The 144,179-nt window shown below is 44.3% G+C and overlaps 2 protein-coding genes across 5 annotated transcripts; both read right to left on the bottom strand.

The window, feature by feature from the left end:
• Positions 1-67,201: 67,201 nt before the first annotated feature.
• On the bottom strand, positions 67,202-71,225 carry SOX7 (SRY-box transcription factor 7). Its single transcript, XM_027455402.3, has 2 exons — positions 70,846-71,225; positions 67,202-69,597 (listed from the first exon to the last, which is right to left on the bottom strand). The coding sequence occupies exons 1-2, from the start codon at positions 71,072-71,074 to the stop codon at positions 68,696-68,698; spliced, it is 1,131 nt and encodes a 376-aa protein (XP_027311203.2). The 5' UTR covers positions 71,075-71,225; the 3' UTR covers positions 67,202-68,695.
• A 7,389-nt stretch (positions 71,226-78,614) lies between these two features.
• On the bottom strand, positions 78,615-133,649 carry PINX1 (PIN2 (TERF1) interacting telomerase inhibitor 1). 4 transcript variants are annotated; one of them, XM_027455399.3, is made up of 7 exons: positions 133,501-133,649; positions 129,408-129,517; positions 126,985-127,077; positions 126,199-126,277; positions 122,541-122,633; positions 120,152-120,228; positions 78,615-80,011 (listed from the first exon to the last, which is right to left on the bottom strand). In XM_027455399.3, exons 1-7 carry the CDS (start codon positions 133,517-133,519, stop codon positions 79,406-79,408), a joined length of 1,077 nt encoding a protein of 358 aa, XP_027311200.2. In that variant the 5' UTR covers positions 133,520-133,649; the 3' UTR covers positions 78,615-79,405. The 4 variants fall into 4 exon arrangements, with proteins under 4 accessions (XP_027311200.2, XP_071892665.1, XP_038032413.2 ...); XM_072036564.1 differs by lacking the exon at positions 133,501-133,649 and adding an exon at positions 132,361-133,405; XM_038176485.2 differs by lacking the exon at positions 133,501-133,649 and adding an exon at positions 131,192-131,678.
• Between the last annotated feature and the right edge of the window lie 10,530 nt (positions 133,650-144,179).

Genomic DNA, 144,179 nt, shown 5'->3' with positions numbered 1-144,179 from the left:
TGGTCGGCCTTGGCAGCTTCGGACAACGTCTCAGCAATTTGTTCCTGATTCACACACTCTTCAGTCCCTTCATCAACAGCTGTGACTTCTGCTGTCTCTTTCTCCACTTCATCCGCTGCCTCATTTTCAGCTTCCTCTGCATTCTTTTTTTCAGCTTTTTCATCCTCTGAGATTTCCTCGGCATTTGTACAGTACGACACCTCAGTGGCTGCTTCTACGCATTCCTCTTCTGCACCATCCTCCATTTCGTATTTCATAAGCAATGTTTCTGCAGGGATTTTACTTAGCCATTCTTGCACAACTTCTTCTGGAGATGTGTTTGGCAAAATAGATGGCATTAAATTACTCCATTCCTCCTGCATTCCTGTGTCTTCTAGCACTTCCTCCACTTTTCCATTACAAGAATCATCAAGCTCTTTATTCTTCTGATCGTTTGCCTCAGTTGCAACTGATTTAGATCCAAAAGAAGTTGGTTTGGAGGAATCTACAATTTCTTTCTGTTGTCTTCCTGTGGTAAGCACTGACTCAGTGCCTATGCTGCTAATGGAGGAGTTCTTCAGGATAGCTGACCGTATTTTTTTGCTGTTTGGCTTGCCTTTTGGTGGGGCAGGGCAATGCATACTGCATATTGACACAGTCTCTGACAGTGAAACTCTGCTGGAATTTGATGTCTTCACATGGAGATTTCTGGTTTTAATCTGCCTCGATTTTGAAGACTGAGATATGTTTGATTGTGAGCATCTGTCATCACTTTCCTGGGATATCTGTGTCAACAAGCATTTGTCTTTTTCTTCTGACTTTGAAGAGATTCTTGAACTGACACTTGTAGGATTTCCATTCCTAATCCCAGTCTCAGCTGAGTGGTCACCTTTTGAACATACACTCTCACTTATACTTCCGTGTCTTGAAGAAGGGGCCTCTGAATTCATCTTGTAATGACCCTCTCCAGCTTTTCCATTAGGGCTTGAAATACTTGAGCAGAGAGATGATGGCTTGCTATTTTCTTCCCCATGGCTTTTCTTCTTTGAGCCTTTTGAGGATTCACTGTACCCCTTGGTGGTACTTTTTGAGCTTTTATCCTCAGTAACAACAGCAATTGCCTCTGCTTCACTAGTAGATGAAATGTTTGAGTGAAAAGACCCTGAATTATGAGACATGGGGTCTGCAATAGATTTTTTCCTGATTTCACATGAGCTTTTGGAGTAATTAGATACCCTGCTGCATGATCTTAGATCTTCTGCATATAAGGAATTCTTTTTATTCTGAGTGGATTCAAATGAAGACACAGACATTTCAGACCGTGCATCCAAATGAAGATGGCTGTGTTTGCTCTTCCTGGACCCTCTGGAAGAGCAAGAGGCATTGCACTGAATGATCTCATCACTATCACTTTTCCTGCTGTTCCTGTCACTAACTATGGAACAGGGGGTTCCTTGTGTAGAGCATTGTTCACCTTCACTGCTCTCATCTCTAACTGATTGGCTGCGCTTTGTTTTTGCTGAAACTGAGCTGACTTCATTGATTTCATTTTCTTCTTGTTCAACCTCCTCAGCTTCTTTCTTAGGGCAGGACTCACTGGAGAAGGAGGAGATCACTGCATTGTCTTCTGAGTGGCCATCCTGTTCACTCTTTGCTCTTGGTGTGCTACAGTTAGTAGACCTGCTGTGCACACTGTTGGCAGGAGTGGAGCACATAGCGTTATCTTCTTGATTGGCCTTCTGAAGGCTGGAGGAGGACATGGTCCTACCCACACTACTTGTTTCCTCACATATATTCTTGCTCTGTCTGGACTGCAGAGATGACTTTGATATGACACTCCCAGCTCTGCTGCTTTCAACCTCCTCTGCATCATGCTTTAAGCACTTCACAGAGGAAACTTCAAAACAATTTTCATCATCCTTTTGTGAGTTGGTTTTACTGGCCTCATAGTCTTCAGGGGCTTCTTGAGTGTCCAGGTTATTTTCACAGCTTGAATGTGATACCAAGCCCACAGATGAAGGCCTCTGACTATTGCTTGTGCTTGTCCGGGTGTACTCTTGCTGGTCTTCTCCATTGGAAGCACCTGTAGACAAATCACTTCTACAAGTACACTTTCTAATAGATCGATATGCCACTCTGTTCTCTATAGTCTCTGAGTAGGATGAGGACTCTTGCACAATGTGCTCAGAGAATTCTTCACTGGATGTGGTGTGGAGACTATCCACAGAAGCCTTTTTTTTGTGGATTACTCTCCTCCGGGAAGATGTGCTGGAGCATGATGACCGTGTGTGCCAGGTGCTCCGTACACTGGGCTCCTCCCTCTGGGAAGTGTGCATGGGGTTTTTCCAAATGTCATAGTCCTGGTGTTTCTTGCCACAGCTATGACAATGAGCCTCATCACATTCAGATTCCTCAAGTTTTGACATGTAAGAATCAACATCACAGGGGTATAATGAGTCATCTGCCTCTGAGCTGGCTTCTGGGTTCATTTTCTGTATAGGGTCTACTCCACTGTCCTCTACACCTGACTCTTCACAAGGCATCTGGTTCATCAAATTTGACTTTCTGATTTGGGTAGACCATTGCAAAGTCTCATCATTTAGCAAGCGGAAGCGGACTTTCATCTCAACGGACAGGCTACCATCCTTGTTTACATGTACCCGCTTCTCTATGTCATCATTGACCAAGGAATGGACCAGCTCTCCAGGTTTTGGATGCGAACAGTTGTTAGAGAAAGGTGCGCCAGTATCTGGTGAGGCAGCAAGACCATTTGGATATGACTTTTCTGATGATAAAGAAAATCTCATTGACCTATTGCTTGATGCTGATCGTGGATGGATGATGCTTTTTTTGGCTTTCAGTCCAAAGTTCACTGGAGTTTGAAATAAATCAAGAAAAGAGAGATGAAAAGAAATGTTAATTCATATAAGGATGACATAAAATACATAGAACGAATCCTCAAATTAGTAAATATTGATATTAGTCTATTAAAACTATTCCAGTTTACATAATTTGAAAATTTGTCTTTGACATGGTGATGGCCATAAATGTTAAGTTAGAATAAAATAGAATAGTTTGGAATTAATAGTCTGTGGCAAAAGCTTCTAAATCTTAACTTCATATTTTTTAATCTAAATTGGAATACAAACATGTTTTTGTTGCAATGCATGCCAGTAAGAAAAAACAAACAAACAAATAAAAACATCAAATAGAGCAATGCAGTCTCGGAGCTACCCTATTAATCACATTGCAAATATTTTCGTATTTTACTGTGCATGTTCTAATTCTTATTCAAGTGGGGGAATATACTTGGAGAAGTGACCCTCTTCTTTAACCAGCAGTCAAGTGTCATACATTTATTCTGCATCATCCACTTCTCCACTCACATGCCAGGAAACATAGGTATGGCCATGCAGAACAGAGCCACACTCAGTATGTACAGGGATGTGCCACTATGAATAATTTTAATACTTATTAAAACATAAAAGGCAAATGGAAGTATAAGTTGGTGGTAATTAGAAAAAGTTGTAGTCATAGTGTGATAGTGAGGGAATTTTAAGAATTTTAATCCAAAGCACATTTCTGTGGCCCGATGCCGTGATCTGCACAGATTTACTGAGGTGCTAGACCCTTCAGTACAGGCAGAGCACATTGCTATCATGCTTTCTAGCAAGACATGGATTTATCATGTTCCTAATATGTCCATTATTTTGTTCAGAGCCTACTTGTATATACAAGTAAGGCATCTGTCCTTCTGTGGGCATGTGGATATGGAGCTGAATGGAGGGCATTTTAGGAAGGAAGTATGTAACAAGGAGTACACTGATCAAGATCAAAAACACATGAAATAGCTACTGACTATCCATCTTCATGCATTTGAACTGGCATGTTTTTTCAGTCCCCTGATGGACAAAGAGCTTCAGTTTGTTCTCACTGTTCTCTCCATTTTTATGACTCAGAGAGTGAGTGTTGGAGGTCTCTGTCTTTAAGTTTCTACAATTAGTAGTCAATGAACAAGTGAATGCATTCCAGGCCCCTGCTATTGACAATGGGGAGAGGAATGGCCACCTCAGGGCACACTTTATTTCATCCTAAAACAAATCCCTAATAGAGGTGAGACAAAGTGCCCTTTAGAGATGGGCAGTTTCTCTTCATCAACTACTGAGGGTAGCTGGGATAACTATCTGCAAAATCTTATATAACTCATATAAGACGTATAAGAAATATCATCCAGAATAACGCATTGCATACTCCTCCTTGAATATCACCTTTCCATAAAAACATGTTTTGTTTCCAAAGGGCTATTCTGCAGGTAGCTGTTAGTTCTCTGGTGTTTGAAATGACCTTCACACCCTGAAAAGTTATATGTCATTTAAAGAAAGTATAAGAGAGTCTGAGAAACCAAGTCTCCTGCAGACAAATACAGGGCATCCGCCGGTCCCAGTGCAGAAGTCCTAGTGTTATCTGACTGACAGACAAGGAGACAGAAGATTCGTGGGAAATCTCAAGGGTTTGGGGAGTCTCAGAGGCAGACACAGGAAAGGAGGGAGTTCTGGAAGGAAAAGGAGACACAGAGATATGAAAGAGGAAGGGAAGTCAGCCAGACATGGGGAGCATGTAAAAGAAAGACTGGAGGGTGTAGGGAGGAAATCCTAGAAGGAAACCAGAGAAAAAGAAGGGGAGGATGGAAATGCCTGGGAGGCAGAGAGAGGGAAGTACATTTTGCAAACGAGGCAGTGCACATGAGATCTGCACATTGGGTCAGTACAATAGGTGCCTGTAATCTCCATGTGGTGGGACACAGGCCTGGGGATGACTGTGTAATGTGCCCCAGAGTTTTCCTTACTTTCATTGTTTTCGTTGACATTGTTGCTGTTGGAACGGGGAGCCAGGTCGGGCAGCTTCTCCACCGAGTGTTTCCTCAAATTCTCCATCGACACAGGTTTAAATGGCTCCCGGCCGACGCACACCAGCATGTTGGGGCAGTGAAGCAGAGCCTGCATGCTGTCGATCTGAAAAGAAAAGAGAAAGATCACTATGAGGTGACAGAGTAGACCTACATTTTACCTTCTAGATCTGGAATCAATTGACATTTAGATGCCACTTCAAATAAACCTGTTTCTGGAGATGTTACAAATAGTAGAGAACTTTGGAGTCTCTCAGAGACTGTCGAAGGAAGGCTCCCTTGCGTTGTTCTTCCATTGAAGGAGAAGCTCTGTTATGCTTTAATTAGATCTCACAAGATAGGGAAGAAGTGGGAGAGATTGACTAAGGGTGGGGGATATCTCATTTATTGGAAGTTTTACCTCTTCTGGGAAAGAATTAAGCATGATAAATACAGTATTGAGGAAGGGGATGGAATTGGTGGCTTCTCAAGTTCTCCTATAGAGAATTATACACTCTAATTCTTCTAAGTCCTGCACAGAACAGTAATTACCACCTAGCAAATGCTGCATACCAGATTGATCATTTTCTCCTTTCCACTGCTCAGAAGCTTAGAAATGTGATTTTTCCTAGTACTACCTCAACTATGATCTCAGACAGTACCTCTGATGGAGAGTGTGGGATACTTCCTCAGCATGGGGCATCCCTGTTAAGGACTCATTCCTCCATAAGGACACAGGCTTACAGACTGCCTCATCACCTCCTCCTCATGACCTGTTGCTGGATTATGCATGATGTATTTTTTGGCATCTGCAGCTGGTCACAGGGAGCGGGGCTAGATGTAGCAGAAAGTCACTTTTACCAAGCACAATGTTTACATAGGATGTAAAGTAGCAGGACTTTTTATTTGTGCAGTAAGATTGAATCTGAGCTGTCAAATAAAACACCTGGTGGCTACTTACCAGGGTTGAGAGGGCTCTCTTGCTGTCTGAGAGGGCTTCAGTGGCCAACATTTGGCCACTGTTCTGTTCGGGGGTCTTATAGCCATGCTAGGATGTCTCTTCCTCCTCTGACTGCTACAGCAGGAGCACGTCTCTGGAGCGTATGGGGACATTCGATAAGAATTGACTATGTAATGGGCTACCAAGATGTGAGCTAGTGCTGGTGGTGGGCTGAGCACTCCTTCGCCCTTAAGATGCACCCTGACCTGACTGCATCACTAAATCATCAGCTCTTTAACTAGAGACTGAGTATGGAAGAGAACAAATCCCAGAGGCACTCTGATGACAATTCTGCAATTGTCACACATGCCTGGCACACTGAAGCATGAAGAAAAGCATCCCATAACTTTTTCTGTTGCCAAGGAATGCAGAATCAGGCCCCCTTCAGAGCTCAAGCCCTTAGTTTGTGAAATGCTTCTGAGGTTTCTTGAGATTTGTTAGACAGTACGAGTAGGGCTTTGAGAGATACTAGGATAATAGAGTTGGATGTTGTGCAAATAAGAGAACGGATGCATGAGCAAAGATTAAAGAACAAGCAAGACATGGAGAATTACACTGAAGATCCTGTTGAATATATCTAGTAAATTTTCTTACAGTAAAGCATATGGCATCTTTTTTTTTTTTTTTTCTCTTTTCTGTGGGAATACACTGTGATCCCATCACTCTCCCATTATTTTTTATTTACTGTTTGCACTATAACACTGCAACCTGAGGCCCATTGTATTTGGGGCTGTAAAAACCAGCTCTGAAGCTTATGTTAAACACCACTGTATGAAAAGCAACAAAACTTCCAAATCTACATTATTAGTATCATGAAGCAAACAAACAAAAAAATAACCCACAAAGCTCGATTTATGTCTATTGCTTGTCATTTGTCAATAAATCCAATTTTGCCCCAAAGGAACACTTTCTAGCTAACTCAAAACGTTTATAGAAAGTCTATAATCTAATAAATGTCAATATTTTGAGTAGGCTCTTGCTGCCTGTATATTTATTTTCCTTCTTTACTTGCCCTTTCTTTTCTGTTTTCTTATTTATTCCATTAGTTAGATCTTTCAATGTGTCCTCATACAAGTAGAGAAAAATGGGGGGAAGGGGGAGCAAGAGAGAAAAAAAAAAGAGGGAGAGAAGGAAAATAATTAGAAATGAAATCCCTTTTGATCCTGATGTTAAACAGTCTTTAAAGCCTCACTAGATTCTGGAAATAACTTGTAATTGTAAATGACAGTTTTCAGTGAAAGCTACTTTTGGCCCAGGTCATTTCCTCACCTGGTACTGTGCCTGTATACAGATGCTTCAGTTACACTCATCACCATTACAGTCTATGTGCAGAAAATAGATGGTGCTAATGACACAACTTCAGCAATCAATGGAGCTGAGCCAGCTGAATTATTGAACTTACGTTTATTGCACAAACCAAGTCCTTTCATATGGAATATACTTGTGTTGTGTAATTTTGAATAAAGGGCCTGTCATGCAGTGTTTCTGGCATCATCAGCTCTTTAGCAGCATTTATGCCTGTAAAATAGACCTCCTTCTTCTTCTTACTATCTTGCAAGCTTAATCTCTTTGAATTAATGATTGCAGAAATCCACCTAAGTTTGGAAAATCGGTACTTTCCAATGCTTTGTTGTTAAAATGATTTAAATAGTTGTAACTACATATGAATATTTTATAAGAGTTAAATAAATCTCATTCTTCTCACATTGATCTGGTTTAATGCAACATCCATTCTGCCAGGGAAGTTGAGTGCTGTGGGGTTTGAATTAGAGTTCCTCTCAATTTGCTCAGCAAAAGACCTTACCCTCGTTGCTGTTATGAATCATATCCTAACAACAGGTCACTGCCTGGACTAACAGAGGACAGATGTCTTCAGGGCAGTCAGCAGGACATCTTTGACATGCTAACCCTGTTGGCCCTTTATAGTGACTTGCAGCTCTCTCAGTGTCTCCTGGGATGAGGTCCATTCATTGCTTCTCCACCTTAACTCTCTTGAAGGCATTCACAGGAATTATTTCTAACAATAAGGGATCAGATTCTGATCTTGTAGGCTCATGCCTACTGTTTGCTACTGAATGTGCTGAGAGAAACAGCAGCCCCATTTCAACCACTGGCTGTGCTGGAGACTGCATCACCCTGCTTACAACAGGAAACAACACGGAAACGAGGAGCTTTCTTTTGCTATCCCAAAGGAGAAGTGATGCTGTTCTTCTGCTTGGATGTGACAACCACTGGATTAAGAGTTATTGCAACTCTTTGAGGCTGTATTTTCCATGCACTTTTTTTTGTCATTGATTTTCATGCTGGGGGGAGAAAGCAGAATTTCAAAGGGAAAATTGGTAAAATAGTTTGAGGGATAGGATTACAGGATTTGGCAATAACTCTGTGGCTAAAAGCAGACACAGTAGCTATTCATATTTCAGAAACATGTGATCCCTAGAGAAAGAAATGAAATACTAGATCTGATTAAATCCAATTATGGAAGAATAATCTGATGATGAACCACTGTTCAGGATGGATGAGAGGGAGGAATGGTTTTGCAGAGAAGACAGTGCACATTCCAGTTTATGGGATGCTGCTGTCCAAGGCTGAGATGTGTCTCCCTGAGCACGATCCTAGGCTAACTCTCAGGAATTCTCTTACCCTACTATGACCTGTTCTGGATCCTAGGCTTTGTACAGTGCTTTTTATAAGCAGCTTCTAACATGGGAAGATATTACCATCACCTCTTGCAGATAAGCTGTGAAGGATGCCTGTGAAGGAAGATGTATCCTTCTATAAAGGTTGAAAATGGAGGACAGGAAGATAACAGATTTTTACTCACATTTTTGACATATAAATGTTAGGTGCCTAGGTGCTACAAAATCAAGGCTGTATAGTCCATGTAGAGAGGGTAATTCTTGAACTGTGCATTGGACATCTCTCTTAGTGTAAGAAAAATCATCCTCTGGAGATGCCTCTTTCTCTTTTGGTATAGGAACAGCTTGCAATGACTAGGACAGATATAGACATCTGAACTAAGACAAACTCAAACATGGCCATTGAAAAGGAAGAGTTATCTGAGTTGAATATTGAATACTGGTCTCCAGGCTCCCAGCCTTGTGCTTTTTGTTGAAAGTCTTATTATTTCAGTGAGTTGCTCCTGTTAATTTCTATTTTAGGAATACAGTTATTATTAACTTCAGCTATATATTATCATGTGTAGTATAATCTCAGTGTAAGGAAAATCAGTAGTAAAATATGTCAGGTTAAAAATTATAGATGTGGGGTGAAGTACAGAGATGATCCCTGCAGTAAAAATTAAAAGGTTTTAAAATGCTCGTTATCTTCATTGCAACAGGTTAATACCCAGGATATTAAAAGCTGTTGTCCAACCTTTATTGAAGTGGATAATTTATTTATTTATACAGGAAATTCCATTTAAGCATAAGAAAAAAATAATAATTGTGAGGGTGGTCAAACACTGCAACAGGTTGCTCAGACGTGCTGCGGAGTTGCTATCTTCCAGATATTCAAAACCCAACCAGACACGGCTATGAGCAACCTGTCCTAGCTGTGATTTAGAATTAGGGGTTGGAGAAGATCTCTAGAGATCCTATACCACTTCAGCAATACCGTGATTCTGTGATTTATCATTGAAGAGGTGGCTGTTGTTTTCATAAAGTCACCAGACTGAAGATTAATGTGGTGGGACTCAAGAAAGTAAGAGGTTCTTATTTGCCTTAGTGGTCACAACCAGCAGGGAAAAATAAATGTTATTAGGGTGTGATATGTTTTGTTCTAAAGTAGTCACCTAATAAAACCTCAAGTATTTGTCGTTTTATTTTAACATAGAGGAAAAAGAAGGAAAATATTAGAAAATGCCCCAGAGAAATAAAATGGTGGTTACTGATTGGCCTGCACAGAGATTTTCCAGCATTAAAATTTTCTTTGCTTGCTCAGAAACGCCGTTTCCTTTTCTCAGCAGGGGCCTGTAAGGAAATCCTTCTGGTAAACAGATTTCCCACTTCCCTCAGGCTGTCAAATCAAGATTCTTGAGTACCCATGGCAGGATACCATACTACAATAAACAGTATTGGGTCTCAGTTCAGCATAGCCTTTAACAACTAGAGCAGCTGACCACAAACACTCAAAATCTGGTCACCTGAAAGAATTGTGTTGGAGAAGGGAATGCCCTGCCTAGTTTTTCCATTAATTCATTATACTTGCTTGTAAAGGTCATGTTTTACAATTTAGGTTTCTTGCATATTTGGTGGAGAGCAGTCAGTATTTCTAGGGGACTGGTTGTTTCACCCCAGGAAAGCCACCTGATACAGGTGATGCATCCCCCATTAGACATGTCTATCTCTTACTGACTAGAGAAAAAGGCAAAAATCTCAGTGCACTTGTCTAAATGTAGATGCCTAGAGCAATTTGAGATGTTGCAGGCTTTCTAAGATGTGTATAAGATAAATATCAGACCTGTGCTCCATGAGACTACCACCTGAAACCCAAGCAGGACACATCTAACACATTTATATGGAGATGGGTAGAAAATTGTCTTCATGTACAAGCTCAATCCAAAAACATGGTAACTACAAGAATATTCTAGTCTATAACAAATGAACAGTCAGGAATGAAATACAAGAAAATTAATGGCTTGTGATAGATATCTGTGAGGGGTTAGGAAAGAGTTCCTTTGGATCTCTCAGTGCCCTGCTCAGGCTCCATTCAAGCCCTCCTCTGAGTTCCCTTAAAGTAATTACCCTATCATATGAGGTTGTGGGAAGGCTTGCTCACAGTTAGAGGCACTTGCAATTCAGACACAAAAGCCACTAAACAAAATTTACAGGGAACAGTCTCTAGCAGTTTACTCTCAGTGGGCTGAAATAGACTCCCACTAAAGTTTTATTGCATAACTCCTGAAAATGAAATGATGTCTCTTGGTTCTACTGTAAGGCCTGATCCAAATACCACTGGAACCAATTGGGACAAACATATTGACCTCTACATGGACCAAGATCAAAGAGAATTACGGAGGCTGTGAGTGAAGTTCTGGACCAAGAAGCAGAAAATTTGTTGCCAATACTTATCTCTGTTGAACAATCTTTGTTCATATCAGTCAACTTTAGGCCCAGAAACTCTGTGGTATCTTTAAACATCAGGTGTTGTCATGTGAAAATATAAAAAAATAGCTGTGCTTTAAATCTGCACAGACTCTTCCAAGGAAATGTTGGCAATGTCCTTAGTTTTCAATGAAGTCTTTGCACTTCTGACAATGTAACTATGATTTTACAAAGCAATAAAACTTTTGTTTTCTTGTGTGCTTCATTATATTATAGCACAAGAACTTCCTTTCACTATGGGGTATGTCATATATGTATCACCTATTGTGTTATTTAAAAACAAACCAAAAAATAAACAAATAAAATAAAATAAAACAATTTAAAAAAATGAATAGAATTTAATTACTCTGAGCCCCATTGGGAAGGTGACCCTGTGTGAAGAAGAAACAAAATACCTCATCTCTTCTGAACCACATCTTTTTGCTCAGCCTGGGTTTGGTCAGTTGGAGAATGGACTGTCTCCACAGATGTTACTGTACAGTACTGAGCACAAAGGGGCTGTGATCTCAGCAAGGACCTCTAGGTGCTACTGCAACACAATTAATAATATAACAACCGGCATAACATCTCTAAAATAAATAATCTTTTGCTTATTTTAGAGAACCTGGTGTGCCCTGGCTCTTCCCAGGGAGGAAAGGCCCTGTGGAAGCTGTACTCATCTCAGAAGCTGAATAAAAACACCAGTTCCTGATGAAGGTAAAATACAGGAGGTACCCTTTGCTTTCCCTCTGCTGGCTGCCAGCCAACCAAAGACATTTGAAAGAATCAGGGAGAGAAAGACAGAACAGGGAAATAATGCAAGGCATGGTTGAGATCACAAGTCCATAAACTGATCCACCTTTCAAGGGAGTGCAGAGATGTGAGGGAGAAACAAGAAAAGCTTGTAACAGACGTGTCCAAGAAAAGGCTAACGGGCTGAGTTCATTGCCTATCATGCTGACTCATTCCCTCATTTCCTTGATCTCTTTCATCTGTTGCTTTTTGGGTTTCATTCAGATTTACAAACCCTTTGGGGTGCAAATAGCGTTATCGTTTTGTAGTTGCACTCTATTTAATATAGGGGGTACAGGCTCTGAACTGGGGTATCTCAGTTTAGCAGTAATAAATCATGTGTTTTGTTAATTTGAAGAACTCATTTGCCAGTTTTGCACTGAAGGAATTAAGAGAGTGGTTCTTCTGGGGAGTGGTTTTTTAAAGCTATGCTAATCTGTTGGTCAGAATGTGAGTAATGGGGTGTTGCCACTCCATGCCCACATACATATTAGCAAATTAGCAGAAGAAAAGAAGGTGGAAGTACAAGAAAGAGCATTAATTGACCTTGCTTTCTCTAACATCAGCATGGGCAACCCCTTACACACCCTGCTGCAATGGAACGCCCCATTTGCCACCTGTGGAAAGGCTGGTGGGCCTTGTGGACATGGCATGGGTGTGGACTTGATGAGCAGCCAGAAGGCTCTCCCATCACATGAGAAGAAAAGCAGAGCAAGAGCTAATATTGAACTTAAAATGGGGAACTGGAGTATAGAAATAGATCTAATACCTTACGAACTGTAGCACCCACCTGACTAGTCCAGAAGAAACTACAGAGCATCCATTCTTCTCCCATGGCACACCAAAATTCATATGATCTCCTACAGGCTGTATCAAACCTAGGGTCATAAAATCTATATGCAGAAAGCAGGACAGATGCCAGTGTCTCAGAAATAGCAGATAATTTGCTAAGCATATTAAATGCTGCTACACCTATTTGATAATTATATCATGGGAATAGGAGCCTGTCTGTTATTTCAGATGCTGAAATGCAGCAATATTAGATGATTGGTCATACCAACACTTCTCTAAACATCAGTCTACTCCAACTGTTCAGAGATGAGCTGAAGAAACATTTTCCTATGAGATGTCCAGTTTTCTGTTTTGACCACTGTATAAAACTTCGTGAAAAGTGATAGCTCTGGGAGTTGCGATCTGGAAATCAGTCCATGAAGCGTTCAAACAGCCAAGTAAAATATGTGAAAGATAAAGTAATAATGCACTTCACTGCTTTCTCTGTCAACCACAGGCAAAGATCATGTTTACCTAATATACTGCTGGCAGCTTTTCCTTGAGGACTTAAAGATGCCTTTTTCCTGCATGTGGCACTTTGCGCAGGCATAAAGAAAATGTTCTGAGTTTGGCCCTGGACATAGTTTGGACAAACACATCCTTCAGCAGGCCAGGGGAAATACTGCAATCAGGAGTTCAGTGGCTAATGGAAACTGTTTGGGTAGCAGCAGAAGAGAAACACTGCAAAGAAAAAGAGGAAGGAAGAGTAAAAGATGAAAAAAGGCATTAAAAAAAAAAAAAAGTAGAAAAGCTTTAAAGAAACAAGTGAAGAGGATTACAGTGGGAAGAAAACTGATTTACAGCTGGGTGCATTTCAGAGGACAGGCTGCTAAGATCGGAGTGCCAGGATTACTTCCCCAGTGGAAGATGAGAATGTTTCTGATGAAGACTGTGGATGTCTTTCTGAGGATTTCCACCACGTGCTGGATTGAGGCAGGGAGGTCTCCACACCAACCATGTTCACATGAAAGCGTTTGATGGCCTTTTCCCTACCCAGTCACCCCATCAGCTCAAAATGAGAATTTTCTGATTGTGAATCGTTTATAGAAACAGACACAAAATTGCCGTTGAGGGTGCAAATTTCAATGTAAAAGAGAATAAAGTATTTCTTAGAAAGTTTCTCTTGCAGATATTTTCCACCTTCGGACATTGCTGTGATTCCTTCCTGGAGTGAGTTTGCCACCTGCTTCTTTGTCACTGGATTCATTATATCTGGTCCATCCAACATCAACGTTTGGAACTCATGAGTCAGACTAATATCAACCCCACCCCAAGTGCCTGGCCTCATCCTCTCTGAGGGCAGGATTAGCCTAAAAATTGACTGGTCTTGAAAAATGCTAAGCATTTGGTTCTAGTGATTAACCTTGCGGTAGCTGAGTCAGTGGGAAGGATATGGTTCATGAGATTAAGCTTTTCCCTGTGAACAGAAGTTCTCAGAGCTTTCTCTTTTTATATGGGGAATACCTACACAGTTGGTGAAAAGTTACTCCAGCTGTAAGCTGTGGGGGGAAGAATTGGAGCACAACATAGATGCATTACAACTAGCAGTACATACACACGCTGGGACCGTGTATACAAACCTTCTGTTTCTGTATCAAGCCCATAGATCCCTCTGGCTTTAGTTCATGGTCTTGCCATCCTGGGCTTCTCTTACATGAAGTATTTGTACTTCACTGGGTGCCAAGGATACAGCCTACGATGGTCAATAATAGTATGTCTCGAGAAGCACAGGGCATAAAGAGAAAAACATCTGGCTGGAAACTCTGCTTTAATTGGACAGGAGATTTCTTTATTGATAACAGGGTCTCACTCCCCAATTTTCTAAGTTTGTTGTACAAATAGTAAAGCTGGTAACAAAGTAGAAGTAGCTCCCTGGTATTAGGTAGATTTGTCTCAGAATAAAGTTGCCATCAAAAGGGAACTAGACCTTGGTAACTGAGTTGCAGCAGAATCCTTTGGACTTTCTGCTCATGGCCCAAATGAAGAAGCAAAGTAATGAAAATGCAAAAGATAGTATCTTTTCTTTTTCCATTACCGGTAAAAGCTCAAAAATTGGCATTTGGAAAACTAGGTAGCTCTATAAAAGAATGTTGCTTTTACTTCAAAAAAAAAAAAAAAAAAAAGTATTTCCAGAAACAGTGTTTTCTACTTAAATTACTAAAAGAAAATTCACAGTTATTCCAGGAGAGGGTGGAATTCTGCTATTCTTGGTACCCTAGGTAAGTGAATAAATAGAAGCATCATGTTAACAAATATTATTGCATATACTCAATAATATTATTGGAAATGTCTTCACCCTGGATTAAATTCAAAAGAATTAGAAAGTAATTACACTTTGCTACATTATTATTGAAAGAACAAAATCTCCTGAGGCTAAGGGAGTCATTTGCATTTGGTGTATGTTAGATAAGAAAGTATTAGATTCGGTATATGTTAGATAAGAAAGTGGCTAGCACACAGAGTCCATTTAACTACATCTTGTAAGGCAAGGGGCCAAATGATTTCAGGGCATCTCTCAAAGGTTCATAAAACACACCTGGATATGAGTCTTCTTATGGATCAGGTTCATGGAAAGTTTTGATGAGGTTTACAGATCGCTTGTGTAAATCTCATTGGAGTCATTGTGGTTTTGGCATGGAATCAGAGAATATTGAACCTGAAACCTGTGGTTTGTTTTTAGACTATGAGTCACACACATGGTGGGTGGAAATTGGTACAGCTCACTTGATAACAACGGTTCGTACCAGATGAGGGTCTGAAATTTGTTGCAATTATTCATACCTGAAGACAGCATGAAACCAAGTATCACGATGCATATGACAACACGCAATGAGAAAATTAACTATCCCAAGAAAGGAAATTATCACCTTTCTTCTATCATTGTTTATATGTGCACCACATTTTAAACCAGATCATTTACCTTCATGTATCCTATTTCCCTTTTCCATCAGGGTCTTGATGACACCTGTCATTAAGACAGATGAGCTTGGTAGACAGCCCAAACGTGAGTGGCCTTGAGGATGCCTGCGGGCAGTCTACAGATATCCTAGAAATGGCTATATGGATGTGTAAATCTGAGTCAGGAAATATGTCAGACAAGCCTGTTTCCTGGCCTTGCACCCTAAGGTCACCGTAGATGCAGTCATTATCAAGAATGATTTAGTAATAATAGTTGGGCCAATACCTTTACTAGTAACAACTAAAAATAAAGATTCTATCTTTACCACTAAATGAAGTAATTCTGGATGAAGAGCACTGGAATACAGTTGCCTGTACTGTCAAATTCCTAGAATGGTCTTTGGTGCCTTTAAAGCCTGGATGAACTGGCACTCTCTCAAGCAATTCCTGGGCAGATCTGGGAGTTAGCACAAGGGAATGTTTTGGAAGATACATAGTATGGGTATGGTCACATAGTGCTGTTTGGTCTCAAGGCCAGAGTAGGTGCCCTGAGACTATTCTATCTACTGGAATAGCTCTAGCCCATAGTGTTACCTCTAGTTTATGAAGATCTGGATCTACAGACTCCTGGAGGCTGGGATTATATGATGGGGAAAGAATCACTTCATATGTGCCCTTCTATCCTTTCTCCAACTCTATCTTTCTCCAACTGGCCACTCCCAAAGATGGCTTGATTTGATTCAGAGTGGTTGGTCTTGACACAGCTCCTTTTGTCTCTCATCCCAAAATCTACACAAACACAGAAGCAAAATGAGGGTCCCTACCCCAAGGAGTTTCTAATAGCTAACCCTTTACATTCTCCAAGTAGTGGTTCCTGGAGAAGCATTCCTTCATTCCTTCAGTCATGATTGTTCCCTTTATTAACTCACACAGTAATTCTCTGATCCCTCTAGGAATTATTGTATTTGAAGCTCATTCTGCAATATTTTCTCTTTTAGAGAAAGAGGGTCTTTCTGGTTATCTGCTCTGCTTCTATGCATAACAGACTCCACTCATCAAATATAATAACTTACGGTCAGCCTTGAGTGCGCCTAAGAAAAACAAAACAAAACAAAACAAAACAGCATCTAAGTCTTGGCTAGACTCCAACAAACACAAAACTAGCCACATCCCTTGGAAAACTCTTCCGATGGTTGATAAATCCCATTTGAGAAGTTCATGGTAATTGCCACCAGTAGCCATAAACTATGTAGACTATTTGCCATAACACAATGTGGTTTCAAATGACATACAAGAAAGAGTATTGGATTTTAAGGAAGAATTTCTTTTGGTTTTGTTTTAAGTAGACAACCAGTAAAAGGATGGGCTAATGGTTCAAGTAAGTGCAGAAATCATGAGATCTTGGACTAGAAACACCTTCATATTGCTGGCTTCTCATGACTTAGAGAATTCCTAATGACCATGCAGCTGGTGGATCCTGGAGGACTGCCATTTGTAAGTGAAATCCTCTACTAGTGTGCAGTTGCTGTCATGTAATACTACACATAAGTTCTTGTATTTTAAATGTCTGTGAGGATTTCTGGCCTTTCTATGATCTCCATTTCTTTGCCCCAGGAGGCATTCTTCCCAGGCCAGAGGTAGGTGGTAGAGATCTACACATAGGTGCACTCTTCTGGGGTTTGACCTACAGAGAATGGACATCCACCAGATTGGATAATAACTTCCTAGAACAGAGATGAACTTTTTGTGATGGAGAAGATAACCTAGAGGTTTTACTCTAGCTCTTGTTATTGAGATATCTGTTCTTAGTAGAACATCTGGTTCTTTTTAGGGCAGAATTACACTAGATATCCCTAGTAAAAATGAAGCAAGCTGCAATTTTCAACAGTATCATCAAAGAGATCTTTAGATGTAGAGTTGCATGTCTTGTGTTTACTAATATTTAAACATATAAAGTACTTTAAAACAAGTTTATGAATAATTGGGTCTGGGTTAATTTCTCCTGATTTTATGCAACTAGTCTGAGACAGTATTCTCATCTTCCTCTATAGTTAACAAAATGAGGCAATTACCTCCTAATAAGCTGATCAGATTTAGATGAAAGATCCAAGTCTATCTATTTTTTAGTACACAAACTTACTTGCACACAGATGATTCACTGTCAAGTTAATGGCAAATCAATGTTAACCTAATCAACAGATTTCTCTATTTGGGTACTAAGAGCAATGCTCATCGAGTTAGTCACCTGGAAACCAACAACTAGAACCTTGACCTGGAAGGACTTACACTTGCTGAAAATTTAACTTCCTTTTTTTTTTTTTTTTTTTTTTCTAAACTAAAAGCAATTGATGCTTAGGAGTATTTCCCCTTACACTGGCACAAAATCCAGTCTACTGTTGCTGTACAAAACATTGGTTTCACCTCAATCAAAGTTTCTGGAGTAAAAATTTACTAGATTTTATAATTTTATAAATTTTTATAAAAAATTATATTTTTATAATATTTATTATTTATAATTTTATAGAGTAAAAATTTAAATGTGCAAATTCTAATAGAACCACTCTGGAATTATGCCAAGGTTGGAATAAGCATCTTTCAATTAATATTTCTACTGACCTGAGTTTCGTATAACTATAAAGGCTAATTCTGAATCCATAGCAATGAAAGACTCTCAGACGTAAGAGCAATCCAGGCCCCTTAATCGAGGCCATAGAAGAAACAAGAAGCAAAGGTTCTGACCTTTCCCATAAAGACCATAAAGTGCTATTTTGAAAATGTGAGAGGTAAATAAGCAAACAAATTGAAGCAATATAGGAAAAAATAACAGCAAAATAAATGTGATCATAAAAGTAAGATCTTTGCTGGCCTCCAATGGATCTTGAAGCTACAACACCTTTAGCCATACTGTGTATTAGGATTCTGCATAGCCAATCCTTCTTCTGACTTTGTTCAATGGAAAAAAAATAAAAAAATATTCAGCTCATTGGCTTCATGTAAAAAAAGATTTGCTCTCTGAAAGGTATATTTCACTGTGAGTTATGACAGAATTCAACTTAAAGTTTTACTGTAAACATTTGTGGACTAGGTGGGCTACAAAAGGAAGAAAATGCTTTCTTCTCTGCTTTTTCAAATCAATATTGCATGAAAGGAACGCATAACAACAAGATTCTTCCTTTTTTTTTCAGTTTATACCCACATAAATGTATAATGGGAAACCAAAATATGTAGTTTTGAAGTGTTCTGGGTTTAGTCAACAAGATGGTAAAGAAATTAAAACAGCAGCACTGGGATAATATATGTTAATCATACATTTTCTTTCCGAGTTGATTTAACTTATTTTAAGATTGAAGTTTAGGTCTGGAGTTATAGTAGTAGAAGAAAACAAAAGCAGATTGAAGGGGCAACACTTGCAGGTTTATGAACAACACCTTCATTGATGGAAGAAGGGATTGATTTATCTGCAGGAGAGAAGATTTTCCTTTTTTTATGTTCAGTTTTCAAGACATTAAGGAAAAAGTGGCAGCAAAAATGACACTGTGAATCTCCTATTAAATGCTGTGAATTACATTATTCTAAGCCAGAATTAAGTAGTCCAGATACATTGCTAGGGAATAAATCTCTCTGTTATTCAGCTCATCTGTCATATCATGGAAATGAAAGATGAATGTTACTCTTCTCCCCTGTCTCCTTTCCAGGAAATAGTGGTCTTTGCAATAAGGCTTGCAACAATTTACATAGGAAAAACACATAAATATATGCATACGTATTAAAAATAATAGTAATAATAATAATTATTTGAAGGGCAAATAGTAGCAGAAATAAGGAAAATAGTAGCAGAAATAAGGAACTACCCAAGAAATACGAAACATCTAGACATCTTTGAATAGGCATGGAACAATAGAGGCATGATTTCATTGACACTAACTGAAAATAAAAACAGAAGCATAAAGGTAACAATAAAGGTAACATTTATAGTAGGAATTAATCTTAAGCACCAGTGAAGGGAGATCATTTCAGGAAATCCCCAAAGTGCGATAAATTCACCATTTTCACTTCTCAAAGAAGCCATTAGTATCTAATGAAAACTCTGGGACACAAGTATAGGGAACAGAGGTCTTGAAGATGAGGCATGGTAAGAAAACTTAAACAGAAAAGCAGAAATAGCTTTTCTGTTTAGCGACTTTTTTGTATCTTGAAATGTTTTGCACCCAAGACTAGGGTACAAGGTCTGAGAAGTCCTAACAGGAATGACCACTGAATAAACAGTAAAGAACAGGTAAAATCAAGAAGTGATTAAGAATGGCCAATAAATAAATAAATAAATTAATGATAATGATAATGATAATGATAATGATAATAATAATAATAATAATAATAATAATGACATCAACACTTTAAAAGTAAGGTATCTTTAAAACTAGTATCTTTTCCCAGTAAAGATACTAGAAGTCACATTTCCTAGCTATTAATTAGCTGACAACATTGACAGTCACCTATTGTGGAGATATTCTGCACAGGAATAAAAGCGGTGCAAATGAAATTAATAAGGTACTGAAAATGAACTTCTTGAGTATCAACAAGAGGGTTATGAAAATTTTCATATCTGCAAAATAAATCTCATGGGAATGTGGCTAGATTATGTGGTGGTGCTTGAACCCCACCACATTTCTCAAGATGAAAAACTTGGGGGAGAAGAGAAGGGGCTGACCGGGGGGGATTTGGTGCAGGTAGGTCTCTAGGGGAACCCTGGGATTTATTCTTGAAAAGAACCTTATCACTATATAAAGGATAATCTTAAACTCTTTGGTACACCAGAGAAAATAATCTAGCTGCTACAAAGAGCATCGGTGTCTTTCCAATTGACATTCACATGCGGCTTGGGACATTTCCATGAACAAAGGTCCAGATGGCAGTGGGGATGAGAAGAATTCAAAACAAGTGACAAAGTTGTTGACCCATTGTCTCCTGAAGAGAACGACACAGATTGTCACCTAAACTGTCAGCAAAGATTTTAGCATGTACAATGCCTTTAGGTTACAGTGAAGATGGAGGTAGAACAACAGTGAAGATAGTGTGTTTACAGAGAGGGAATTTATTATATAGCCTAGCTAAAATATTATTGTTTAAAATGAACAGGAGAAAGAGAATTTATAATGACTAGAGAGAAAACTTTTGCAAATTCACTTGAGTATCACAAGGAGAATATTAAAACTGCACTAGGAAGTAGGAGGCAAAATTTTTCTTTAGAAAAATGGGTGAAAAATCTTAAAAATCGAAGAAGAGAAAGTTACTACCACTAAGCAAGGTAGTTATCTTCACACAGACTGAACAGAATCCCAAATCTTGAAAACTGGAGAAATCACTGACAAAATAGAATGCTTATCCCTTGATTATAACAAATCTTGGTAGCAGGGTGATTTTGTTGCTTTTTTTTTTTTTTCTTTTTTCCTTAATTCTCACTTGTAGTAGTAAAGCAAGCAGTGCCAGACCCTGTTCTTCAGCATAAAGACCAACTGAAGCAGTCTGGAAGCTTTAACACAGGCTGGCCACATCCAAACTTCCTACAATTAATGATCCCAGGCCCTAACTCTTAAACCATTCTTGGGAATTATCTGGGAGACTGTTATTCTGGGCCAATTCTGAACCAGGGAGGTTGTTAAGAATTTAGCAGAATGGAGAATAGATGGATGAGATGCTGCTCTGACACATTTTTTTTTTTTTTTAGTAATATATATATTACTATATATATAGCACTATAGTTGTAGCTGTGGAATGTAGCAGAATTTCTAGGACTTCACTTTGCAAATAAATTGATGAAAGCTAGAAAACAAGAACCTAACTGATTCATTGGGTTCTCCAGGTGAGAACAGAGAGCTTTTCCCAAAGTAGTAGGCACAGCAGAAAGTATTGGGATATGACATGTTGCCAGCTTAAGGTCCTGTCCCTATGCCAAATCAATATGATGTATATTAAAAATGTTCCTCCAATTTTTCCCTTCCTGAGTAATGTGACATTTTAACCCAAATCATTTTAGTGGATTCAGAAAGTTCATTTCAGTAGGGTTCAGAAAGTGACACCACAGGAGGATTTAACATTACCACTGTGGACGTGGCACACTGTACTGTAAAGGTGGAAAATGTGGCAAGGAGTGGGGTGACTGCTCCGCTTGGCTGAAAAGTGAATCAAGCTAACATGACACCTCTTCAGAAGAAGCACAGGTTACTCTACATTACAAAGAGATGAAGAAGAATTTAGGAGAATCTCAGGTTTGTCACAAAATTCCTCTGGGAACAGAACAATAGAGCTGTACCTGCCCTGTATTTACTATGAGTCCACCCCAATTAGCACATTCACCAAATCATCAACAAAAATGTGTCTCCTGATCCCACTCATACACTAATCATATATGCATTTATTAATTACATTTTCATAATGCTGAGGAACCCACATCATAACAGGATCCTGTTCATTAGGAACGACGCAACCAAGAGGCATAACCTATGAGCTGTCTTATTCTGCTGAATTTCTTGTTGTTACGTACAGAAAACTTAAGTGGGTGTTGGGGCATGCTTCCTGGAAAGAAAGTGGGAAACTCAATTACTAGAGGTTTATTTAGGGTTTTATACCCAGCTGCAAAGCATTAAGCTCCTCTTCATCTGTCAGAAGTTCTCTCCCATTAACCCAAATAAGTATCTAATATATGAAGTTCTTGAATGGCTGACAGGGTTGTTCTACATCATCCCTACACGTAACTCATGAAGAATTAACTAATGTGAAACTAATTACACAAGTCCAAAGGGTCAAGACTGTGTGGGTAAATTTTTGGCCCTTAGAGCTACAGGATTTGCATCACAGAGGATGATGTGATAACACCTGTTAGATTAACTGAGCAGCACCAGGAACCAGAGACACTTGCCTTCTTCCCATCAGCAGTGTAGAGCTTCTTCACTGGGAACTGCAAGATCTCTGAAATCTCATCGAGGAGCGTTTTGAAACTCCTAGCATTTCTGCGGTTCAAGATAATTGAGCGCCGAAAACTGGTTTCTCCGTTCTTAACAAGAGTGATTTTCTTGGGTATTCTGGGGCCGTGCTGAGTGAAAGGTGTGGAATAATCTTCAAACCTGCCCTCCTGAGCTGCTCTTCTCAAGCTACTGGATGGACGACTACTTCGAGGAGGGCCTGGCCTGTGTCCAGCAGAAGTTATGCTAATAGGCTTGACGTATTTCTTGTCAGAGCACAGGTAGCATCCTCCATCCTCCAGCTGGTCCAGCTCACTAATGCAATGTATTCCTCGTGGGGTGGTGATGGTCCGTACCCCAAACGGCAGTGGGACCCGATGAGAGAGGTCATCCATGAGTGCGTTGAAGCTCTTGAAACTTCGCTGGTTGATGGCCATCTTCACTCCCCCAAACTGAGGATCCCCACTCTTGAAGAAGGTTATTTTTTTGGCCGGGGGTACCTGGGTGACAGTGCTTGCCCGAGCCACGGAGGGAAGGGGCTGATCATAGTTGTAGGAGCTGGTGGTGGACTGGTAGTCAGCAGGCACCTGAGTCATCCCTCTTGCTTAAAAGTACCTGCAAGAGAAGCAAAACTAGATTAGGGTTTGTTGGAGCCATGCAAAATCAATGCCTGACTTGCATGGGAGAAAAGTTTGTTTTCCTCACAACTGTTTTACCATCTCTGGTTCATGAAAAGCAGATTCTGACACATGGGGTTTTGAGGTAGATATGAGGAAACACAGCAGCAGGAGCAGCCATAACCCTGCTCCTCGCAGTTAAACCATCCTTGTCCTGCAGATTCCAATAAGAATTCAGTCAGTGTTAGTAGCCCTGAGGCACAAAAGCCATGAGTCAGACCCCAAGCAAAACCCACAAAAAATGGTATTTGTGTAATGTTATTCTTTTGAGCTTTGTGTTTTGCTTATACTTTTGAGGTTTTCTCTGAAACTGTCAGAGACAGTGATTACTTTGGTCTTATTTTTACAAACAGAGAGCTGAAATTCCCATGCAACCCTTTAACCCTGTGAACTGGCACGCGACAACAACAACAAAAATACTGAATTTGTTAATGTAGTGATTGTACATTGTAGCATACATATGATTGTATCAAGAGCCAAAGTTTCCTGTTTTCAGAACAGCTGCACATGGCCATACCATAGTGTGCTAAGACAAGATCGATAAACAAATAAGGTATGACAGATCTCAAGACATCAAATAGATCTACAAATTTGGTTCTGCTAAGTCTTGGGAAAACTTGAATTCGCCATGATAAGCATACCTATGAGGAGAACAATCTGTCCAATTTCTATGGGAGCTCCTGGTGTCCTCTACTTTTAAAGCTAAGGTGACTTCAGTGCTTGAGTCTGGAGGTTGAAATCCACCTTTTGGAAACCAACTATTTTTAATGTATTTGCTGTGATGCAGACATGCTGAAAAGAGAGTGAACTCTACTCTTTCTTGCTTACCCTTATCAAATGCATTGTCTCAGAAGTCAATCACTAAAAAATTCAGATCACACATGGGATGACACTACCATGCCAGAAAAGAAGATGCCTTTTCATGCCAGAAAATAAGATACTTTCTTTTTGACAGGGAAAATAATAACAATAATAATAACACTATTTACAACTGCTAAAATATTAGTCATAATGAATATGATGAATGACAGTTTATGAACATGAAGAGTGATTCTACAGTTCTCTTTGATTTAATTACTCAAACTTATGTGGAGAGTCTCAAAATAGCATTTAGAGACCTTATCTTTGGTGGTGGTTTCTGTCTGCACCTACACCCAGTTTACTTTCTAAATTGTATTCTTATTTGATAGCAGTTTTCTAGGGCAACTTCAAAAAACTCACACACACACAAAAAAAAGTGTTCATAAGTGAGAAATACATAAGTGTATTTCTAATGATGTGCTTCCTTTATTTTTTTTTCAGGGTTACAGTACTTTGAGCAGATAAATAAAGTTCTAGTTTCAATACAATAGTTATCCTAATGGCAAATTATTCATCGGAGGACCAGTTCTGTTAGCACTGTAATTGATAGGAATTTTGTTATTCATTTTCAGAGGTTCAGCATTAAAAAAAAAAAAAAAAAAAAAAAAAAAAAAAAGTAAACACTGATTTTCACCACTTTTTAGAGCAAACTCATTTTCTTACTATGCTACTCTCAAGTGAAACATTTGTGCACTTTATACTACAGCACATTCATTTCTGCAATAGATGAAAATTTAACCTGGGCTAGGTGAGAAAAGACATTAGGTGCTATTTGAAATATTATTATTTTGACAAATCTCTGGTTTTTGATATCCTTACACACTGACAGATTTCAGCAATGATTTATTCTTTCCATGTACATATTTCACCAAGCAATTATTCAGTTATTTATTTCCCAGTTAGAGGCCAATCCATCACTCTATCTTCCAGAAAAGAAATATCTAATTTCTCTGTTTTTCAACAGCTTTCATAAAGTTGGCTCTAACTTTTCTCTATGAATCCCACATTAGAGCTTTCAGACACCAGCAGCATTTCCAAACAAACCCATTATCCAGACAAATTGTGATCCCGGACCAATGGTGATCCACAAAACTCTGGCTGTGTTCCTAAAAATGTAACCATTTCCTAGTGATTTATTCTACTTTCTCAAGCTGCTGAACTATATTGAAAGAAATATGGGGAGAAAAAAAAAAAAAAAAGGGACAAATCATAAAATATTTTCCTAATGCTAATTTTCTTTGGGAATAATTTCATGAGGCGATTAAGGGTTCACTAATGTAAAGAAATATTGTCCCTTAAATTTTGAGCAAGTTGGTCACCCACCCAAGCCTAGATGGTCTGTCAGCCTCTTATGAAGCATTATGTGTTGTGAAGAAAACTTACTATGAATGCCCTGCATGAAATATAAACAGCTCCCATAGGAAGAAGTGTTTTACTGTCAATTTGAAGTTTCAGAATGAGAAGGAAATTCTACCGAATATCTGGCAAGGCAACAAAAATAGTCATATTGCCCAAACCTACCTTTTTACAGATACATAACAGAGGAATCTCAACACATACTTACATTGAAATACTTCATGCTGCTTGCTCAAGATGACTTTTCTCATTGAATATCCAATAGGTTAAAAATAAATCAATAAAATTAAACAACAACAAAACAAACAAAACAAAAACAAAAACCCACCCAACCACCCAACCAGTTCCAGGATCTAATGCACTGGACAATGCAGGGAAAAGTGTGGGCTACATGCTGTCAGTCAAACTGTCCTCAAAATGACTGACTACAGCTCGGAGGGTTAATCAGGACTGTGTTGCTAATGATAGAAAGAAAAGCTACCTAATCTTCTGGAGTAGGCTCTCAAATCCACTGGGGCTTTAGGTAAAGTTTGCCCAATCCTTCTCTTGCTTGCACCCATGTAACTGGAGTGTAAATCTGACTCGGTGACACTCCTCTCCATCAGACCAGTATAAGTGAGAATGCAATCAAGGCATAAAGGCCTCTTGCATAAAGACCTACGGAGATCTGGATAACTTTCCTCAGCCACTCCACCAATCAGTTCATCCACCCACCCATTCAGCAGACATACTTTGGAATTAAATTTATCTTATGAGTAATGCCAGGAAAATCAGCGGAGTTACAATAAAGATGAATGTACCTCTTAAGGATTTATTTATATGTTAGTTACTTCTGAGCTAACTGATAGTCACTTATTTAGGACATAGAGGGCTGAGAATTGAAATTTTTTTCAATGAAATATCATCTTAATAGGACAGTCCAGTGAATCCTAACCCAAACATTTTCAAGTTCAGTGCAGATATCAAACTCAGGTTCTCAGATGAATGTTCAACAGTTGGATCACTGAGCTTTGGGCATGAAATAAGGACAGATAAGCAACCCGTGAATGGTAAATGTTGGCAAGTGACTTGTTCTTTCACAAACCATCTATAAGAGACTTTCTCTTGCACTTCCTCTTTGCAAAGAAAATGCATCAAAATTATCAGTCGATCTGTTGGATTCAAATACAAAATCAGTGGGAAACCCCACTTCTCTATGAACTGGAATTCTTTTTTTCTAGCAATATGCATTCCCTACTTATGTAGCCATTACATCTCTGCACTGATGTCACTTACAGCACTAAGCATCTTCTTTTGTAGAAGGCAATTCCTTTCAGAAAGGTCAATCAAAAAGGGCTACTATTGGAAGTGCAGGAATTTGAGGATCCTGCAAGAATATGTTCAGTGAGTCTTTCCTCTCAGATCCCTAATGTGCATCTTCCAAATGTAAAGTTAGTGCCTAAGACACTATGCAGTCCTTCTTATACAGCACTGTTTTTCCATCCGTGGACAGCGTACCTTACAGGAAACAGAGATCATTGCTGTGGGGTTCTTGACTCAGAGGATCATGTCCTCTCTCTGTTGGCTTGTATTCACTATAAGAGGTCACCAGATCTACAGGAAAATTTGTAGGAGTCCATCCATGTGAAAGACTGAACCCTTTTTGGAGGCGATTCCACCTTCTCAGGGCTGTGCCAGGCAGGCTGGCCCCTATTTTTCCATTTCCAACCACAAATCAAATGACATCTCAAAATCTCACATCTCGTGTCATCCCTTAGCTAAAATCCCCTGTGAACCCAAATATATCTGCAGCATATCTCCTCTCATCTGCCTTTATCTCCTCTTCTCTCACACTCAGCTTGGTACCTGGGAGGTTTTTGCAGACTTCTCTGTGCTGGGGACATAGGAGAAGGAGAGGAATCCAGGTCCCTCTCCAGAAAGAGCCTGAGCTGAGGCAGGGGAACTGTCGAAGGACCTGACTCACTGAACTGAGCATATAGACCATAACCTCTCTTTGAGATACGAGAAAGACTTTATGAGAAGCATCAAGACTTGACTTTAATACTTAATAAGTCATCAGGAATCTACCTTTCCCGGAAGACACAGTTACAGTGGTTAATCCCACTCAACAACTGTACCTTTTCTCTAGCCTGAATATGCCCAATGATATTATTATTTTTTTAATGTTAATAAATAAACTTGCAGTTTCTCTTCCCACTTGGGTACTTGTAGCTGCCATTTTTACGTCATTTACGTTTTTATAGTCATTTCTTCAGACCAAAGAACAATTTGCAGGTCGTCAATAGCATTTGGAAAGGGGCTGGTTGAAAAATCCAGGTGTGCATTCTTGGGAAATGATGAGCGACGTCATTTCATTTGAAAATTTTCCCGGAAAAGGTGGGAGTTTCTGGAAAGATGAATCATCATTTTGTAAGACCTAACCATGTTCCTTCAAAAAGGCTCATTTCAATTTACTTTGCACCCTTTATGAGAGAGAAAAAAAAAAATGAAGTGGCAAAATGATCTTATTAACAAGGAATATTTATGTTCCGACCAAGACAAAGTATCACATTGAAAATGCAATTCCTTTTTCACTTAAAAAAAGTCTTTTGTTTTTGACAAAAATTTTAAAAATGCAATCTGCAAAAATTTGAAACATTTGATGTATAAAAGGTAAAAACTCCATTGAACTGGGAGTATATACATTTGCCAGTGATCATATAAGAGTTTCCTGCAGACAGAGCAGGTAGATTGTGTATTTTCCCCCCAATTTATTTGTTACTTAAAATTACTTGAAAGGGATTGTCAAACTGTGTAGGACTTGAAGTGTTTCTTTGTCTGGAAAAGAGAATTCTGATAGCCAGCATCGTCATTCTGTTCTGTAGGTGACTGAGCTTAAAACACACCACTCGTCATCACCCAGGCCCTCATCAGAGCTGGTGTCAAGCACACACAAAACCTTCTCCTGGTAGGAGCAGTACATTTGTAATTGCACCCACTGCAGCCCTTCCCCAAAGCACATCAAGCACATCACTGCAGCGGTAAGCCAGAAGGCATGCTAGAGATGCAAGCCTCTATCTTCTGTGCTAAAACACATTTGCTTTTCTTAAATCCTCTCTTGGAGTATGCACTCACCCAAGCTCTTATATGGGTGTCCATGCCTATGCTCTGGGTGTTTTTTTACTCAAAGCAAAAGTATAACGGGCAGGTTGGTCTTCTCAGAGCCCTAGGGCTGGAAGAGCAAGGCAGGACTTGAAATGGATACTCAGCCTTTCAGAAATGAATGTGAGGGTCCTGTTGGACAGGAGCAAGACCTTGTGGCAAAGAATGCCATTCACTTCCTGCACTAAATCAGTGTGAGTCTCATATGTGTGTGAGTCTCATACGTGGGCCAAAAGAAGTCATAATTCCCTTCTGCTTGGCACTTTTGAGACCGCTCTGGACACCGTGTCCAGGTTTGTGTACCATAGTGTGAGAAAGATAATGGCATGATGCAGTGAACCTAGAAAACGCCACCAAGATGATAGGATGTGATAGAAGCATATAATATGCTGGGGAAGCATGAAAGCATGAAGATAGCTCAGTCTGGAGAAAAGACTTTGAGGGATTCATGATATTGTCCATAACGACCTAGGACATGGCTATGGAGAACCAGACTCTTCTCTGGAGTGCAGGATGAAGTGCTAGGATGCAGTAGATAAAAGTAACTGCAAAATGTAGTTTATATATAAAAAAAAAAAAAAAAAAAAAAAGTTTTATTTTTTAAATGAAAGAAAGTATTGCTTTTTCTTTACTTGAGTCCACATAAGTTTGAAATAAGTCAGTCTTTTTAATACAGCGGTCTGAATTTTATTTCCATCTACAAGCTTCAATGCAAAGGATTATATTCCTCTTAACTTAGGTAATCAAGAAGCCCGGCTTTCTGAAGGATAAGAATTAGTCTCAGGGATCAGATTCACCTACAGTAAATCTCCCTCCTATTCTAGATACATTATCTAATTAGTTTTGCAGCAAAACCAGTGGTGCAAAGAAAGAAACCCTTCCGAAACTGCTATCTTTTCCCAGTTCTCTTTACTTTTAAAAATATTTATTCTGTAGAAAATATCTCCAGAGATGGTATATCAGTCTTTGAGTTAAGTCATGGACTTAAACTATGAACTTGAGTCCTTTCATCATGAAATAAAATATGGTTGAGAAACATCATTGTTTCACCAAGAGTCACCCTCACCATGCAACCTGTGCATCCCAGGTGCCCCATCCCTAGCAGTGTCCAAGGGCTGGTGGAAGGTGTCCCTGCCCATGACAGGGACATTGCAGTTAGATGAGCTTTAAGGTTCCTTCCAACCCAAACCACTCTAGGATTCTATGATAAGTAATTTATCATAGAATTTTTTTATCATATTTTACACTTATGAAACTGAGGACCAAAACTCACGATATCTCTAGTGTTTCAGAGAATAGGGACCAAGTGATAAACATCTGGTGCCAGGACTGGGACCTCAGACCTTGCCAAAGTTGGGTCCTCAACACTAAGACTTAGTGTTGAGGTGTGGGATTGGTTTTCTTTCTGCTTGGGAAGAAGTAGGAGGAGAGGGGAACTCATGAGTACAGTGTAATAAAAATAGATGATAAATTGCACACAAAACATCTGATATGCTCTCTTTGTGAGCAGAAAGAGAGCATGGGCATGGTGGTGGCCCATTTGCTATTTCTACCCCTACACATCCTGTTGTCTCCTGTCAATCAGTTCTCCAAGGTCCTCAATACAATTTATTTTATTTCTAGTGCCATACTGGGCATTCCCTATGAATACTGCTGTGTTAGATAGTCAGGTACTGAGGTAACTTGCACTGCCCTTTACTCAAATTTCTGGTAATACGAGTAGAATAACTTCACATTTCCTTTTGAGGGAAGGTTTCATGTGTCATATCCAAGCTGATCTGGATCTTTGGGCCAGGAAACTGATAAGCAGATGTGCTATGTGTGACATCAGATGGAGTGCCACCTCAGCACGGCAGGATCTAAACAGCTTACAAAATTCAGAAACCTAGAATTGATGTGACTGACTACATGAAAAGAACAAGAGCACATGAACATATGTGCAGCAGCAGGATGCTTGTGCAACACAGCACACACTTGTATCCTAGTGTTTTCATCCTCAGTTTCATCCTCAGCTCATTTCCCAGCTCTACATTTCTCAATCTTATATGTCCAACACGAAGTTTACTTGAGATTACTATACGTGACATTTGCATTTTTTTCTCAGCATTGATCTATTTTTTTTCTGACCATTTCTAACTTCTTTAGGCCTCTTTACACCAACTCTTTCCTTTCCAATGCCCACAATTCCTTCTAAATGTTTATCAGTTATGATTAATATGGTTTTGCACTTACAAATTTATTTCAAAAGAGAGTAAGCAAATAAAAACCCTCTACAATCCAACCTGTACACTATTCCCAGATACATTTGTTCAAATATGTTTCTTACTGTATCTGTGGACAGCTTTTACTCACCCCAAAATGTATCTTCTAAATCCCTTTGAAATAATTTTCTAAGCAAAATCAGGCACTATATAAAATTTGATGAGTGGTAGAAGCAGTCAATTTTTCTCTGGCATTGCATATTTATTTGGCTTTTTGTCTATACTTATTGTGCCATACAGCTGTGGAGTTATTTCTTCCTTAACATTTGTTCCATTTTACTAGAAGACACAATGTCTTACCTGGAACGACTCTCTCCTTTTGGCTTTGATTAGTAGGAGAAAAACAAAACAAAACAAACAGAACAGGGATATTATCCAAGTCCTTTCTCCTTTATTCATCCCAGTCAGCATCAGTTGTCTTTGGGGAGCAATGTGTTGGTTTCTTAAATCATTCTAACGCCCAATGTGCCAACATGATCAGCCCAGCTGATCAGTGAGCTTTCCAATTTTTCCAGGGATTCCTGATTCCTCCACTTGTTCTTTATCAATAGGGATTTTTTGTATAGTGACTTCCTTCCTTACTTAAAATCCTGGCCAAATTACTCTCCTATAGTTTTCTTCTTCATGAGAGTTTTTGTTGTTGTTGTTTTTTAAAGGAGTTCAATAACTCAGCAAGTTTTGAGCCATTGTCCTCTTTTTTCACTTTTAATGGACCTGCTTTTTCCCTTACTTCTGCTTTACCCCCAAGATTTACATTCTTGCAGTTTTCCTTATTCTCAAACTTAATTCATTTCACTGGAACTTTGACCTTTAATCAAGGGTTAGCATTGCTAATACTGGTACCCTGGCCAAAGCCTAAACGTGGTGATTTCTCTGTCTTTTGCTTGCCTACACCTTTAAAACAAACTGTTCTTTCTTTTCCCTATGCATTGAAGTGCCAGATTCTCAGATTGGATAAGCCAGCAGGACTCAGTGCAACTCAAGTGATCTCTTGGGACCACTGCTGGCTGAACACCTGCTCCTTTTGGGCACTGTGCAGGAGCAGAAGGGACAATGCCTTCTCCCCACTACCAGCTGCATTACAATGATGGCCATTTCCTATCCACATGCTCTTTCCCAGGTGTGTTGGTGCTGGAGAGCTCATGTGCAATAGCAGGGGGCAGGGATTGGGATGAGCCCAGACCTGGGCACCATGGCTAAATATATCCCTTTTGACTGGATGTGAATCTCTGTAATGTTTCCATCTTAGACTGACACTTCTGGCCCCCTCCAGGGTGATCAGAAAAATACTGTCTCTTTTAGTCTGTATCAATTTCATACCAAACTGGATGTCTCAGATAAACTCTGTCTTAAAACTATTATTTCTACCCATTGTTTGGAAAAGAAGCTCAAGGTGATGAACACCGGTGGTGATGATAGAGATGTTTTGTCAGATGCATCTGTCACCCCTTGTGTCCTGACTCTGAACTGAATATGGGAAATGCTAAAAAAGAATATTAATATCTGAAATAGCAGGCAGGGGGGTCAGACTTTTTTCCTGTGCTGACCCTTAAAAAAAAAAAAAAAAAAAAAAAAAGAGCAAAAATTTTTGCACTGAAACAATCTAAACTTTATGGACAGAAAGGATCCAATTAATTTCTAACCATAAAAACCTCAAAGTGGTAATTTATTTATTTATTTATTTTTAAAGAATAGGTTGAATTTAGCATTAAAAGCTCAAAAAAGCCACCTTCTTCTGTTCCTCCTGTACTCGAGCTGTCCTTGAGACCCAGCTGCCCTCTGTAACACTGGTCACCACCTCTGACAGCCTCAATTTGCTTTGTGAGATACTGGCCAATCTTCCGCTGCCTTCCCTCCTCTCCTTCTCTGAATGCTCTGGTGCTTCTTCCTCATCCTCCTTCTCTGTCCTGTAGCCATTGTGCTTCCTTAATGTCACGAGACAAACTGACTTTGCTTCTCCATCCACACTAGCAGGTGCCGCTCTCCACCGCTGGGCCTCTCCTGTCCTCCCTCTGGGCTCTTTTCCAGATGTGGGTCTGCCAACACTTATCGCGGTTAAAACAACGCCTCCTTATCTTTCACCACAAAACTCTTCCCTCCCCCAGCCCTCCTCGCTGTGAATAACCCACACTTGTGTGGCACTCAAGCTCACAAGCTCTGTGTTGTATTCAACACCTACATCTCCTTCACACCAAACACTCACACCTGGATTGTTGCCAAATCCTACAGTTTCTTGGTTGTAATCTCCCCAAAATCTCCTGCCATCCCTTCTTGCTAAAACACCTGTCTGTGAGTTAGCTTATCTCAACCTTACCACCTTTCAAAACATTACCCTAGGTCTCTTCAAAATCCTGCTGATAAGGGTCTTTACTTCTGCAGTCTGGTGGCTACCCTCTGTTTCTCCATGTTTTTGCATTCACCCTTGCCACCCTCTGCAGCTCTGAATATCTTCACCTTCTTTCTTGCTCCTGCCTGTCCGGAAAATTGCTAAGGTTGGCCAATTCAGCTCACACCTTGCAATCCGCAGAGCAGGAGGTATTCAGATGTTACAGCTACATGTGCCTTGTGAAAGCTTAGGGAGAAATGTAGACCTTGCAATGCACCTCCCTTCTCTGGCCTCATACCCATCCTGAAAATACAGAGCTTCTAAACCATGTAGGAGTTAATGCAAAGCTTATAAAACACCGCAGTCATCACTCATCTCCTCCTCACCACCATTTCCCAGCCTACATCTGATCCTGACCTGGATTCACATGTGAACACTGTCCCATTTGTCCTGTCTCTCACTCAAAGGCAGATGTGATAAGAAATAGAAAGATTATTTATTAAGAGGCTTTGCATGCCTTTGAGGAAGCTTAAAGCAATAGCGTGTTGAAGCGAGTAAATGAATCCCCAGCAAAAACGGAAGAGTCTGGAAAAGTACTGCAAGATATACCTAGGATTCCTTGTGCTAGTTTTCTCATGGATTGGCCAATTGCCACATTTGTCCGACTTCGGTGTTCACTTCCCCCGAGCTTTAGTGGCAAGAGCATCTGCCAATTGTGCTCATGGGCTTGCTGAGGTGTTCATGGAGGCAAGTCAGAACTACCTCCCTGCAAGACCTCATGGCCAGCTCTCAGTGGCACAAGACTGGCTTGTGCAGTCAAGACATGAGGATGACATCAGGTGGCTCTGGTGACTAAGCCCGGTCCACTAACACACAAAGAATGCAGAAGAAGAAACCAAGCCACCAAGCAAAAGAAATCTGTGAGAGGTTTGCATAGGGTAATTCCAAACAAACTTTGATGCAGCAGGAACTGCTCTCTCAAGCAGGAAGAAAAAAATAAATAAATAAAACTGTAATTTATTGAACCAGCTGCAGGGTCTGTGAGTTACCTCTTATATTTAGGATATAACTCATTATTTTATGGTGCACAGTTAGTATAAAAAGTTTCTGGAAACACAAGTCTTTCTTCCTATTAACACAAGGTGGAATATTCCAAAATTTTAAATCTGCAGGTTATTTTTGTTACTTGCCAGAGCGTTATTGCTTTCTCAGGGCTCTGAAAGGCATGCTCTGCTCTTCTGTCACTCCCAGTGCAACCCAGTGCAGCACTGGAAGCTTAACTGGCACCTGAATGTATTCCTCCCTGAGGCAGCAAACAACTTTATTGACTGCACCAGGCTAGCAAAGTCTAAAAACACATTCAAGGAGCAGAACTGGCACAAAGTGACTGTGGGACACGCAACGGGTTTGTTGAGCAAGAAGACAGTTTCTACAGATTTATTGCCTCCCTGGATTCCAACAGTGCTCTGAGGCTGCTGCTGAGATGACTGACGGCAAATGCACGTGTTAGGACATCCACGCTGCCAGTCGGCACGGGCCCAGGCTTGCTGGCAGGAGCAGGCTTGCCCACCTCCACGCTGTGATCAGGCATGAAGAGGTCACCTCAGCTCTTTGGGTGCTGCAGTGTCAGCCAGCCTCTCCTCACTGCAGCCTGGCTGGGCTGTAACGGGGTGGTCCTGCATGTGCCATGACCAGGCCATCAGTAAATAGAATCAAAAAGGATGGAAAAGCCTTCCAAGATCACCTGGTCCAACCATGCCCCTACCACCAATGTCACCACTAAGCGATGTCCCCAAGCACCACGTCCAACCTCTCCTTGAGCACCCCCAGGGACGGTGACTCCACCACCTCCCTGGGCAACCCAACCCAATGCCTGACTGCTCTTTCTGAGCAGAAATGTCTCCTCATTTCCAACCTGAACCTCCCCTGGCACAACTTGAGGCCATTCCCTCTGGTCCTATCACTGGTTACCTGTGAGAAGAGGCCGACCCCCAGCTCCCCACCCCTTCCTTTCAGGCAGTTGCAGAGAGCAGTAAGATCTGCCCTGAGATTCCTCTTCTCCAGACTAAAAAACCCCAGATCCTTCAGCTTCTTGTGGCTCCTTCCAAAGGGGCTGCGAATGCTGAGGCCCAGCTGAATCCCACAGCACAGAGGGTGGGTAGGAAGCAGGCAGGCTGGGGAGCCTACAAGTGCTTGGGCTCTCAGGTTTGTGTAGACCTAACCACGAGCGATAGTCACGGTTCCTAGAGCATCAGACAGTTTCTATTTCACCTTTTGTCTACCTTTTCTGAGTCCTGCACCCACTCATTAGGCCATCGGGGCAGCACTAGGAACACAACCTTTGTCTCTTTGATCCTGACACAGATTTATGCGGCCTCACTACAGCAGAGAGAGAGATAAGGCCTATTTCTGACAAAAGCACATTGTTTCTGGGCGAGTCGCTCTGAAACCAGCGCAGAGGGATTGGCAGTGCCACCTCAGTAGCCCACCTGGCCCGCTAAGCCTTTAAGCACATACAGGGCTCTGCTCACGCAATCCAGGCCACCAACGTCAGCAGAAACACCTCAGGAAGTACAGCAACAAACCTGACTTCCATGCCTTGCAGGGGGGAAAAAGGCTGAGGATAACATCAGACAGCCACAAGCCTGCAGGATGCTGACAATTTTTGAGAGGTTTTGGAGAAAAGCAGCGCAATGATTAAGGGGTTGGTTAGATGAGGGAGGGGGGAAAGAAAAAAAGATTGAAAGCACTAAATATACATAGCCCGGCCAACTAATGCCTGAGGGAAAATAAAAGAGCTGGCAGGCAGGAGGGAGCCGAGAGCCAAGGAAGAAGTAGGATCTCCATTGTTAGGAGCTCTCAGCCCTAGTAAGCGAACAATGAGGAACGAGTGTGTGCTGCAAGCCAGGAGATAAGTTAGGCCGAGGGGAAGCTGCTGAGCGTAGGCACTACACAAATAGATGAAATCAAGACTCTTCTGAACCAATGCTTTGGCCCTGGCTGCACCTGGGTCTTGATTTTCTCGTGTGCTTGTAGTTCTCTCTGTGGTTGAAATGTTAAGGTGCTAATTCTTCCCAGGCATGCAGAGGAATTGCTCACTGCGGAGCGAGAGGGTATAAATAGATGTAATGGGACAGAAATGTGAAAAGGGGGAATTGAAGTCATTTAGGTTGGAATAATCCACAAATGAAGCAGTAGAAGGCCCTTATCACAGGTTATTTAAAATTAGACTGGGATTTTTTTTATTTTTTTTATTATTATTTTTTAAACAGGAAAATAAACTTTAGGAAAAAAATTGCACTGTAAAAGGCAGAGAGGAACCATTCTCTCTCTCCAAAGTATTTTATTTTTAATACAAAAAAACACTGCATAAGCTGTGGAAGTCACATTTTACACATGAATGTGCAGTTTGTCCTTTTTTTTTTTTTTTTTTTTTTTACATGTAGTAAATCAAATTTATAACAGCTTTAATTTATAGCAATAAAACTCACCTATTTGGCCAAAAAATTCAAGCTTCTCCAAGGCACAGTGAGAACACAACCATAATTACAAGGAAATAAATGAAAGAGATGAGAAAAATCCTATTAAAGCTCCAAAGTAGAGCCAAGAGAGATCCAGTGAAGAAAAAAAAAAAAAAAGGCAGCAAGAGATGGAAAGATTATATTGTGCCTTCAGCTGCTCTAAGGAGCAATTTTAGGGAGCAGAAGATGTCCAGTGATAAATACTAATGAGTTGTCATCACAACCAATAATTTGCAGTGATTATAGACAGGCCGAAAACCTTTTGTATTTTCAGATGTTGGAAAACAAATACAAGTACTGATCCCAGCCCTACAGAAAAAAAAAAAATCACAGAGATGCAGAAATCAAGAGTGTGGCCACCAGGAGATGTTCTACCAAAACAGACAGATGAAACCAGGTGGGTTTTGAGCAACAGGCAACTGAACATCGATCCTCTCTCCAAAGGCTCAACAAGCTGCTGACCTAGAGACTTGTGGTAAATTTATATCAGTACTCTTTCTTCCTTCTGTTTTAATTCAGCCCATAAAGATGCAGGATCCTTACTTTATGAGTTTCCTAACATGATGTATAAAAAAGACTTTACAAAAAAAAAAAAAAAAAAAAAAAAAGCCAAGAACTACAAGAACTATAGGATGAAATTCACTGTCCTACACTATTGAAAGGGTCACATTTTAATTTTATGCTATAAATGACCCTTGTGTCATCAACTCTATGAGCCTCTGTTCAATTTAAGATTTTTTTATTTAAAGAATAATTCACTCAAAAACAAAAAAGGGTTAATGACGTGAGGCCTGTATTAGCCAAAAATGCAAGTCCCCCACCATCAACCCTTTTAGCTTGTGCTTAGAGAGACTGGAAGATCGCAAACAAGAGGAAAACTAAAAGGTCATGGGGGTCATTCAGTTCTTACAGAAGAAAATCAGAGCAGAAATTCTTTGCAGCCCCCAGGTGGGGTTGTGGTGAAAGTCACAACCTCTGCTGTCAGGGAGCATTGGACTAAACCTGGGAGCAGCCTGGCTCCTTGCCTGGGCAGCACTGCGTAAAACGGGCAGGAGTCCCCTCTGTGCACAGGAGTCTTTATCTTCTTATGGGCTTGATCCACTCAATCTCCTGCTGTCCCTGAATAGCAAGAGAGACTTCAGGTGGCCATAAGGAGTTATATCAGGAAAACTGGAATCCAGCTCCGGTCAGAAAGGAAACCTGTTTGCTTGGGAAATACCTCACTGAGGGTTGGACCCAGAGCCCATTATAAAACCTCCCAGGAAAACAAGAAGCCAGCCTTTGGAAAACTTCCAGTGATAGTGTCTGCATTGTTTTACAGAGAAAAATACAGCCACTAGCTATGGTTTGATCGCTTCAGCAACCTTTCCCCCTAAGCATAGCTCTTAATTAGCATGAGCACCTACTTCTCCCACATGAAGATCAACCGCTTCTTGTTTTCCTAATAAGAAATGAAGGATATTAGAAAAGAGGACATCAGAACCACCAAAAAAAAAAGGTATTCAATACTAACACCAGGCTTCCTGCTGCCTCCTGTTTTCCAGTGGTCCACTGTCTCCTGTACTGGCTCCTTTTCCGTACATCAATTCACACACGTACAGAGCACAGAAAGAGGAAGATTCAACTCACCACACCAAAGGTAATCCAGATACATAGCTTTGCTCAGGTCAATAATCCATCCCAGGTCGGGCCTCCCTTGGGTGCTCACAGAGGAGATCAAAAGCCAGGCAGAGAAACCTCCCCTCTTTGTGTCGCTCGTCCCTACAAACGAAAGATGGAGAAGCACTCCTGCTCCCTCACTGCCTACGCAAGGGGACAGGCCCCCATCTCTCTTCCTAAGGCTTTACATCGCTCCCCTTCTCGCAGCTTTCTCCACAGCCGAGTGCTCCCGTGCTCAAGCACTTCTCCCGAAAAAGAAACCAACAGGCTATTCTGCCCGGGGTAGCCACTTGGAATGGGATTAGGATGAGCAGAAAGGAGCTTACGGCTGGGCACCATCTGCAGTGACGATAATTAACTAATGAGCTTTTAAAGATGTTTTTCCTCGTTCCTTGTACAGATCTGTTGACTAAGAAATTTGCACCGCTGTGAGCGTTGTGGTCCCTGCTGCTTGACAAGCATGACTCAGTGCCTCCTTCTCCTCTTTACACATGTATTCGAGTCATGAGCCTGAACACAGGGGAAAAGACGGCTCGCTTGCATAAAATATCTAGTGACAAATGTTTTCTTGCCTTTTCTGATCACAAAGCTCGTGTTTTAGTCTCCAGTCTGCAATAAATCACATGAAATGATTACAAAGGTCCCTCCCAGCCAAAAGAACATCAACAAGCAGTAAAAACAAAAGCTGAGAATCCAAGACAAACTTCCATATATTCCATCAAAGGGTTTTAAAAGACATCTCTAAATGGAATTAAAAAAAAAGTAATGAAAGAATTGTAACCCCTGAGGGGTGAGGGAAAACATTGTTCATCAGTGGCAAAAAAAGGCATCTTCAGATTCAGGGAGTATTTTCTATGGTCAGGCCAGGTGCAGACCAGACCATGTCTTGATGCCTAGCTTAATCCCTTCATCCCAGACCATGCTTCCTTACCAAAAGTAAGTCCCTGATAATGATCATTCACCCCAAAACTAACCATCTTAGGCTGAGGCTCCATTTGGGTTCCAAAAAGCTTCATTTGGGTTACACCAAGAGCACGTGGAGAAAATGATGCATGTCTGAGTGTCACCCTGACACTGTATTTGGACACAGCATGGGTGGAAACCTACCTGATTGAACGTGGGTGTCTCCCCTACAGACCCCACAAGTTAGCAGCCCACACTCCCTGCTCGGCATGCTCCTGGGGCAAAATTTCTCTGTGTTGATGGCACAGATGAGATAGGTGGTTCACCCTCAATAGTGGTTCCTTCTCCATGGTGTATAAAGTAAGCCTGAGATCTTAGCTCAGATACTGACCTCTACTTTATAGGCATCTGGAGTTAACTGAGTTGGATGCTCACTCTCAGCTGGCCAAGTCACAAAGTCCTAACAAGGATAAGCACTTTCCAAATACTTTTCATATCCTGGAGTGAAAGCAATTAGCTAACTGCTGCTCTGATTAACTATTATCCAGTAATTGCTATGATTATTTTGTTAGTGATCAGGAGTCCTAATCACAGAAATGGCATCCATTATGCTTTACCAACAAAAGCTTTGGTGAGTCCCATCTTCTTCTCTTAAGTGCGAAGTACTCTTTTATTTGAACACGGTCACGTGCCAACCTTAGCTGCAGATCAGCTTCATTGCAGAAAATCTCAAAAAGGAGTCCTAAAAAGTTACAACAGAGCCTAAAGACACTCTGTGGATACTAGTGAAATAACATATTTCTGCTGAAGAGCTAGAACAGTTGCCCTTCTACATTTTTTGGGATTTTCCTTTTTGGAAAGGCAGGGAATAAAACTGCAATTTTTTTAATTTTACAGGGTGGAAGACAGACATCTCTATACCCTGTGCATTAGGGTAATTTTTTTCAGGCTGTGTTGATCACATCTCCATTGGCTGCTAGGAGGCACAACAACAACATATGGAAAACACACAGATCATAAGCATGAAGAGTTCAGGCTCTGAATTCTTACAATGAAACACATGAGCTGCAGCCCTAAATAAGTAGTCCTGGCAATTACTACCTAACTTCGGGTGCTTCTGTGGCTTCTTCTTGAAGGGAGATCAGGAGAGACCTCAGCCAGCTCTGTACTACCCTGATAGGTAACTATTGTCCCAGCAACTACAGACCAGAAGCTTATTGCAACACATTATTCAAGGGACATAACTAAAGCAGAATCTAATTCTGCATGATTTACCTAAAATAATACTCCAAAGGGCAAGAATGATGCTGTAAAAATTATTCTCCTTTTCTGTTTTTTTACCCCAGCATCTCTCCTCACCCTGCCCCATCTGAAACTTAAATCACACCTGCAGTGCTGCTCAGACTGGAGCAGAAAACAGGGCTGACTCCAGCCATGTGTGAGGACTCCACATGCTGCAGTGTGCAACTTCAGGCAGGTGTCGTATTAAATCTCTGGAGGGATTGATTGCTGTTTATCATCAGAACGAGGGGAATCTCTCAGGCTTTAGCCTGCGCAATGGCTTTGCAGGTTAAAGCTGCACAAGATCAGCTTGACCTCATGCTGTAGTTGTTGACTTTTTTTTTTTTTTTCTCCAAAAGCAGATTACACGTCAAGTTGCTCAGAGTGGGGATTTCCAGCTCTTTTCTTCCCCAAGATTGTCTTAATAACCGATCATTTATTATCATTAATTGCACCTTGGCAATCTCCATGCTTTATTTTACCTGTAAACTTCCATGCAACTTCAACACGTTAATAAAAATGGACTCATCCGGAAAGGTGACTGAGAATTTTTTGATTAAGTTAATTTTTTTTTAATTAAACTAATTTTTTTGATTAAGTTAATTGGGAATTCTGAGTGGGGTAAAGGGATTTTGGAAAAGCTGTTACTTCTAAAAAAAAAAAAAAGACTAAATAAAATCCTGTTGGGAATATTTCTTAGATTTGGGGTTTAACCCTAGTCATATTTACAAGGTAGATAAAACACCTGAAGAAGATAGCTGTTAACCCAGATTTGATCCTTTTATTATTAATTATGAACCACACTGTAGGTTACATCTCCACAGGACAGTGGTTGTCCTGACCTTGTCCCCTCTAGATAGTCCTGTAAAATCTTGAATCCAAGAAAAAGCCACAATGCTCCTTTGCAATAAGAGCTAGAGAAAGATGCAATATTATACTGAACACCACAACAAGTCACACAACAAACCCAAGGGCCTCCATTTCCAGTCCAATATTAATATTTGCTATTAATAAGCAATCCTTGCCCCACAACGAGAAATCAGGCTGGTTAGCAAACGATTGGAGAAATGTGCTGACTGAGAGATAGAGAGAACCTAAGCTCTTTGACTCCCATAAAACCTTCCTTATGTTTGGATATTATTAGCACCTGTTTCTAATCCATTACTTAAAGGTTTTACACTTAACAGCTGAAATTGCCAAGGGTGTTAGGTCTCACTCAGAAAAACATAAAAATAAAAAAATAAAAAAAGTAGAGTACTATTGGAATTACTTTAGGCAAATCACTGACTCCCTGCTCACGAAGGAATATAAGCCTGCAACTCATTTCCAGCAGGTGCTTAACTTCCTCCTAGGTCATCCTCCTCTGAATAGGGCCTCGTTTTGTCTATATAGCCCTATTTTGCATACAGTAAAAGGATATTTGTCCTAGTGTCCCTGAAGTATTATTCTTCAAGAGATATTCTGCTGTCCAGTCTGTACAGCAGAAGAGAACGATCACAGACCTCCCTGTTTGTCCCAGCATTTACAGTCCTTGACCAAAACAATTTCCAGAACTAATAATGCTCCTTGGAGTCCCCATGTGCATGATGATATATCAATATTATATGCAATTTTAGACAAATTGTCTTTAAGGAACTGTTTGCTCAGATGAGACCAACTGCGGATGATTTCCTTCTAGGAGCACTGTGAAGCCTAGGCATTGTCAAGAGTATATGAAGACCACCGGGGAGTCTAGAAACTTAAAAAATCCAGCTGCAGGCAGATCTCTGTCCTAGCTACAGCAGATCCCAGCAGATCTCTCTTTCCCATTTACATTAAATTTATTTCTTTGCCAAATCTCCCCTACTTCCACATGCCAAACTCACACTCTATTTCAACATGGCAGGGTCAGTTGAAAAAGCTTTTCATTCTTTCTTGAGTGTTACAAAGGTAGAAACACCTGAAAAACAAACTAGGAAGGCCAATTCTGTCTTGAAATACAGCTGTATAAATGCACAAAGCCAGCAGGGTCAGCGAGAGTGAAAATGAAGTCACTCAGTTGCTCTCTGCTGACTTTCATAAAACGCCTTTGGATTTGCAGTGCTGGGGGTGATGGAAATTTAGCTTTGGGCATCTGAAGGCATCGTCATGTTATTAGCTCAGGCTGGAGCCAGAACAAATTACATTGTTAAAAGGGCACAGAGAGACTCGAGCACGTCGGATGAAGTTTATTACAAAGGTGTTACTGCCCCTAAGGTGGGAAGCAGAGAGCAGCGGTCTGCATCCCTCCAGCTGGTCTTTCTCAGCCAGGCCACAGGCGATGGCCAACAGCATCAAAATAGACCAGCAAGGTGGATAGCACAGAGGCCAAAACCACAGGCCTGAGAACACCGATCGCCCTGGAGGCATTCAGCTCACAGGACGGTGAGATTACCCTGCTCTGGTCCGTTACAGAGATAAGAGGTGGCTGTGGGATGCTCAAGCGTCTCCCCCAGCCCTCACCTTCTGCCTGGGCCCCTCTCGAAGAGCATCCCAGCGGGGCAGTGACCACAGGGGGAGGTGCGAGCAGGACCCTCCATCACCGGCAGCATGTCTGGGTGAGCCAAAAGGAGAGCTGGAGCTTTGCCAGCCTTTGCTACACTGATCTTATCTCGGCTGGTGTGCAGCCTCTGACATATCTTTGCAGGTTCATCTCCAGCGCTGCGACACCGCCGAGACAGAGCCTGCCAGCAGATGCACGGGGTGATAGCGCTGCCTCGCTCCAACACCCCTGCCCTTACCACGCTCTCTGCGTGGTGGGCTCTGAGATTAGGATCTCAGGTCGCCGTTGCGAGGTAGCTGAGGTACCACAAGCCTTGTTGCTGAAGTAAAGCCCTCCGGCCTTATGGCAGTTAAACCTGCAGTGGGTGAGTTTTCAGGACCATTTTTTTTTTTTTTTTTTTTTTTTTTTTTCACCCTCCAAAGTGCTGTCTCTTGTGCTGGGACAGATTGCATGACAGTGTGATGGGTGGGATGCAGAACACAAGGGCAAGAGATGATAGCCCTTCCCTGCTAATCTCCTTGTACCCAAAATCTGTATAACAGAGAGCTGCCTTATATGCTAAGGCATTAATGTATTAGTACTAAGAGCATTAGGGCATTAGTACTGTAACCTCCACGCCCCCGCCCACCACGTGACAGCATTTTAAAGAGCTCCATCCTTGCCTGGTCCTTGTGCCTTCCTGCAATTAGCTGTCATTTTCTGCTGCTGTGCTAAAATGCAACCATGTGTCAGCAAGAAGTTTGATGTCCCTTTTCTCCCTAGGTGATGCAAGCTCCTAGCAGGAATCAGCTGCTTCACAAGCAGTTTTTACTGATTTTTATTGTCATACCATGATTTCTACTTTGAGAACTTGCCCTCAGTCCAGAGGTATTTTCTGCAAAGCAGAGCTTTTCATGGTTACCTTGTTTTTACAGTCTCAACTGCATAAGCCCAAATTCATGCAACCAGGTATTTATGTAGTTGAGATGAGCATTCCTCAACGAAGGTTTGGCTCCTTGCTGGAAAGAATTCAGGCCATGCAGAGGAGGTAGAGGTGGGGCACATCTGATGTGGAAAGCTCATGTATTCTGAGGAACAATGCATCTTTCTCTAAACCTGAACCAGAAGATTTGGCCCCAGTCGTATCCACCCATGAGGAGATCTCTCCCTCTTATTCCAGGAGCTCCTTTTTTTTTTTCTTTTTGCATTTTAAACTTCAAAAAGTAGTGATAGAGATGATAGAGCTGAGAAGGACACCAACATCTGCAGTGCTCTCCTGGGACGTGAACTTTTACTTCAGCTCACCTGAGCACCAGACTGTATTTACTGGTTAATCAGTAAATACAGAACATGACCAGCACCAGGCTGCTGGATAAATGTACCTTCTGGAGGAGTCCTGTGTCCTCTGGGGTGTACACACAGATGAGCAGAAGAACAGCTCTTTGGATATATGTGTAGACTGGGAAGGCAAAGGCAAGGAATGGTGAATAATCTCATATTTCAGACAAAACAGCCACTGATTATTCAGTTTAGAGAGGAGGGGTAATGATAACCATGATTTGCTCGCCCCAACATTTTCATGCTTCAGTTTTGGAGATGCTATGTGGATATAAACATCTCTGCTAGGAAACTAAATGGTGCTTGTAGTCTTTTTGTGGTCCTGAGGCCCATCGTCAGAGCTGGAAATCTCCACAGTATATTGTATTTCCTCTAAACCAAGGTGAATACTTGGGAATGGGGATGGTCTTGGGCCCAGTCTGGGCCTGGGACTTGGCCTGGACCAAAGCCAGACCTGGGACTGTGTAAATATCCTGTGTATTACCAAGTACATAAATCAGGTAGCCCACTGCCTGTGCCTGACTGCTGATTTTGATTTCCCATCCTCAGCACAACCACTTTGCTAGATTCAGAGTGGAAAACAAGGTGGAGGCTGAGAGGAAAACAAGAAACAGGAGGCAGAGCCTGGGGAGGCCTGAGCCTTGAGGAAGAAGAACGCTGACTATGGTAAGGCCCTCAAGTGCCCAAGGGGTGTGAAATAGTGTGGAAATGGCTCCTGAAGGAAATGCTGCTGTGTCCAGGCTGTGAGATCCTGGGTGGAGGCTCCTTGTGCCCAACTGAGCCCTGACACTTTCCAAGCAGAGAATAACAACCGGGCCTGCCCACCCCCTAGGACATCCCTCTCAGGAAAACTTTTGGAGGGGAGATTTGTTCGTAGCTCTGGGGCTTGGGGCATGCAGGGGAAGTGACCTGGATTTCTCCAGGCTTTGCTGAAAAGGGAAATGGCTTTGAACGCCCCAACGCTACAGCAGCACAGGATGCAACATGTGTCCTTTCAGGACTCAAAATCCACCCCTCAGCTGTTTTGTGGAGGCCCTGCAGTTCCCTAATTCCCTCTTCTTTTTCTTCCTCTCATTTTGCTTTCAGTTTTCAGAGGCAAGTTTAGTTGCTCTTTCTTTTCCCCTGGAAGAGCCTCTAGTGTGGGCCAGTAGTTTTCTGATAGCCAGATCTTGGCTCTGGCTTCACAAACCCTCCTGCAGGGCCCAAAGCCCCCTCAGCATGGTGGAGGAGCTCCTCACGGAGAAGATGAAAGGCAATGGAGAGCTAAGCTTGTGTTGTCCAAGACGAACCATTTTGCCTCTTGTGTCTCTCTAAGGTGGGAGGAAGCTGAGAGGAGACCAGCACCCTGAGACCAGCAGGAAGAATAACCCAAAAAGTGCACTGTAAATGCACAAAATTCATCTGAGTATTCAGTGCTTTGCAACACTTGCAGAATGGTGCCTAGTGGGCCGGATGCAGCCCATGGGATGGCCTTGGCTCAGGCGTTCTTTGGATGAGGAAATAGGGGATTCTTTTAGGCCAACACGTGAAAACCAATGTCCCAGCAGATGCACAGCCCCACACTGACCCCATCACGGCTCCCTGCAGCAGCACCACTAGACCTTTGCAGCCTGGTCATCCCCAGGCTCATCCCACATACATTCCAGACTTTCCCAAGGTGTCTAAGTAAGGAGTGATGCAATCCTTAGGTTTTCTTTGCCAATGGAAAGGAAAAAATACCTCTAGAAAGGATTTACATAAAGAGTATGGGATGGTTAGCACAAAATCCAGGCCAGAGCAGGTGGATGCTGTTTCAGAGAGGGAATATGAATTGCATCGCTTGTAAGTAGAGGCAGAAAAGTCCATGGTGGTCTGAGATTTGCCCCGGGCTGGGAAGAAGCCAGGAGGGAAGGGTTTGTTAGAGCTGTGGTTACTGGGGCCACCAGGAGCAGTCACGCTCTGCTTTGCTCTGGGCGAAATGTCTGGGAGCGCAGCCCGGCAGAACAAGTCTGGTAGGGTTGCTGGCATATTCATACCGGTGTGATGGGTATGAAATCATGCCCTCACCCTACCTCCCAGAGAGCTGCTGAAGAGCTTCCCTGTTTTGTAATAAGGATGACAACATCCATCCTTCCCCTGCCAAGTGGGGATGTGAGCGAGGCAGGTAAACACCCCTGAGGCCAGCAGGCAAGAGGGGGTCCTGCCCACAGCTCCCGATGCTGGGCGAAATGGGGCTCACCCTACGTGTGCCTGTGGTTTGCCGCAGCCAGGAGCTCTGCTCGATGCACCCATAATTGCAATACCAAGGTGTGCAAGAATCTGCTGCTTTGCAAAACTGGCTCAAGGGACTGCTGTTGAGCTTGGACAACAAGTCTCCGTGCTCCGGTCTCAAATTCTGTCCAGACATTTTCAGTGTGCTAGTTTTGTCCTCCCCTTTTCCAAACATACAACAGCAGAAAAGTCAAATCAAAACCTGAGGCTTCAGTCCCTTGCATGGCATCGAAAGACATGACTACTGGTTTTACTTATATCTCACATCACTTTGGATTTATGCACATTCTTGGGCATCACGTGTAGATACAAATTTTCCATTACATAAGTATAAACATAATGTAATGACATTAAAGAGTAACTATGGATTTACACCATTGGAATTAATCCAAAATTCAACCCCTAACTTGATGTTGAACATTATAACCACATTTGATACACTATTCTGGCCAAGAGTGAGAAATTGGCTCTACTAAATGGAGTTTTGCATATACCTGGCTATGTCACTACTGCAAATCCCAGTGGAGCTGGATTTTTCCCAGGTGCAAGGGGAACCTTTGCATTTGTCTTCTTCCAAAATCACCATCTCAATATGTCAGCCCTCTATCCCTACTGCTGTGGGTAAGTCACCATCTTGTCCAGCCCTAACTTAACTGAGGTGGCCCAATCTGCTCTTTAATGAGAGGTATGAAAATTCTTATTAGGACTTTTATTTATTTATTTATTTATTTATTTATTTATTTATTTATTTATTTATTTATTTATTTTCTACTTGCTTCCACTAGTGGAGAAAAAAATAAATTAATTTACCCTAAAGTGTGTCTGAGCATGCATATGGATGACTAGACCACTTGGACCATGCATCACCCTCCCAAACGACTCCCAGGCATGGTTCAGGAGTTAGCACAAGACCACCCTTGTTCTGCAGGCTGCATGGACATGACCAAAATACATCAGCGGACCAAAGGCCAGAGAATGGACCAGGCATTGTTTGATTTACAGATACTGTAGTACCTTTTTGTATGTTGTCTCTGGTGGTTGTGGCTTTCTTGGGTATGAATATATTGGTATCCTGAGGGTTTTACCCTGGGAGCCTCAGTTTGTGTTGTTTTAGAGGTTTTGCAGAGGGCAAAACCACTTTGGTACTTTGAAGTATCTGCATTGTTATGGCCACTTATAAACATTATCAGGCAGTTTATTTCTCTCCCCCGCTTGCTGCCAAGAAATAAATTAGAGTTAATACTTCCCTTGTTTGCTTTTGAGATAACAGAGTCGCTTCACACCACTGGGTGTGTCCCATGTGTACTCAGCACAGCACTGAGCAGTGATGGGCAGTCACCTCTGACTGCGGAGCTCGGTGTGAACTTCCTCAAAGCTACCTTTATACCCAGTGTTGGGAAAAAACACCTGCACCTGGGGCTTGTCCCAGGCTCTTCACAGAATCACCGAGCGATGTAGTTCAGAAGGGAGCTTGGGAGGTCTCTGGTCCACCTCCCACTCAAAGTAGGGTGAGGTTGAAGTTAGATCCAGCTGCAACGTTTCAACATAACATTGAGGGTCATATTCAGCTATGTTTTAAACACCTCTGGGCACCTCTTGACTATTTTCATGGAGGATTTTTTTTCTCCCTAATAGCTAACTGGGATTTCCACTCTTACAGTCAAAGCCCGTTGTGTCTTTCCATTTCACTGTGGACATCCAAGGAGAATCTGGATCAATCTCCCATTAGGTGGTTGAAGACAGCAGTAAAATCCCTCCTTAGACATCTCTCCTTAGGACTGAAGACACCCATTTCCCTCAGCCTCTCCTTGTAAATCCTGTGCATTAGCCCCCTAACCATCTTGATGATCTTCTGACCTGTTGTCTCCAATTTGTCAGTCTCTTTCTTGTAGAAAACCCCCAAACCAGAAACCCCAAAACACAGTATTGTGGATGCAAAGGAGAATGGGTCTTCTCTATTAGACTCCATAAAGTGTAGTAAGGCTCATTCTCCTCTTGGTCTATTTTAACATCCATCTCCTAGGCATTTTGAAATACTTCTGACACACTTCAGGCAGGAATCAGACCTAAGCTAAGCTAGGAGAAAAGTGTAGATGTTAGATCCTTTTCTCCTTCATGCCTCCATTGAGAATGAGAAGGATGAAGGAAGTGCTGAGGGAAACCAGCAGCAAAACCACACATGGTTCAGCGAGAGATGTGCACCTAGCAGCTGATTGAAAGACCAGTTACATGCCTATCTCCTGCACCGGCTGGAAAGAGAGCAGGGAATGGCACTATCTCAGAGCACCATGTTTTGTAGGATATGCTGGTTGGCTTCCCATCCTGCTCATCTTTTGGAGGTGGTCCATGTCCACCACATGGGCAAAGAGAGATAACAGGGATTTGTGTTGGTGATGCAGTAAACCTGCATGTCCATTGGGGTTTTGGGGGTACCTGTGAAATAAAACAAAGACGTCACCAATGCACAACTCATCCCAGAGCTGATGCCTGTGTCTGAATCATGCTTGGACACCCCACACCTCTCCAGGCCCCAAACCCTACATTGAAGGTGCAGAGCAAGGCTGAAATGCATGGAGTAATCTGCCCTGGATTAGACCTTGCACGGGGAAGCCAGAGATATTAGGTATTTTGGCACTTAGAGAGATGTTTACTCTTAAGATAATGAGCAGCCTGTTCACACAAATTAGGGTGGGTCACGTTTGCATAATGTTGATTTCAGAGGTGAATTAATCTCACAGACAACTTGTTTCTACTGCAGACTATCCATTCAGCATATTCAATACAGGATCAGATCTCAGCCTGATGAAATTGCTGCAGGGTGGATTTTGAGGGGAAGGAAGGAGGAAAGGGGAAGCACAACCAGAAAAGTAGCTGAACTTTACTGCATAATTGCTCTTGGATTGCTAGGTTTAGGCTGTATTTACCCGAAGTTTTATAATTTGCTTCTTGCTGGCCCTTTTGACTAGAGGATGAGTTTAATTATAATTAACTCCTTATTTTGTAAAAAATATTACTTTAGTCATGGAACAAACATCCCCTCAGCCCTTCTGTGCTTCTTGTCCAACAGACCTTACAATCTCACTGCCTTCCTTACAAAAATGCATCCATTCTTTACTTTCCCAACAGTACATGGGATCAGAGCACCAATTTTCATCCATTCCCTTTGAAATAAAAATCTATTCAGGACACCCATTGCTCTTTAAAAATTAGATTAAATTTTAATTAAACATCACTAAGAAGTTAAATTTCTCTTTGCAGTCAGGTGGGTTGGGAAGGGCCATGGGGCATTCTGACACAGTTGCCGGTTTTCTCAGCTTTCCAGGGGGAGGGATCTATGCTGCTTCATTCATAATCAGCCCACTAAATAATGCATGGGATGCTAATGATGGACTGAAGTCGTGAGAAGGAGCCAGAGTGTACCTCCACAACTCATTTTTTTTTTGGAGGGAAGAAGTGCAGAGGGGAATTAAAAAATAAATAGATCTCATTTCAGTTTAAGAAGTCAGGGTGAAAAACAAAGCTTTGAGGGGTTTGTGAGTGCCTGACGAAGATTCGGAGGTATATTTTCATGGATATTTCAGAAGCTCCCTTCTGGGTTCTCGCTCTGTTATAACATTTTTCTCCTGTCCTGAGACTGCCCGAGCTCTCACACAGCCCACACAAACCCAGAGACCAAGGAAGGAGGAAACCAGAGATGTGGGCTGCTGGGGAGAGAGAGAGGAAGCTACGGGGGATCAGGGGCAGTGACACACTGGGAGATGTAGGGATTTGAAAATAACTTGTTCTCATATTACCCCTACAAGCCTAGAAATTATCCCTGATTAGAAGGTTTTTTGTTTTGTTGTGTTTTGTTTTGTTTTGTTTTTAACAGAAACCCTGAAGTTTATAACTGTAACCACAGCGTGTGGCTTTGGTTAAATTGTAATTTTAAACCAGCCTAAATTACTCGGTATTCAGAAAGCAGGAAGGCTCTTCCTGCCTTGCCCCATTGCAGGGCACCTTCAGTGTGAGGAGATGGAGAAGCGAAGGCATCTAAAGCACACAGAGATCTAAGCTTCTCAGCATCCAATGTCTGTGAAAAAAAAAAAAAAAAAAAAAAAAAGGAAAAGAAAAATAATAACAAAAAAAGGAAAGGTAAAGGGATAAAAGAAAAAAGAAAAAGAAACAGAAAAAGAAAAAAAAAAAGAAAAAAAGAAAAAAAAAAGAAAAAGGAAAAAAAAAAAAAGGAAAAGGAAACGGAAAAGGAAACTCCAGCATGGTTACAGCTTGTTTCTCCAAGATTTCCTGCAATTCCCCATTTACCCCAAGAATTCTCCCTGCTGTTACCCTGCATGGGGCATGTTTCCCAGGCACCTTCTTCCATACCACGCTACAGCTGTTCTTGAACTACAGACTACAAGTAGATAAGTAGATTTAAACACCACGGGGATCAGCTTTTCTCTGCCTTTTTTTTTTTTTTTTTTCCTTTTTTTTTTTCTTTTCCATAACTAAGCAATTTCACTGGCTTTCATCCGTTCTGGGTTTACGCCACTACATCAGGACCAGCTTCTGGCTGGACCAAAGGCACAGAAGATACCAGCTCCTCATCAGGTTTGCAAAAGGGTGCATCAGAAGCGCATTAAAATGCATTAGTGAGATTTCTTTTTGCCCTCGTGAGAGGAACGGGTGTCACAGAGAGCAGAATTTGGACCTTAGGACACCCATGGGCTGTGCTCTGCCTTCTCAGCTGCTTTGACAGTGTAGAAAGGTTCAGTTCCCTTACAATCTACCAGCAAGTTGTATGACCAAGCCCATGTTGTCTACTCACTAATTTCAGCAGCTGCAGGGAGCTCAGGGCTTTCAGCATCATCCTGAGATCTCTTTCCGCTACAGCTGTCCTTTGCATTCAGCGCTGGGATGCTGCTAGTCTGGAGGGCTACAAATAACGTTCCCGTGAGGCTGAACTTTGCTGTCCCCTCTGCCTGTTTCTCTCCTGCAGGTCTTGGGGCGGAAATCCCAGCACCTCATTCCATGTGGTGTGACGCCACGCTGTAAATCGAGGGGAATTCCTGGTGCTTCGGTGGAGCTACCTCATGTTGACGTGGGTGTGATGAGGTGCTAAGGGGGTGCAAGAAAAGGGTGGAGTGGGCTACAGCTGGTGGGCCAGAGCTTACAGTGAAGTGAATGAGATGTGGTTGCTCTGAACCTTAGGGGCTAACACTCAATGAAACCAACATGTGGTCGGAACGAGGCCATATCCAAATATTAACGTGTTAACTCAGAGTCTCAGCCTCCCGGATCCCCCGTTTGTAAAATTCTTGTATTGACTTTTTTTCTTTGTTTTTCTTTTGTGCAGAAGCTGGCATTGGGCACTGCTAAGCCCTGGCTGAAGTCATCTGGCAATTCAGTGGTGATAAGATGACTTATACAGGCAGTAAAACACCGGTGGTGATTTGGGGAATCTGGGTCCTGTTGTCTACCCTGCTCTAGGCTCTTCTTGTGAGGTTGGGATTTATTTAATGAAGCCTAAGCACACAAAAAGGAGCCAGCAGAAGCCATCCTCACCACTCTCACTCCTCCTTATGGAGAAGACATTGAAGAATGAATGAATTTTTATAAAGGACAAGTTGTCTTATTTTAAAATGGATGTCTACAATTTCCTGATCACCTCTGAAGGGACTCAGCCTTCCCCTTTGACTAAAGGAAATGTAAGGAAATTAACTCAGTAGTGTATTTTTAAGCTGTACCTCCATCAGCAAATTAGAGAGTATTGAAACACCAGTGCTGGAGCACCACTGTCCACTCTGTTAAATACTTCATGTAGTTTGTGGCATGGTTTTTGCTTGGCCAACCCAGGAAATTCCTGTGCATAATTTGGGAATTAACACTGATTGGGAACATTCCCAAAAGGCAATATATGTGTATCACTCTGATAAGGAGATTATTGTGATTATGGACAGATCATGGAAGCTTGGCCAGGGAATGGGCCTGCTAGAATGTAGTTAATTAATGGAGATGTAATTGCCAAGTGTCTAAATTTAGGTAGGATAAATAGCACCCTACTTTTTTTCTGTGATCCTATGGTTGATGCTGAGTCTTCTCCACCAATTCACTGTAATGTTGATAACACACACATTTGGTCTCCCCCTTGTTGCCCTGCTGAGAAATACATGCAAAGCTGCGTGTTATTTATTGCATAGGTTCCCCTGTATAATTGCATAGGGGTTGTAGCCTCCACTCCTGTGTATGAACTCACATTTGTGAAAGGTTGGTGGGTTGCTCAGACACTTTGCACAGTGATAATCCACTCCCATTTGTCCTACAGGATCCTGAAGGATACGGATGCCCAGATAGGCTGAGGCGTACATAGTTAATTCTTGGTCTCATTCCCCTAACACCCATCCTGTGATGTGATTCATTCGTGGACATCAAGCTTGAAGAAAGTCTAGGAGATGCGCCTCCAGGTGAGACGAGTGGCATCAGGGTCCTACATCCCCCTGTAATTACAGACGTTTCCCATCAAAGAGCACCAAGGGAATGGTCTGCTTAATCACTATACCAGTTTATGGAAATCTTCTTTTCTCAGTTCCCCACTGGAATTAGCTCTGCTTTTGCCATGTCTTGCTGAGGATCTTCCTTACTACCCAAATATTTTCGTGCCAACAATTTCATCTCCCAGGGCTCAGCCTATTACTACAGACATTTCTCCCAAAAGACACCAGTCTCTCTCCAAGTCATTTGTGTCACCCTGGGGGAAACTAACAGCAGCATGTGTTCGCCAGCTCTTCAGGATTTCGCAGAGAATAACCGATGCTAAATAATTAAGCTTCCAGTTCCCTCAAGGGAAGAATCGTCATTTATGTTCTTCAGACAGTCCAGCCAGAGCTCACTGAGGATAAGGGGCTTGGAAAAGGCTATGTAATGATTTGTTGGCAGAAGCAAGTCTGTAATTGTGGAGTCCTAACTCACTCCATTCATTAATTAACGTAAATCAGACTTCAGGGGTAAGAAACAGATCCCATTTCCCATCAGCCTCCAAACTTATGTAACCCTCACACCCAATTCTTAAATATTCTCTAATTTTGTAGATGGTATTTTGTGGTTTAGCTGAAAGATACGGGTAAAATCAGCAATAAACAATTGAAAAGTTGTTCTTTTAGTTTAGATTTTTCATAACTTTTTCTTCATCAAAAAGGTGCCTTTTGGATCTATTTTCTCATGAAATCTTATTTTTGTGGAAAACATCTCTGCTACAGTTTTGTTTTGTTTAATTGAAAATAGTAATCTATCTAATGATTGTAATCTATGAATCTTGCATTCTTATTGAAAAATCTCATACTTTTAGGCAATAAAAAAAAATCACCTAATTATAGTTAATGATAAAGCAGAGAGCTCTCTGTTGTCAGCATGTTTTTAAAATTTGGAATCAAGATGCTTAAATACAATGAAACAAAAAGTCAGAGGTTGGACTCGATGATCTTGAGGTCTCTTCCAACCTAGAAATTCTCTGATTCTGTGAAAATACATCGTTCTACTTTGAATACTGCAAAATGATAGTAAGGTGGAAATTTGTGATTTTTTCCTCACAAAGCTTCACTGGTTGTTACCGGTTACCCCAGTTACCCCAGTTACCAGTTACCCCAGTTACCAGTTACCGCCTTCCAGACTGGAAAGGGATTGTGTGAAGGAAACCTCATCTCTGCCCACCTCTGGTGCCTGGATACCATGTTTTTAATAACAGTTGGGCTTTAAGGTTAGGAATATTGTTATTTTTTTTTTTTTAATTTCCTCTCACCATGCCACTCAAATATTTCCCATTCAGACAGCATGTGGTAGGAACACTCTCCAATGTTAGAAGATGGTCCCATCAGAAATGTTGGGTGGGGTATAATCATTTGATCTCAATCAGTTTATGAGATAGCTGTCCTGGTAATATCCTTGTCTCTGTTGCCTATAGAGTCTTCTTCCAAAGACTGTCCACTTTTCAGACAGTAGAGATGAGGTGCAGCTCACCTACTTTTAGATGTCTCCATTGAGACCAAACACTGTTCCCAAGCTTGGGGAGACAAGGAACGTACCTGTTCATGGTCTTTCCTTCCTCCTTCTCAAGAAACCCCAATCCTTTAACTCTGTAGCACCTTTCAGTGCAGAAAGCATCCCCAGTTTACAGGCAGAGAAGCAATAAGAAAGATGCTATGATTTGCCCAGAATTCCACATCACACAGCTGTTGTGCTCTAAGGAGCTCACCTCAAAGCTCGTCCTGCAGACCAGGCACTGCTAACAATGACATCTGTGTGCATGCTGTGGCCATATCCTCAGAGGGAAGAAGTATTACAAGAGTATGAATTGGATGAATATCTTTGAAATTATCTGAACTTCAGCTCATTGAGGCTTCCTCCATAACCTCAGATGGGATTGAAACTGGTCAAAGACTTGCATGTAATGGGGTAGAAGGCAATACACTTGGGTAAACAGTGTGAATGCCAAAGTCATATTCCCATGATATTTATTGTTTTATCTCTTTATAAAGGCTGAGAGTGTTTATGAAACCAGAAAAGTCAAGAGTTGGACATTTTATATTTACTTTATGTTCTCTTTAAACTACTAATACTAAATAGGCCTCCAAACTGGTAGAAACTTTTATTAGTATGAAACCTAACCAAGAAACTGTTCACTGCAGCTAACAAAAAGAAGTAAGTATCGTGCATGAAAAAATAAATTCAATTTTCTATTTTCTGTGAATGGTGTGTGGGAGCTTGGGTATTGCTATGAAAAATATTATTTTTAAAAATAAATGCATAGCTTCTCTAAACAAAAACAAACAATTTCATTCTGACAGGTTAGTCATCACTTTTTCTTTTCCTTTATGTATGCAGGTCATTAAAGAGAAAAGTGAAAAAGTTGTGTAAAATGCATTTTCTTTACATTTGTTTAGGAGAAAATAAGGTAAACCTAGAATTTTCTTCAAGTTCCTTTTATGTTTTTCCTCAGAAGGATGTTTTCTGCAAGGAAATCATCAATGGAAAATGTTTGACCAGCTGTACTCTTATCTTTAGATCTGGAAACACATGCAATACATGGAAATCCCCACCTCACTTGAAGTTTCAAGGGGGTGACTGGATTTTCTGCTCATACTTCTTTCGATATGAGTAAGTGTTTCAGCATTTGCTTTTGTTTGCTATCCATCCACTCCAGTCCAAAGAAAAATATCTGAAAATTTCCTCCTTTTCCATTACAGCACATGATCACTGTGCAGGGATCTGCGACGCCTGCGCCTGTTGATTTTTTTGCAGTCCCCTGAACAAGGGCTCTTGGCTCCCTCTTTCATCTTCAGGGAATTTTAATCTGGAAATTAGCTTCCAGCTTGCAGGAAATAACAGAGACCTTCTGGACATATCTCGATATGGACTGGCCACCAGATCTCAGTCGTTTGCACTGTTGTTAACACAGCCCTTGGCTTGGCTTTGGCCTGAGCCCACTGGCACAGACCCAAATGGTCCCCAGCCATGGGCCAGGAGTTAGCATGAGCCAAGAGCCATTCCTGGTAGGTTGTTTAGATGCAACCACTTCACTATGGAGCGATTTTAGCTCTAGGAACTTGACAAATCAGGCCAGTTCGCCTCCAAGGCTGAGCATGGGCCTTGGTTCTGGTTAGTCTGCCTGTAAGCAATTAGTTTGTTCATCACAGAGTGGTTTATGTTCCCTGAGATTAATGACAAGTCCATCTTTGTACTGGATAGGAAGGTATCAGAAAGGCATTGTCCTCTGATTAACGTTGTCCCATCAATATGTTTGCCTGACTCCTTTACTTGTCCAAATCCTCTAGGCAGAGGTAACTAGGTTACCCTCGAGGGTCCTTGAACACGAGCTGGTTTAACAGTTCTATGGAAACAGCAGCCTCCCATCCTCTCTCCATCTCAGGTAGGAATTGCAGGAAATAAAATAATAATAATAAAGGAAAGGAGGAGGTTAAGTTACTTTTTCCAGCTGAACATCAGCTCCGCTCATCAAGGTCCTGAGTAACCTGCTATAGCTGGCCCTGTTTTGACCAGGGGAAGTACCAAAATAGTGTGTGTTTATAGCTGCAGGACTCTTACAGGCTCATTGTGCACCTTTGGGCACATAGCTAAAGTCCTAAATTGGTATTTTAGCTGATTATTCTCCCTCAGGAGTCCATGAAAATCTGGCCACTTCTGGAGAGCTATTAAAATCTCAGAGCAGGAAGACCACCGTGGGAAGAGCCTCTTCACTGAGCTCAGGACCTCTGGAGCCATTATAATCTCTTTCCAGGTCTAATAATCTCCCATGTCCTCCAGGTCTTCTGGGATGAAATCTCAGCCTGTGAGCCAAAGACAAGGCTTCTCAAGCTGAGCATCTTGTGCAATCACTTACTCAACACAGGCACTTCCAACACCTCCACCTCCACCCGGTCTGGCTGTGCCATGAGAGAGCGCTGGCAGCAGAGCCACACCAAACTTGGGGGTCTCTGCCCCCAAAATCTGCTCCCCCTGGGAGGTGGCATAGATACTGAGGTTGAAAAACACCATCAGCACATTGCTGCCCTGCTGGATGCTGACACCTGAAAATGTACCAACTTGCTGCTTCTGCAGAAGTTGTGGAGGGTGGAAAAGAATAACATCCCGGTAAAGTGTACAAAACACTGGAAAATCCATGAAAGGAGTTAAATAAAGAATTAAACACCTGTGTACTCAGAGATGGGGTTGGATCAACACTGGAAGTGGGCTAAGAGGTTGGAAATGACTCTAATCTTCTGCCACCATTTCACTGTCTGACCTTTCTACCTCCTCATTTTTCGCCTATGAGACCGAGGTGGAGGATGAGATATAGCTGTTGACATACAATGAGACTTTCTGATGAACAGAAATCTCTCTCTCTCTCTCTCTTTTTTTTTTTTTCATCCAAAGCTGTTGAGAGTTTCCTCAATGCCTCTTTTTTATTTTTTTTTCACCAAGTTTTGAGAGTGGAAATTAGTCTAAGAGTGTCTCTTCCAGTTCGTGATTAGTCTACCTCCTGCCTGTGTCCCGCGAAGGGTCAGTTGTGCAAAATCCAGTTGTTCTTCCAGGAGAACAGTGCTCTCAATAGGATGTAGAAATCTGTCAGATCTGGCTTTTCTTCATACAGTCTGGACTGGATTCCCACTACTGTTTTCATTTCATACCACAATACCACAGCCATGAAGTGTTGATAACACTTCGGAGAAAAAAAAAAAAAAAAAAAAAAAAAAAAAAAAAAAAGCATAAGTAAATAAATAAGTAAAAGAACACCCCCAAAAACAGACATACACACACATACAGATGCTACAGATGCAGACCTGCTTTGGCTTGCATTACAGGTTCTCAGCCCAGGAGCAAATCACTTGGGAAATTTAATTAAATTTTAATGAGGCACTTTGATTGTTGGGCCGTACGCCTAGTGAAATTAATGTACAATGAAGGGGAGTCTCGTCATGCTGCTGGCAATAGCTGGCAAGTTCAGGTAGAGCAGAGCATGTCATTCTCAATCACCTTTTGAACTCGGGAGAGCGGCAGGGAAGAACAACCAGGAAGCTCTGGTGGGTCATTTAGTTACAGAAAATCCTTTGCATGTCAGTCCCATGCATTGAAGGAGCTCCCTCAGGGTGGCCTTCAGGGCATTTCGGGTGGTTGGGGAAGGGAGAGCAGGCAGTGGTGGTGCTCCAGTGGTGGTGATCTGGGTTGTGGGCTTCCTTTTCTTTTCATTAAGTAGGCAGGAGCCTGGGTTGGAGGAGCTCTGACATGGGGGATCCTGAGGGAGATGGGTGGTAAGCAGGCACTGCCATGGGTTCTCCACATACTGCCTCAATTCACAGCTACCCACCGGCCAGACAAAGGCAATTTTTAGTTGATAGTGGAGCTATAGCTCCTGTTTTGAGTGAAGGGCCTATTCCAGCTCTCCCAGACACCAGGGGATGGCTGGTCTATAATATAATGCTTGGAGAGGGATGTTTGACCTCCATGAGAACTTTACAGCCAGGCCCCGCTTCCTTCTGCCTCAGAGCTAGGCCTCCATCTTGGAAAAGATCTGATATAGATCCTCTCCTGTCCCATATGGGATCAACAGATATCTTTTCCAACCAAAGACTCTGATCACCCATCCTTGGTTTATAGGGTCTTGAAGGGCCTGGGACACTGTGTGCTCACAATTATTACACAAGACCCTTCATGGAAAAAAATCCCTTTCTGAAAGTGATAGCCCTCTGCAGGCATCCAGAAAGGTGGATCCCGCGTGCTGTGAGAGAAAAGAGTTGCAAGGTTTACAGAGGAGAACCATAGGATAGTTCAAATTGGGATTTCCAACTTCTAATCTCCATGTTTCGTGCCCCCTGCTCAAAGCAAGACTAATTAGAGAAGGTTACTCAGGACCTTGATGAGCTGAGCTTTGAATATCTCCAGATCCCATGGCTGCTCTGGGACCTTGTTCCTAGGCTTAACTACTTTCAGAATTTCTCTTGCTGCAGCTTGTGTCCCTTATATTTTGTTCATTTTCTGACAACATCTCACAGGAGACTGTCTTCTCTACAGCCTCCCGTTAGGTAGCTGGAAGCAGCAGTAAGATCTTCCCTGAGTCTTGTCTTCAGCCTGAGCAAGCCCAGCTCTCAGCCTCTCTTTTCATATGTGTGCTTCTAGAGGATTACCAGGAAAGGGAACTCCCTGGCTGGACTTGGTTCCATTTGTCAGCAGGAAGCAACTTTAAAAGGTGAAGTCACAAACTTTGTACATTTTTTTTTCCCTGTATTTCAGTTGGAGGCCCTTATGAAAGAGGTAATCAACATCAAGGTAGATACCATCCATGAGATCTTCCATGCTGTTATCCACACCACCTGGAGCTGAGACTCCAGAAGAAGACACAAGCCTTGTAGCCATCTATTTCAAGGCAGTTCTAGAGATCACAGTCCAGAAATGCAATCCTGTTCTGCGTCTGCTCAGAGGTGCTGATGGGAAAGACATTTTCATCTCTGGACCTCACTTCTAGGATCCATCACCAAGGTAGGGAAGGGTAAAAATTAAGAACTCCCACTGAGTCTGGGTCCTGGGTAGACAACTGTGTTTTCTTAGAGACTTGACTATTAAGGGTTCACAATGGACTTGTTAATCCTCTCTTCATCAGGAAGGTCTAGGCATGCTCGAGTCAGGGTTCTGGTGTTTCAGGGACACTCCTGGACTTTCAGCTACCACAGGGATGTAGGGATTTCGGCATGTCTCAAGGTGACCAAACTGTAATGAATGCTCTGCCCCACCACGTCCTTATGTGCATGTTATCATGGTTGAATCCTCCACAGTGCCAAGGTCTTTTACCTTGTCTGGTCCATGCAAATGAACTGAAGCACGGACGATGAAATGAACCGAGCACATCCCTGAAACTGGTGCTTGACTCAAAGCACAGCAGAAGATCTTGAAATCTAACTGAGTGAGAAGAGAAAGTGATGTCTATACATGCCAAGTGATTGTGTACTGTCCTCTTGGAAATCTAGGGGCCACTTAGCCAACAGCAGTGTTTCTTGGCCTTTCTGTAACACCATCCACCCACTGTCTTACTAAACCAAGCCATCAAGCACTGGTGTGGTGCAGCTAAAAGGGATGAATCATTTTGTGTTCTCCATCAATCTTTCAGCAAGACCTGTCCTGCTCTTCTCCACAGCTAGAGACAAGCCCACTTCTCCATTCTCTGTCATACACCAGGACCCTGCTGTGCAGGGCACTGTATGAAAGCAGAACCAAAAGTGCCCAACCTTAATTTCTCCTCCTGGTTCCAGGTTGCTCCACCAAGTGGACCAGACATGTGCAGTGAAGGAAAATGCTTTTTCTAGGATCCCCATCTTGTTGACTGGCACCGCAAGAAGATGTGAAGAGAATGAGGTACGGGTGCTGGATAGGCATGGGTGTCCTTCCTCAATGTTCAGATGGACACAGGTTGATGTGAGGAACAAGTTATGCCTTCATCTCTGCTGTTCAGACTGTCCATCAGGGCTGCTAGGGGACAGCAGGTCTTTTCTTTTTTCAGATGCTCAGCTTGTGACCAGGGCCTATGGTGCAGATGGACTCACTTGGTGGTGCAGGTGAGAGCTGGGTGGCCCAGAAGAAACTGATCAGTGAGCAACCACCATCCCAAACTGAGGGTAAATTCCTTCCTACCTCCAACACCTCAACTCTCTGGTGTCCAAGGAAATGGCTGATCATGTAAAGAACCAGGATATTGGCAGGATAAACATCAGGAAGACCCAAATCCTCTGCTTTTGCAACAGGACACAAAGACTAAAGAGAAAATAATGCCCAGAGCTGGGCTTTGGGTGGTGAGAAAATAAATCCATCGCCCACTCATCACCAGGGGGCTGTGATCTAGGTTTGGCCATTTAATTGATGCCTCTGCTGAGGTGTTTGAGCTGGGAGCGCTGCTACCCTGCGGTCTCACAGTGGAGACAGCTGGGCATGCCTGCGAAGTTAAATCCCACCTTAAATCACTGATCAGACTTGCCCAAATCTGTGCAATCACTGGGGAGGGACCTGGCAGGCTCAGGTACATGTTAAACACTGAGCGGATGCCTCCAAATCTGCCTGAGAGCTGGAAAAGGCATGGGTCCAAGAGGAAAAAAAAAAAGTTCACGTGTGATCCTGCAATGTGATCGTGCAGTTAATGCCTCTCACTGAATGATCACATCACAGGGTCTCCTGGAACTCCGGGTCTCCTGCAATGCCTGGACCCTGGAGGGAGCCAGGAGTTAGCACTAACACTCTCAGGTCTGGAATTTGCTGATAGAGTTTTTACACACTTCTTCCATCAAAGCCTGCATGGGGAAGGGAAGCGGGTACATTTTTTAAGGTTGTGAAGAACCCAACAGACAAATCCACCCAAATCCCACAGTGTAACATCACCCAAGGGCCCCAGTCTGCATCTATGCTCATAAAAGAACAAGGCTGGGATCAGGAGCATGCACCCTTGTGCAATGACCCTCTAGTTAGTAGTTGCAGCTTGCTCCCGGTGTGATTTTGGCACACGTCAAGTAGCCCTGGCACAACCAATGCCCAGATGAGGTGAGAAAAAGCTGGGGGCCATTCTCAGCAGGCTGTTGGGTGCTGTCATCATCCCTGAGAGGCTGAGAGATTTCAGTGGGAAGGATGAGCTAGCTGGGCTTAATTCTGACCTGTTTATTTTCCTGCACAGCTGCATCCACGTGAGCCATCAGGGCCTGGACATGGAACAACCATGCCACCAGGGCACAGTAGAATCACAGAGCCATTAAGGTTGGAAAAGCCCTCCAAGATTATCTGGTCCAACCATCCCCCTAACACCAATGTCACCCACTAAACCATGTCCCTAAGCACCAGGTCCATTTTCCTCGTGCAACATCCATCCTTCCAGCCATGTTCTTTTCTGTCCCAGCCCTACCCCTCATTACCATGGTTTCTCACACCCTCCCCTTCCTTGGCTGCTTTCTCCAGCCTCTTTCTCTATTTATTCCTGCTCCTTTCCCTGCCACCTGACACTCCTCATGTCCCATCATGCCCATACTCACCCAGCATCTCTTGGTGTCTCCTCCACAGAGTTTACCCCTGCATAAAGATATTTTATGAAGCTCTTCAGGCTGGAAAAAAAGGTAGCTAGAGCAGCGGGATATGATAAATGGCAACAAAATCATGTGTGGCCCAGAGAAGGTAGATAGGGAATAAGGCAGCTGGGGAAATAAGGCTCCAAATGGACCTGGCTTGAATGAAACCAACAGAAAGAGGTGGTTCTTCTCATGGGGTGGGGATGTGATGGGTACTAACATTTTAAACCCACAACCAAGCAAATATATGGAGAAAAATCCCACTGAGGATGATTCAAGACAGAGCTCACCAAGCCCCACGCTGCAGATGGTCTGAAGTGGAAGAGGTGCTGGGGCATTCCACTTGCCTTGTTCTTACACATATTTTCATACGTGAGATCCTTAACCCCATCGGAACCTAAATCTTGGGTTGCACCAGCCTTGGGTCTGGTTTATATTTATATTTACATCTATATATCATATCTCTGTAACTTAGAGGGGTAGAGTTGGGAATCCCGGACCCCCCAGACCAGAGCTGATGGTGCTCCTGGTTTCAGAAACAAATAAGACCTCACATTTTTGCTGCTCAGGGGGAGTTTGAGCAGTGACAACCTTTGTGGTGTTGTGTGATGCCCAGGACAAGAAGTCTGTCCTCGACAGCAAAGCCTCAAATAGCTGGTGTCAGTTCAGGGGTGCCAAGAAGCTTGTTTTAAACAAGGGTTTTCTGTGTCTCCCCTTGCCCAAAAGGGCAGCGTGGAGACTTCATGTGACTCTCCACACACCAAAGAAGCAATTCCAGCTCATTTCACTCCACCTTTAGAAAAATAAAATAAGAAAAGATAAGAAACAAAAGTCAGGAGCAGTGTTTTATTTCTCAGAGCTTGAAGATAAGGTGGTGGCAGGGGTGAGGGATTTCGGTGCTCCAGCCACACCAAGCAAGCAGCAAAACCCCAGGCTATGGGGGTAGCCCCCAGGTCTCCCAGCCGGGCATTGGGAGTGGGATCTGCCATCCCCTTGGTGCCTCCCCGGTCCCTGGGATGCCAGGAGGGAGCAGCGGGATCGGGATCGTGACTCAGCCCCCACGTGAGCGGGTTTCCTTCCTGCACGGCCAGCCCCAGCTTCTGATGTTTTGTTCGCCGTGAAGCTCTGGGGGCCAGGAGCTGTGAGTGGCGCAGGAGCTCGTGGAAATCAAAGGGAAAGAACAACATCTTGGGCTTGCTGGGGCCCTCCTCGCCGCCCCGCTGGGACGCGTGGGCTTCCCAAGCTGCGAGGAGGAGGAAGGGAAGGGCCAGCCCCTTCTCCCCTTTCTTCTCAGGGCATCCTCGGCGCCTCTCTCTGCTCAGCAGGGTGGGAAACGGGACCCCGGCAGTCCCTCGTGTACTGAGATGGGAATAAACGGGTGGGGAGGCAGCTTGGTTCTCACAAACCATGCTGGACAGGAGACTGCCAGATTTTTATCTATTAGCACACTTTTCTCCATCGATGCCAAAGGCAGAACTGATCAGAAGTGGATCATGCTAGCTAATAATAAGAATTACTATTATTATTATAATAAATATAAACAAACTACAGACTCTCTGGTATTGCCCAAACCAGAGTGCCCAAGTCCAGTGCAGGTGTCTTTGTGTCCCAGCTTGTGCCCAGAGATGACCCTAAAAACATGCTGGGAGTGCAGAGGTTTAGGCTTGGTGGTACCAGCAGGGCTGCAGAAATGCCCAAGCTGTATCTAAAAGAGGAGGGTCTGGCCTTTTTACTTATTTCTTACAAAAAGATGGCAATCTGCCTCTGGGAGAAGATTTCCTTTTGTCCCATTCCCTGTATACCTACTGCACAACTTCTCCTTCTCCCTTTATGAGCCGGGCCATGCTGTGCTCACAGACCCAACTCTTCCACCTCCTCTTCACCTTACATGTCTGGATGGCAGAGATGGGCAGGAGCCAAGCTGGGGCCTTCAGCCCTGGAAGCTGGTGCTGGTGCTCAGCTCCAACCTCAAAGTGGCTCTCCAAGACATTGGGCAAGCTGAGCATGTCCCTTCTGGGGCTGGATCTTCTTCAGGTGGGCGCCAGAAGTATAGGGGTGGGCAACACTCTGCGTTTGGCCAAGCAGGTTGATGTGGAAGCCCCTCTGGGTTGATGCTGAGCAGGGTTGTGGTTGAACACCAATCTCTAGAGAGGTTGTGGAGTCCTTCTTGGAGATCTCCCAAAGGCAGCCAGACGTGGGGCTGGACACCCTGTTCGGGGTAGCTTTGCTGGTGCAGAAGGGAGACCAAAGGGACCTGGAGATCCCTTCCAACCCCACCACGTTGTCATTCTGTGGGTTGAGCTGGCACTATCCAGCCCCAGACCCATCTCCCCAGCTCCCCGTGCCTCTACCCTGGCAGCCCAGCCCTGGTGGGTCTCAGCAGCCCTCCTGCCCTTCTCCCCTGTGCCTTCTCTCCCTGTTTTCCCATTCCCTGTGTTTATCCTCCCACACGTAGCCCTTGGGGAGCCGTCGGCTTGCACGGAGGGAGAAGTTATTTTTCCTTGACATAAACAGCCAGGCCTTTCCTCGGCCCCTTCGCTTGAAACGTGGAGGTAGGACCTGGACTCATAACATCCGGCAGGAGGGGCTGGCCTTATCTGCCAGGAAACACTCAGCTCCGGATACATCCTCCCTGCTCCCGGCACCCGAAGCAGCTCCCATTGGCAGTGGAGGGCAGGAAACCACTCAGCAGCTTGTCTCATTCCCTCCTCTGGAGGAACGGGAGGGAGAGCCTGATCCTGCCCTCCCTACTCCAGGAGGAGCCGCGGCTCCCCGTGGGGTGCGGAGGCAGGGTATGGGGACAAAGAGGTGGAGGGTGAAGGGAATTAGTCAGGAGCAGATGGAGGTTGAGGAGGGGAAAAGGGGAATTTGGGGGAGCGGGAGGTGTTGGGTGGGAGGGGGTGGCCTCAGTGAGGTCTCCTTCCCTGCCTCCGTTTCCCTCCCCAACCTCCTGCCCTCTGCTTTGAGGGCGATGGAAGGAAAAAAAAAAAAATCAAATTTGCATCAAATTTAGGAGCAGCTCATGTCGCAAGGCCGGGCAGAAAATAGGGTGGGAGGGAAGGAAGCCTTAGCTCCATTTTACAGACAGGGAAACTGAGTCACGGAGCCCTGTGTCACAGGGACCAGCCACCCGTGCCACCCAGCTGAAACAGCCGACCCCCGCCTTCCAAAATTTTCCACCGTGAGAGGAGCCCCTGGCACCTGCTCAAGGGGCACAAAGGACATCGTCCCGGCCCTGCCATGACACATACTACAACTCCTGGCCAGCCCCGAGCCGTGCTATCCGGGAAGGTGACTTCATCCCGCGACACCCAGCCACCGAGGGTCAAGGGCTGGCCGGGGACAGGGGCTGTACTCGTGCTCTGGCCACTTCTTGGCAAGGAGAAGGCCTTGCCTTGGCCCAGCCTCGTCAGCCCTGAGCTGCAGCCCGGCCTGAGGTCATTTCATCCCTTCCTGCAGCTCTGATTTGATTTTTCCTGCTGCTTCCCAGCCTGGAGAAAGCGGGCCGCAAACCTCAGGGCTCTGGTGTGCACAGGGAAGGAGGGGAAATACACCCAGGAGTGATGGAGAACGAATCCTGCTTGGCGTGCAGACCCCACAGGGCCTCTAAACCACCACGGCCTTCACTCCTCTGCAGGAACATCCACTTTTTGAGCCAAAAAAAAAAAAAAAGTCTATTTCCACCTTTCTGGCTGCTCTGTGTGCTTTGGGGAGTGTTGAATCCCAGTGAGGTGCTACGGGGTGGGAGCAAAACCCCATAGCGTGGCATTCACCAGCCTGCTGGGGTAGGGGCAGCCGGCTCGGCTCCCAAATTTCACCTCCTCTGCTGGTGTGTGCCGGGAGGGGGACGGCGGCTGCTGCCGGTGCTGGGCGTGTGCCCGGATCCTGCTGGCGAGCCCTGGCTCCCAGGGAGCCGCACCTCGCCTTGGCTTCGCTTCCCAAAAACCCTCAGGGGGCCCCCGGCTCCCAGCCCGGGCCTGCAGCTGCTCCTGACGTGCCGAGCGGGGGGTGACATGCTCCCAACGCTCCTCTCCTCACGTGGCTTTGGGCTGGGCAAGCGGGGACAGGAGCTGCTGGCAGGAGACACCGGGTTGGGGTGCCCAGAGAAAGGCCCCATTTCCCCCAGGGAACAGCACTCCGGCCGCCGCCGTCAGCTCTGGGTACGAGCTTCGTGCCTGGCAAGGCCGAGTTTGTAGGAAGGGAGGGGTTTAAGTCACTCCTGTGGTTGTGTGGGGTATGGGGACAAGGAGCAGGAGCAGCCAATGCCCTAAAAAGAAGGTCCCATTGTATGTCATCCCCTCCTGCCCCTGATGAAAGGAGCCTCTGCAAGCGCCCTGTGGTGGGAACCCCCTCCAACGAGACCTCGTGTGGAAGGAAGCAGCCCCTGGGCTCGCTGGTTGAAAGGCAGACCCACGTTTGGCCATATTCTGCTATAAAACAGCTGTGAAGGTGGTGCTGGGGGGCTGTGAGCACACTCTGGCCCTGAGGCACCACAGGCCTCATTTCTGCTCCCATCATGGTCGTGTGCTGGTCACTTAATGCCATGGGCGTGGAGAGGGCAAAAGGGCTCACGGGACCTCCTGCTTTATCTCCTGACCCATCAGGCTGATTCACAAAACACCCTGGAAGAGGGTTTTTCACCAACTTGATGACCTCGTGCCATGCCAGCGCAAGAGGCACTGCAGTCCGTGGTGCCACCAGGATCCCTCAGGTCATTCATAGCAGGACCTAAAAGGGCTTTGGATGCCAGAGTGATGGGTAAAGGAGGAGATAGGACTATCTCCATGAGGACACAAGCTGGGACAAAGGAGGACCTAAGAATTAGTAGGAGATATTTAAGGTCCCTTCCTACACAAACCAGAGGTTGGGTGACCTCTGGAGACCCCTTCCAGCCAACACTCATAGGCAGTCATCACAACGGGTGTTAGGAAACTCACTCCTCCACCATCTGTACCACCACCAAAGGCAGAGCCCCACCTAACCTCACCAGATCACCTCTGTAGGACCCGGTGTTAAAAGGCTGTACCCACAAAAATGGGATCGAGGCCATGGGGATGGCCCCATAGCCATGCCGTGAGAAGTAAAAGTACAAGTAAGTCACACCTTGAGCTGGCTTGTTGGAAAACGATCCACTCCTTGTAAAGATAACCACAGATCTTTTTTATTAAAAAAAAAAAAAATGGAAGTAGAAAAGTTTGGCTGAAAATACCAAAAACAACAACAACAAAAAAATTTAAAATAATAGCACTCGCACAGGAAATGTTTCTCCTTTGAAAACTTTGTCAATAGCTACAGCAATTTAAATCATAAAACAATCATTGTATAAAAACATTTATTTAAATTAAATATTTTATGCAAACTCATATCTACACTCATTCAAAATGCATAGAGTCACACAAAAAAGATGGAATGTATTAGCTTAAAAACTTGTGAAGTTGTGTTTTTTAAGTATTATTTGCAATTATTATTAATACACGTTTGGGACTGAAACCAGAAAATCATAGCCACGCTACTAACTAATCATTACCAAGTGCCATACAGTAAACACTAAGATTAATCATGTCATATAACTGATTTAAAATAAAGCTTCATCTTTATGAAAAGAAAGAGAACTCGAGCAATACAAAATCCAAGGGGAGGAATAATGGAAGGAATAAATCAATGTACAGCTTTATTACAGGCAATAATACGCTGGAGTTAGAGGAGGCATTGGGCACTGCGGCTCGGAACATTAAGCGTTCGCCTTCAAAGGATGTTTGATAAAAACGTGTCTGCTACATCATCACCTCTTTGCCAAAGTGCTCATCTGAAGACGTTTTCCTGGCCCGGCAGGGAGCAGGACCCCCGCCGCTCCCGTTTTGGGAGCGCTTTTGCCAGGAGGCCAAGGGGGAGCTGTGCGGGTGTTGGCACCAGCCCGATCCTGCCCCACAATCCCAATTTCATACATGGAGATTGTGCCCTGGGCTGGCAGCATCCCTGATGTCCCATCCTCTGGGATGTCCCCAGGGGGGAAGACACCCCTTGGGACAAAATGAAGCGTTTAGGGACAGGGGGACGGGGCTGGTTTAACCCCACCGGTGCACCCAGGATGATTGGGGTTGCCACAGCACCACCAACACCGAGTGCATGGACGTGGGGCAGCGCTGCTCACCTGGGCTCAAAGCCCAGGGCAGGGACACGGGGCACAACACGCACGCGGATCCTGTGTCCATTTACCAAAATCTTCCTTTTTTTTTTCCCCACCCATCCCTGCCTGCTCCCTTTCCAAGGGGTTTCATTTCGTCCATGCCGTTGGCGGGATGCCGCCACCCTCCCAACTCCAAAGCAGAGCTGAGGGTGCCCCAAAACAGGATGCAGCCTCCCCATGCTCCTGGGAGCATCTCTACTTCAGAAGAGGGGCTTTGGCACCAAGAACTCCCCCCTGGCCGTTTCGGAGCAGGGCACCCAACGCTTTGCACCCGGTGGCAAGCTGACGACCGAAATCCTTTACCTAAGCCCCCGAGGAGACTCCATGGCCCTCGCCGTTTGGACTCGGACGCCCTGAGGGGGAAGGCGAGCGACGTCCCCAGGGGACCAACGCCTTGTAATACTGTTGGGTCCTTCCTCGGCCGGTCCAGGCGGCCGCAGGGTCTAGGAGACGCTGTAGTTGTTGTAGTAGGTGGCCGTGGCATCAGCAAGGACGGAGATGAGGCTGGTCTCCGCCGCCTGGGACCCACCGGCCGCCGAGACTGCCGGGACGTGTCCACTGGCCAAAGCCCCGGCGTGGTGCTCGCCGTGGCCAGGGTTGTTGAGATATTGGTCGAATTCGTTGCGGTCCATCTCCCCCAGCAGCTCGGCTTGGCTCAGCTGGTCCAAGGTGTCAAAGCCGTGGTGGTCGGGCGGCGGGGAGAGCTGGCCCAGGTGGGCGTGGAGGCCGGGGGCCTGCAGCGGGGGGAAGGCGGCCGTGTAGTAGCTGCTAGGAGGAAGAGGAGGGCAGGCGGAGGCCGAAGGCATCATGCAGGTGGCCGGCTGTGGCATGGGGCTGAGCGGGTGGTGGTTGCACGGGAGGGAGCTGCCCGGGTACTCCGGGGAGAAGGGGGCTCCGGCGGCGAGGTGGGAGCGGTGATGCTTGTCGGGGCAGGGCGAGGAGAAGAAGCTCTGCTCGGGGTCTATGGCATCCAACGGAGACATTTCGGGAGGGGTGGGCAGCCCGTAGGGGTACGTGTCCACGCTGGTGCCGCTGCTGCTCCCCGGGGGATCCCGGTAGCCCCGGACAGGGGGCAGCCCCGGGCGAGGGGGGTACTCACCCGGCCCCTCTTTCTCGCCCCCAGCCCGGCCGCAGGTCCGCTTCTCGGGCACGGCGTTTTGGTCCCGTGCCAGGCTGCCCAGCAAAAACCCGGGGTCCACCCGCTTGCAGATCCTCTTGACCTGCTTCTTCCTTCGGGGCCGGTACTTGTAGTTGGGGTAATCTTGCATGTGCTTGACCCGCAGCCGCTCGGCCTCCTCCACGTAGGGTCGCTTCTGCGAGAGGCTCAGCGCCTTCCAGGACTTGCCTGTAAACGGAGAGCAAAAATCCCCGTTAGTGCCCGTGGCCGCCGTCCTCTGGGCACCCAACCCAAGGGCGGGTCGGGGCTCCCATTTCCCGAGAAAACAGGGGACTCATCCTGCAAACTCCCCGGGACAAGGAGACGGCAACAGGAGGGTGCTGGAGCCAAGTTGCTGCTTTTCTCCCCCCTGTCCCGAGTCCCCAGACGGGGTCAGGCCGTGCCGAGGGTGCGCCGAGCCCCACTGCAAATAAACCAGGGCAAATAAACTCCCCCAGGGCCAGGGCCGGATCCTGCAACGCGTCCCTGGGACGTGGAGCCCGGAGAAAAGGCGGCGAGGAAGCGCTGCCGAGCAGGGCTGGGGTCAGGACGTGGTGCCCCTGGCTGTGTCCCTGTCCCGGTGGCCCCGGGCACTGCGACCTCTCCGCTCCCTGCTCGCTGCAAATCTGAGCAGAGCTGTCCCCAGCGCAGGGAGCAGGGGGTCACGGACATCCCGCGGTGGGGACATCCCTTCCTCGGGGGTAGGGGGAGAAATTCGGATCCACTCGGTGCCTTCCCACTGCCGAAGTGAGAGCAGAAGCGACAGCGGCAAGAGGAGATGCTGCCTGGAAAAAGCAGCGAGGAGAAAACCCCAAACCACCAAAGAAAACACCGCAGAACTGCCCAGGGAAACACAAACTTTGGGTAAGAGGCTGGACGGCAGAGAGTGTTGCAATTCGGGCAGCTCTTTTCTCAGGGCCGTCTGGGGCTGGGTTATTTCTGTGCTTCGCCCTTGGTCTCGCAAAAGAGATTTGGAAAAGGGGGAAACAGCGGATGGGGAGCGGGAAAAAAAATAAAATAAAATAAAATACACAAAATGGGCTGCGATCCCTGAAAAGACCCAGCAGAAAACACTCCCCTGGAGATGTCAGGGTGGCCAGCAAGTTTGGGGGACGAAGCGGGACGGCAAAGACAGGCCTGGAAAATTTGGGGGTCCCTCCGTGCGCTGCGCCCGGGGCTCCCATGCACAGCCAGCCCAGGGGTGTTGCACCCCCAGGGGCGGCAGGGAGCACCCCTGGGAGGCTTTGCACCCTAGGGTGCTGCACCCAAGCGGGCTTTGCACCCCGGGGGGGGGTTCAGGTGGGTGCCCACCCTTTAGGGCACAGGACCCCGGGCAAGGTCTGCACCCTGCGCAAAGCAAAGTGCCAGCCTGGCACCCCGCAGTGGGTGCCCAAGCCGAGCCTCCCCCCTCTCCCCTCGCCCCCCGGGGCTCCTCACCGAGCATCTTGCTGAGCTCCGCGTTGTGCAGGTCGGGGTTTTGCACCGCCAGCCTCTTCCTCTCGTCCTTCGCCCACACCATGAAGGCGTTCATGGGGCGGCGGATGCGGCTCTCGGCGCTCTTCTCCCCCGGGGGGCAGCGGCTCGGGGGCGGCCCCGCTTGCAGCCCCTCCGCAGCCTCCCCTTCCAACCTCTCCGGCCAGGGGTAGGTGCTCAGCAGCGCAGCCATGGCCCGGCCCCCCCCCGGCCTCCCCCAGCCTCCTTCTTCCTCCTCCTCCTCCTCCTCCTTCTCTTTCACCCGATGCTCTCTCTCTCCGCGCTGCCCTCGGGGTCCCCGCGCAGTCCCAGCCTCCCGCCCGGTTTCCCCCCCGGTATTTATGAGCTCCTTGGAAGAAGAAAAAAAAAAAATAATTAAATAAATAAAAAAAATAAAACCCTCCTCCAATGACACCGAAGGGACTGGCTGCTGCTGCTCCTCCTTGTTTGCAAACTCCCGGCCGGGAGAAGAAAACTTCTCCCCACCCTCTGCCCTGCGCTCCCCACACCCCCGGGGGGGGAGAGAGAGGAGGGAGGCAGCACCCCAAAAGCCCCCCAATCCCTCCCGCTTCCCTCCTCCCCTTTTTGGTAGCAGCTTTGTTCATATTTATTTATTTGTGCGGGGACGGATTGGAGCTGGATTGCCGGAGGAGCGAGCGCAGCCGGAGGGGAGCGGGGAAGGTCTCCGGGATAGTGGTCCTGTCCCCCAAAATTCAAGGCTGGTGAATTCAAACTCATTGCCCTCCCCTAAAAAAACATTCAAGGCTGGTGGGAGCACAGGGCGAGGGGGTGCAAGCACCGAGATTTCTTTTTTTCTGGGGGGAAAGGAGAAAAGAAAAAGGAAAAGGAAAGAGGAAAATGGCACCAAAAGGAGGGATCCCATGGGGGTGCAAAAATTGTGTTGAGCCCCTCCAAGCCCTCTCCTCAGGTCTGGGCAAGCTGCAGGGTGCCCATTTTCAAGGGAAATTTGGGGTGTGGGTTCTGCAGGGTGTCCCCTTTTTCCACCATGCCCCCCTGCTCCAACCAGAACCCCAAACCTTGGTGCCCCGTGCAGGTTTTCACCTGGTTACCCCAAATCCCAGGTCAAAAAGGGAGGAAATGGGGACCCGGTGGGTGTGCAGTGGGTGCTTGGCCAGCCTGGGGGACTCCTGAGAATAGATATGTATATCTGGGGATAGATTTGTATAGCTGGGGATAGATTTGGATAGCTGGGGATAGATTTGGGCACAACCCCAAGGGGTTGCAGCATCCCCCGTTGGTCCCTACAGTTCATCCCTGGGACACGAGGAGCTGTAGGGCCACCACGATGCTTCGGGGCCTTTTTAATTCCCGATGCGCTTTATGGAGCAAAGCCACCCCAGCCCAGCCAGGCTGCAAGCATCACCATCACGATGCCATTCATCCTATTTCCCAAGAACAAACCCTAAATCCTGGTTTTGGTGCAGGAAAATCGTCCCCCTGACTAGGACGAAGGATGTTCGGGGAGGGCAACGGGACCGAACATCCCAAAACCCGAGCCCCTTGCCCAGCTCAGCCCCGAGGAATATATTTAGCCGCTCGATTCCTTTATGATTCTGACCCCCTGACATGGGCTCTGCTTCCACTGATTGTGGATTTCCTCTCGGCGCTGCCAGCAGAAGCCGGGGGGCCAGGCAGTGAACGCGGCTCCTGGGGCTGCCCCCGTGCTTCTCCGGGGGGGAGGAAAAAACCCAGCGTGGATCCGAGGCTGGGGTATTTGTGCAGGTCGGCAGCGCTCACCCACGTGCCTGGGTGTTCCTATTGACTCTCCTCGGGTCGCCAGCGCCGGCTCTGTGGGGTCGGGATCCGCCTGGGTTTCCTGCTTGGGCGCGGAGCTGGGAGCTGCAGATTTCACCACGGAGCTGTGGCCGCCCCGGCCGAGCTTTTTTCCTCCCCCCCGGCCCGTACGAAAACCTCGCGGAAACAACACCATTTTCCAAAGGAACTGATTAAATCTATTAAGCTATTTACAAGTGGGCTCGATCAGAGCCGCGTTATCTGGGAATACAACAGGAAGGCAACTTCTCTTAAATCTAAAAGGCGCAGGAGATTTCCTGACCTGGGGACAGATTTATAAACCCTTTCCACACACACACACACACAGCCTCTTGCCTTTCATCTGCGCTCTGGAGCCGTGCTCTGGGGCCACGCAGGATTTAGGGCCAGGCGGTGCCAGCCCCGTGGTGCGCAGCGGGTTTGGAGAGCCAGGACAAGGCGGGACAGCGGGTGCCAAGCCCTCCATCCTGCTCCCAACAGCTCTCCCGGGGGCGTTTTGCAGAGGGGAGTTGCAGCAGAGGTCGAGGGCCCTCTTCCCTTTTATTTTTCCCATTGGGTTTTCTACGGGGACCCGCAGCTCCTGGTGCCCGGGACAGCCGCAGAGCTGGGGCGCTGCTCCTCTCCCCAGCCTTGGGTGGAGGCAGAGCCCAGCCAAACTCTCCATCCGCCTGCAAAACCAAGGGTAGAAAACCCCTAATATCCTTTCTTTTGAGGCTTCATCCTTTTTTTCGAGGTTTCACCCTTTTTTTTGAGGCTTCATCCTTTTTTTTCTGAGGCTTCCCATTAGTAGGAGTGTGTGAAACTGAGTTGCAAGTGTTTATTGTGAATATATTACACTGCTCAGCGTTATTTTTAAGCTCTTGGGATGCGCGGGGCCCGGGGATAATTATTCTTATAACGATCCCACCTCTGCGCTCTGCTCCAGGCCCTGGAGGCCAGGAGATTTTTCGGAGCAGCGCCACGAAACATCCCTGGAGGGAGAAGGAAAGGAGCAGGCTCCTCTTGAGGCCGTTTCCACCGCCGTGCCTCCATCCTGCGCCGCGTGTCCGAGGGGAATTTGGCAGGATGGGAATAAAGGAAAGGGCTGGGGGAGGACACGGTGCTGGGGGAGACCCGTGGCCACCTCCTGCCTCTGCTGTAGGGTCCTGGAGGTTCTGGGTGCGAGCAGCTCACCTGGATTTCCTCATCCCAGCTGCTCCCCTCGCATCGTGGGGGCAGCATCGCCTGGTTTCCCCCAGGTACTGCAGGGACAAAGTCACGCCGTGTTTCCGAAACCCCACCGTGGGGTCAAAGTTCTGCAAAATCTGCCAAATCCTCCCCGTTTTCATCTTCCCTCCCCTGCTGGAAGGAGCTGGCGCCTTCCTAGAGGCCCCCACGCCACGTTTTGGGTGCAAACGATAATAAATATATATATTTTTTCCCCCCTTTCTCCTTCAGCGCCTGGCATTCTGATCGCATTAGTAAGATGGGTTTCATTCTGCACCCTACTTAAAATGCTGGTTAAACCTGTCCTGTAGGAAGCTCGGCGTTACATAAAGGCAGCCGGGGCCATGTGAAAATGCCACCTTCCTAATTGCCACCGTATCGGGGTAATTAGCAGCAGGCTGGAAAGCTCACCTCTACTTTTTTTTTTTTTTTTTTTTAATTTTTTCTGCTTACCTTCCCGGCATCTGGCAGAGCGCTTACCTGTATCTGGGGCACGGGAAGGAGCGGAGCTCTCGCAGGGCTTTGAGAGCAGGGAAAAATTACGGCTGAAAGCCACGAGCTAAAATAGAGCGAGCAGACAAAAGGGTGGGAAGAAAGCTTTGTTCTCCCCATTTCGCGGATGGGGAACGGTGGCTGCAACTCCCATGGGGTCGCACGGAAAACCCGCACCCGAGCGTGGCTTTCACAAGCCTGGCCCCACTCCTTCAAATTTCCCCTTTTCCCCAAGTGACCCCCTCGCCCTGGAGAGATTAAAACGTGGGACTAAGCACAAATCCTAAATCAGCTCCAGGTTTACATGGTCCTTAATTATTGATGGGATTCTCCTCTCCCAAGGGCAGCATCCTGGGTTCCTGCAGGGCTCCCGACTGCTTTGGCCCAGGGATGGCTCCGGGCATCAGCTCTTTGCTGGGAGGCGAAGCTGAAGCTTTCCCCGTGTCCACCCCACAGCCAAAAACGCAGAGAAAAACACTCACGGCTCCGGCACGCTCACAGGCACGGTGCTGAGAGTTTCCGCTCCTGCTATTTTTAAAATTCAGCTCAAGCAGCTAGAAAAGAAATGCTTTTTAGCTGGTGAAAAGGGACCAGCAGAATTTCCTTCTCGCGCCGTAAAAATTTATAAAAATGGATTAATTAATTAATGGAGAAAAAAAAAATTAATCTTCGAGTGACTCAGAAGCAGAATTTAAGTTCTGACTTGCTGAGAAATTGAGTTTCAGTTTGGCATTGGAACAACTTTCCCACTGCTGCAACCACAGAGGTGTTTTTTTTTTCTTTTTTCAAACCATTTTACCAGTTCCCCATCACTAAAACTTTGCGTACAGAGGGAATTTTGCCTCTCCCTGTACGGGACAGGTACGGAGATGCCTCCCTTGCTTATTTTCCAAGTACTTTGTGAGCCCTGACCCCCTCTTTGGGGATCCTTGGTGGATAGCACGGCAAGGATTGGATTTACAGCAAACCACGGTGCCAGGGGCAGGGAAGAAAAGAAGCCAGGGGCTGCTCCAGATGCCTGCAATCCTCTCCCCGTTCGAGGACCCGCTGCTGCAAGATCTTTTTTTGGGCCGGGCGCGATGCTATGCAGCGTTTCCAATAGACTTTGTGTGGTTTTCCTCTCTTCTTGCAGCTTCCTTCCTCCCCTCGGTGCTGGCAGGTTTGGAGGTTTCGTGACGTAAATTGTGCCTTTTGAAGGTGGATGCTTGAAGAACTCCGGCCTTGTGTGTTTAAACAGGAGAAAATTGGTTAATTACAAGCGGGGCATTCTGCTAATTTGCTTTGCCAAGAGCTGATTATTTGAAAGAAGTCAGCACCAGAGCTTTTGCTTAAAGGAAAACTCCACGAATTTAACGAGATGCTGACCTGGAAGGGTCCCCAAGCGCATTTCTTATGTTATTATTATCAATATTTGTGATATTTATGTATCACAAAGAGGCTGCATCTCGGATAGGATCTACCAGCTGAAATCCCTATAGACCTAAGGAGGTTCTGAGCTCTTCATTGTTGCCTTGAAACTTGTACTTAGCAGCTCACATCCGTGCCTTGAAATAAGCAGTGCAAAGCACAAGAGGTGGCAAGTTTTGAAGGGAATTCGGGGAAGGGTGCTCGGTACCTGTTGCACATTTCTGGGCTGCCACCCGGTGCGATTTTCCATCCCTGGCTCTACGGGAGGTGCTGCAGTCAGACACCAGCAAGATCAAACCACGTGTCCCATGGAAGCCCAAAAACCTGGTGCAGATTTCAGTCCGATGCTGGTAACGGGGTTTTTTGACATGGTCTCTGCTTTCCAGGACACACTTCTGTGCTTGCAGGTAATTGCAAACACAAAAATTGGCATCTCTATTGCTGCTCACAAACTTTTAGCTTGGTGTGGCTTTGCACCAACAATTAATTTCAAGGCTCAAAGCGCAGAATTGCACCACACCTGCAAAGAGTGGCAGTAACTCCCCAAAAACCATCACTTCTATGTCACTGGTGAGTTGGGATTACCCAAATTGGAAACAATTCAGCAGCTGCGCTGTGTGCGCATCACCCCTAATTTGTGAGCGAAAGCAGCCCGGCGACTTTCATTTTGCTGTTTCTGGGCAATTTCACTTGGAGGTACATTAAATCTGTGCTGCAAGATGTGGGTACGATGGACAAATATGCAACAAAAGACACCGCTATTCAAAAGTCGTTTTCACAGAACCAACCCAAATCATTTCTTTGTGCTTACGTTCTGCTCATTTCACCATGCTGGAATTCTTCTGCTTTCTAAAAAGGCCTTCTTGCCAAACCCGGGTTTGGTTAAAACTGGACTCACAACCCACTACAAACAAAAAATAATAATTTATTGCTTCAAAATATGTTGTTGTGTCTGTCATCCACTTTGCAAGGCAGCATCTGGTAAGAAGAGCTTCTTGTTGCATAATACAGAGTTGGCTGATCACTAACATACAAAGAAGTGCAGCTGAATCTTTTTTTTTCAAATTCTAGTACATCACAAAGTCTTTCTTTCCTACAACCCAAGTTCTGCACATGCCATTTCTCTTTGAGCTTGAGGCACGTTAAAATAAAATCCCACGTTTCCCAGGAAAAAGCGAAATTCCCACTTATTGCACAAATAGAGAATCTTCTATTTGTAGCTCGTATTTCAATCTGAGCCAGATTTAAACCTTAAATCTCCTGTGCTTACCAGTAGTGACACCACACATTTAAAGATTTATTCCCTTTTTTTGTTTGTTCTTGCTGTAACTAACACTGGAATCTGGCCAAACACTTTCCATAAGACCCAGCACACAGAAACTCGTGTAAGATTAATACAGCGAACAAGCGAACAAACCCAGCAGCATTTGGCAAAGGAAACCCTCTTCCTTTACTAGCACCTTTTCAAGTTAAAATCCCCAGGAGATTGTAAAGTTCAGCCACTTAAGAGTTAAAAAAAAAAAATAAAATCATGGTAAACATTCAGGGCTTCTACCGACAAATAAAAATTTAGTAAGCAGTAAGCAAGAAACTGGGAGAGCTGCTTTAAAACTTAGGATGCTTCACAACGTAACATGAAAATTATTTTGCTGCCTTCTCCCATCGGGAAGATTTTTTTTTTCATGTCAAGCACAGAGTTTGCTCACAACCAGAGCAAGCTCGTGGTGTTTAAGTGATCCATCGCTTGAGGAAGGCAGGGAACAAGCCCAGCCCCAGCAGCATCACAAGGGCAAATATTTGCAAAGAGCTGGAAAGCAAATTCTCTAAGGGTTAAAAAATGCTCTAAGGGTTGAAAACAATGCCGGTGGGAAGCATAGAGAAAGGCATCTTGTTCTCCTTTACCATATTGTAAAAGTACAGCAATTTTGCTGCAATGAACGAGTGTGTCCTCAGGGCAAGAAAGCCCTTAAGATAGGTCTTAAGATATCCTGGCGTTGCAAACCAAAGTACCTTAAGTGAGAAGTCCAACTGAGCTGCAACTGAGACATCTGAAGCCCTGTGGGCTGTGTATTGTCGGCTACACTTCTCCTGCTGGACCATAAAGGCAGCTTAAGGAATCTTTTCACATTACATCTGCATCTTGACAATGTTTTTCAAGCCATGTTCAGCGACTCAGCTGGGCTCAACCACAAACGTGGCCATTTAGCCAGCAGAGCAGGCCAATGGGATGGTTTAGATTTACTCTGATGAAGCGCAGGCAGGCCCCAAAGACAAATGAGCAGCTAATGAATTTAAATTCTGCTTGGCTACCCCGGGTGATGCCACGATAACTGGCTGGCTTTCAGGGCTGTGCTGTCAATTTGCTGTAGCCGAGGCAATATCAGGACCAGACACAAGGACAGGGAATGCTTCTTCCCATTTCACCACTTCGCTTCCAAGCTCACCCATCTTCCCCGACAGCTTTTTGCTGAGTGAGATGAAGGTGCCAAAATCCAGCCTGAATGTTTAAACTCTCCTCCACAAGGGCTTGTGGCAGTGCTGAGTCCCAGCGTTACTTATTTCCAGGTTGACAAGGAGAAACAGCTGCTGATTTGGTTACAAATTGCAAGTGGAAGTGGCAATATTAATGCAGAGGAGTAGCTATGCTCTTAAAATCTATTTGGTCTCCCCGTTTCATACAAAACCTTGCTTCTCCAGCTTTTTGAATGTGAGGTGCATCACCAAATGTAGCACGAATGCTACCTGGGAATCAAAGATTAAGATATGGCTAAGAAAGGCACAGCTCCTGTACCTCTGTTGCAAAGTTAATTACTTGACCATAGTTAACTACTGGCCAGGGAACACTGGGAGTTACTTTATTTCATCTGTTAGTACTGACAATCAGGGGTAATCTTTTAATTAAGGACTAAGCGTTTTGGGAAAAACAATGTCGTTTTTATACGTAAATGGGAGATCAATGAAAAAATTACACACGACTTTGCAAAAAAATCAATGAAAAGAAATACATACAGCTTTGCAACCCCCCTCCCGTTTCCAGAAGCAGAGCTATCACAAGTGAAAACAACGGTGGCTTTAATAATAAAGGCAGCAATAGGATGACTTTTTTTGTTTTGTTTTGTTTTGTTTTCATCTCCCCGGACTGAGAAAACACAGCCAGTGTGAACCAGCACACGGCAATTTACTGGTTTTCACAGTCCTAACCACAGTGGTTAAAACCAGCCCCGATTTTGCTTGCTGTTATCTGTTGTGAATGGAGTCACACCAGGGTGAACGTGGGCTGAAGGTGGAGGCTCTGCCGTGTTAAAGCACAGCCCCTAAGGTGAACCTTGGGTCTGCCACAACGGGAGGGCAAAGCATAGCTGTTGTCTTCTTTTTAATCAAGTCTTGCTTGGTAGACGTGCAAGCCTTGGCCCTGCAGCTGGAGCTCCTGTTGGCCTGTCAGCACGTTCTCAGCCCCCTTGTAAGAGCTCTATTTAAATACAATCTGTGGTTTCAGGTGGATGAGGAGCTCAAGTGTACTCAAGGCTGAATTGCCATCTGATGTTTGGCTGGGGTTTGTGTAGGCTTCTCATCCAACGTGATAAAGTTCAAACCGCCTCAAAGTCCCACCTTGACTCTTAAATGGTTAAATCGACTTGCAGTGCTTCTTTTTCTTTCTCTGCGTTCCTTCAGTACAGTCACCTGTCTCCTCTTTTTGCTTTTTGTGCTTCTTCTTATGGCGTTTCTTCTGCTTTGTCTCTGAGTCCTCTGTGCAAAGGTCCTCCCCATCAGATATTCCCATATAAACTTCTCCATTGCCCATATTTTCATCATTACTAACGCTTTCCTCTTCGTGCTGCTCTTTATGCTTCCTTTTCTTTTTCCCTGAGTGACGTTCATTTAAAGAAGCATCCAGTTCATTTCCATTCCAGCTACTTATCTTAGACTTTTTTGCCTTTGGTTTCTCACAGTGTTCTGTACTCTCTGCCTCATCACTCTTCTGCTTCTTCTTTTTCTTCTTAGCTTTGGTTTTCAGTTCTTCTGAAAGCTCCAAGGCTTCTTCTGTGGTTGGGGAGCAATCGTCTGACTTTACTTCTGTTTCTTTATGGGATCCCTTCAATTTTGCCATGCGCTTGGCGAAATATTCCTGCACGGTGAGACCACTCTTCACTGTATTGGGACCGTCTGCAGGCTCAGACAGCCAGGGGTCTCTCTGCTTCTCCTCCTGAGACTCGGGATCGGTGGCATCCTCCTGCAGGGGAACAAGGAGAAGCAGAAGAGTCAGAAAAAATGGCTTTAAGCAAAGTTATTTTGCTGCATATTAATGCTAGAAGTATTTTAAAACCATATACTGCTTTAAAAATTAAGGGTAGAAGTACAGACTTCTACAAAAAGAGACTCAAGTACAGTAACTTAGAGCAGGGACGGGTTATGATTCTCTCCTGGTTTGAATTTCTCACTGTTTACCAACTCCTGTGCAACTCATGCAGATTATGTGTAATGCTATCGTACTCGGCGTGTTACACTCACTTCGCAAAGGCACATGTCTCTACAAGATACAAACCAACATGAAAAATAGCACGGTATGATCTATTAGCCTGTGGCAGAAAGGAAATCCCATGCCTGGAATACCTCTACAGAGAAGTACAACAACTTGGGCTACACGGAGCAATCCGGCATTGATGCATCCCTTCCACCTTATCTGATCTGTAGAAATGTTTGTTTCATAGCTGCTTTACTGTCATTGTGTCCTAGACGTTGTTATTTAAACATGTTCCATTTGATCACACGTTATCAGATGGCAAAAACAACATCACAGGTTAGATCTTACACGGCGTCTGCATACACAAAATAAATAGCTGCTGAACTCCAGCTGCAGGTGAGTATCTATAAAAAGAGCTGAGTGTCTAGAAAGTAAATATACAACAAAAGGCAAACTACGCTTGTTGAGCTGGATGCTATGAATGGCATGAAGAGAATCAACTCTGAAAAAGCAACAAATGCAACGAGATGAAAAAAAAATAATTTGCTAAATTATCTGTGACTTGCAAAATAAACATGCCCAAAGAGCAGCTGAAATTCGACTTGTTTACGTGGATATCGAAGCACTCAAAAATAACCCTTTGTGGTATATCCTTTGGCTTGGCAGTAGTCGCAGATGACTTCTGGAAACATCCCAAATTTTATGTTGATTTTTTTTTAAAGGTTGGGGTGAACTGCAGGTACCTCAGCACACCCCCCTAGGTGGGAAAAGCTGAGCAGGTAGGCATCGTGTAGGGTCCTTACCAACATCTGGCCCACGAGATGCTTCTGGAACAGGTTATCTGCAGCTACGATGGGCAAACGAGGCGAGTGCCAGCTACGAGGCTGTTCTTCCATTCACAAACACACACAGATAAGAGCACCCACTCTGCCCATGAATCTTGGACGTGGACTGAAGTGACTGTAAAATGCAACCAAATCGGAGCTGTAATATTTTACACCCACATCCAGTGGTGTAAACTGATAACAGGGTGAAGGCCGGCAGCAACGTGGGAGATAGAAACCCACTTATCTCAACACGGTGGAGATAAGTGGTGCGGCTCTCTTTAGGGCATCATTAAAGTTGATGGCTGAAGTGGGTTTTATTAGGGTTTGTAGGTAAGGTTTGGCAGGGCTGACTCCTACAGCAGTAACCTTCACTCACACGAGCAGGAATGCAAAGCTTCGTGTCGTTAGCGATGCAGCACGAGGGGCGATTTCCTCATCCATCGGCTTTCAAGAGAGCCAGCCCAGTGGAACGAGAGCAACGCTACACTTGAGATGCCAGTGATGTTTGTGGGGGCACTTAGCAAAATTAGGTGCTTTTCTTGCAGGAATACCTTCGTGGCCTGCCTCGAGTAAGTTTAGGAAGAGAAATTACGTGATTTCTGTCGAAGAAGTGCTCAAAGAGATGGTTAACATGGGGAAAAGGCACATGTACCTACCCACGGCTACAGATCCAACATACACTCAAAAGGGGAGCTGCAGGAGAAGTTTGACACGACTCAGCCCCCAGAATAAATGGACTGGGCTCTGTTTGCAGTCACTTTCTTAATAAAATGATAACACGTCCCCACTGGAGCAAGCGGCGCTGGTGCCGATCAGAAAATAGATGCCCTGCTAAAGCAACGTGAAGCAGGTCACTTGCTCTTCCTTCTGCCAGCAGGAGGATTTTGACACCTTGGATTGCAAAATGACAAACAGCCTCCCAGGTTTTCTGCCGCAGATGCCAGCCAGAACGGTTTCCCTCCCCACCCCAATATGTAAAACGCACTCGCGACCAGAACACCAATTATCCTCTGGCCAACCAGGAAAGGATTTTCTCATTCCCTTGGTGACTTTGAGTCCTGACAACTTAATTACTGTAATTGAAGGCAAATATTACTTGAACTCTACACATTTCTTTTTATAAAATACATTAGGCATTTAAAAAAAAAATGTTCCTTTGGTTAAGCTGAGGAGTTCAGAAGGTATGCACGATCCCAGAAAATAAGAACCTTGCTCAGAAACTCCTTTATTGATAAGAATTTTAATAACCACGGGCCACTGAACACAGAACTAACAGGGCATGGAGACAAGCAAGGAGGTGCCAACTCTAGAAAACCTCTCGGTTTAGGAGAAGCTTATGTAAAGCCATAAATCACCTGCAAGGGCTGTTACATGCCAGCAGCGTTCCCCCTCCCGTGATGTACCTGTCCCAGTAGCCATGGGAACACCGCTGAACTCTAAACATGTTTTTTTTTTCTTCTCTAACCTCTCGACAGGAGAGTTGCAGTTTATGCAGTTCCAAAAATAAGACGCATGTATGTAAGTGAGCACCGTGTTTCCGCAACCTCCAAAAAGCAGTGAATTATACAGGACAAATGGCAAAGAACCGTTCCTGCTCCGTTCCTGATGACCAGGTAAAAGGCAAAGAGCAATCCTGCTCTAACTGGTGGGACATCAGAAGATTGGGCTTTGGAGGAGATCTCTTCGTCCACATCATGAGCTCCAAACGAAATCAGGCTGAGAAGATCAAGTTAAAAGAAGAGGTGGGAATACAAGTCTGTAGGACAGTCCCAAGCAGGAGAAAAGCACTGCTTAAAGCAGAGTTAAGCGTGGAGTGATTAAAAGGAAACAATAGGAAAATTCAAGGAGAGGCTGGGAAGTGCACAGGAAAAGATGAGGGTCAATTATAGCCAGAAGTCCCCAGTAAACATCATCTGTTTATGCAATCGGTTGAATGTATGGAAAAATAAAGCACTAAGTACTCACAGGGTGGTTTTTTTTTGTTGTTTTTCCTGCGCGCTTTCTTCACTTTTACACACAGTGCTGATTTAATCATTAAGGCAGCACACTAAATGTATAGACTGAAATCCTGGTTCCCTAAATTCCTGCAGGATCGGGATTGCATCTCTACGGCACTACAGTCTCAGAGCATCTTCCCCACATAGATACTTAGTGAAGGCAAAAAAAAATACGGGATTATGGCCTATTATATACCAAAAAAGATTCACATTCAAACATGAAGAAGGTTTGGCAATGGCAGAAGTCAAAGTAGAACGGTATCTAGACACCTCATGAAATAAATTAGTTTGAAACCCAAACTGGAGATTTAAGACCTTAGGTTGAGGAATTAGATCCAAAAACCAACGAATGCATCCACACTTTAGTCTAGGAGGAAAAGCAAGATGCAACTGATGGGCAAAAATAAAGGGTGCTGTACATAAGCAACAGAAGTAGGTTGTAGTGTGGATTAATTCAATAAAGTTTACTCCTCTTCACTGCAGGTGTTTCTTTCCTAGCACTTAAAGCTTAAAATAGATGAATCAAAAAAAAAAAAATCTACTATACAGTCTAATACCTGCCACGTATGAACTACAATTACTTAAGCCGAGTAATTTCACGTGCCTTTGCTTCCTCGTTTGCAAATGAGGGTGTACCACTCCGCAAGTCATTCTGTTAGCACAAATTGACAAAATGACACGAAAGGAGAAGTACCGAAGAACGGAGCGCAGAGGGAGAATAAAGCTAAACTGTAATTTTAGTAGATCCTCGCGTAAATTGCAGGAAATGGGCTAGATGAAGTAAGTACAGGCTAAACCTCTAGCCTGAGCTGCGAGGCAATTGCATTACCATCCACGGCTTTAAAATGCAAGCCCACCTTTGCGGAGTCAGAGTGAATCGCAGTGATGAGTTACTTTCTCGTTAAGGAACTGTAACAACACAATTAACATAATCCAGCCCTATTCCTGCTGCTCCACACCCTCACTGCCGAGCAGCACCGGTAGGAGCCCCGTGCAGGATACAAAACTTGACAGGAAGAGCTGAGGGCATCCCAATACCTTTCCAACGCAGGTCTAGAGAGCAGCAGAGCAGATTATTACCGAGGAATCACTCTGGAGTGCTGCAGACGTTAAGGGTGACAGAGGCTCGCTGTAAGGAGTTGACAACATTAAGCATAAGCACGAACGTTTGGATTGGGATCAAAGGGGCAAGAGAGTGAGCAAAGACTTGTAGCATGAGTTTAAGCAGGATTAAACTAGATACGTGCATAAATGAGGCCACGTACCATCAGTTCTGAAGTCAATTCTGGCATAAGAATGGGCTCTACCATTTTCAGTTCACCTGATTGAGCTCGGTACGTTGCACACAGAATCTTACGAAGAGCTAATGACAACATATTTCTAATATAGAAAGGGCTGCTGCAAAGAGAAAAGGATTTTTCCCCATGCCTGTGATGAAGAGGATGAGAGGCAGCAGATGTAAATTGACAATTTAAAACTTTGCCAGGAGGACAAATCTATCAGTGTCTACACGAAGCCTCAACCACTGGGAGTCTCAACCACTGAAACAAACCTCCGACAAGTATCAGGAAAGCATTAGGTGGAGTTAATCCTGGCTTGGAAAGGAAAATGGGGTATCTGTACTCAAGAAGCATCTTACAGCCCTCTAATGTGTTTAAAAAAAAAAAAAAAGGAAAACAAAAGAGATGCAATTTGACTTCCTGGTAATAAAAGATGGTTTTAGTGAAAGAGATGAAAAAAAAAAAAAAGGAATATTAAATTCAGAAAGAAGAAACGTGAAAAATTCAGGTGCCCTGCAATTTTCTTCTTTTGCTGACCGTGGTATTGCAGTCACCAGGACACCTCCCACGGCCACACTGAGTTTTAATTGCACTACTTTTTATCCTGAGTGCCGAGAGAGCAAGGAATCCACCTTGAGGAAACAAAATGGAAATCCCCACTGTCTAACACCAAGCCAGGCTGTAGACCACGACAGCGATTTTTCAAAGGAGCCAATTACTACCCAGAAAAATGTTCCCGTTCAACCCCATTCAAATAAATTTGGTGTTAGAATAGGCTGAAAAACCCAACTGCAAGATCGCAGCTAATTTAATTACTGTACTACACAAACCATCAGTTCTGCCTCCTACCCAGGAAGGACAAGGAGCGAGGCTGGGAAGTAACCAACGGAAAAGGGACAAGGAAAAAACCTATAAAAAAATCGGTTTTCCTTGGGGAATTACGAGGAACTGTGTTTGCTACACCTGCCTCCATCTGCAGCTACAAAGGAAAGAGCGGGCGGACTGCTTCGCCACAACTAAAAAAGGCAGGGGATTTTATTGTAGTAAATCTCTGCTCCGAATGATTCAGGGTTATTCATAGCATCCTTGATTGGAAGTGACCTCTGGAGGTCCTTATCCATCCTCCGGCGTGGAGCAGGACTACGGCCAGCACGAGATCAGGTCAGCTGGGTCTGTTCTGGCTGAGTCATGGAAACCTGCAAGGACAGAGGCTCGGCATCCTAGCGAGGACGTATTACTACCATCTAACAGCAATAACTTTCTGCCCTACAAATCCACAGGTACTTCCTTTTCAGGTACATTTGCATCATATCTGCTGACTCCATTTTTTATTTTGGGTTTAAATTCAGCAAAAACGGCATCCAGCTTCTCCCGGGCTGCCTTGTAATTCTCCTTTACATTTTTGCCAAAAGCTCATCCCGTCTCTCAGTAAGTGGCCGATTTTAGCATTCCCATTTATTTTTATAATTCACACATTACTGCTGCAGAAGTAGAAAGCTGCTATCTCGCTCGCTGAATGCAGTCTCCAGGCATCCAGAACACCGTCTGCTTGTCATACAACAGTCCTACTGCCATACAACGTGTTGGATACCAGCCTGTTCCCATCAATGAACCAGGAGCCGAGCAATAAGCTCCAACACTCGGCCGGGTTTTGCCTTCAGCCTGAAGACAACAGCGTAACAGGAAGCAACAGGGTTGCAAAAAGTGCAAGGGATTAGATTTTGGCCAAGGATTTGATTGCAACGATAGCCATGGGGATTCATTGCAGCTGTCATGATCAGGTCCCCGTCGGTCGTACGGCACCAGCACTCACAACGCGGGCAGTCACACCACCTGTACTTCCAATGTCAGCTTGGAAACCCTGATACCGTGTTGTACAGAGGACAGAAACTTCCTCCTACTGTTCTCACACTTTTTAGGAAAAAAAAAAAAAAGCATGTTTTAGCAAACAAACATGGTGAGCAAAATCCCGTAACAGGCTACGGGAGAATGAAAGAGAACACACAAGAGGTGTGGAAGACTGAAGGCTTGCAGGGAAAGAGTTAAAAGAAAAAAAAATCACACTGTGAAGAAGAAAAATCCTTTTTATATCTTGAAAGAGAGACACTTAGATATCCTTGTGACATCTCATTTCGCTCTAGCTACACTGCTGAGGCCAGCAAAACCTCTCTTCCTTTCCATTTCCTTGCAAATTACATCTGTGTGTTAGACTGAATGTAAACAGAACTAAAGGAAGAGATTTCCCTTAGGATCTCTCTATTGGCACGGTACAAAGATACAAACAGAGTGACTTCATCTTCCCAGAAGCATCTAAATCAATTCTAACCGTTCTGTTCTCACCTTGAATAACAGAGGAAGTATGGTCCGGCAAAGCGAGCACAGGACTGGGAAGGTCACGTTCCCCAAGTTCTCTTCCCAGCTACAAAACAGAGCTGGTGGGAAACCCTGGAGATATTATTCTCCCCAGCTATGGCACAGACTATCAGAAAAAAGGGCAAAACATGCCTTATCAGCTCTCCGAAACTTGCAGCAGAGCTACAAGTTTCGTTAAGTGTTTGTAAAGTACTTTGAGATCCTTGAGAGAGGCATCCCAGATGTGCAAGGCACTCCACGAGTGCTGGAAGTGCTTTCCCACTCACCTGACGGTGTTCTGCAGCTGTGACACTTAACAGGGAACAAACACATCACAGCTTTTGTCTCTCCTGCAATATAACCACGTATAAACAAATCACTACGAGACACACTCAAAAATACCCGAGGACTTCTTCACGTGGTCATTTCACTACCATCACGTCATTCCCTAGGCAGTCTTCATTAGACTTTTGTAATATGTGGCTCAGGCAGCTGCTGTTAATCCTTTCTAATCAGGTCTCCAAGACCAGACCCTTCTTGATTATCGACTTCAGGATTCCTTCCTACTCCACACAGACCCAGAAGGATTAGAATAGACCAGAGGAGAAGTAACAAGGGGGCTCGGCAGGCCACACTGTGAATACAAAGGTATTAGCAAGGAGAATGGAGATCTACAAAGCAGAGATAAGGCACGGAGAGAAAGGACACCATAAAAACCATTTGAGATACCCACAGAGAGAAAGCAGTCCTGGTAGAGAACAAGCAAAATCAGCATCACGGTTTGGCTTCTGGCAAAGGACACTGCATTCTGAAATCTGAAGAGAATACCTACCTATGTGAAACCTCACTTTAACTCTTTTTTAATAATAAATGTAGAAAGTAATGTTTGTGTATAAACAGTTTTTCTACAAGCATTCAAAACAGACGCAATTTAAATGGCCGAACCTGCAATCCTTCCACCCTCCCACTCCAAAATGCTTCTCAAAAGGAACACGCGCTCTTAAAACCCTTCCGCTGCTTTGCTTTGAACGGGTGATACGCTGGACAGCTGATCCGCGGATCAAAATCCAGCTTGCTCCGTGCAAGGGCACAGATATTTCCTGTTTTTCAGCACAAGCAGTGGCAGAGGAGCTGCTGCGAAATCCCTCCTTGGGTCACTTTTAGTCACTTATTTGTTGAGCGTGCCTTCGTCAGGAGCGGGTTCCTTTCCTTGAAGCAGGTGTGAAGTATTTGCAGCACAGGAAAATGAATCAGAACACGACAATTTAGAGCAGCGCAGACCATAAATACCAGCAATGAAGACAAACAGCAAGAATAAGAGAGCTCAAATCTGAAATACAGCCCCACGGATGCGCACGCGCCTTTTTCTTCTCTCCCATCTATAAGGGTTTGAAGGAAAGAGTTTGTGTGAGGAATGGGTTTTGTTTTTCCAGTGAATATCACTCATGCTGTGTTGCTACAGTTCATATGGATCTGGTTCTTGCTTTCAAGGATTCATACGGTACAGCTCTGCATTCCACCTCCTCTATAAAGAAGCTACATTCAATCTCCCTGCAGTCTTCTTTCATAACTTTTGGCATTTTTTCTTCATTGCTGCCTTTAGTTTTGGTGCTTCCTCGCGGATCGATTCCAATCAGCACCCATCCTTCACCCCATTCACCCACAGCGTCCTTCCTAAATCCGCTCGATTCTCAGACACAGACAGAAGTGTTTGACTAACCGTGCTGCCCGTGTCCCACCTTACCCCCTTCCTACCTGCTAGGTGTAACATCCTGCCCTTGTTCTGTCCATCATTTCACTGGAGGCTCTCCGGGGAAGCAATTAGCCCACATGTGAGCGCTATATAACATAATTAACAAATAATAGCTCCCGAGAAATGTAGGCCAAAAAAGCAAAGTTATCAGAGCAGCATTTCTGCAGAGACTTGTATTGTGCTGCACTCGCCTGCAATGTTAGCTTCCAAGTTCCTGGAGGCACGCATTATACCCCAAGCAGCAGAAAAGCAAAGGTGAACAGAGTGTTTTAAAGAAGACACACGGTGTTCTGAGTTCATTTGGATTTACAGGCTTTGCGATTTTTACCCAATTCGTTAACACTGCCATTAGTAAGTATTTAAAGAGGAGACCACCGCCAGTAAGTTTCAGGACTGGAAGTGAAAAGCTTGGAATTGGGATCTAAATTGACTTTGGCAACGGGAGTATCAAAGGAAGGAAGGACGGAATGACTGTACCCATGAGCAAGACGCAACACAAACCTCATGCGTGACATCATTTAGGGTGGAAAAAAAGCTCGAGGAGGCAAGGACAGAACCTTTGCTCTTGGGTGTTCATTCGCACACACCACAGCAGATAGTAGGGAACGGCAGCAACTGAGGGGAAGCCCTCTGACCTCTCAAAGAAGCAAAATATTTCCTAGTCCTGAGGCTTCCTACTACAGGACAGGTATTTCAGCCTTTTGCACAGTTGCCAGAAAGTGGAAAGAGCCCTGGGCATCCCTTCAAGGCTGTCTCTGTCCCCGTGGTACTGAAAAGTAAGTCTGCTATTAGGTGTCAAAGCAACCAAAGAAGGGTTTCTTAAATACCTCAAGTAGATTTCTCCCTTCATGGGGACTCAGGGAACTAAAGAAGTAAAAAAAGAAGGATGGATAAAGGGAAAAACAGGAGGAAGAATCAGTTTGGAGTGGTTACTAGGAAGAAAGATGGGACTTGAGATGTATGGAGGAGGAACAGCCTTCAGGAAAGAGGAGGAAAAAATACATGAATATCTCCACACATCTCACCCTTGACTATATCAGCAATGACCATACTCTGAAATGCTCATTTTAGTTCCAGCAGTAGCTGATCTTTCTTGAAATACCTAATTAAGACGGTCCCTACTGAACGCAGGGCAGTGAACAGCCAGATTATTTCAGCCACAAAGCAGGTGGAAAACTTGTCACGAAGCAGTTGACGTTCCTTTATGGGTAATCCACGGCGACTGCAAGTGCCAGCACGACCTGCCCAGCCTCAGTCTGAGCAAGACAGAGCACGTATGCTGTGACCTGCAACAAAGACGATGGCTTTTCGTGGTCAGTTTGTGAAATCTGCAGTTTTGGGCAGAACTTTGGCTCCATCAACCTACAGAACAACTCACGTTTTAACCTACGTAAGCAAGCTGTTTAAGGAGAGAACAGCTTAGATCAGCATGTACAGTACCTACGGTACCAAAGCCTACTGCAACGCCAAAGAAAATCCTCACTATCCAGGTGAAGATGACAAGTACTGGGCTTCAAAACTGACAGGCAGCCTTATGATGCTGAGATAATCTGCACCCTCATGGTCATGGCCTTAGCTTTTCTGCTGCAGGAGCTCATAGAGCTCTGATCTTCCAAGCGCTGGAGGTGTAAATATTTAGTTGTTTTTTTGTTTCACATCTGTATCTATCCAGATTGCTCTTGGGTTTACATCACCTTCCTCCTCTGGGAGTAGAAAGCCTCACTGTCCATCTTCCAAACCCTCATCAGACTTTGTTTCCTTTGGCTTGCTTTCCATGTCTGACCTTTGTGCTTCAGCTCTGTTTTTCCTGCCTGCCTTCAGCTTCTGCACCTTGCGAGTCACAGCCTTCATTTCATTTCACTCCCTTCTTTGCTGGTTCCCTTCATCCTCACCTTCTTTTCCCTTTCGGTGATCCTTACATCTAAAGCTCACGCGGGTCAAAATGATAAAGACACACATCTTTCATTACGCTAAGTATTAGCTTCATCGTGCTGCATAAAGATTTAGTGGTAATGTTAAAAATGACAAAGAGAAAATCCCTGTGTCTGTAATTCCAAATAGATTTCCTCGGATTTTCTTATTAACACTTTATGTAATGCCCTAGGGGAAGCGAAGTGCTCTGCGGTTGCCCAGTGAACCACACAAAACACAGAACCTGTGCCTCAAGGGACTTGCAGGTTAAAGCTATGAGTGGGTACAAAACAATACAAATAATTATCGGGTAGGCGATCCCGCAGGGAGCGTGTGTGTTCCAAGCTGGAACGTCTCCTGGCACAGGAGCTCCGAAAAAGGAACGGGAATGGGATGCTTATCACAGCTTAATAGCAAACTGCTCCAGGAATAAGCAGCAAAACGAAGAGAAGATTCAGGAGGAAACATCAAATTAAAGGAGAAATCAGTTTGGTTCCAGTGTCTCACTCATTCCCAATATTCTGCTGTTTAGGGGTAAGAGAAGATGCAAAGGCAAAAGGCACGAGCCCCAGCTGCTGCCTCCAGTCCCTCAGCCACGTCCTAAGAAGCTGGTAAGAGGGAAGTGGCATTGGTTGGGGTCTCAGATCCTTAATGAAGACTTGGAATAGTCTTCCAAACTCACCTTGATGTCCTAAGAAAGCCCAGAAATTACTGCTTGCTTGATGTTGAGTACTGAAAGGGTGCAAAAAAAGGAGGAGAAAAGACCCCTGAGCGCTGAGTGGCCTAGCATTGAGCAAGAGCAGAAGCTTTAAAAGATTTAATTTTCCCCAATTAGCCTCTCTAACAATCCGCCCATAAAAGCTGCTTTCTGCTTGGGATTTACTTCCTTGCAGTCAATCATCCTCCGGCTCTCTCCTTTCATTACCTGAGCCCTCTGCTAATCCCTTCTGCTACCTGCAGAAGCTGGGTGGTCCCCCAAATCCCGAGCAGAGCTCCACCACCAAGTCAGCCAGCCTCGAAGCTCGGCGGTGACTCAGCAACGCCAGCTCACTTTGCTTTCTTTCTTCCCTTCATTACCCCACGCTTAATGCCATAAGAAAAGCTGGGAGGTGGAGCCGCCGAGGCTGTAAAGCCGTCGTTCCAAGCCCAGCCGAAGGTCACGGCTGCCCCGGGATCCCAGCTGCACGGGATACTTGCAGTTAACTCTCAGCGAAGCGACTCGGCTTCCTGTGGCTTCGCAGCTTGTGGCTGGATGACCCCGTATCTGATGAGGTGCAAGCCGTGATCGAAGCCGTTCCTGTGGTTACGGTGCTCGTAACGGCTTCCCTCCGCGTGGATTCTCTGATGTCTAATAATACGGCTGAGCCCAGCTGGGAAAACAATTTGCCTTTCCTCTCCACGCCACCAGTTATTTGCACAAAGAGTATAGGGACATAATATTTGGAAGGCTGCTGTCTCCAAGGTTCCTCGGGCATATCTCATCTCCTCCACGAGGACATGATTTGTGCTAAAAGGTAGGCGTTGACTTAGCTAAACGAGAACTAGGAAAACAATAACGAGAGCAAAAACCACCACTGGAGATGGTTTAAAGTAACTGGCTGATGTGCTGGGGCAGATGAGAAGTGGTCAGAGTCTATTCTGCCACCCCTGCTGCAGAAATAAGCACCTCTGCAAAGGAGGCAACAACATACAAATAGAAGTGGTGAGGGTAAGATGCAGATGGCAACCATTAACACGACCATTTTTGCAGCAATCAACACCTCTAGGAGAAAAAAAAAAAATCCATGCGAAGTCATAGGTGGTAAGGAGCCAAGACATTGCTAAAAAGGAGCCACTGTTCAACTATTTTGCTGGATAGGAGCATTGCAAAGGAACTGACATCCATGTTCCAACCTGTTATCAACCGCAGCGTGTTGAAGGGATTAAAGGCGAATGTCACAGCGCTATTCCCCTCTTCAAACCCCGTGTCAGGCCGGGGTCTTCCAACTTCTCAGCTTTTCTATCCACGCAGTTGCAACACTGGCCCAACTTTGTTTGTTCCTAATGAAAGCGGTGATTCACTTCCTTTCCAGGAGCTACGCCGTAAAAACGTTGATTAGAGCACAAACCGCCCCCCAGACTGAAGGCTGAGAGAGAAAGAGAAAACAAAGTGAGGTGTACAAGAAGATGGGAGTCGAGGGGAAAATCAAAGCAGAGAATTCACCGGGAGGTAGAGATTTTATCAAAGCGATTGGTTCATTAGGCAGCAAATTTGACTGTGCATTAACGCTGTACAGCAGCGGTTTTTGTTAGGGAGTTCTTCAGGGCAGACACCTTTGTCTTCATACTTGTAAAACACCAATTAATATCTCGGGCAGACTACAAACAAATCAGCATTAAAACAAAGCAGCGAAACAGAACCATTTGTATATCCTGTTAGGCCTGGAGTCAGTAGGACAGATTCACGTCTCCGGAGAGAGACCCTGTCCTCTTCTCTTTAATAGTCTCGCCCATATGCTCGGCTCACGCCTACAGTAGTTAAAAAGTACAAACTTTGATTTATATTCTTGCTTCGGTTCAGGAGGAGTTCACCATATGATGCTGCCCTGGGAATCCTTGTTACACTTCTTGTGTCTGTAAGCTAGCTTTTAACTAGTAAGGGTGTAACTACAGGAGCAGAGCTCTCTGCATGCTGCAAAGCCCCCTCCAGACCCTGTTAAACATTGCACAAACCAGCCCCATCGGACCTCTGCTTTCCTGAGTGACACTGAAGGTGCCTGCTGTGCATCCTCAGAAGGGATTCGGGCATGTCTGGGAGTTTAGAGACCAATGGAATGGTCCTGGAGGGCTATGCACGGAGGAGGGAGCCAGATCTGGCTCAGTCTTGGCCATTTGTAGGACTAAAAAGGGTCCCTGGCACAAACTATCTCCAAAAGGGTGCAAGGAGCTTGTCCTGGAGAGGAACTGCTTGTTCACACCACAGCAGAGCTTGGGATGGAATTTATGTCTGTGGGTGACTGGTCACCAGGACCTACGAGGACAAAGGTCCTCGTTCCAACCTGCCCGACCCAATACAGCATCTTCCCCCACTTCCTAAACTGGAAAAGCCACTTAATATTGCTTCAGCTCCCGAAAATACATTCAGAGGAAAGGCCAGACAGCAAAAATCTGCTGGTTTGGGCCATGGTGGTAAAGCTGCCGCACTATGGGTTCAGTCTAAGCCTTCCCCTGGTCACATCGAACTTGTAAGTAGAAAGCTGGTAATTTAGGCTTGTGACTGAAGAAAGGTGAAAGCTTGCCAGCCACATCTCTTGTCTGGCATGCCAGAAACTATAAAAACACTAAGTAAGGCTAGCAGTAGGAAGGTACGACTTGGGGTTTATGATTTCTAGAGAAACCTTCACGTAATGGGGGGGGGAAGAAAACAGCAGACTTATCTCTATGTTCTGCTCCCCATGATAAAGAAATAAAGATCTTAAATAGCAGTGACAAAGATGCAGTTTAGGAGTTGGAAATCTTCCTGTGTTTAGGCAAACACACAGACTGTGCAGTTGGTGGGGTTTTCCTAAGACAAGCACTCATTTGTTGGTTTCTTAAACACATCCCTCAAGAATGACACAAGCAGAGCTGATCTCACCTAGAGGAAAAGTGATGGATTTGGCGAGTCCTGAAGGTCCCTGACAAGCTTACCTGCTGTGAAAAGAAGCCAAACACACAGAAACCCAGCAGAGGGGAATTAAAAACTGCATCCTACAAGTGAATAATGCTTCCAGACCACCACGCATCTTCTCCTTAGTAAGAAGACAGTGGCCGACAGCCTGGAGATTCAGGGAGCTCATGAAAGAGTTAAAGGCTCAGGCAGGTAATATCTGTGTTCTGAAAGAATTTGGCCACCAGAGCTACTTCCCTGCAACAGTTACAAGGGGCTGCTGCCAATGCTAACATCAGAAGGCAGATACTGACAGGTTTTTTTTGCCCAGTCAGATGCCGCTACTGACACTCATTTAGACGAGCCAGTACAAACACGCCGAAAAGGACATTTCCTATAGCAACGGCTTCTCAAGTAACCAAGGAATTTACCGACAGTCATGAAATCGCTGGCAGGCGGCTGGAAGACAGTGGGGTGAGCTTCCCAAATGTCCCCGGGCACGGAAAAGCTGATGAGACTCACGTAACAACAGCTCCTAGGGCGCTGCTGAAGCCCGGGTAGCTTTGCGAGATGAATGACGGCCTCCCTGAGCTCCGCACCACGCAGCAGGAGTTAGCGAAACCCGTACCGGTGGCCAGGCGATGTGGAGGAAAGGTGATAAATTACAGGCGTGAGAGGCCAGATATTTCTGCTGAACCAACAGCTACTTGATTTTTTTTTTTTTGCTTCGGACTGGAGAGCCAAGGGCAAGCTGCCTTACACACGGATTATTGACTAGTTAATAAAACCCGAAGCGAAATATAAAAAAAAAATAGCATCCCTCCTGTGGGAAAGCCTCAAAATGCTTTATCAGTGTTGGATTTAAAGAGGACCAAGCTGCTGTGGATGAGGGAAATCCGCATGGACACGCAAGTACTGAAGGTCCAAGCAGCTCAGATCGGGTACGACCACTGCCCAAATTTCTGGCTTGCATTTTCTGCCCCCGTTTACACCACACCACCTAAGTGTACACCGTGAAACTCCGTGCGAGAGCAGAAGGTGAAACTGATTCACAGAGAGGAAGCTGATCTAATTTTGCAAAGTCTAGGGGAAGGGTGAGCTGTGCACAAGGTGCGGCGCGCTCTCCCCTTGCAGACGGGAGCGCTGGGTGTGGAGATCCCAGACCAGCTTGCGGTTTTCCTGTATGAAGGAAAGGGGATGTGGGTCTAAGCCTGGAGCTGAGCTCTCAGAGCGAGCTGCTCCGCTTCTCACATCGCCCTCAGCACCCCTGAAAACAAAACCCTCAGGACTGGCACCTTTGGTCCATCGCTAGTTTGAAGGCAGAAGGGAAAGCGTAGCCTCGACGAATTTAACCTGGCCTCAGATTCGCAGTGCTTCAGAAGATTTTGCAGTTGTGCTTTTGTCTTTAAAGCAGAGCTGGAAATCATACGAATCCTGGAGAGCTGGTACCAATACAAGACAGATGAGTACATGAAAGGTTCCAACATGATTTTTTTTTAAATACCAGGAGAGAAGGCCTGGACAGGTAGCTGACAGTCTGCTAGAGATGACAGATTAGCCAACTCTGCAGGGTACAATTTGCATCTGATTCATGGGGACTGGAAGAGAACTAGAAAGTTGAGATTTTAATGAGATTAATCATACTACTCTAGGGATCCCATTCATCCTGCCACCGAAGGGTCCTAGAGCCACTTTGTACTATCTGAACTGCATTTAGGAAGTTATCTGGGGTTTGCTGGGACAGACACATGGCTGAATGCAGGGAGGGAAGAGATAAAAGCCTGCAGGTTTTCCAATCAAACCAGCCTGTATCAAAGTTATGTGACCACGAGCTGAGATGAAGGAATGTAGCAAACCTCAAATTCCAGACTGAAGCTGGAAAAGCTTTGAGATTTAATGCTCTCACATCTACCAGGAGTGACTGTTTAAAAAAAAAATAAAAAAATAAAAATCAATCAATCTGGAGGAACCGTTCTGCATCCTGAAACAAAGGGGAAGGGTGAGATCATGCCTGTTTCTTCAGCCTCGGTCAGGGCTCGGAGTTAACAGATGAAACGGACGAGGAGCCTTGCTCGTAGCAAGGCCTGCCAACGTGGTAGCAATAAATAAGTGTTCAAATAATAAGGCAGCAGCCCTTCGGCTGCTGTGGCAGCGTACTGCACTGCTGTCAAACCTGGGCGAACTGCAGGAGTCCTGTGGGTAATTGAAGATCTGGCGCCGCGCTTACCTCAAGGTAGACTTCAGAGCACAGCCACCGTGCTGGCTTGCCAGGCAGGCAGTTCGTTAGCAAAGAAATACCCTGCACTTCCAGAAGTCTTTCCCGCTGTGATCCTCTGTGTTGAACTTGGCATCCTCACGGAGTGCTCGGACTGTTCTGTCGGTGGGGACACCAAGGCCCAGAGAGCAGCGAAGCGGTTTGCCCCCAGTTGGAGAGCATCAATATTTGATGTAGGACTCCTGGTTTTTGTTCCTGGGTTTCCAGTCCCGGGCTTTGGCCACCGAGATGTATTTTCCAGAAAAAGAGTTGCGAGCTGGGACTTCTTGTGCCTAGCTTGGTGGAGGAAACGAGGAATGAAACCTAACTACTAAGCCTAGCAGAAAGAAGATGGTCTAAGCCATTCCTAGCTGCGTGAGTGTTTTTCCATGCATCACTTACTCATCACACAGCACCGACCCTGGCTGAGATCCTGAGATCCACTCATGCCAACGCTTGGGCAGTCCTGGTGGAAGGTTCTCTTTGCTCCACTTCACATCCCCTTTTCCTCAGACCCTTCATTTCTAGGTCAAATAAAGACAATACATAAAAGAAAACTTGTGATGTGTAACACCACTCTGTGCCCAAGTAACCCCTCCTTTGAGGACAATTTTTGTCTGACCTTGGTTCCGAATTTGATAGCACAACCCTGGTTTTTGTAACACCGGTAGAATAATCAGTTAAACGCATTTTTACTTAGTTCACCTTCTGGTAGAAGTCTAAACAAACAATCAGGAGTCATGCTGAATTTATGCCCTTTGGAAAAAAAACACCAAACAGCACAATGTCTACAGAGTTGTCTATTGACCCAGCAGTTATCAGAGTTTGGTTTTTTTTTTTCTGGCACAAAAGCAGCTTTCTAAACAGCCAGTGACCCACTTTCACCTAGCTGGCCTCTGAAGTTGAGAGAAGATTCATACACTCTAGACGTTAGAGGCTCTGTTTGAAGTCACTGCTGTCAGGAGATGGTCAGTTTACGTCTCCTGTCCTAGGACAGGAAAAGGATGCACTCTCAGCTCCATGTGTTGCAGTGAGATAAGCACAAAGATTTCTGTCCTATGCCCTTATCAGCTTTTCCTGCTACTCTCCAGAACAGACACCACCAAGACTGGCAGTAAAAAATTAAACTTGCTTAAGTAAAAGGGGAAAAAAAAAAAAAAAGCCTCAAGTATTTCTCATAATTGCTTGTAATACGAAAGGTTGAAGTTTGGGGAAAAAAATTTCACGATAGGGTTTTTGGGAGCACTAAAGACTACTTGTAATCTTCTGTATTCTCCATATAAACCAATCTCTTCCTTTGACACACCCCGGATGCCGTACATTTTAAAACATCTCAGTGGTTAAATAGCAGCCTGTATTAAATTAAGGACAGAAATATTCCCCTCGCAAGCAAAACCAATTAGAAGGCAAAAGGACGTGCATATGGAAATGACGGTGGTATGTTAACATTTTTCTTCCACGGTTTCCTTTGCATTTCATTCTCTCTTCGCTGCTCCTTCCTTCTCTTTACGTTTCTTCTGTCATTCCCACTGATTTTCTTTGTGCACAGACGAGACAGGCTCCCAGGACCTCAGTTTATCTCCTATCTCTCCATCGCCTGCCCACAGACGACTTCATTTACGGGTGCCTCAGTCTCCACCCTGTATAAAAGTGGAGTTATGCCTTGCTAAAACACTGCCATCCACGAGCAAGATGGACTCAACAGCACAGCAGCATGTAGATCTAATAAAAGGGACTTTACAAATTGAACTTGTTTTCTTCTTATCTTGCAGAAGAAACAATGGGGGTTCCCAAATTCTCTTACTAAATCCTCCTCAGAGACCACCCCAGTGGGTGAGCAGCACTGCAACGATCACACACCCATGCATACACGTGGATGTTGTGTTTTTGACATTTACAGTTTGTCCATGGACAGGCTCTGATGCTTTTCCCCAGCCCTCAATATAAATCAGTATTGCGATATGACTGCAGGCCATCTGTTATCGCCTTTCTGAAGCACCAAAACCCAATCCAGCCTTGCCCACGGTAAGGAAACAAAGCTAGGAGGAGCATGGTCATTTAATAAGTTCAATCAATTTCTTCCAGGACAAGGTATTTTGGGTCAAGTTTAAAAGAACAGTCCAGTCTCGTTTTGAAAAGCACACGAGATCTTCAGACAACAACCTTCCAGGTGACTACAGACCTACCTACCAAGACAGAAAACCATCTTGAGATACGAGTACAAGCCACTGAAGCTATCTATAATCCATGTTTTGCTTCTCAGGACCTTCCTTTACATAAACAAACAGGTTCCTAAAATTTTGATTTAATATTAAGACTCTCCTGATACATTTTACTCTGACACCTGACTTAATCTCCTCATTTTAGGGGACATGAGAAGAATATTTCCCTACATCCATGGGTTGGGTTACTTTTATTGCTATTGAGTAAAATTTTCAAGAGGATGATGTAGATAGCTTAGCATTTCTCTCCGTCACTCCACCATTTCTCTTTAAAATCTACTATAATAAAAAAAACTTACTTGCTCTAATTCGTGTGATAATATGAAAATATGGAATTCTGTACATAAAATCAAAATAACTGTTTTGTTAAAAGGTTTACCGGGAAGAAAATCCTGGTAGATTTTTTTTTTAGTGTGTTCTAAGCACCTTCATTGCTGTAGGTCACTTCAAGAAGGAGTAAGGGGATGTTCAGAGGAGGAACAAGTCCCTACAATCAGTTAAAAGCTTCATGAGCAAGGCATCTCACATACAGCCTTGTGCCCACGGACATGCAAGTTCAGAGGCTGAAACGACCGTTGGGTGAGACAAGAAGTAGAGTTAACAGCACCAAAAATGTCAAATATTCCTTGAAAACCAAACTGGAATGAAACGATGATTTTAAGACCCTAATGACACAAAACAGACAGCAGCATTTTTGTACAGCGCTCTGGATAACCCAGCGTGTGCATGTGCATGTGTCCGTGTGTGTTTATCCCTAGATATCAGACAGAACAGGAAAGGAAGAGCTGAAACACTTGTCCAGAAAATGCTCAGAAAGAAAACACAGCCAGGCCAAATTTAGAAGCTTTACTTTGCTGGAATATCAAAGGCAGAGTCGACTGTGAAAGCAACCGGCTCTCAAGAATGGCAAAATAAACTCAGGCAAGTCTCGGGAGGAAAACACTGGTCAGAGACTGGATATTGTTGACTGCTGCTGTTTTGGTTAAGTGAGGTCCTTTTTGACACTACTAAGATAGCCTTGTCAAAGAACAACAAAAACGAAAAGAAAAAATAAAGAAGAAAAGCCAGACAACGGCCATTTCGGGGGGAATCTGTTTGGCTAAGCCTGGCTTTGAGCTGGTGTCTGAAGAAACAAAACTGAGAATGAACTTCCTAAAATATCTTTTTTTTTTTTTTTTTTTCCCCCTCCTTTGGAAAAATAGTGTGGGGCCTTTTGCAAATTTCAATAATCTGATCAGCGACTCGTTTGTTTTTGATCAAAGCAGGAGTCTAAACCGTCTGAAAAAAAGATTTTTTGATGAAAGAAAAAAAAAAAAAAGGCATTTCGAGCTCAATTCAGAAGTTTCCCTAGCAGAAACTAGGCTATTTGAATTTGTTCAAAAGCTTCCATCAAATAAAATGAGCCAAAAGCCACACGTTTTAATTACCTCTGTCTTAAAGAGGTATCATTTACATCAACCCATAGCCACTACCTGCACACGATACCAGTGTACCAAAATCAGTTTGACACTGATTTTTGATACGGTGTAAATTAATTTCCTTACATCATGCAGAAGAGGATTCACCTGAGACTCCAAAAAACATCCAGATCTCTTCTCCTACAGTAACCATAATCAGAAACTTAAGCTCAGGAACAGCATTTAGAGAAGAGAATAGCACCCATCTCTGTCAAAAAAAAAAAAAAGAAGAAAAGAAAATGCTGAACTTGGTCAGCAGCATGACTTGAAATTGCTGTTACTTCACCTGGGGAAGTCAACCTGGAGGATTTAGTGAAAGCAATGAAGCACGTCAACATGATCTATACCATCCGATGGATGGAAACTTGCTGCAGAATTCACCCTCCCAGTGCCAACCTCCCGTTGTCTCGATATTCAGAAAGTGAAGTGATGTCAAGCAATTTCCTTGGCTCGAAGTAATGCCAGCAGACAGACACTCTGACGCCAAGAGAGGATGATGGTGAGATAGGACGGCCCTCTCATTTTCATAAGAACTCGAGGGAACTGCTCCCATATCTTTTGCAGAATTAATCAAGATAAGTTAATGTGTGATAACATGCATCTGAAGCGCTCTGAAAGGAAGAAAACTCGAGCAGCTTCTGGCTCTCCAGGATTAACCTGAGCAGCTCTCCAAGAAACACAAAGCTCTCCTTTCTGCCCTGATCCACCCCCAAAACTGAGTTCATTCTGTAATTTGTGAGAAGTTGAGGATGGAAGTACAAGGTATGTCACAGAAACCCAAGGTGATGGATTAACTTCTTGTAATACAAAAGCCTCAATGAGATACTGATGCTGTTGCAGCCTGGCACAAAGGTTTTTACCTAACCTGTAAATACTCCTCCCTCTGTTACACTTAAAATACTCCACGGTAATAATCCATAAATGTTTTCTGCACACACAAGCAAGGATGTTTTGAGATGTTTCAGAGAAGTCTAAATTACATTTTGTTGCCACATTCCCATCATAAGCCATTTTACGTTAAATCCAAGAGCCAGGAACTGCTGGAACATCTGACTTATGTGGAAGGTAAGAAACTGAAGAAGTTTTTTTTTGTTATTTTTTTTGTCAGTAACATCAGTTGCTAGTGTGTAAACTAGAGTTATCAGGAGACAACCAGCTCTGAGTGCACATGTTCTCCCTGCCACCCAAGCTGTTCCTTCCCAACAGTCTTACCTTTTGTATAATATTCTTTTTTCATCTTCTAAATGCTCTTTTGATGGAAACAGAATGAAAACTCGACTTCTACCTCCTGTGTAACCAAAAAGTTAGTACTCTGGCTTGCAGGACACCGAAAGGGGGGCTATGGGATTGCAAAACCCCCATACCCAACCCGTTCATACTCAGCTGATGGGGACAAGGCGCTGCACGCAGGCAGGGCCAGGCGAGAACCAATCCCCCCCAGCAGCCAGTACCTAATTAAAAAGCTAACCGAAAGAGTAAAATGAGGGTTTTGTACCATTAGCTGCTTTTGCTTACTTCAATATAAACTACTCCGGTACCTCTCTGGTAAGTCTGCAGGATGTTTCCCTCAGAGGGGCTGCGGTCCTTTGATTAAGAGCTGGAGAGGCACAGCTTTCCCCAGCGTAACACAGCAATTAACACAGTTCTCAACCAGCTATCAGTGTCTAAAGACTCCCGCGTCTCTGCAGCTTTATTCATCGCAAATGAGGCGCTCTGCAGATTCAAGAAGTCTTCTAGCCACATGACAGTAACTAACGCACCAGGAATCACATGCTAGCAAGGAAATATCTGCAGCGAGCGCTTTGAAGTGTTCACAGGGAATTCCCAATGAGCGCGAGGAATTAGATCTAATTAATAAACCATGCTAGCAAGACACGGACTGTCGGTACGTTCGTGCTCACGATCACTTCTAGGCACACACAGGCACCAACGTGGTGATAGGCAAGCACCGGGCAGGTGTACGTTATACACAAGGGCATCACTTATAAAGAGTTAGATGGCCAAAATAAATGTCTAAAAATATCACCTAGTATTTTTACAGAGAACTCGATTTGAATGGAAAGCTTTCGTGCTCCATTTTCTCACCTGCACCATTCACAAGGTGACATAGATAAGAAGCATCCCCGATGGCATGGATTAATAGAGGAACTTCAGAGGATGAGTTTCTACCCAGGTATTTATATCATCTCCCACTGTGAGCAAGCTGACAAGAAACTGTAACCCAAAAAAATGAATGAGCGTCACTGCATCAAAAATGAAATCATAGGGAAAAAAAATCCAAATTTGTCTGTTTGCTATGGACTAATTTTGACAGACGTGCTGGCTATGGAATAGCTGCCTAAATGAAAGGTGCTTTGACCAGCACGTTGTCCTTTCTAACAAAACAATAACTTCTCAGGGTGCAGTGATGAACAGGATCACCAGAAATAATGCGTATTTCCTCAATCCAGGAATATGTGGAAGGATGAACAAATATTCATATGTATAACCCATTAAACAGTCACAGAAGTCTATGGGAGCTGCAGAAATTACTACAATCCAGATCCACGAGAATATTTAGATGCCTAGCTCTTTCAGCACCTTTGTGCTTTTGCATACCGATACCATTTTAGCTGCACAACCGAGTGTTATGTTTTGAAGAGGACCTCCCCTCACGCAGCGAGTAGGGCAGACTTCTTCAGAGATGAGTCAGAGGTTTGCAATATAGGAGGCAGCGCTCTGCAGGACCCCATCTCACCTAGTGCAAAACACACAGGGCCAAACAGACGAGAGTTTTGTGGTTAAATTAAATGAGTACTGACCTGAGAGATTCTATTTTACGTTGGCCTTGGCCATAGAGCACATTGAGATGAAGTCAAGCCCTTCATTTCTGTTTCTCTTTTTATATTTACCTGTCAAAAACCCCTCAATCTGAAAAACACTCGGAGCTTTTCTTTCGTCAAGAGCAGTAGCACTGTGAATACACGCAGCTTTATGGAGTGAAGCAACACAAAGAAAAAAAAGCTGAGGTTCCAGATGTCTCAAGCTGCACACCTGAAATCAGTAGACACCCATACTGCATCATAACAAAACGGTGCACCCAAATTCTGATAGGTGGGAATTTCCTAAAACGGGCCAAGGCATTGTATGCTGCTGTCCTCCGGCCAGGGCTGTGCTTCCAGCTTCATAGCATGGACAACTGGAGGCCAGAATCCTGTTTTTTATTTGTTGTTGTTGTGTTTGTTTGTTTTTTTAATTTACCAGTGACAAATACACTTTTTGAGCTTAACTGCCCATCAGATGGTTGGGATTGTACTCTCTCCATCTCAAAGCAACATTATAAGGACTGGGACAACCGAGGGTGAAATTCTCCTTGCTCGGACTCCTTCAGATCATCCCGTATCTTCAGGATATAACAAACCATCTTCTAAAATTAGCTCCTATCTTCCCCAGACCGTCGAAGACATGCTGAGAAGAAAGGATTTAGATACTACGGTAGCCAACAATGTAGAAATCTAGCATAAATATTCATAATTGTCTTCTGAGCAGTGTTTAAATAGCATGTAGTAAATAAAGGCCCAGGCCACACCCTCAATGAAAACAAAATACTGAATAGCTGTTCATTATCTGAGTGCTATTTCCAGAGAAATGAACAGTACATAATTATGTAAATAACAATTATGATTGTCTAAATAATCTTGGTGCAGAACTGGAAGGAGCCGAGTTACGTGATCAATCTCAGACTCAGCATTTTGTACTTTATCAGCACTTACACGACTATTCAAACCAGGTCCCGTATAATACATTCTGTACCGAGAACAGATATAATATCAGAAAAAGGGTGAAATAAACACGAAAATCCTAACTGTGTATTACATAAAGGTCTCCAGGAGACACACTCCAAGCCACTTCAACCCACACAGGCCACGGGCACAGCCACCTCGTGTCCACACTCAGCAGCCAGCCCGCACTCCATCTGCAACGACACGCGATCCCAACTTTATGCTGCTACAGGTATGAAACGTGCTTGACATCCTAAATATTCCTTGTGGGACAGCCACACGTGGATGTAGGGAAAAAGCAAACGCAGTGACAAGACAACCTAATGAAATGTGGGTGAGCTTTTTAAAGGCATTAGAGAATCTTCTGTCAAAACTTAGAAAAAAAAACACAATGGAGAGCAACATCCTACCCCCAGCAAATAATTTTAGAATTCACTGCTTACCAGACCAGGCAGTAATTTTGAGGACAACTCAAATGTATGCTTTGTTAAAAGCCAGCTGGAATGTTTGACTCTTTTCCCTGTGAAGCTTACTTATTTCAAAGCTAGGTGTGCTCTGTTAATATTAATACAAACAATGTAATCTACACTAAAATTTAGGAAGTCTCCATATGTTAAGTTAAAGCAGTGCTGGTTTCTACAAGTAAATATTTCAGATCATTTGCCTTACGAATGGATTCACGCTTTCGAAGAAAGTGAAGTTTTTAATTGTGCCACTTCCAGCTCAGAATGGACCAAACTCAACGTTTCTTTAAATAAAGGCAGCTGTCCCTCTAGGCGATGACATTACCTCCGAACCATCCCAGCCAGGTGCTGAAATCAATGTTGCAGGGCTTGCAAAACAGAAAGCTGCTTCCCACTCAGATGGTTAAAACCTGCCCGTAGCCTGGAGTTCCTGTTGGACTCCTCGGAGCGACTGGATGCAGTTTTGGCAATGCACATCCCCATTTTGGCTGGGTTAGCGGAATGAGATTAGCCCACATTCCTGCTAGCCACCTTTTGGTGGTCTTGTGTAAGCTCACGTACAAGGGCAGCAGTTTATATCCATGTCGGAAGGCAGCCTGCTCGCCTTGGGAAAGCACCTGCAGTAGAAAGAACAGCTCTGAGAACAGATCACCAAAGTCTGCAGCCCCCTGATGAGAGAGCTCAAGGTCACTGGATTAATATTCAGCTTGCCTTAGTCCCTGAAATATTTTAGGGATGATTTCCACTGGTGACAGCTAGTTTCTGCTGCAGCGGAGAAACTCCCGGCTGCTAGAAGGAAGCTCGTGCATGCCACAAGGTCTTTGCTGCAAGAAGGTTCTGGTGTTGGAATCTGTCCATCCAGGAAAATGCAACCGGCTGCAACTGTAAGGAAACTACTTGCACCTTTTTAAACAGCTCGGTAGTTGGTTTGCACATCGCCAGAGAAAACAGGTAAAGCAGAAGGCTAAGTTATCAGTCTTCATTTAAAGAGGAAGAAAAAATAAACATATTTTAAAATGCTTTAAAAGGGTTAAGAAATGGTTTTAAACAAGAACTAGGGGGAAGCTCTGCAACCTTTAAAAGCTGATCTGCCCTTGAACCAGAGAACAGGTGCCTGGGAGGTATGAAACCTAGTAGTCTCTTGAACAGCAAGTTAACTACTATATTAGGATAAAATATAACAAACCCTATTAATGCTTTCAAACGGGGAGCAGCATGGCTTTGTGCTTCTGCACTTTGAAAGATGATCAAGCAGGCTGGGTCCTTTCTCACTGGTTATAGGGTAGGGGTAGAGCATACAGCTCTATACAACACAAACCTTTAGCTATTTTTAAAAATAATAGGGGAGAGAAACTTTGATTCCAATTAAAGCTAGAACCACCAGCTTTCATAAAAAACACTTTAAAGAAGTTTTTTCTTGGTATACAAGCCACAGTCTAGCATTAAGGGCTCTGGACCAGTTTCACATTAACATTATCTCTAAAACTTGCTCAGGACAGCCTTAGGAAGCCCAGGCTGCCCCTAATTTTGGAGTGGAGAAGAGCAGCAAACATCACGGGTATATTCAAGAGTTAACAGGTAGTGCTCTGTGCATCACAGCTTCACCGTTTCAGCAAATCTCCAGCAACACCTAATTAACAAATCTCTGATGAGCTGTTTCTTCGAGAGCTCAACCTTGGTGCTCCGTGCAGATCGGGTTTAACGTGCCACCCCTGCTGTCCCTCGGTGAGGGAATACCACAGCTCTTCTGGCCAGCTCTACGTGCTCATTCACGGCCCCCCTGCCCACCGAAAATGTTTATTTACTAAACTTGGGAGCATTTGGTACAAAGCAAAAAGCAGCAAGCTACATCAAAGCCTCCCCATTATCACTCCCTAGTGAACTGTGAAAATATAAATTCAAAGCTGACAAGCTAGTTAGATTTTTAACTAAAATCGGAGCGCAATTAACTTGAACCGTGCCACTCTGCTACTGTACTTCTGGCACCAACTTTGAGAAGTGGCCCAAATTCTTCTGAGGAACAGAAAGACCATTTATCTACCACATTTATTCAGGGCAAACCTCCCTCGTGTCAGGCAGGGAATGTAGCGTTGCTGACGGTGACTGGCAGTGATAAAGGAGGCGGTGTAATTTTCAAACGCGTAGCATGCCCCAAATGTTAGAGAAAAGTCAATAATCTGCCCTCCTAAATAACGACCGGGTACCGATTCTGAGACAGACACAGTGGGAAAAGGTGCCTGGAAATTTTTGGGCGCATAAAGCTACTGCTTTAAAAAGTCTTCCTGCTCGGATCGCCAACATACATGTATTTTTATTTGTAAAAGCTGATTAAGGAAAGAGATTTAGAAGGGGAAAGCAAGATCATCTGTCTATAGTAATGTTATGTCACTGTATGCAAACGAATGACATTTATTTACAGAATGATTTGCATTCACGTGGTCCCTCCCAAGGTTCCTTGAAGTCCTATCCATGTTCTGCACACTGATCCGTTTTGGCAGTACCAAAATCTGTAAGATAGAGACTGTCACAAATGTAATGAGTTACCTAAGCATACGTCCAGAAATGAAAACAGCAAATATCCTGTAAGCATTTGCAACATATATATATATATATATATAAAGCAAGAGCTGTACCCAAAGCACAATCCATTCAAAATATTTATCCTTAGCCGAGGCTTTAAATCTGGAGGCCAAAATCATCATATTCAATGGAGAGAGGTGACCCTCAAACGCACGGGTCAGACCGTAAGTGGGTGAAATGACCCTTCACTGGTGCTCTTCTCTTCCCCTGCTCCTTAGATGTTACAACACTAAAGTTTAACCTCTCAGCTAGGATTAATCTCCCTCTCCTTTAGGCCTCCAGCTTAGCTCTGAAACAATTGGAGAGCACTGTCTTGACTCCATCATTATCAGCGAATCTCCACAGCAACAAGATAACCTGAAGGACACAAGAAAGCTAAGTGGGTACCTCTCGTATGACACCCTGAAGATGATTGTGTGTCAGGACCCTTAAGTGTTATTAAACGCCACGGCTCTCCCTTGAGAGCAATCTCATGCTTTCTTTCAAGGACTTCAGAGCCACGAGGACCGAATTCTTCCACCAGCCTGACAATACAGGTTCCAGAGGAACCAGTTACTAATTAGGACGAAAGAGTTTTGCAGCTACAGTTCAAAACTCTGAGCCATAAAAAAGGAAAGCTTCTTGAAAAACTAAGTACAAGAAGCACTTTGGAGATGTCATGGCAGAGTCCTAAAGCTTTGCTGCTTGACATCAGCTCCAGATAATTTTTTCCCAGCTTCTCAACCTCGCACAGAATACTACCAGTTTCCATCCCTTCCCATACACACGCTTTCACCTTTATTTTTCCAGGCTTTGTCCCACAGTGGCCCGGCTCAGTCCTAGTCCGAGAGCTTTGACAGGTGAATGCTGACGAACCCTGCTGCAGCAGCTGAAGATGTCAGCAGATCCAGCTGTCCTGAAGGTTCCTGTCATCCCCACGCAGCAAAATCAGCACTGGAGAACATCTGCCTGCAGATTAGTCACCCTAGAGCAAAGCCACCACGCTGACACGTTAAGCCACGAAGTCACGCTGCGTACTCGAGCGGCGGAGGCACCTGCACCAGATTTTCCTTCAGCTGACTCTGCAGCAGGGAAAATCACCGAGAACAGGAACATCTTACAGCCCCAAAGATTTACCTAAACCCTTCTGTCCTCAGGTAAAGAGCGTTTTGCTCTGCTAATTCTGACAAGGAAAGAATGAGGCTTCAAAAAATTAAGTCAACTTCAAGTCTAGAGTGTGATTTGAACAATATCTGCATTAGCCCTGTGAGGCTTCTGTGCTGTATGCTTTAGATGTTGGTAAGTGTGTCGAGGTGCCAGACTTTTGAGGTACAGAAGACCTCTGGGACCAGCCAGGCTCTACAAACCTCGCCGTGAGTTCTGCCATCCAGGTACGGCTCCGAGGGTTAAAGCAGAGGGGGCAGCAGCACCACCACCACGCTTGAAGATTCCCAGAAAGCAAGCAGAAGCCAGGACTGGGCACGAAGCCCTTTATTGTTATCAGTGTTTTTGTAAAGTCAGTTGCCAGGAGTGACAAACCTCTGTTTTCTAGTGGCAAGTGTTAAAAATCTGCACACCCAGACTCTTGTTGCTAAAGAGCGAGGGCTATGCCGATGGGCGTCTCTTGGAGACACCCATTTCCCTACGACGACGGAGGAAAAAGGAGCAGGCCATATTTTGTGCCGTTGGATGTGATCCATCACAGTTGCTACACACAGCATTCCTTTGCCATTTGGTAACTGAGAAACACTCGGCTTATTAAAAAAAGAAAAGGAAAAAAAAAGAAAAAAAACCACCGCCCTGCAGCGCTCTGGTTGGTGAGCACCGGTCAGAGGAGGTCTGCTTGTAATGAATGGATGTCAGGGAATCAGCAGCCCAAGTGATACATTAAGTACTAGCTGTCAAAACAAGGGCTGCTACTTCACTTTACCAGAAGCAACCGTTTATACAAACACTCGGGCAGGTAGATACTTCTTCACTTCGTGCTTGACCCCAGCTTTCCGAGGTGCACGGCCCTGCCGGGTTACAGACCCTCGCCCTCAGATCTCAGCAACGTGGTGGCTCCAAGCACGCTCTCCCCTCCCATCCTGGCTTTATGTACACAGCCTTGTGTTTGCAAGGATTTCAGAAAAGCTGGAGACGGTCACGCTTGAGGAATCTCTGGAAGTTTTAATTAAGTTTCGGTGTCCTAAAACCACAGCATCGCTTTTAGAGGCGTTCTCTGGCTGTAGAGTTCAAGAGGTAAATAGGTAAAGCACGTGCAGAATGCTTCCAGCAGCTCTGCAAGCTCTCCAGAAATAGCCAGCAGGAGAAAAAGAACATGCATGATACACCTTCCAATTAAACATTCTCACTTTCATCTAAATATTTCAATGCATTTTGTAAAGAACTACAAACTTCTCACGAATTGGACTAATACCACCTGCGTGATGTGTGTGAATCACCCCTGGATTTTAGGGATTTGCAACCGGGACGCACAGAAGTGACTTGACCCCAGGTGTGCAAGGAGGACGGTGAAAGCGAACCAAAGAGCCCTGACACGAGCTCGCTGTGCCTCACCTGAGCCACATTCCTGGGATCCACTGCGGGGTGATGTCCTCCACAGAAAACTCACACGCTCCAATCCATCTTGGCATAAAAAATGCCAAGGGGCTAGGAGAGAGCAGCTTAAAAGCAGCAGCTAATAGAAGGCTTAACAAGGCATGAGTTAAAACGGGGACACCTCGCCTTCCAACTTGTTAGTGTGCAAGTTACAACAAAAAGCTTCCTCTTCCAGCCACTTGCTGACGTCTGAGATTACACAATTTTCTCTCATCACCTCAAAGGTTGGCCCAGCATTCCCCCTGCTTTTAAGATGAAATGGAAATGGATGCTGAAGCTTTCAGCATCAGCGCAGCCACAGACATAAAGTGGCTGAAATCAGGTCACTGACCAACACCGAATTGTTCCCCACTAGATGTTCATTTTCCAGTTCAGGAGGACAAAGGTTTTTAGGTAGAAGCAAACTGGAGGACTGCATAACCCGACCCATCGTGTGTTTCATTATATCGCTGCCCCAGATTCGGTACCAAAAGGTTTATATAAGGAGACTTAGGGTGGTCTTCACGGAACAATTTGAGCTTTGAACTGATACCATTAGTGGACAGATCGAGAGCATACCTAGCAAACTCTGTAACCCACTGGACTAAATGTGTTGTTTGCTAAGACCCAGTTCCAGGATGAGCTGAGCCGAGCCAGGCAAGTACACAAAGATTTGAAGCCCTCAGATGATTTCAGAATTGCTGGAAGAAATAGCTTTCGCTTGAACATGACAAGCAGTGGCAGGCAGGCTTAATAGCCTCTGATATGCCATACATCAAAACAGAATTCAAGAAGTTGTCTTTACTGCTTTCAGTGACACTTTTCATATCAGATTTCTGAGTGTTTCAGTGTTAGCAGTTGCAGAGAAATTCCACATCTAATGTTATCCAGGACTTCATAGCTATTTTGCTGAGAAACAGGTAAACCTATGAAGTGTTGCAGGCACCTTGATGAGTTTGGTGCAGACTACGGTGCCTTTCTGATTGTCGTTAAGAGTTAAAGGAGTAGATGAGAGGTGGGGAGGAGCAAAAAAACTCCTCCTTAATTAAGTGGTGGCATCTATATCCATGGACGTATTTGAGAGACGTGTGGATATGGCACTAAAGGACACGATTTAATAATGTGACTTGTCAGGTCTTGATCATCTTGAAGGTCTTCTTATGCCTTGGCCCCTCTAGTATCCCATGTCCAATCCTACCTGGTCTTGAGCTCAAAGCTCAGTGTAATGGCTATTGCTTACATTCACCTCATTTGAGAGCTCCTCACCAAAACAGCCTCGGTGAACCTGGATCCTGAGGCAGACGGGGATTTTCTACCAGCAGCTTAAAGCTCATCTATGCAGAACTTTCTGGAGGTCCATCGCAGACTGTGCAGCAAGCTTCCACAGAAACTGATTATCATAGCCAGCATCTTCCATCCGCTCCAAAGCCAGAGCACACTTCAACTTGTCTTCACTAATACCCACTGGGTTCATATTACTGAGAGTCTGCCAAATCAAAATACTTGAATGCACAACCAATTTCCCCCAGGGAGAGACAGAACAAACCAGGCACAACAGACAGATGTCAGATCACCTAATCCAGCGCAGGGAAGAAGAGTTCAGACACTGTCACGTGCACAGCAACTTCAGAATCTGTACAGTCAAGAACCCAAATGCTTTCCAGCTGAGCAAAACTCAGGTTTACTTCAACTCCTCTCCATTATTTTTTTCTGCTTACTTCAGCTTGCTTCCTTGCTCTCTCCTCTTAACAAGAAGATCTGATTTAGCAGTCAAAGTTGGACAACATTCATCCTTACATGCTTCCTAGAAAGCATTCTGCAACAAAACACAGCAAGACAGTGGTACCTGACAATGTAAAGATGATGTTAAAGTAAACGGAACGTGGAAGGTATCTACTATCCCAGTGCATGATCTCCATCACCCTTCTACTCTTTTTTTAACTGAGGGCTTCTTGCAGCCATTAGCAGATGGTCAAACGAGTGGCATTAGTCCACGGGTCACATTTGCATTTACATATAGCAGCAACAAAATTATTCAAAAGGGCACTGATGAGGGCTTGCAGAGTAAGGCTGTAGATGCAGGAAAAAAACAAAAACAAAAAAAAAAACAAACACACACAAAAAGGATTTCTTCACCTTGTCATATTACTTTGACAAAACTCAAAAGAGCCCAAATTAAGTTCAAATTGCCAAACTTTTAAAACGTGTCAGGTGGCTGAAATGAGGTCAAAGAGGAAGGAGTATCTCATGCACTCTCAAAGGTACCCTGATGGGAAAGTTAACTATCAAGGCATACTCTAACCGCAGATATTCATCCTGACTGGAGAACAAAAAAAGGAAATGTTCACAGCTGAAGATGGAATAATTCATTAGGGAAGTCAAAATACTGGATTGGAAGTGGAAAAGCTTGTTTCTTTGATTTTATGCATGTTCTCAAGTCAAATCATTTATTTGGCTCCAACTTCTGGTTCACTTTATCTATCTAAACCAACGAGCAGTTCCACAATCAGTTTGATGACCCCAAAATCAGAATATACCTTCGCAGAAAGGTCGGTTGCTCTTTTATAACTAAACTTAGCAAAAATAAGACCATGCTGTGAACTTCCAACCCTTCTGTATGCTGTTTGAGTGGATCTGGCCACCTTGGAGGATAATAAAATACGGATTATGATTTCTGAGAGAGAATTCACACTGCTATTTTCTTCTCATTTCCACAGTAGCATTATTCCTGTAAGAGACCAACCCCCAGATGCCACCTCAGGACCATCCCCTTGGCTCTATGCTACACCAGCAGAAGGAAAGAGCAGCCAGCACACTCTTGCACCAGGACACCAGGGAAAGCAGGGCAGGTAGCAGCCTGCGAGATCAACTCACTGTCAAGAACTTGCCCACCTGGCTTTAAAATCAACAGGAAGCCACCTGCTTAGTTCACACTTCCATATACAAATCCTGTTTTGATAGGATCAAAAAGTGTACTTTTTCTTGTTTTGAACGACTGCACTGGAATTTTATTTATTTATTTGAAGAAAACGCTTTGATCAGACAAATATTTTTAAAAGGAAAAACAAAACCAAGTCATCCTATAAACGCGCAGGCCCATGACAAGGACTGTTTGGTAGGAAGGGATTACTCATGCTGAAAATAAAGGTAACTTCACTCTCCGGCATTCTCCACATATTCTTAGGTAGCAGTGTACTCCTTTCTCACAATATACACACTGGTTAAAAAAAAGCACAATTAGGATTTGTGCTGTGCACCTTATACAGCTACACTGCTTTAACACTACTTACGTATCCCATGAAGAAGAACGGCTCCAGATCTGTTTTCTGCTATTTTATTTCAAGCTGGATTCTTCTCCACTCCTCTCCCACCTCCTCAAACTAAGTCTCAGTGAATCCCATCAGGGAACCATTTTTTCAGAATAAAATGCTATATGGTATACAGAAGATTAGATGGTGAAAGCCAGCACTGTCTGTTACCAGATCCATGAATTTCCCCAGTTATTTCCCCAGACCCGTTTATGGACATGGGCTTTGTTCATGAGGACTTGGTATCACCCACTGAATACTCTCTGTATATTTAAATGACAAAAAGCTATCAGCCATAATACTTAATTTCTACTTAATTTCAATGAAAAAGCCATAATGATGTTTTTTTCTTCTTCTTTAAACCTGAGGGGGGATTTTTTTTTGATGTTGTTTTGGGTGTTGGGGCTTTTTTGTGCTGTTTTTTCTTTTTTTTTTTTTTTTTTTGAAGTGATTCACAGAAACAGAACTACATTTTTTAACAGAAGTTCTGTTTGGGCTTTTCTTCTTGAAAACGTTCACAACCTAAAAACTCCCACAATGCAAAAAGCAAGGGCAGCAAAAATACACTTCCAAAAATGCAGTGCAGCTTTCACACAAACTGTAGTTAAAAAATGACTAAGTTGTCTTGATATATGAATTTGTGGGTAAACCATTTATCAATGACCTGTTTACCTGTGCAGCAGAGTCCCTCAAGCCGAGGGCCATGTCATTCCCCTTTGACTGATTAATTAGCCAATCAAGGGATATTTTTCACTGTGAGGCATGATGGTTTATTCCAGCTAATGCACGGTCTCTAATGGTAGCACATTAAAGCCAACTCGGCTCTTTAAGCCTATCGAAGTGACCAAAAGGGAAGGAAAGAAGATAAATCAAAAGAGCTCCCCCCAGTTTTGCTTCAGTTCCTAACAACCCCCCCAAGGAACTAAGGCTAGAGGCAAGGCTCTTCTCCAATGAAGAGGGGAGAAAAAGCATCATTTCTTCCAGACTGGGAGATGTCTCTTCCTCCCCATTTCTTTGCTGATATTTAAACAATAATTTATCCTCAGCTGATTAACAAGGTGCTTACAGAACAGGCAGCAAACATCAGTATTTTGTTCTTCGTGCTTTTTTTTTGAAAATGCTACTCTTGACACCACGCTGAAGAAAGTGATTTTTACCAGTGCTCCTGGAATAATCTCATCTGCATGGAGAAGGATGAAAATCGTGATAGAAACATAGATTCGTTTGGGCTGGAAGGGACCTTAAAGATCATAAGGTTCGAAACCCCTGCCACGGGTACAATCCCTGCCCCCAGCCCCATCCAGCCTGGCCTTGGGCACTGCCAGGGATGGGGCACCCACAGCTCCTCGGGGCAGCCTGCGCCAGGGCCTCACCACCCTCATAGTGACAAATTTCTCCCTGATGTCTAATCTAAGCCTTCCCTCTCTCTCCTGCAGCCCCTCAGGCCCGGGCAGGCCGCTGGGAGGTCTCCCCAGGGGTTTGGTTTCATACTCCATCATCTTTAGAGCAAGCAAACACTTCTGTTTAGGCACTTGTGTCTCATCACTACAAAGGGAGCCTGGAGAAGATGCCCAGATCTTCTGTAAAGTCAGGGGCTAAATCCCACTATTTATTACCTATGTGTTCCTTTCCCTTGATTCTTGATAAAGTATTATTTTTACTCTAATGCTAACAAAACCCATTACATCTGTGCTGAGATGGTAAAGTCACAAATAGAAATTAGCACCATGAAATCCTAAATTTTAATCCCAAATCTGGCAAACTCTGTAGCCTGGTGATAGCGGCACCTAGGCACGAGATGCCAAGTGCCTCTAAAATGCATTTTTTTTCCCTGATAATAGTTGTGTAATTAAAAAAAGGAAAGATGTGGAAGTCTCTCAGTATATTCCTATTGTCTTTCTCTGGAGCCCACTGACAGCAACTACATTTTTACTGTGGTTTCTTAAGGAAGTGAAGTTTCCACATTCATTCTGCCCAGACATTTGTGTATATCGTGCTCCTGTCTCTCCAGCAACTTTTCAGTCCAACCCTACAGAAGCTTAGAGATTTCGAACACATTATGACTCTGAAATATTTAATGAAAACAGGCAGCTGGACAGAGAAGGCCAACAGATCAGCATGCACATGGACAGGGCTTTCAGCATGAGCTCATCTCCTTTAGACCACAGAATCCAAGGACAACACAACCACAGGAAACCAAGCTTCATTACATGAGCTGCTCAAAGAAGAAGTTGTTGGGAGATGTTTTACTTCAATCAATTCACCTTTCCCCATTCCAATGGGTTTAAAAGTGTTAAACTTGTTTTTTTTTCCTTGGCATCACTTACTAAGGAGCTGGGATTTCCCTTAGGGGACTCTTCCACTGCCCTGCTGACATCACTATGAGGAAGCCTGCAGAAGAGTAAGCTTGTGTCTTCCTTTTTCTAATTGAAGGTTTTTCACCCCCACCACCATTCTTGGCTTTTGCCTACCCTGATTACTATCCCTTCCCTTCCTCTGTTCCTCCCTCCCCCGGCCCCCAGATATTTATAGGCAGAGAGGTCATCTTTTTCTGCCTCTTTTCGAAGATGAACGTATCCAGTTCCTCCACTCTCTCCTTCTAGGACATGCCCTCTAACCCTGTCGCCCATTTTACTAAATCCTTTTGGACTCTCTCCAGGTTTTTGATGTCCTCTTTCTGTTCTGCTTCTGAGTCCTAAATACCTCATGCTAGCTGAAGTCTCCAAAGCAGAACAGTGAAAAGTGTAAGTTAAAAATTAACTAACTTTTCTGCTGGTTTTTGTTCCCTTTAAGTTCTAAACAGAGACTTTTGTTGCGAGTAAGAAAATACAAGAAACTGAAGCTGTTGCTTGCCTAAAAGTCAGTTGTCAAACCCACAAACGTTAGTATCTCAATTGGTATTTTGCAGAGAGAAAGTTGAGGTGTAGGGAATTGCATCAGCTTACCCATAGCTTCAGTGAGCCAGTGACAGAGCCAGACTTTAATGGATTTTCAGTTATGTCCCTTAAGATTAGCCAACAAGTTTTTCTGATAAGTGCTGGGAAATGTAAGTCAGTTGAGGAAGTTCTGCAAAATGTGTCAGAAGACAATTTCCTGATTTTTTTTTTAAAAAAAAAGTGAAAAAGCAACAGGGCGGATAGTTACATTTCTAATGACTAACACGGAAGAGATCACCACGAACTCAAGACTTTCGGGCTACTTGGATTAGGCAGTTTAAGGGAACTTACGCAGGTTTATATCCAGGTTACAAAAATTTGGAGGAAGCAGATTACTCATCGAACGGCCTGAGATGTGGAAGTGAGATGGATGCAAAACATTCAGTTTTGTACACATCTCAAACAGAGTTATTACAAATGCACCAGCAAATCAGAACTGCTCCCTCAGCCCCCAAAGCGAAATCAGTGCCAGAATCATGTTGTTCAGCAACCAAGCTGGGACTGTCTGTAACTCATTCCCAAATCCTCAGGCTCACTCAGGAGTATTTTCTCCAGTGATAAGGCTTCATCAGGAAACACAGCTGGATGGAGGAAGGAAATTCTGAGAAGCAAAAAAAAAATAGTGGGGGTTCCAGGAAGTTCAACCAGATAGGAACTAATGGAATTTGTTTTTCTGTCTCCCCAGCTCCCAGTGTTCCTAAGCAAGTGAGAAAATTAGAGGGAAAGTGGGGGCAAAAAAAAATGTCTGGCAGATCTTACCCTGCAAAACAGGTCCTCATCGCACGTCTCCAGAGAGCATCATAATTACAATTCAATATTTTCGATCACTTACTCTCCCTGGGAAAAACTGCAGACGTTTCCAATTTAATTCCACTCTGAAGCCCAGCCATTGTTTTCTTCCCCCCGTTTTTTATTTTATTAAAAAAAAAGAAGAGTCCCTGTGTTGTTTATTAAGGAGTTTTTAGTTGGACATGTGATTTATCAACATTTTTTGGTAACTGCCTTTATGTTTAATATTTAAGAGAATTAAAGGTTGCAAGTGCCTAAGATTAGGAACACACATCCCAACACCATCAAAACAGCAGACCCAGTATCCTGGTTTTATCCTTTCTAGAGAAGCTCCTCTCAACCCGTAAGGGCAAACAGCATTTCCTTCCACATCCCTTGCAATTCCACTCTTTTGCAATCTTTACAATCCTCTAGCCAACTCCCCTTTTACTTTGATAATGCAGATAACCCAAATTTCAACATCCCCACTTGCTGCAGTAGTGTCAGTGTGACACAAGAGGAGCCAGGCTACTGAGACAGTTCCAAAGTGACTCCAAGATCAGCCAGTATTATTTTACAGGGTCAGAGTCCTGAGCATATCGAGCCTTGAGTCCCTGCACTGGATTCCACTTGTCTGTAAGCACAGATGGAGTTTCCTGGGTTCCCCCCACCCTCTTTTCCCATTCTTTAAGGAATAAATTGGTGTAACACCAGCCAACCAACAGCCAGACCTAGTACAACAGTGCTGATGATTATCAATATAATACCACTGCCAGGATCCACAGCATTATAGGCCACTGGTCGATACAGAAAAGCAGTGGGTACAACACCTCTTAGGAATAAGAAAAGCTCTGCAACTCTTACAGATGAAAAACTTAGTGATAATGCCAGCAGACAATGGCAGACATCCCAAAACCTTTCCATAACTTCCAGCACCCCTAATGCCTACAGATCTGCAAATGCTCATCCAGCTGAATCCGTTAGTGTAAGAATTTCATTTTTCTGAGATGTTCCCATCTCTCACTTCTCAACTGATGCTTCATCCGTTCACTTAATTCTGTCAGAGGTTTAAATCGGAAGCTTTAAGGGAGGTGGTCAAAACCTAGTTCAACAAAGTCTCAAGTACCTTGAAGCTGACCCTGCAACTCTGATCTAGAGACCTCCAAAAAGCTTCTGTAATTGGATCTCTGGAAAGAAACACAAGAAAAAAAAAGAATCTAATACCTCAGAAAAAGCCTTAAAGATAGGTCTTTAAGCTACAGGACCAATTTCTGTATATCATCTCAGTTGCAAATACAACTCAGAACACGCAATTTGATTTATTTGGAGGTTGGAGTTAGATGGTCTTTAAGATCCCTTCCAACCCGAGCCATTCTATTACTGACCGTAGTAGTATCAGTTGTAGCACCTAGGTACGTATGGAAGCTGTCCTTATCCACTCTGAACAAGAACTGCAGCACACGGGTGTTATTAGTGGCTGCAGGAGCTGCAATTAAAAGCAACGAGGGCCTTCCACAGCCTGTAGGTACACCCCAGGGCTCTGATGGGCAGCAGGGCTCTTTCCACATTATCTCTGCACGGAACAGACAGGAACAACTTGCTTCCAGGAGAATGACAGCGCTTTCCTGCTGCTGTAGCACTCTCCCTGCCACATTCGGGCAATGCCCAGAGCCTAGGGATTTCAAAAAACAGAAAGCAAACACGCAAAGGGAACAGCACTGCAAATCCTCATGTGGCAGTTCCATTTATGCCACCTTAACGACCAGGTTCTGGAACATGATGCGAAGGGTGGAGAGAGTTCATGGGTGCAATGAAATGAAATTGTTGAGCTGGAGTGCCTGAGCAATGCGTTTTTTTTTGTTGTTCTGTGCAAACTCCACAGATCTCTGACCCATGAAGGAGGAAAAAAAAAAAAAAAGCACAGTTGTGCTGCCTCTGGCTTTTTCTCCCCATGACTGCTTAGCAGCAGACAGTAGCCAGAAGACAACAATGCAGCTCCAAATTATATTACCTCCTGCCTATATTTGCATGTGGAAATCTGGCCGACGAACAGGGAACAGCCTGTAACTTTTTGCCAGAACCCTGAACCATTAGCTTAGTGTTCAGCGAGGGTAGAAAGGAAACCTGCACAACAGCAGCCATGAGCACGTACGATGTCCAGTGCCTCTCAAAAGAAGAAATGTTCTGCAGGATAAAGCCCCAGAAGCAGCAGCATCACTTTCCAAACTCATTTTAATTTCCCAAGATATGGAACGTGCAGAGAAAATGAGAGCAACTATTTGGAAGAACCCATGGGCAGGCAAAATCTACTGCTTTAGCCACAGCACTGTCTCCTGGGGGTTTGCACTGAACTCCAGCTCTTGTTTCTTACTGACCTGGCTGCGATGGATCTCTGGCATATTTACCTGAGCAGGAGCAGTGTTAATCAAGGGGTTCTGATGGTGCGCGTTTACCTCCAGCATCTGAGATCCCTAACAATTGATATCTCTAACCTGAAGTCCCAAAATGCTTCTACCAAGAGAGTAGTTAAGTTCAGATGGGTTCTGTTGTGGCTGACGGCCTCTTCCCAAGCTCTCACCTTTCAAGACAAACCATGTGACTTGTAACAAAGGTTCACACTGGTATTCACAGTGGCAGACAAGACAGGACAGTTCTTGATTTGCTTATGCCTCTTCCAGCTTCCTCATTTAACTAGCTGTGAATGTATTTTTGTAGTTTAAAGAGTACCCACAAAAGTTTTCCTACCAGCAACTCTAAAACCTACAGCATGTTCTCTGAAATTATAAAACAACACAGGATAACAGCAAGACCAAATCCTTCAAATTAACCCAAGACACGCACCGAAGTATTTTGTATTTCATATTAGGAGGTCTTCCAAGCGAAGAATCCTCAGTGAGTCACAATTTCTTCTTCACAACCCCTTGTCATTCCACCTATACTTTACACAACTACAAACATTTTATTACTTTTACTGCTGCCCAGGATCTTACGGCGCATTTGTCCCCTATTCTTCTCCTTCCGTATTTCACAGTGGCTAACATTGAAGTTACAAAACAATTTTCAAGAGTATGCACAATAAGCAAGGTGTCAGATACATACAGGGTGTTCCAGAAACTTCCATTCAAAATTTTCAGGTCTCATCTTTCCCTTTAGCTGCAAGAGACTTCAGAGACCTCTGAATCAACCGTGCCATCCATGCAGCGCATTTATTTGTGTTTCTCCAGATGTTATCTTTTCCTAACAATGTTTCTGGATACATTAGTCATGTCCCAGTGTAAGCATGTTTCTCATATACTGATCTAGCTCGTCTGTTCTCCGCAAGTGGAAAATGCTAATAAATAGTATAAAAAAATGCTATTAGAAACATTCATCTCATTACACAAAGTTGGGGAAAAGTCTTCTCGCAATTTGTTGTTGCTCAAAGATGAGCAAACCTCTGCAGCTGCTCAGCCTTTCCCACTTCTCGTGAAAACAAAGCAGCATGCTGAGATTAGCCGGTTGCTGCTGAATGTCAAATTTTATTTCTGACGTTTATGGAACTTTCAGACGAAGGAAAGTTTATCTATTTCACAACTTGTGTCGCCTAAGTAGTGTAAAATTGAAGTAATGAAGATTCCTAACTAATTCCAAAGAAGTTACATCACAGCAATGCATACAGATAATACACTGTAACAGTTCAGAGAACAGCACCCCACCTGCAACTTTTACATAGAAACAAGTGATTCCATGGGCAGAAGACCTCTTGCTTTTGATAAACATGTGGTAATCTCATTAGCAGCAAGACATTTAGGTATGCCTTTATTATGACCAAAACTAAGCAAGGAAACAAAAGAAAAATGAAGTCTCATTTACCTGCGTCTTTGTAGTCTTCTGTCGCTTCCCAAATATGCAGGACAGATCATCTTCACTGCGTGAAGAGAGATCCTTACCTGGAAGGAGTAAGGGGAGGATAAAACCCACAATCATCACATTTGGTAATAACGAACTTTAGCCTGCAGAGATGGAGAAGTTATTTTTGGAGGTGCACAAATCAGGAACAGTATGTTACAGACACTACGTGAATGCTGCCCGTGGCTACCATATACAGTGGGAAACGTATGTGTGGGTGGGGGAAGGCTGGTGAGGATGCAACTATCGCCTATGTCCCTGTATGTCCACAGGGAAACAACTTGTTTTCCCCCCATCTGACACTGTAATTGGCGTAGCAAGACGAGGGAAACAGCCTGTTCTACTTACTCTAAAGGGGAAGAAGAGGTGTATCCTCCTGCAGACAAGAAAAGTTCAAAGATAAAATCCTTATCTTCGGACTTTCATGAGAATTCTCCGTCTCTGACAGAGTTAGGGACTTACATCTCCTCCATGTAGTAAAAATATAAAAATCTTTACTTAGCGGGTGCTTTTCTTTGGTACATGAAACTGCTTCTGAAAAGCAAAACCTCCACCTCTGCAACACACTGGGTTATCCCAGCATAAAAACAATTTCAAGGGCAAAGCAAAGAGTTTCAGTAGGACTTCAGTAGAGAGGACAGAAAGGGCGTGATGTGATACTCTGAGATGCCAGCAAATGTTTGGCCGAGCTCACAGCGCAGAAGCCTTTATATTCAGTTGTCCGCTGCTTGTCTCAGAGAATTCTTTGAGGAAAAAAATGTCAGAAAAAGTTGAACAAAAATGAGTCCAGACAGGCCAACTGACAGCACCCCAGGAGTCTGCTTGGCTTTCACCATACTGCACTCAATAGTCAGACTCCAAAAATCACTGACCTCAAAACAACATCTGACTATTCCACCTGTTCCTTTTTCTCAGAATCTCGAACTGCCTAGAGGGTAAGAAGATGTCACCACAGAGCATTTTATACCACTGTCAATCTCATATTGATATAAATTTCCCAGATTCAAGTGCGAGGGCCAAGACTATGAGCGGTGCCTGTGTTCCTCCAGCAGTGAGGCTACAAAACAGCATCAGAAACGGAAGCTGCGTTTTCTATCGCTGCTGCTCCCTTCTCCTGTTTTTGTGCGAGCTTGTCTTGTTTAGTCTGAAAGGAAGCAGGATCGGACTTCAACAACAAGGGCCACAACAACATGAGCCTTTTTCAAATAACTTTTCCTCTTTCCCTGAAAAGGAGGAATTTCCCTGGTTTAAACCGCAGAGGGTACAGTCCAAGAGGGGCCTGCCTTATAGAAGCACTGCAGCCAAACAAATAAGGGATAATGCTAACACAAAAGCCTTGCTCTGTGTTTTTAATGCCTAAGAGATGCATTCCACCCCCCCTCTATTTAGCAAAAAGTTAAAAACAAATAAAAATAAATCCTCTTTGCTACTACCTCAAGTAGGCCGTGGTCTCTGTACTTGAAGTCCTGAACCACTTTAATTGTTTAATGTCATTAAGTGGCAGGGTCATGTTAACACACTTGACTTCTAGGTTGAATTACTTCATCAAAAGACCCAACCCCCAATATCAGAATTTGGCCTCCATTCAGAAGCCAATTACCTCTGTTTCAGCAGAAGCATTTGTTATCCAAAAACATTACCCCGAGCTTTAAGTTTAATACATTAACCAGCAGTGGAAATCAATCCCATCCCTCTATTGAGCCACAGATTCACACCCACCATGTGCACAGGGGTGCGTGGAAAGAGAACATTACTAAGAGAGAAACAGAGCAAGGGATTAACAATGGTCAAGAGCAGAAAGCAGGTTTGGCTGAAATAATGCCATCACACTCCAGAAAAGAAGTTGAGTAACTCCACAAGTTCCTGATATGGATTTTCTGGTCACCCATCGCTGTCCGAATTGACCCAAAGAAGTATTTGATAGATGTAAGAGGGCTTTCCTCTTCCTGCATCATTTAATCTGATCGCTTATCTTATCCACATGATCTCTTGGCAGGGTTACTGGAGATTGCAGAGGATAGTGCAGTCCAGATAACAGCTACTTGGCCATCATCTTTGTCAGCCTCTCCAGCCCTTTTCCCACTCACATCACTGAGAATATTCATTGTTCCTTAGTCAGCTGATGGTTCCTACAGGCAGGAATTGATTTATTCAATGATAACAGCCCAAAGCCGCCCAGAATTGTCCAAAATAAAGAGAAACAGTGTATTATAGCCTTAAGCAGGTTGCTGCAGGGGGGATTTCTAATTCAAGATTCTACTTGTATATAGACTACAAAAAGTTAACAGATCACCTTGATGTATGCTTTACTAATCTTGGCTACAGCTTATGAACCAGAAACAATTCCTCTTACCTTTTGCAAACTTCATATAATGGACACGTTTCCTGGAGGATTTGGATTTTTCCTCGAGACTAAATGTCGTCTTCTGATTAGTCACTGAGGACTCTAAAAAATAAAAAGGCAAGTTCCAATCTTGTTAGAGAAAGGCTAACAACCAAATTCAAACATCACTGTGTTTAACTTTCTCTTTCAAAACCAAGTTTAACAGCATAGCACTGAAGGAAGCATGGTAACTTTCTTCTGAGACATGTTACTGCATGACTTTTTTTTTTGCCACATCCCCTTCCCTTCCCATCTCCAATCTAGTGCAATTTGAAAAGGCAGATACAAGCACTGCAGGTCAAAGGCAAAGTCTAATTGCCTTTAACACATTTAACACATTTAACACATTGTCTAACACATTTTCCATGGTAAGAAGAAGCTGGATCAGTTGTGCCGTTTGTTACAAAATATCTCCAGTGCTAGTGTCTGAGAAAGCCGTAAGAAATGGTACAAAATAAAATACTGAATCTGAATGGATAGAAAGGAAGAGAAAAAAAAATAAAGACATCACACCAGGCAAGTTTTCCAACTCTAACACTTCTTAAAGTGCCCCTATATGGCCACAGTCTGATATCTCTGTGTAAGGAAATTAAACAGGCTGACCTTTTTCTTCCCTGAGGCCAGCTAGAAGTGCCACATCTACATTATTTAGTTCTTCTAACTTTCAGTTGAAGGGCTGCTTCTGAGCTACCCACTGGGAATGGTCTCTGGAGTTGGTTAAGGCCCACTTTCATTCAGGACTTGTTTGAGAGACTTAGCTTGTGCAGGTCAGAAGCATGTGAGGGATTATCTAACTATTTAACAGTACAGATAGCAAGTTTCTGTGCCATGCCAGGTTACTTTACCGGTACAGACACACTCTTTGCATCCACAGAGCCTGTTAATTTACAACACATTCTCAGAAGGAGGTAACCTGCAGTCCAGTAAGAACTACTTTATGGTCCTGTCCCAAAGAGAAGTACTCACTACAGGATTCTGTGCTTCCTAACAATAAAAAAGGCTACTTAGGGTGAGATTGTTTTTTTTTCCTGCCAGTGGCAACTGGTATAGGTAGGGAAATCAACCCATACTCAAGTTGAGTCACCTTTTTCATACAATCCCACCCCTGACAGCTGTGCAGACCAAGCTTTTCTGGCTCTGGAATTACAGCACTTCGCCAAGAGTGCCACCTGATGATAGTCATTGACCTAAAAAAGAGATCTACAGCGTGCAGCGGGAGAGTTTACTACCAGAAAGCAGCCTCAGATCTACTCCTGATGTTGCACATAAACCTTAACAAGAAAATGACTAGAAAAACCAGTTTTAGACAGATTTTGCAGTCAAGTTGAAAATCCTCATTAGAAGGGTCTATGTGGAAAGTAAGCATGACAATTAAAATACCCTGACCAAAGGTGCAGCACTCTGAGCCTGCTCTCCTATCCGCCTGTACTGAATTTCACACAGGAAAGGATCTCCGCGAGGCTTCCTCCTGTACCTCATTCTTACAGCGAAAGGGGCAGCAGCACCGCCTTGTGCCTTCAAGAAGGAATTTCACCGAGCTTAGAAATGTGCTGGCAATGGCAGCATACAAGTTGGTACATCTGTCTGTCTTCTGCTGTGTCTAAAAGCAATTCAGTCATAAGTTGGGGCATTTCTAGAGCCAATCTGATACAGATAAATATTCCAAAGCACGTGACAGGCACGGCCAGAGTGTTTTACCCCATTTTGTAGATGGGAAAGGGACACAGTCCTCATCACTCAGCATCCCAGCAAAAAAGCCAAGATCAGAACTCCTCACCAGGTGCTCAGCTAGAAAAATAAGAGAAGAAAGCTAAATCTGTCTAGATTAAGGGTATTTGAATGTTGGCATACAAACCGACACAGGGCCCTTCCTTCCCAATCTCTAATTGCAATCCAGCTCTGGCAACTACACCAGTTATTTAAGAACAATGAAGGTTTTCAGCTGACTTTTAATGCAATTTGAAACTGGATGATGGCCAACAATGTAACATTTGATCCTGCAGCACAGCTGCAGGCGGAATTATCTGGATGAGTTTTGCCAGCTTAAGAGAACTGCCAAAGAAACAAGTTTCAGAGCAATGCTTACAGTCTGCAAATCACCCAAGGTGATTCCGACCGGGGCTTTTCAACTTGCAGCCCACTTTTTGTGCTCAGTGACTGAAATCTCTTGTCCAAGCTGCTAAAAAGACCAAGGAAAAATGACTGAGTCAAACAGGGAGACATATGGTTTTATGGGACCGCTTTGTATCGGTACGGATGACCTACAGGATAGAGCACAGCTTTAGGAACAAGACAGCCTTGCTCAATGAACCTGCCTCTGTGCTGACTCATTGTGTCCTTGGGCAAATCATTTCAGCTCTCTCCTCATCAGTTTGCAGGTTTCCCACCAGTTACACCTAAATGATCTTCTCATGGCTCAAGTTGGAACTTGGGTAGGATTTAGATATAGAGGTAGACAGGAACTTTTGGAATTTCCCTACAAGATGCTCTTCTACCTCTTGAGGACTTTCACTACAGCAGCTAGCAGCACTGTGTGGCCGCAGATCACAATCAGGGCTCCAATGCGCCAGAATAATTTACACAGGAATTAAAATACCTGTTCTTAAAGCATTGGCTTCAGAATTTTAATCCTAGTTCTCTAGGATTAGAAAACAGGCTTGAGACTTCATTTTAGCTGATCTTCCTCCTCCTCCTCCTCCCTTTCCTCTTCCTGAAGATCTTCTAAGCACAAATGTTAAGAATGAATTAAGGGTGGCTAAAATCATTAAGCTGGCAATTCCGACACCAGCAGCACGTGGACAAGTTGTTGTGCCCAAACAGAAGCCCTTGGCTTAACGACACTCCACAGGGTTGTTTAGATGTACGATCAGAGTTTGAGATGTATCAGTCCAAAGGAGAGATGGTAAGCCAGATGAAATTCTTTCTGTAAGCTCACACCTGCCAGCCCAGCATGAGTTCATTTCTACAAACCAAGGTCAAACTGCACAACACCTTTCAAAACCAATAAACTTTATAAATAGCCCCTTCGGAAGAGCTGTGTTGTTACCCCACTTGTGTGCTCTACGTCAGGGCTACAAAAATCACATTATACACTCAAAACAAAGATGCATAACTCTGAGTCAAAAGCTGAGAAGCAGCTCTTTGAGGACAGGAAAAGTAGGTATTTAAGAAACCACCGGAGCATGGAAACCAGATGTGATAGTTAATAAGAAAAAGGAAGGCAAATGCCCTGCAATGGTGAACGCCTGCGTTTTGAGCTTTCATACTGGCTCTGGATGCTTTATAAAGAAAAAAAGCACGGCTGTTGTACATCCCAGCAAAAGGTCCCCTGTGTCTTGGATAAAACTCCCAAATTCAGAATTTTGATGTTTGGTTTCTCCAGTAAAAAGCCTTTAATAGAGATTAAACTGATCCACTGAGATCTACACATCCAGGCAAACTTGAGCACAGTCATGGATAGCAAAGTCCTTCAGCTCTCAGTGATTTTGGGGGAGAAAGAAAATAAGCTGTTGTACTCAGCAAGGATACTACAAGCAGCCCAAAGGTAGGGCCTCAGCTAGCCTTGTAAGACAGAGAATGGAAACTCTGCTAAGCTTCCAGCATCTGATTGAGCAGTGCATGAACCTACCTGTTTCACCCTGTCCGTGGCAATCGTTCAGTTCAGCCAGAAGCTGGTTGAAGTCATCCTGATGAGCAATCCAGTTGTCCTGTAAATATCACCCAGGTGAATACGAGGCAACAGTTTTCAGCCCTAACAGAGGTTTTGCTAAAACAGGTTTTAAAGTCTGCTCTCCAAGAAGCAACTTAATTGCGGATACTCAATCCTTCTTGGTGGGAGGGACCAACAAAGCTCCACAGGTGGCAATACTAACAACAGCATACTACGATCCGAGGTGCAGAACTGATAAGGATTGTGTTTGTAAGCCTTTAAACAATACTGAGCTGTTGTTGGCTCTGCATGTCAAAGTCTGCATAAGATGTTTTCTAAAGTAGGCATTAAATACTAGTGTGATTTTCCAGCAATGGAGTTATTTAAGTTGTTGATTCTGGGACAAGTATCTTTAGAAGCACGTTCAGTTCCCCCTGTGTACCTGAACTCTAGTCAGGGAGGTGACTGTATCAGGACGAGGGGCAGAAAGCATAAAGCTAAACAGGGAATAAGCAAATATTTTAGTGCTTCAGAAGCAAAAACTCTCTGAACAGCCTAAGAATTCACTGTAACCTTTCCAAGCAGGTACTTACTTCCAAAATACTTAACAGAGCATAACTACGCTCCAGCTCAACAGTTTCTGCAGGGATATTCACAAAGGTATATGCTACCACCAGATGTGATAACAGATTTCACTAAAGTCCCATTACAAAGATGATGCATTAGCTGAAAAGGGAGCCACATCTTACCTGGTCTAGCACTCACCTCGTGATTGATGGATGCTCCTAAACCCAGCGTGTTGTTTTTCATGTGAACCTTGATGTGTTCTGTGTTTCCTTGTTCTTGAGCACCAAGACCCTAATGAGGATTTGAGGGTAAAAGAGGAGTAAGGATTTTCCAGCAGTGACTAAGCAACTCGAGCCGTTGTACTGGAAGACATTTTGCGATGAAATACAGCAAGAAACCACAAGTTACCATTTGCTTGCCTGCAACTGAATTCATTCACAGGCATTAGCACACATGAGATATTAAGTATTTTTAATTTACTACTTAAGCCTCCAGCAAAATACCACAAACACTAAAACAACAACAAAGTTAAATAGTCGGGTGATTAATCAGAAAGCCACCTGACATTCCTAGGCAAGTCCAAAGTGTTTACAATTTTCAAACAAGACACTACATAGGAAGAACATGCCTCTTACCAAAACCACCTCCCTCATGGCAAAGGCAGCTGCGTAAATGCTGAGAGAGATGCCACACGGAGCTTACAAAGCAGAACGGATTTATATTAGAGGGGGTGAGAGGAGGTGGAGGGATCGGACTGGAGATAGCAGGTCATTAAGAACTTTTTCCATCTCCTTCACACTCAAGATTTGGTGAAGACAGTGGGGCAAACAGATGGTGGGTTTGTCTATCCTAAGAAAACAGAAGCATTCAAATCTGGGAAGACATCTTTAACCCCAGTGTTATCTTAATTGCACAACCAGGGAGAAAAAGATCTGTAATTGAATATTATTCCTGATATCTACCTGCTTTTCCACCCCACCAGTAACAAATCACCGTAATAAATAGGTATAAATACATATATATAAAATAAATATAATAAATATGTACGCATGGGTGTTGTGGAGTAGTGGAAAGAAGCCCCTGTGCATATCCAGTGGGTGAGGCAATGACCATCCCTGACACGGCTGCTCCTCTCACAGATCCAGTAGAGGTGGGGTGCCAAATTTACCTTGAAAACTTCAGCTAACCATAAAGTATGGAAACAAGCAGGACAACCTGCCATGACCTAATTCCAGCACAACCAGTAACGGGACTAGTGTAAGCAGCTTAATTTCAGAGCACAGATGGGCTGTTCCCCATTATCTTGACCAAGCTATGCTTCCATTTGTCTGAGTTTGTAGCAGAACGGGGATATAAATCTCTCTAGTACAGCTATAATTGTTGTAGAGAAAGATCTAGTAACTCACACAGGAAACTTACTGTGAAGACGACGAGCGGGAACCCTCAGAAAAAATTAAAGTACCACGAGGGCCTTCCTTCCACACCCTCACACGAAGTGTGTGTAACAGGAAAGCATTATCCACATCCAGAGGAGCTGCTAGCAGCCTGAAATACCATCAGCACTCTTCCCTACTCTGGTTTATGTACCTCTTTTCGGTCTCACACTTACAAAACAGCCACGCACACAACTTTACATAACAAGACAGTTTCCAGTCTCACACTTTTAACAGTTTGGTCTAAAGCCTAGCGAAACCAACCCCAGTTCTTTGGCTTCAGCAGCCCTTGAATCAGCGATCGCTGCTTATCGTCGGTGAAATTAAAGACAGAAGCCAGATTTCTGTGTGCTAATCAATCTAAAGGCAGGCTTATTTTTCACACTAAGTTGTAACACATGCGCAGAATTAAGAACAGGCCTAATTTTGTTAATTTAAAAGGAAACAGAGGAGATCTAGGAGAAAAACTAAACATATATCACAGGGCAGGGTGGGTTGCGTGTGTTTGTTTCACTAACCATGCTGATGTGCAGGCCCAAATCTCAGCTTTTCTGAGGCTCCTTTGTGGAAGTTAAACTGCTTTCAACTACCAGTGAAAATGTCTGCAGCTGTCTGCACTGATCTAGAGATTATTCTTAGCACCAGCAACCTGTCACCCCACCGCACAGGTACATGCTGGAGTTGGGGAGGAATGCAACTCCCATAACGCTGCAGTTTGGCCATTCAGGGACCAGATCAGAAGGAACCTTTAAAAACGGGTGAAAGATTAAACTCCAGGTCTTGGAGTTTCTTTCAACTGCACAAACAGACAGGAAGAGAAGTGAGAGCATGAAAGCAACTGAAAGCCTTCTCTAAATATCACCTGGTTTAATGATCTAGCTCCTGCTCTGACTTGTGGACACCACCTTGTCAAAGAGAGGGTAGAAAAATGGGAAAGCAAGAGAGGAACAAGCTGGCAAGTAACTTTGTAAAAAATTATAGAAATCTAATGTCGCTAAGAGTGCAGAGAATTTGAGCAAACTTAAAGGAATAAATCAAACAAAAAGAACATGGCTGTTTTAAACGCTGGGACCAGCAGTCTTACACCCACAACTCTACACCCTGCTGTTTTTTTGATAAAAACACTTTTTAATTCAGGAATAAATGAGACACAAACCTTAATCTAGACAGCTCTCCTTTAGACCATACCTTTCCTTTGGACCAGCCCATCTTCTCCAGCATCTTCTGTCCAAATTTATTTTCATCTTTACTCCAGGCACTGTTTCGTGGATTCACAGACCACTTCTGCCTTCTACGGGCTACAGCAGAAAGGAAAAAATCAGATAGGCTCTATTTACATATCCACGGTATTCCAAGTATTTAATCAAGTCAAGAAAAGTCCTTCATTTAACAGATCAATCACTTTTTGGGGGCTTAACTCTATTAAACGTGATATTGAAAAAATACAATCCTATGAAAACTTTTAGTACAAAGAACGCTCAAGTAAAACAGCCACAAAGTTGTGATCCCTAAGGACGGGCTGCAATCTAGTGAAGGTGTTGAGGATTACAATTTAAGTGCACGGGCTTAAATCCCATCTTTATTCCAACTTTTTTTTTACATCTGGGTTTAACATAAAATGTACAGGGGATGAGACTTCAGTGCTGGCTTTCCCAGCACTGGACAAACGGCCACTGGCCATCCTTCCTCTTACCCAGGAGTTTGAAGATTTGCTTTCATAATGAAAACCAAGTCGAAAATCAAACGTAAGTGACCAGAGGAGCTGAACTGCACAACACAAACCAGAGGGATTTCAGCTCTTGGATCTGCTGCAAAATGGCTTGTTTGGAAACTGAAAAGCCACCGGATGTGACTGCAGGTGTCAGAGATCCAAGGGAGACCCGGGGCTCTTTTGTCCTACGTAAAGCACTACAGAAACCACAGTCCCCCAGGCCCACATGCGTGAGTTTGTCTCCATCAGCAGGAACAGCTTCTTTGAAAGCGAGGAAGAAAAGTTAGCGCCGCAAAGCAGCCCCTGTAAGCGCGCACCTAAACACACGCAGGAAGAGAACCTAAATAAACAAGACAAAGAATGGGAGACAGGAAGATTACAAACTTCATTAACCGCCATGGGAAACAGAGGATCAAAACTGACCGCTTAACCCAAGGCCACAGAAAGCCAGCGAGGAGCCAAGTCCACCGAGGCCCTTTCATAATCAGGAAGTCATCTCCCCTGAAAACGCAACGCTTCAGATTTGGGACAGAGGGAGAGAATCTTATGGGCACGTTTGGTTCATTTTCTGCCTGGTCTCTGTTCTTTTTTTTAAAGAATTAACATCGTCAGAGCGCAGGATGCTGGTTGGTTTTTAACAGGCTTCTGAACCTTTGATGCTCAAAACGAGTGCCCCACAAAAAAAGTCACAAAAAAATCATAAAAATCCCCAACAGTCCATAAAAAAGAGATTTTTATGGTATGTTAAATGACTTAGTGCTGCAAGAGGAATCCTAAAGCACTCATTGATTTCCCTTCTCTACACCAAAACAACAATCTCTTTCCACCAGGCAGCAACATCCCCTACAAACCCTGTCTGTGCTGCTACCAGAAGCTGGAAAAACGCCACCATGGACTGTGATTTTAGACGGACCCCAGCAAATTCAGGTTCTCTCCTGAATTCCTTAGGGATCTGGGACAATTAGCACGTTTCGCCTTCTTCCTTCACCCAAGATGCACACGACCTTTAAGGACTCAAGTTTCCAGGAGTTTATGGGGCAGAATGACTTTTAAATTAAGGTATCAAGCTGGCAGCAAAAACCAAGTCCTTCAAAAACTGGGAACATCTTTGCTGTTGCTGTCAGTGAAACATTAAGGACAGAGAGGGCAACACAAAGACCACTAAAAAGAAGCAATTTAGAAGAGAATATAATGCTGCCCATGCCTTTTTTTTTAGATCTAGCTCTAACAGCGTGCTGTCAGATACTTTCAGCATCCTCACCCTCTGTTATGCTGTCCATAGTTTCCCAGGTGATGGCTTTGCAAATCCCAAGAACTGAAATTCACCACAATTCTTGCAGTTGTAAAGCCCCTGTGTGTATTTAAGGATTTGTCTACATGGCAGAGGTAATCCGTGTCGAACGAACAGGGGAGTTTAAATTAACTTCCAAACCGAATTGTTTGATCTAGCTCAACTAATCCACTTTAAAAGCTGACTTCTTGTAATTCTCCCGAGTGCCTCCCCATACAGAAGCCCTCAGATGTTTTACTCCCAGGAGGACCCCGCTAACAAAACCCAAGGGCACCTCCTATGAGAGATTTCTCACGTTGAAACATTACGAGGCCTTCCTTTTCCCAGCAGCTTCACCCCAAGTATTTCAAATCTCTTAATTACCATTACGGATTACTCCTCACTCTTCTGCCAGGTTAACGCACTCCTTTTCATACATGGCAAGCCATCCGTATACTTTCAAGAAGTATAAATTGCATCAGAAATATCTGTTCACCAATTTTTAAAGAGCAACGAAAGAACCAACCTGCTATCTTCTACCTAAAATAAAAAAGAGCTCGGAAGGCAACAGCGATGTCCTGCTCTCATGAGAAACTGCAATGCAATTCTGGGTGAGCAGCACCATCCAGTGGAGAAATGGGTCATTTCTTTAGGAACTTCAGATACTCTGTGGAAAAAGATCAGTTCCTAAACCCTTCTACCAGGGCTAAGCCACTGCTGGGTGCCCCCAGATGGTGTTAACACAGGAAATAACAAACGGGTGAAGTTTCTCCAGTTAGCAGGAAAAAAGATACAGCCCACAAAAGGGATTTAATTTTTAATCCAAGCCACAGAACTCATCAGCACACACTTCTAATTTTCCAAACCGACAGCACTAAGCTAATTAATCACAGCTTATTCAAAATCCAAGTCAAAAGCAAGCAAGAACCAAAAGCTGACTTGTCTGCCATTTTGGCAATGGCTACTTTTTTTTAAGTTTAAACTACTCAAGCAGAGAACAATCGAGTCTATCCATTCCCAGTTCAGCTCACAGCATCACAGAGGCTACACAAACCTCTCAAAATCGCCTCCTTTACCCCCCTGCTCAAGCAGGTGGCCTCAGATCACGTCCAGGTGGGGTTTCACCACCTCAGTGTTCAGTACTTTCTGTGTTCGCCCACCTGGGAACTCCTGGTGTTTCAGTTTGTGCCCACTGCTTCTTGTCCTGCCACTGGGACCACCGAGAAGTTATTTCAAGGTCCTGCAATGCGTTGCTGTAGTAAAATCAATCAACTCGACTCTCTTTTGGATTAAAATTCATAACAACAGCTGAACTTGGTCTGGCACTAGAAACAAAGTGTGCATCTGTATAATTTGGCTTCACAACTATAACTTCAGCTGAAGGTGAGGAACAAAAACAAGCCCTCAAAGGTGGAGTTTCAGCAACCAGATTTAGTTTTTGCAGCAACTGATTTCAGAATTTACTACACAGAGAAGCTACCTTAACACAGCATTACATTACTGAAATGGGAGCGTCCAAATAAAATTCTGAAAAATGGCACCAACAAAGCTCACATCTAAAATAATCTATAAATTACCCATTACAGTTTATTTTCAACAACTCACACCTGTATTTTCCAGTGGGAAACAGTTTTTTTTTAATTAGGCACTATATTGAAATCCATTTTTCCAACCGTAAAGCAAATTTATTAGACCTCGTGCTCTCACATTAACGGTGTCCCGACACCACAAAGCTTACTTGAACCACGTAAGGAGACTTATAATCATCATATATGAGCCCTGCCCCACAGAAGCCTTCAGCTGAAAGCTCATTGTTTTCACTCGCATGTGGTTTCAGTTTGCTAGGAAAGCCTACTTTGCAGAGATGCGCCTTGAACTTAAAAATGGAGAGAGCAACAATTAGCAGCTTCTGAAAAATAAATCCTTGGGGCCGCTGGGCCTGGAGCAGAGGAGGCTCCGGGGGAGCTCCCCCATGGCCGTCAGTACCCGCAGGGAGGTGCGGAGAGGCCGGAGCCGGGCTCTGCTCAGCGCTGCCCAGGGCCAGGCCCAGAGGCCCCGGGTCCAGCCTGGAGCCCCGGCGGCTCCCCCTGCCCCTCAGGCAGCACTGCTGGGCCCAGGGGTGCCGGAGCCCTGGCACAGGCTGCCCCGAGAGGGTTACCACTGAGGGCAACCCATGCCCGGAGGTCCCTCAGAGCCCCACGAAGGAGCCCAGCGGGGCCTGAGGAGCCCCAGCAGCGGCCGCCCCCGCCCCGTGAGGGGCCCCCCTCAGCCCCCCGCCGCCCGCCCGGAGCCGCACTCACGCTCCGCCAGCATCGCCATCTTGGGGGCCTCTCTCCAGCTCCCGCCGCGGGGCCTTCAGAGCTTTCGGGCAGAAAGCGGGGCGTCCTGAGAGAACGCCTGATGGACAAGCCGAAATTTAGCCGAGCGTAGGCGTCTTCGCATGATAAATATAATTTATAAAACCTAAAAAATATTTAAAAAATATGAAATTAATTTATATCCCCTCTACGCGCTATTTTTCGGCGTTTTGTGTCAGATGTTGGGAAGGCGTTTGCTGAGACAGCCGCAAAAATTCAGAGGGAGGGGAGGGGGCGGGAACGGCGGCTGCCTCCTCAGGGAGCCCCTCAGGGGGCGCCGCCGCCATTTTGTGCCCGCCCCTGGCAGCGGCCGGCGCTGTGTGGGGCCTGTGAGGGGCTGTGGGGAGCGAGGTGCGGGGCTGTCCCCGCGGTGAATAAAGAGCTCCAAACCTCCCCGTGCTGTGTCCGTGTCTGTGTAGTGGGCGGGGAGAGGGGGGCGAAGTGGTGGAGTCCCCGTCCCTGGGGGTGTTCAAAGAGAGGTTGGACGCGGGGCTTGGGGACAGGGTTCAGTGGTGACATTGGTGGCAGGGGGTGGTTGGAGCAGGTGGTCTTGGAGGGATTTTCAACTTTAGTGATGTGCACACCTCTTTGCCCATCTACTTGTAATGAAACTGAATTTGACGTGGATGTGTCACAAACAGCTCTTGCTGCCCCCAAAAGTGCCTGGCAGTAGTGACTTGATGCCTGCTGAGGCAAGCCACGCATTTATTCTCCTTTTCTAAGTATCCCAGGATATTTAAAGATACTGCGATTAAGCCAAATCTTCCGTGCTGCAATATAAGCTCAGTGCTGCTTGTCTTACTTTCGATGTGGAAGAAAAAACAAACAAACAAAACCAAAAAAACACTCTTCAACAAACAAACAAAAAACAAAAACAAAAACAAAACAAAACAAAACAAAACAAAAAAAAAAAACAAAAAAAAACAAAACCAAAAAAACACTCTTCAACAAACTTTCAGTATTTGAAGACTGAGCACGTACCTTGCCTGATCTTTACTTGATCCAAATCACCCCTATTTAGCAATCTTTTTCCTGTAGGTCATGTTTCAGTCCTCTGGTCATTCGCGTTTTCTGGTTTTTAGCCACTTTTTGGGTGTTTCTTGTCTTCTTTGAAGCATAGCAGCCAAAAGAAGGACAGGGTGAAGCTACCAAGTTCTTCAGTTCATCAGGGCTGTGCAACATAAGGGGTTATACTCTGTGTTTGTGCAGGGCATTAATCCTGTATTTTGCCCTTACTGAATCGATACTTAAAGACTGTGTTTCCATTTTGTTGTGTTCTGAATTGCAGGCCTGTTCCTGAGTGTCCCTGGTATCTCTTTCTCAGCTTGGAGTCGCCTGCAAGTGTCATAAATGTGCTCTGTAATTTAAGTCAGGTCATTAATGAGAGTATTGAGTCCTAACAGGCTCAATAGTCCTAGTAGACTGCCCACAACTCTCTTTCTTCATCCATCCTTCCCTTTGGATGACGACTGGATTACAGCTCCCCCAGTTCAGCTTTTCAAATTTGTTTGCTTCACCATTTAGACTGCATTTCCCTATTTTACGTGTGAGAACATTGTGCAAAACAGTTTCCGAAGACCTTAAGGACAAAGAAAATAAGAATGATAATTGTGTTTTCTTCTGTCTGTTAGACCCGTTCTTCTGTCAGTCAGCAGTCAGGATGATATGATAGAGCTTGTTCTTGACAAATTTATAAATTTGCAGAGAGCTCATTGATTTTTTTCCCCAATAGTTTGTATTCAGTTTCTATTAAATTAATTGCACTGACTGCCCCAGTTCCTCCTTTAAAATGGGGCATTAAGTTAGTCCTTTCATACCCTTCTAAGCCTATACCTTGCCTTCAGAAATTCTCACAGCACATGCTCTCACCAGACTATTTTTGCCATTTCTCTAAGTAATTTCCAGTCATGCTCATCAGGCTCGACTGACCAGAAAACAAATAGTTTCCAGTCCTTCATTACCTGGGACAGAGATCTTTTGCATCTCATGTTAATGATGTTAGCCACTTGATTGCATCTAATCCATTTAGTGAGACTGAGTGAAGAAACACACTCATTTCCTCTTTGCTGTGTAGTGGATCAGCCTTGCCTTTGGTCTTTCTCTTATGCCTGCTGCATTAAAGTTACGCAGCTGCTGGTTATATCTCATTCAGTGCCTTGGCTTACCTTGTTTTGTCTCTTATGCTCATATATATATATATATACTTTGAATAAGTTGACCTTAAATCTTGTGTCCTGGTTTACAGGTGGGTATTACATACTGATGAGCTTATTAGCATTAGGTTAAGGAATAACTGTCTTTAATTCAAAAACCAGGCTCCTGAGAGTCTGGCTGGTCGTTTTGAGCTTACTGGGGCCTATCCAAAATCTATTAATTCTATTTGGCTCCTCTACTGTCCTGCCTTAGGAAGAAGAACCATCGTCTGCACCTGGAAATAACCAGGTTTGTAGCAGCTGTCATGGTTTTGGTTGAAATAGTTAATTTTCTTCATAGGTGCTTGTATGATGCTGTGTTTTGGATTTTTGATGAAAACAGTGGTGTTAACACGCTAATGAGTTTATTTGTTGCAGAGCAGTTCCTACACAGTGCCAAGGACTGTTCAGACCCTCGTGCTGTCCTGCCAGAAAGGAGGCTGGGGACGCACCAGGAGCTGGGAGGAGACACAGCCAGGACAAGTGACCCAAACTGACCAAAGGTATGTCCCATCCCATATGGCATCATGCTCAGCAGTAAAAACTGGGGTATTGGAGGAGGAAGGGGGGATGTTCAGAGTGATGGTGGTTGTCTTCCCAAGAAACCATTACAACGTGTGATGAGCCCTGCTTTGCTGGGACTGGCTGAACACCTGCCTGCCGATGGGAAGCAGTGAGTGGATTCCTTGTTTTGCTTTGCGTGTGTGAGTGGCTTTTTCTTTACCTGGTAAACTGTACTTGTCACAACCTGTGAGTTCTTACGCTTTTACATTTCCTATTCTCTCCCCCATCCCACCTGGGGAGAATGAGTGAGTGGCTGTGTGCTACTTCACTGCCTGCCAGGTTAAACCACAGTAGGAACTTTCAAGATTTTTTCACTTACAGTTTTCCACCAGGAGGAAATCTTTAAATATCAGAATCAACAGTGGAGACCCCTTTTTTTTTTTTTTACTCCTGTCCTCACAGATTTCATATACACCGGAGATCTGTTTGGATGGTCTAGGACAGGATCCACCTCACCTCTCTTAACTGGATACTTAAACAAAAGGGGCATTTTTAAGTCCATGGGCCCTGATGGGATGCACACATGAGTGCTGAGACAGATGGCAGGTGTAATTTCGAGCTCACCCTCTCTATAATTTTTTGGTCCGTTTGTGGCAACTGGGAGACATGCCCAAAGGAGAAAAGCAATGTCAATCCTATCTTCAAGAAGGGCAAAAAGGAGGAGCTGAGGAACTACAGGTCGGTCAGCTTCACCTCAATCCCTCAGAAGGTGCTGGAACATCTCATCCTGGAAACCATTTCTAGGCTCAGGAAGGAGAAGAAAATCGTCAGGAGTAGTTAGCATGGATTCAGCGAAGGGAAGTGATGGGAAGTGACAACACTTCTATAATGAAATCCCCAGCCTGATGGGTGAGGAGGGGAGCAGTGGGGGTCCTGGGGGGCACTGAGGTGAACGTGAGACAGCGATGGGCCCTTGGGCAAAAAGGAGGGGGGGTCTTTTTCTAACCCTAACCATGCTGTGATTCTGTGTGATTCTGTACAGAACACATCTGAAACCTGAATTCCTGGTGCCCATCTGTCTTCCAACACAGAGGGAATTTAGATACCCAGCTGATTTTCTGGGTAGCGCAAGCTGAATCTCATTAACACTGTTCTTTTCCTAATTTATGATTCTGCTAGTTCTCAAAAGTTATCTCCCACCTAGTTATCTTCCTTCTGGTGCTCCCAGGTCACCCCCAGGATCCTTCACGTTCATCACCACTCAGGATACTTTCACCAATGGCCACTCTTCGATTGTCATCTGGATCTGAGGCAGGTGACATATCCTCACCTCCATCACCCTTCTACCTGATTTTCCTGACCAAAGTATTCCTCTTCACAGTAATGGCCACTTCTATGGATCATCCCTCCTGTTAAAGCAATTAAGTTCTTGTGTCATCCATGTATTTAGTGATCAAACCTAACATCTACTTGTACGAGCTGTTTCACACCAGCCAAATCGTGCTGCTTCCATTTTTCAGTCTGAAGAGACATAATTCTCCTAGCTTTTAGAACTATTACACCAGAAAACTGCTGTAATATTTGATCGCCCCAGTAGATAGCAGCATTACACACATCTGAGTGAGCTTCACAGTGCTCTGAAGGCATCACTTACGGTGGAAGACTGGAATTAATTCCTGTCAAAGGATGCCTTGAGGTTGAGGTTCTTTGCTTGTTTGTTTTTAAAACAATATTTAACTGCATCAGAGCACTGCTGCTTCCAGAACTGCCTGCTTATTCCCCTGCTTGCAAAGAATCACAGCTGAACGAGACCATACCTGCTTTGGTTATTGCTGCCTGTATTTAAATTGCAGTAGGCTCAAGGTCAACGTCCAGGTTGTTCTGCACAGAAGCAGACAAAGGTAACACAAATTAGTAGCTTAAGGTTCTGATCCTAAAAACATTTAAGCACATGAACAAGCACAGGGGCAGTGGAATTAGGCAGTACACACCGAAGGGGAAGATCTCATTCAGAGGCAATTACTGTATTTCACTGTATTACTTTATTAACTGAGTGAAAGCTGACCTCACAGAAAAGGAAAATATATGTAAGTATATATGTTTTCTTCCAAGAGGAAGCACAGCTGATACGGTTGATTATAGCCCTCTGTAATATATAAATATCCTGAAATTCTATTTTCAGTGTGCCTGGAGTGGTTGAAGTGTAGCTCTTCTCTGAAAAAGCAATAAATATGCCTGGCGGGCATTACGTTCACAGCTCTCCAGTGATTCCTCCCAAGGGCCTGACTTGAAAAGAGGTGTTTCCCAACAGCCAGCCCTGCACAGATCATTTTGGGCTCAGAGATTTGAGCAGGATATTTCCCCCCTGGCACATCCGTATTGATCGCACGGTGGCTGCAGCCTGCGCCGTGCTGTCAGCATCAGCTCCCAAGTCCCCACGGGCTTCGGGGAGTTCCTTTGATGCCACTCTCAGGTTGAAGTGCCTGGGTCTTAGGGAGAGATCCAGCTGGGATGAACAGAGCCAACAATACAGAAAAAAAATTGAATGAGCAGATAAATGGAGGCAGGTTGCGAGCACATCTGAGCCTGGTTCGTGCCTTGATGGTCCCATACCATCTAGAAGAGACCCTTGGAAGGAAGGAGCAGGGACATTTCCCAGCTAACGACCAGTTCTGTGCCCCACATAAGGGCACAGAAGGGCAGCCACGATCAGCCTGGTGCCACAGAGCTCTACTCCAGTGTAGAAGACACAAGGGTGGAGTCCACAAACATGTTGTAACCCCGCTGGAGTTGATGTGGGGGGAACAGGCACATGCAGGTGGGATTTGTGTCCCCTAACGCTAGATGCCTGCAAGAGACAGCTAGACCTGAATGCATTGTTGTGTGTTCAAATGGAGAAGAACCAGCACAAGTCAAAACATCCTTTTATTTTTAATTTATTTTATTTTTATTTTTATGCCCTATTCAAATGCCCCATCAAAAAGGGAGACGTGAGAAGGGAGAGAAGAGACAGACAGGAAAAGAAAAAAGAAAAAAAAAAAGGAAGAAAAAAAAAGAGAGAAGTGGCAAAAAAAAAAAAAAAAGAGGGGGGAGAAAAAGCAAATAAAGAAATAGGATGTGAATCCTGGCTGTGCAACAGGTCATTTGTGAGGCAAATCAGCCTCTGTTGTGTGATAATGGCCTGAGGGCAGGCTGGAAATGCTTATTGAGCGAGTCCTGGGAGAGGTGTGATGGAAGCACTGGGGACAAGGACTGCCTGGAGACCTTAAAACGAAAAGACAGGTTTGATTTAGGACGATGATTGGAGCGAACACGCGGATTAGAGGTGAGCTCTGGTAGGAAGCTGTATTAGCGGGGAGGAGAAGCCGCCCAGCGAGCGCCAGGCAGGGAGCGAGAGATTAACAACGTCTGACCCGTGGAGCAAAAGATGTCAGAGCGAGTGCCTGCAGCCAGGAGATGAGGGGTTCAAAGAGCAGCCACTGGGGCAGGCGAGGAGCAGGAACAAGCTCGGGGCGAGGGGGTGATGCTGCTGGAAATGCCGCCAGTGAAGAAGAGCTCGGCAGCGGTTTGCAGTGCTGGCGAGGGAACAGAGGAGGGAGCGTGGGCAAAGGAGGCAGCAGGCAGAAATCCTGATATTTTCCTTTCTGTTCCATGAGCTCAGCGTGGTTTTGTAATTATTGGCGTTGCTGTGATTTCGTCAAGATGGACTGTATGGAATGTGAGGCCGTAGTGGTGTTGTAGGCAGTCTGTAACCCAAAGAAAGGAGAGTAGGGAGCAGGTAAAAGAGCAGCAATGGCAATAAACCCATAAGAACTGGTGTCAGGGGATCAAAGGATCTGTGTCTTCCTTGTTTTAGTCTTTCTCCAAATCCTGAGCAAATATTCAGTGCAATTTTACAATACAGATTCAAGGATAGGAAGAGAGGGCTGATGTGTCCACTTGGAGGTTCGTAACTTGGCTACAGATCAGCCCGAAAATCTTGAGAAATGTCATAAAACAGCCTTTGAATCACTAATCCTTCCTGTGGGAGGAGGACAGTGGTGGACCACGGAATCATGGATGAGTTACCTCGACTCCATCCCCTGGGAAAACGCTGCAGCTCTTACACAAACAGTTCAATATTTGGCCACTGGAGGACAACGGAGTGATGAAGAACCACCTACACAGCTTGCTGGGAACAATTCGCATCAAACCAACCTCGTATTTGCCTCTGAACCAGGAATCTGGCCTTGGTGACTCAGGTAACAAGGGTCTTCACCTACCCAAGAGCCACAGATGCATGGCCCACACCTCAGCACCGAGGGCATGGGGAATTTGGGGAGCCATCCACAGAGGGAAGGCGACTAGCTCCATGGTGGAATGGGTCTGGGCTGAAAATCCAGACATGTGGCAGGGTCCCAAGGTGACACGGAGGTATCAGATCCTGGCAGGTGACATCTTCCCCCAACCAAGGACTTGGATAACCCAGCAGCCTCCACATCAGACCCAGCTTGTAGTAGATCACGCAACCAAACTCCCAGATGGGATTTGCTCTTGGCCTTTCTGCAGAGTATCTGCAACACAAAGTACCCCAGGTTGAGTACTTCTAGGGGAAAAAAATAAAAATTAAAAGGTCTTAAAAAAGACTTTCAGCACCATCCCACGTGCAGACTTACGTTCCAGACAGCATCCCCATAGCATGGGAGCACAACGTGTCTAGTCAGTTCTTGGTGAGCAACCTGGTGTGGGACAGACCATCTGCTGATGTACCACGCACAGAAGGGCTGCACACAGCATGGAAGGCAGGATCAAAATTCAACTGATCGCTTTGGAGTGGAGGAATAGCCTGAAAAAGGATGAGCTAGCAAGCAGGAGGATAAGGCTGAAGCCTGGGAAGTATCACAGGCGTGGAGACATGGGGAGGGAAACGAAGGAGGAAGGAGGAGGGGTAAAGGGTAATTAACGAAATGAGGACCTGCAGAAAAATGCTGGTTCTTGGTTCTTTCTGGACCATGTTATCTCTGGCAAAAGGGGATGATTGCTCCTCTTAGGGATGGAGAAGCCATAGCGGCAGCACCATGCCTGTGTCTGGCCACAGTAAATTAGGGATGAACTGGAGGTGGGGCACAAGGAGGTGGTTAAAGAAGGGAGTCTGAGGCAGAGCTTGGAGGAACTGGGCTTGTTTGGTCTAGAAATGAAATGCTTGCAGGAGCTCCAGTGCAGGCAGAGAAGCTGGGGTGGCTTCCAAAGGCTCCCCCAGTTCCCACATCTCCCTGTCTATCACTTTGTGAATTCATTTAGGAAGCTCCCTCAGAGCCCATCTTTCCTCAGGTCTGATGCAGTGTCTTAGCCACAAAACCAACCCTAGGCTATTTGCTCTTCTGCAAAGTGCAGTTTCCTCCGCAAATTAAAACGTCCCATTTAAAACACTCCCTTGCTTTGCTCAAAATGAGATTGGAAAGGAAAAAATAAAAGGATTTCCCACACGATGCTCATTCAGATTTCAACAGGAGCTCCTTTCCTTCATCGCTGGGGTTGTTGTGCTCATTTTTTGAGAAGCAGCAAATTTCGTTTGCACAAGACATTTGCTTCCAGCCACGTTCAAGTGTTCTTTGCCATGCACGTGAGATGAGAAACAAATAATATTTTTATAGAGGAGAGAATTGCTCCTCTGGTCAGGAAGGGAGGAAAGGACCAGGTGAGGAGCACAGAAGCAGTGCCAATGGCTCAGTTCAGCATGATCCAAACAAAATATCCAAAATGGAACTGCTGAAATAAAAAGATAAATGTCTCCTGCCCCAGATATCAAATGCTTTTAGGTTCACAAATGGTAGCAAGGAAAGTTCATCGCTTTCCGTGAGGAGGAGGAAATGCCAGACCCAGTAGAGCATGTTTGACATATTACTCATGAGGAATTGTATGCCAAGGCCTAGTCAAAATCCAGCAGCAGAAAAGAGGGGTCAGCAGTTGAAAAAAAAAAAAGAAAAAAGCACCCAAGCACCCAAAACAAATAGATCTGCAATAGTTTTTAACTGGTTTAATGTCCCTAGTTTACAGCCCATATCTGCAATAGTTTTTAACTGGTTTAATGTCCCTAGTTTACAGCCCATTTTATTCATTAGCCCTGGCTGTCTGTGACGCTCTCCTGGCAGGACCAAGGTTACTTCTGAAGATTTCAGCCCCAACACTGCTCACAGTCTCAGCAGGGGTCAGCTCTGCAAACACAGCAAATTAGATTTAGGGCTTTTGAACAGAAATAAAGAGGGAAACCCACGAGGACATCACTCGCTTTTCAAAGCGTAGCTGTGCTGTTGAGACTGACCCACTACTGTCATTTCGGGGCTGTTTGAGTAACCGCTGGAAACGAAAATAGCACTAAACATAGCCAGCACAGGATCATTAGCTCCTTAATTGCACGTTGGTTTTCCTTTCTCTCATTTACACGCTCCACTTTGTCCTGTGATCTCGGCACTGGCATTGACTGGGGGCTGCCGGGAGCTGCCTGGGGCTGGGGGACATCCATGGGACCTTCTCTTCGTGTCCTTCTCTTTTTTGAAGACTGGGATAATGGGTTCCTCTACTATAATGGAGACAAGCAGCGAGGAAAACAAAATATGGGGACAACAGGGCGTGAAGTAGCAGCATCTGAAGTGCTCAGAGCTTGTCCTGGTCCACGAAATCCAGGGGCACCCTCTCCAGCTAAGCAGACATCCACACAGCCCACGTTACAGCAGTGTTCATGCTTTTAGGGATGTCTTGAGGTTTAAATCCTATTCAACAGCTGTGGCTGAGTAATATATTCATGGCATATTCCACGGAAATGGGTCTGGACCGAAGGGTTTCAGAAGGGTGACCTTCTGGGCTGGGGAAGGCAGCAGATGCGTGCAGGATGTTTCCTGCTGCAAGAGGCAGTCTTTCTTCTCCCTGTCCTGATTGTGTGAGTGGGGGTGAGCAGTCCCCATGTGAATTGGGTTCAGCTGGGAGTGTCCATATGGGAACCGCACCATTGCCCAAGGACACGGAGATTCAGGTTGGAAATGAGGAGACATTTCTGCTCAGAAAGAGTAGTCAGGCATTGGGATGGGTTTCCCGAGGAGGTGGTGGAGTCACCATCCCTGGGGGTGCTCAAGGAGAGGTTGGACATGGTGCTTAGGGACATGGTTCAGTGGTGACATTGGTGGTAGGGGGATGGTTGGACCAGATGATCTTGGAGGTCTCTTCCAACCCTAATAATTCTATCATTCCCCAGCAACAGTGCACACAAGTTATGCCGCATGGTTGTGCCACCCCCATCTGGGGGCTCCATGGAGAGGTCACATCACCCAGGGCCAGCAGCAGATAAATATATTTACAGCTGCATGCTAGCTTATGCTAAGCTTGGACCCTTCTTGCCCATACCAGGTCCTCTACTCACTCAGACAACCACATCCCATGGGTTGATGCAGTACCCATTTGGTTTTCATGGACCACCCTGCTAAAGGCACGCCCTGGTTTAAAAGAAACTCAGGATTCCCAGGGTCTGAGATGCTGCTTTTGGTTTCATGGGCTGTGTGTCCAGTAGTGTGGAGTAGAAAGGAAAGAATAAAGACACGGCACACCGCAGACATGTTATTAAAATGAACTGTTTATATTATCTCAGTTGAGTCAATACATTATAATGTATTAAAATGGAAAGGTACAAAATTGAAATAAATACTTTCTGATTCATGTATAAATCTTTTGTCAAGATGACATTTTGTTTGTGTTTTTTTTTTTTTTTTCATCAGTACATGTTTCAATAAAACATTTAAAATGACATTTAAAGTATCATTTAAAATATGGTTCATGGAAGAAAAGGTTGAAATCAAACAACTTTTGGCTTGTTTTGGCATGAGATCTTGACACAATCTGGGTTCCCCAAAACCACGTAAATGGTGGTAAAATATAAATGCTCAAACTTATTTAAAA

This window comes from Anas platyrhynchos, chromosome 3, assembly GCF_047663525.1.
Source record: "Anas platyrhynchos isolate ZD024472 breed Pekin duck chromosome 3, IASCAAS_PekinDuck_T2T, whole genome shotgun sequence".
Lineage (NCBI taxonomy): Eukaryota > Metazoa > Chordata > Aves > Anseriformes > Anatidae > Anas > Anas platyrhynchos.
The sequence above is the reverse complement of the archived record's forward strand: the minus strand, read 5'-3'. Positions and strand labels throughout refer to the sequence as shown.

Bases quoted from the DNA above. Each gene is read 5' to 3' on its own strand.
- SOX7 (XM_027455402.3), bottom strand. From the start codon at position 71,074: ATGGCTGCGCTGCTGAGCACCTACCCCTGGCCGGAGAGGTTGGAAGGG. The intron at 69,598-70,845 runs GTGAGGAGCCCC...CTCCGTTTACAG, and splicing joins GGAGCTCAGCAAGATGCTCG to GCAAGTCCTGGAAGGCGCTG.
- PINX1 (XM_027455399.3), bottom strand. The intron at 127,078-129,407 runs GTATGGTCTAAA...AATCCTCATTAG, and splicing joins TGGGCTGGTCCAAAGGAAAG to GGTCTTGGTGCTCAAGAACA. The intron at 122,634-126,198 runs GTAGGTTCATGC...TTTATTTTTTAG, and splicing joins CCACGGACAGGGTGAAACAG to AGTCCTCAGTGACTAATCAG.